Here is a 144179-nt window from a genome sequence, read left to right on the forward strand (position 1 = left end):
TTGTGTATCTGTCGTAGTAAATACAATTAATAATAATCTATTTTTATTAAAAAATTATGAAAAATCTGAAGATTTTTCCGGAAAAATCTTAGTTTTCCACGAGATTTTCACATTTCTTAGGCGAACATTTGAAAACTATCCAATATAGAAGCGGGTACCAAATTTGACATATTATCTCATGGTACATAATACTAATCCAGACTTTCGAATCGACGGCGTAGAGATTTTGGAAGGAGTCGGAATCGTCCTGAGATTCGTTTCGTTAACTTATATCGCGTCCTTATAATGCAAGAATTTACTTATCTCTATAATATTTCATCACAATGCATTAGAAAAAATTATAAAAAAGCTTTCAATTTTTTTTTTGCTATAGGATATACATACATATATAAATATGTAGATGAGAAGTTTTAATTAAAAAAAAAATGTATTATTTCAACGAGCAAAACAGCAGTAAAAAATAAAAAGTCATAAAAGCTTTCAATTGAGAGATAGTTATTTGTTATACATATGTACATATATTACAAATATTTAGTCCCCATGATTTATTACATATTTTAGGTAATATTAAGAAACGCGCCTTGTGTCTCAGTGAGCGTTTTGTGTCTCGATGGATTTTGCAACTGTAAATCATGGCTCGCTGTGAAATTAAATTGTTGTATGAAAATTTTTTTAAGGACTTAAAAATGCTCCGAAAAATTCACAAATATATTTTCATACACATTTATGTTTATACACATCTTTGTTGTCATACACATCTATGTTGTCATACACATCTATGGTTAAATTTGTAAATTTGCAGCATTTTATAAAATTCAGCGTGTTTCGTGATTGCTCAAAACTCGAAAGTTGCGAGATAATAAGTAAGGTTGCCAATTTGTTAGAACCGTTTCAATAAAAATCAGATAAATTGGCAAAATCTGATGGGAAACGATCAACCTAGAGTCACAAATCGAACGTCTGGCCAGTAGAAACCAGTGAGATTCGAGCCCGTGACTACTTTGTTCAAAACATTATTTGCTAACCACTGATATATGCTGTAGGTTGAACTAGCAGCATAGACCTTATGTCTTCGTATGAATCTTGTATCTTCATATGTGTCTCTGTTCGCGCCTTTAATCTTATAAATAATTTCGAAAGAGAATTTGTATATATGTACATATGTATGTATGTATGTAAACTTCGTTCGTTGGTTCGTAGACGATACGTTCGATTTACTTATTTTTTCGATTCAAAGGATTCGAAGTCAAAGGATTCGCTGAGGAATTCGTTGAAGGCGCAGGTGCCGCCGGTCCCAAGTCTCCAGGGGCGCAGGTACTGGATTCTGGTATACATATAATTTCGGAAGAGACAGTATATATGTTTGTTTGTTCGTGACAGTCAATTTAATAAAAAAAAATGTGTATTCAAATAAATGTATATAAAATAAAACTATTCAAATAAATTTAATAAAATGTTTACTATTAGATTAGTCATGTTTGAGCGGTTTATATTACAAATATCGAGCGATTTACCGTAGTGGGTAAAACCATTAGTGCATAATATATTGAAATATTTGCATATGTACAAACGTTGCCCAAAAATGTGCGGTGGAAAACACGATTTTCCGGCTACTTTTTTCATTGGTTTTTGGAACTACGCAGATCCGTTATTTGGTCTGGAATTTTCATGGCGATGTCAAAAGATCGTTCGGAGGAAAATCAGCTGCCCCCTCTTGACGATTCTTAGACACGCGCCTAGAGACCGCACCCCCCACCACCCACCCTCGAGCAAGATTTTCGAGATTTAATTCTCACTTGGTGCGAGACATCCGCCAGTGGTCTAAGGGTGTATTTGGTGTGGCAGCCCTAGTCAGGGCTGTGGTGTCCGGCGGCGGCAGTCGGTGTTTGCGCGTCGGCGGCGGCGGAGGCCTAGCCCCGGTGCTCCTCCGCTCTTCCGATCAATTCCAATATGGCCCCACCAGGGCCGGCATAGGGCCGCGCGCCCCCGCCATGCCGCCCCCCTGACCGCCTCCCCCGAGGTAACCACCCCCCCCCCACCGAACCAACCTACATCCCACAGGATCGACGCGACCCCTCTCCGACACCCCACATCGGTTGTGTAACGTAACCGGTCAGTCAGCGTCGTGCATGGTCTTTATTAATGAAAATTGATCGAGCGCAATGTGTGTCAACAGGTTATATGACGTGTGTGTGTGTGTGTGTGTGTGTGTGTGTGTGTGTGTGTGTGTGTGTGTGTGTGTGCGAGTTCGGAAAATGGGTTAATCTTGTATGTGTGCCAGCCCTGGCCGCGTCGTGGCAGGGCTGGCACCTCAAAGCGCGTGGGCGCACCGGACCGGGGTGACCTATTTTACGGGAATTTGCGTGAAGACGCGATTTCGCGTCGTCCGTAAATAGCGTACGGTGCATCGTTGCACTCGCGGAGGGTCTGTAAAATCGATAGCTTACGATTTTGACGCGAGACGGCTGTGAGCCTGTTAACGTACCGATCGAGAAGCTGTATGTGGTGCATTTTCGATCGATGATTATGAATTCGCGTGAAATCTTCGCGTAATATTACATATATTTATATGAAAGATTGAAAAAAATTGGATGTTATTGATGTTTTATACTGGAGTGTGTGTGTGTAGCATATATAATATTTAAACGTTCAATTCGAGGCAAATCGTCGTTAGATTGTGTTGGGGCCGTTTTGTACGACCTGTTGTTGATTTTATCTGGTTCGTTTGTAATGTAAATTCAATCTTTTGACACGGTCGTTGTATAAAAATACGATTTTGGTATTACAGAAGGGGTCGCTAAGTAGGGCACGTTACGTTTTAATGGGTTTCAAAGCGTATGAATTTCCCAAATCAAACGGTGGTGGAAGAAATCAATGCTTTCAGGTTCGGTTGTGTGTTTGTGTGTGTGTGTGTGTAAGGTTTATGTTCTTTTTATTATATGTAATTTCATTTAATTGAAATAAGGCGGATGAATTGATGTATCTGATGTTCTGTTTCAGATCTGTTTAATTTTTTGCCTTTTGTTGGAGGAAAATCTTATATCATTGTTTATGTTTTACGTCGTGTAAAGAACTTGACGAAACTTTTCATGTGGATTGAATTTCTCGGGCGCAATTATGCATAAATGATCCAAGTAAATGTAACATATTTCACTCGAAATTAATATGTACGAGTGATAAATGTGTATAAGGTAGCTAGCTACCCACTCGAGAAAATTCGCTTTTTTATATTATTTAATAAACTGTCCACGGTGTTCATATTAAACGAAACTCGTACAGATGATAAACGACTTTCGCGAAATAAACTGTTGAGATGGTACAGTGGATGGGATGAGAAATAAACGACACCCTATTTCGTGTAATTTACGAAACACTTACATCGAATGATACGGGAGGCATTTTTTTTTGTATGCATAAATTTGGCATGCAAACGATGGTTTGATTAATTTCGGATAATTTGGCGCCGAATTGCGGATAATTTTGGCGGAAAAACGAGCGGACGACCCTAACGTCGTTTAAATCGTTAACGTTTCCGAGCGCACGTGACGGGAAAGGCTGATTCTAGAAGCACTTAATAATCAGCACTTTTTAGCGGGGGCGAATAATCAACATTTAGATGTTTTGTATTGAGAATTTGGAATGCTCTCCTTTCTGGAGATCGGGGTTGGGGGTGTATAACCAGCCAAAACGGATGTAACCTTTTTATTTTAATTTTTTGATATAACTGTCTAGTTCACTTGAAAATTTTACACGTTTTTGATTGATATATTTGATATTATTGAAGGAAATTCAATGATGAATGTAAATTTATTTATTTATTTACATATTAGCCACAGTGACATTACAGGATACTCTGACGCGTCTAATACTTGAGACATCTATGATATAGATAAAAAATTTTGAAATCATATTCAAATAGTGGTGACATAGTGGGTAGGATGGTTTTTGCCAATTTGATGGAGAAACCGCTTCAACAATGAAATCAGATAAATTAGCAAACTTTGATAGGAAACGATTGACTTGGAGTCTCACATATCCAAGTCTGACCAGCAGCATTAAAGATCACCCTCAGAATAGATTATTTTCAATCGCGGTCAGCCCACGGGATCAAACCCGGCAACCTCTTGGTGCTTAGTATCAACGCAACCACCGAGCCATGCTGCTGGCTAAATTTTATGTTACATACATTAAGAACGCAAACAACTGTAGAAATTTTGCAAAAATAAGGTTCACAACTTCGAAGACTAGTATTTCCAGTATTTATTACACCGATATTGAATTGTAGAAAATAAATAAAATTAATGTTATTATATGTAGAGTGATACATACATATAATATATTCCAATCGGATATTTTTTTAGTCAGAAAATTTGCTCATATTTGATACTTGGGAAGGTGGTAAAGCTGAAAGACCCAATTTTTTCCTTTCCCATGATGTAAGGTTGCCTCTGAGCGATGTCTATACATACATATATACTTTTTAATAGATATAAATGTTTAAAATCATATTCAAGCAGTGGTTATATAGTGGGTAGGATCGTTTTTGCCTTTTTGACGAGGAACTGTTTCAACAATGAAATCAAATAAATTAGCAAACTTTGATGGGAAATGATCAACTTGGAGTCACAAATATCCAAGTCTGACCGGCAGCAATACAGATAATACTCGAAATAAATTATTTTAAATCGAGGTCAACCTACAGGATCGAACCCAGCAACCTCTCGGTGGTTAGCAACCACCAAGCTATCTATGTACTATGCTGCTGGTCAGATGACTGCTGATAAAATATGTAGCTAAATCTTAAATTGAGACAGATTGGAGTATTAATGATGGTTGAAATCTCGAAAATAATTGACATCGTCTTAGTCGCCATTAAAATTATGATGAAAGATTATTGATTTGCCTTTTACTTATACAGTGAAAATTGTATTGTATGTATGTATGAATGAACCAATTTAGTTTGTGCAAAGAAAATTTTCATCTCGATATGGTAAATTTGTCAGTCAAAGCTAGGATTTTCCAATTTACTTTTAATTAAATTTTAGTAAATATATAATATCATAAATTTGTATACAATACGAATGGAAAATTTAAATATAAATCGAAGTTTTCATCGACTCATATTGACATGCTTGCCGGTTTTAATCGTGAACTATTTTAATATTTCAAATAACTGTAAACAAATACTGAACTGTATGTATTATATAGCGTCTTAGCGCTCCTTGGGAAGTAATGGAAAAATGCGATTAAGTACTTTCATTGAGTCGCAGAAAAGACATATATGTACATATACATATATATAATATGTCACGCTGAGAACCTTATCGTAGCTCTCAGTAATGTATTGACCAGTATATAACACATCGTTTAATTCTCTATTAGAAATGTTTTATTTCGCTCTGATTAAATTGATCCATTTGGTATATTATATGGTGAGGAAAAATATATGTATGTACTATTTTTGTATTTATTTATTTTTTTCGGAAAATTTACAGCTTTAATAAAAAACATCAATAAAATATAGCTATTTAAAAGATAAACCATTTACAAACATTTTCACATATACATATATAAAAAATGTGATGAAAATATTGATAACAGTAGTAATAATGTATTGGGAAAATGTTTATTTAAAATTGGTACAAATCATAAAACATATGTCTAATTGAGAAAATAATGATAAAGAACATGCAATAATTTACTGTCGTTCAAAAGATATATCTGTAAGCTTTTTTTTTTTAAACCGAATGCTTTCAGAATCATCATGATGCTAAGAATAATTGATGCGAACCCTTTTCAAAGATCTTTAACGTAATTGTATGGCGACTGTGAATATTTATTAAATTTTTTTATTCATTTGAAACTATTTTTTATGTTGTTAATTAGCATATTAAGAGAAAATTTGAATTTATCTAGACAGTGTTCGACTGAAAATTCAAAAATTCAGCCCTCACTTTAAGTACATATATATTATATTCGAACAAAAATAAAAATATCATACTATTATTCACAAAAATCATACACGTTTAAGTATTTAAAATGTGAATATAATGCTAATATTACCAAAATCTAGCTGAAATCTCAATTTGGTTTTATTGCAAACTCCTAATTAATATGATAGATTATAGAGTATAGAGTATTATTTTTGTTTTTTAAATTATCCTCATAAATACATATGTGCATTAATCAATATGGTAAAAATTATTATTCAATGGAGCTTATTCAGATGATCAATTATTTGACATTAATAATATTTTTGGGTTCGGTGGTTTTTTATGCACAGGCTCCGGACACAAACTTTGCAGACAGATTTTTCCGTACCCTCATTAATTCGGACACGATTTTTGGGAACACTGATTATTTTAGACATACATACATATGTGGATTATTTCCAGCAGTGAAGATCAGTGGTTAGCGTATAATGCTTTCAATTACGTGGTCATGGCTTCAACCTCTGGCTGTGCTGCTAGCCAGACCATGGATATGTGTGTTTCTTATCAGAGTTTGCCAATTTATTTGATTTTCATTGAAACGGTTCCAACAAATTGGCAAACTTGTCTTATTTCTCGCAAAATTCGAGTGTACAACATCTCGGATTCGCTGATTTATAAAAAAAATGATTTATCATTGTTTGCAATTGGCCTTGAGTAATACTTATGTACATATGTACATTGTTCGACCATATATGTCGTGTAAAATAAATTGAATTGGGTGTATATGAGAACCGTTATATTTGAAAGTCCAATTTTCAGTTCCAAAAACACTATTTCTGTGTGACTTAATTCACAAATCGTTATTACTTATTTTACTCAATATGTACATCTCGGAAAAACAGAATAGTCACCAGTATTTTTAAATATTGTAAAATGCAAAATATTATATTAAATGTTTTGCGAGATATATCTCGAAACGAAGAAAATTATAACGGCTCATATATGTACATGGGTCTACGTGAAGAACCAGAATGTTAAATTACAGAAAACACAAATATCGGAAGGCAAAGATCGAAAATCGAAAGATCTTAAGTCGAAAGATCCAAAAAAAGGGTGCATGGTAAACGGTACATACTCACGTATATATTCACTTAATTTGCGCGAGCAGGGTACAACAGGAACAAGAGGAACAGGCTTTTCCTCCCGTATTCTAAGCGCGCACATTAATACGGGAGGAAAAGCCTGTTCCTCTTGTTCCTGTTGTATCCTGCTCGCGCAAATTAAGTGGGTATGTACCGTTTACCATGCACGCTTTTTTTTTTTTGATCTTTCGACTTAAGATCTTTCGATTTTCGATCTTTGCCTTCCGATATTTGCGTTTTCTGTAATTTAACATTCTGGCTCGTCACGGAGACCACATATACATATACATATATTATAATATTTATTTAAGTGACCAAATTTGTCAATCGATATATGAAGTATTTTTAAAATCGATATATTAAGTGAATCACGCCTTACACTGTGAATTACACTGTGAATCATGCCATCCACGCGACTGCAATTTTAGGCATGACGCATATAGCGGTCATCCGTGGGGAAGGGGTTAGCGGAATAATCAGTGTCCGCAAAAATCATGTACGGAAAAATCGCGTCTGCAAAAATCTTTCAACAAAGTTGATGTTCGGAAACATCCTACATGGAAAAATCCGAACACCTATTTATTCTCTGTACATACAATGTATAAAATTTAGCAATATATCATCAACAATGTATTGTTATTTACTACCATTCAAATAATGAGTTTTGATTTTCTATTGTACAGAAATGGTTCATGCACGTGTTCAGTTTCGTATGTTACATAGAAAGCTACTCATACAGTTTGGTTCCATTGTGTATGTACATATACATACATATGTATACATATGTATACATGTATGTACATATACATACATGTATACATATGTACATACATCAGTGTTCACCACGTGAGCTACATTTGGGCCTAGTTCATTTTTATAGTCTTATCTTATTGGTTGTTTTTTTTTCTATAAATGCAGTTGACAGGGGTTTTCAATATAAAATATAGTATTTTATTTATATATACCAGGAAGGCCAAACAGGTAAACCCCAATGCGCCTTCTTAGACAAGTAATTACAAGCATTGCAGAATTTTTATTACATAAATCGCTGTATTTCGAGAGGCTGAAGAACACGAAATGAAAAATTAATTAATTAACTAATTACACAACTGTATATATTTTTTTACATATCGTACATAAATAAAACTCAAATATATGTGATATAGTGGTAGGTTGTTTTTTGACAATTTTTTCTATAAATGCAGTTGACAGGGGTTTTCAATATAAAATATGGTATTTTATTTTATTTATTTACAATTTTTTTTATAAATGTAAATAAATCAAACTCAAATATTTGTGACATAGTGGGTAGGATCTTTTTTGCCAATTTGATTTAGCAACCGTTTCAACAATGGAATCAGATAAATTAGAAAATTCTGATAAGAAACGATGGACTTGGAGTCACACATATCCTAGTCTGACCGGCAGCACGGGATCGAATCCGATAACCTCTCGGTGCGAAAATAAACGCAATCATCGAGCTATACTGCTTTTTGTATTTAATATATATTAAATTAAAATAAATAATGATAAAATAAATAAACAAATACTATGTATTTTAATAAAATAAATCAGTAACAATGTTAATATTTTCGTTTTAATTATTTTAGATAAGATCAATCGTTTCCTTTTTCTCTTTGTCGGGGGAGGTTTATACCCACTTTTGTATTTAGGTTTGCACTTATATTTAACGACATCAGTCCGTCCGTCCGTAATAAAAATTATTCCGTGTTTTTAACTATTCAGCTCCTTTGAGAGTATTATTTTTTCAAATATAATGAAAACACCCCTGCTGGAAGCTAAATAATGTCTTGTTTATAGAAAAAAGTATTTTTGATTTGATTTTTAAATGCTTTTTATTATTACGAAATTATGTTCACAATACATCTTATATCTATTTTAATAGCTACTAATCTACTGATCATTTTCTATTTTACAATTTAATTTAATTTGTTTAGTAATCACAGTATTATATTATTCTAATGTTAATCTAAAGCATAATAGGAAAAAGAGCTCAAAAACCTATTTACAATCCTTATAAATGTTCATAATACATCTAATACATAATATTAATTAAAAACTTCTTTAAGTCGATGACCTAAAGCTGAAGGGTATAGACATTTTGTTGTAATCACCGAGACTCTTCACAAGTGTGTTAGTATGGTTATTAGTGATTCTGTCATAGAATCTACTGAAAAAAGTATTTAGTATGGTACAAAAATAGTGTTAGTATGGTACAAAAATAGTCTTAATGAATGGGTATAGCAGGTACTAAAGATCCATAAGCATTCATTGCAGTTATTTATTTTCAAAAGGTGCGAGAACAATATCAGTTTCGTCAGTTTGGCATTCGTCCTTCATTAGTCGAAAAATAAGGTTCACGCACAAAATAAGCTCAAAAACAGCTCACTTGGCGAACACTAACATACATATTTCCATGTAGAACTACACGAGCTATTTTGTATGTTTATCGATCAGTGTTGGAGAGCTATTAGCGATCAATACGAGTTCGGTATAGTATCACGACAACGAACAAAAAAAAATACAACGGTAATTTGTTTGTCAAGTGTTCACAAACAGTGTATGTATTGTATCTACGTGTTCAGATAACGTAAGCTCGCAGCGATAATCACGTGCCGCGAACGAGAATGCAATATAGCCATTTTATAATATTTATTTTAACATTTTGGCACGACTTTTGCCCAAAGGGCGTGCGATAAAGCGATAAACACACATACATACATATGTATACAATACAACCAGTGCAGTCCGTAAACTTTTCGCTCTTAGCTTCGTGTATTTTAACTAACGATTGAAACGGTACGAATGTTCGGTACAATATATATGAGCTTTCTGGGTTCTCGCGTGCCTCGTAAAGTCGCCACATTCTAAGAGTGTGCTCTCGTGGAGATTTCCCAATGCGGAAAATGGGATTTTATTCTCCGACGTCTGGGCTTGGCTAGTTTCGGACTTGCCATTATTGGGTTATAAAAGTTTCGTTCCGTTTAATGAAATTTTGTACCGCGCCGTTTTTAATTTATTAACGAAAGTTTTCAGTCACTTTCAGCTGTGATTGCATACAGCAGTGTAGTGGGGATTTTGTACATTCCAGTGGTTGGCATGCAAGTTTTATGTAAGTGTGTATGCATATATACATATGTATGTGTATCGCGATAAGGTGGAGAGGATATGCAAATTTTGCCCGGTTTGGGATAAATTCTGTACCATCCCTTTAACTCGATTCGGTTGAATGTCTGTTTGTAGATGGGGGAGTGGATGTCAATTGCTTTTTGCTCATATATGTGTATATAACAATGGTTCTCAAGTGCGGCCACTAGTGGATTTTACTGCGGCCACCAGCGACTTAATAGTAAATAATACTAATATTTAAAAAAAATTAAATATATTTTAAAAACTACGAAAAAGTAACTTAACAATAATATTATAGAAACCATGCTCATCATTGAAAAACTAAAATTATAGCGAAAAGCCTTGTGACAGAAGTTGAAAATGACAATTTTTCAATTTTATCTTCTGTTAGTGATTTCATAGATAAGATGACAGAAACAACTTCAAAATTAAAATTAAAACTTAAAATAATAGAGTGTCTTAAATGTCTGAATCTGGAACTAGATGAAAGGTTCGAAGAATTGAATATTTTTAAAACCGTTTCTTTTGTATCTTCCCCTTTTATTATGAAGACAAATGAAAAATTCATAGTACTATAATAGATTAAAATCATTTTCAGTATTGAGATTAATTAACTGGGCTAACGTAAAATATGCATTATTAGAAATTAGTCATGATCAAATACTTAATAACCATTTTAATAATATTTCGGTTCAAAAATTTCGGTCGGAAATATACGTTGACAATGAAACAAACCAATATAAAGATTTGGCAACAATTGCAAAGATCATTCAGTGTAATGCACTTTCTTAAAAACAAATTTAGAAACGAGCTGACAGACCCAAACTTAGAAGCAGCAATGCGGCTTGCATTGGAAGAAAGGAGTATTGAGCAATTTCCATTTGCATTATTATTAAATAAATAGATACCAAAATGTTAAAATTTCTTTTATTTTATGAATAAATTGATCCACTTTTTTTGTAACTTTAATTTATTTGATTAAATTTGGTGCGGCCACCAGACATTTCCATGGGACCACTATTATCACCTGTGCGGCCACGGTAAAATTTCACCTGAGAACCACTGCTATATAGTTATATACCAGTGGTTCTCAGGTGAAACTAGCAAGGTGTGCTAGTGGTTAGCATATGTATATGTTTTCGAATATAGTGGTCACGGGTTCAAGTCCCGCTGCTGGCTAAACTTTGGCTTGTGACTCCGGGTCGAACGAATTGGAAAACTTAACCCATTTCTCGCAATTTTAGAGTTTTCAGCATTTCAAATTACGCCGAGTTGTATAAAATTCTGCAATTTTGTCATTAAATGTTTTTCAGCATCTTGAAATTTGGCGAATTTGTAAATTTTTCAAAACTAATCCATATATGTCTATATAATGCTTTGTTATAATTGTATATCGTTGTCTGTTCTTGACCAGGAAGGCACATTGGGATTTATGTGTGAGGTTTTCCTGGTATATATAAATATGTATATATATGTACATATATAAAAGTAAAAATATTTGATAAAATCTACATATGTATGTATATAGTTTTGTGAAAAAGATCCAACCGATTTGAATGGTATTGTTGCCCGATTTGAAAGCAAACATAAGGAATTTTAAATTATAATCGTGGGTAGGAAATGTTTCTTGGAGAGTTTATATATACATACATACGTAAATGGCATGACTACAAAGCGATTGAATTAATTTAATTTTTCTATTAAAATATCTGTTGTTGTTAACGGTCTCTTATACGACCTGCTTCTTATCTTAATTATATCATTACTGATGTTGTGCCCGTTAATTTCATTGAGCGGCTTCGGAATGAAATTGATATACATATGAATTAAAATAAAGTTATATGTTATATATGAAAATATAGTGTAAGATCGTATTAATAGTAAAATCTTTAGTGCGTTCATTAAACGTTCGCCGTTTGGTGAATGTGTGTATGTACATATGTATGTATGTAAGCTGCCACGCAGCGCTTCTGACGCTGAAGTCACCCGTTCCAAGTCAGGTGCTCAATATCCACTCTCCTCCTCCAATATCCACGCTCCACTTCCCAGTGTCTCATCGACACGATCGGTCGTTACCCCCATATCCCTAAGCATAACGTATATAAATCTCGATACTTGTCCACGCGTCCAACATATACATACATACAAACATACATTGCGTCCGTTTTTATACATATTATATGATTTTATAAGTGTGTATTTAAGTGTATTAATGTAGTCAATTTCACGGCTCAAATGCACAAGCTGACTTAAATTCAATATACATACATATGAGCCGTTATATTTGAAAGTGGCAAAAGTCCAATTTTCAGTTTCAAAAACACTATTTCTGTTTGAATTAAATCACGAATTGCTATCACTTATTTTAATTCGTTATGTATAGAATTAACGTATTGCAGGCCACCAGCATTTTTAAATATTGTTAAGCGCAAAACATTACATTTAACTAGTGTTGTTCCCGTTGATTTAAAGGGAACAACACTAGTTAAATTTAAATTTACCATACATTATATAAATACAATGTATGGTAATTTATAGGCGCACGCGCGAATTAATGCGCCGTTCGCCTACGTCGAAATGATGAATGAATTGCTGTGTGTGTGTGTGTGTGTGTGTTTTGTGGATGTGTGTATGTGTACGCTCCCGTATAGCGAATCTGACGTTGACGTCACTCGTTCCAAGTCAGGCGCTCAATATCAGGAGCAAATGTCAGACGCTCAGGTCCCCCCATTTCGCCACTATCCCGCTACCCCACTTCAACCTGCCCCACGTCTCGATGACACGATCGGTCGTCACGCCACATCCCTATGCATAACGTATACTCATGGTATTTTAAATTTTGTTTTTTTGAAATCTCCATACTTGACAACGCGTCCGCCACATACCCACACACATATGTGCATACATCGCGTCCGTTTTTATATATATTATGTTTTGCGAAATATGTCTCGAAATTAAAAGTGGACGTATACCACTTTCAAATTTAACGGCTCGTATTTATTTTAAAAAAAAAATCTTTCAATATTTACTTATTTTTTATGTATGAAAATTTATGCCTATTTTATGTATTATTCAATTTAAAAGATTTAAAAATATTCTCAAATCAGTCGCTGCTGTTAATATTTTTTTTTAATTACGCTCTAAGTCATGGTTAAATTTAACATACATATATGTTAATTGTATTAAATACTACGTATCATTCAACATTACTGAAAACGAGTGGAAAATATTGCTTTCTGACACTAGCGATCCGAAGTTTTTCCCAATGGCAGCAATATATATCAATAACCATCTCAAATTCGCAATTTTAAGAATCTTGTACATATTCACAACATATAAGCAGATTCTTAACTGCCTTTATACTTTTCAAAGTAAGAAAGATTTTTTTTCAAAAAATTTAACTTTTCCAGCAAGTTTCATAGTTTCGGATTCGTTGAAAGTACCATGAGTTAAAATATTGGCGGTTCTAAATTTAAAACATTGGATATCACAGCGATCTAACATTTCTTCTTATACATATACATATGTACATATGTATATAGTATACGTAGAAGATTGTTCATGACTACTGGCTCTGGTGCATAAAAATTCGTGCACTAGAGTACACCGGATGTGTCTGTAGCTGAACACATCACGTCCCACTGCACTCACGCTTCGCGTTCCTCTATTGTCGTTGGCCACATTTCTCGTGCCATCTCGTTTGATTTATTTCACATAGCTCCATGATATCAGAAACATGCTCTTATTGCAAGTATAAAAAAATCGATCTATTGTTACAACGTAGGTACATAGATGGAGGAAAAAGTATCAATATTGAATCCGTCACGAATGGATGAACAAACGGACCACTTTGTTTTTTTTTATATGTATGCAGGGCTACCGAGAGGAATCTTGGGTACTAGAAAAATAATTCCATGCCCTATGAGAAACCAAAAAAAAAATCTTTAAAAATTTTAATATGTGAAAAATCTATAATGCCTATATGTTAAATGCTATTTTTTTAAATAGTCGAATAAGAAAGTATAATATGATATAACAGGTACGATTTCACATGGACACAAAAATTGCGCGAATCGAAAAATAATAAACATTTGGCATTAAAGAAATATATGTATTTTTATGTAGAATAATATTATAAAAAAGCCCTTCAAGTAGTCCGGGCCCCGGAACTTGGCGGCCCTGTATGTACATATGTACGTACATGTTACAGTGAAAGCGTCAAATCTTGCAGATGTACATATACACAATGGCGTATGGTAAATTCTAGCCCCCCCCCCCCCATATATTCATATTATTTCCTTACAGCAAAATAACTTTCCAAATTAATAATTCATACCTTTTTTACGTAGAAAAACTTTTTTTCTGGACTTCTCATTGGCAAACACGACTATTTCGTTAAAATTTAATGGATTCGTTTATTTTATCGAGGTAAGCCAGTTATCAATAGAATTTTTGTTATTAATCCACAAGAATAGTCGAAATATGATTTTTCTCAGTGGAATTTTATTGAATTCTCATATAAAGACACTTTAATATATTATCCCTATTAATTAAATTCAGATTCGTGTAAATATGAGTAAATAATAGTACGAGTATTTAGTTGGCAATTTTACCGATTTAAAAGTCAGCACATTTCCAATTAACCCTTTTAAACGAAAACAAAAAATAGTGTGAAAGATGAAATACCCGACTATAGATTCCAATATGCATTTTGAACAGGAAATTGACAGATTTAGAGACATCGACCGAACAACACCAAGATATAGAAAATCGCGTGATTTAAAAAACACACATACCTCCGAATTTCGAGCCACTCAAAATTTTTTATTACCAGATTCGTATTCACTGAGCATAGATCTATAATAAAAGTCATATCTTGTCTCTGAACCAAAAAAAAGTCGTCATTTATCGAGCAGTGTTATTTGTAAAAATCTCTAATTGGGCTCGGATGGTATTTTGTTTCCCTTTATTTTTATGCATTTCTACATCTGTATTTTTATTTATAAGCCATTTGCAGGTTTTTATACCAATACTGTTTCACCTTTTAGGTTTTATCAGTGTTCTATATATAAACAATGAAGGTCTTCATTTATCAATATGTTTTTGTTTTGAACTTCGTCACACGACAAAATCGTTTCCAAACTAAGAAGAGGTTAGTAAAAATACGTATGTATTAGGGGTACCGGAAAGAAATCCATTTTTAATCTATCTATATTTTTAATAATCACAAAAAATTATCTAATTATATATCAAAAAATTATTTATCACAGAGAATATAGGAACATTTTAATGGATCGGAAAAACAAACAATGGTTATTGTCCTGCACGCACGAAAAAGAAGAGTGATGGAACACGTAGTTTTTTTTCCATTTTTCGGGGAAAAACGCTATCCTTTTTATACCTCAAACCATAATATGGTTTTTTTTTATGGTTTTTTATTTACCAAACCTCGCTCCTTCTTACTATTACCTATTTAGTTCCATGGAGGCCACATTAAGAAGAAAAAAATTCAACAGCATGAGTCATGTGGGTAAACCAACTATTAACATTTATTAATTCAAAACTGGCAATATTTTTCAAGAAAAGGGTTGAAATATCGACAAAAAGATGGTAAAGAGTCATGAAAATTAGAGGAGATTATATTTTGGAGTAAAATGTGCAAAAAAAAAAATGAAAAACTGAATATTTAAGTTGATCTGAAAAAAAAATGGATTTCTTTCCGGTACCCCTAATATGTAGCCAGCAGCATTGCTCGGTCGTTAAGCATCTGCTTAGCGTCGAGAGGCGCCGGGTTCAATCCCCTGAGCTGACCTCGATTGAAAACAATTTTTCTGAGTATATATTTGTAGTGCTGCTGGTCAGACATGGATATTTGTGACTCCAGGTCGATCGTTTCCTATCATAGTATACCAATTTTCTCTGATTTCACTGTTAAAACGGTTCCCGGTAAAAATTGGCTAAATATCCTTCCTACCTACAGTGTCACCACTATTTGAGATTGATTTATGTACAATTCATAGATGTCTCGTTAATTTTCGAGTTTTTCAGTGTCTCGTAATTCAGCGACTTGTATAATAATAATAAAAAATGCTGCAATGTTTGTAATTGGCCAGGAAGGCGCATTGAGGTTACCTGTAAGGCCTTCCTGGTATATTTCCTAACGCATGCGCGCTTTATGTATTCATGCGTTGTTGTTTATTTAGTACTTGATTGTGTACAGTGTGGTTTTTTTATTAGAACAGTGATGTGCGGTTGTTCTTGTGCGATATTCATGAACAACCGTCTCGTTCTCCGACGAAAGGGTCTCTTAGACTGCATTCGTTGGGGGGGTGGTGGCCTCATGTTGGGGGCTTTAAGGGTCAAATTCCTTGACCTTTAAAGTGGGCTTAGAAAAAAAAAAAAAATATATATATATATATATATATATATATATATATATATATATGTAAAAAATAAATAAATATGTCGTGTGACTTAGCGGTCTCCGTGATTTGACAGAATGTTAAATTACAGAAAATGCAAATATCAGAATGCAAAGATCGAAAATCGAAAGATCTTAAGTCGAAAGATCAAAAAAAAAATGGTGCATGGTAAACGGTACATACTCACTTAATTTGCGCGAGCAGGATACAACAGGAACAAGAGGAACATGCTTTTCCTCCCGTGTTAATGTGCGCGCGCAGAATACGGGAGGAAAAGCATGTTCCTCTTGTTCCTGTTGTATCCTGCTCGCGCAAATTAAGTGAGTATGTACGTGAGTATGTACCGTTTACCATGCACCATTTTTTTTGATCTTTCGACTTAAGATCTTTCGATTTTCGATCTTTGCCTTCCGATATTTGCGTTTTCTGTAATTTAACATTCTGTCAAGTCACGTAGACCCGTGACTTAGTTCTATTCGGCAAAATTTCCATCTATGCGACCAAAATGAAATTATCCAACCTCGTTGCAAAGTCGAGACAACCTCGTTAGAGTGCAGCGCACATTTTGTGTGGCGAGGACGTTCGCGGCGAATTTCCCGCTCGCGGCGAGTGCGAGGGCGCGCGTACAGTTTCCGCTCAACTTCAAATGGCGCAACGTTAGCCCTTTGCATGCGGAAAAAACCGATGTATTATATGTGTGTACATGCGTGCAACGGATGCGTTTCCGCAACCTTTCAGCTGGAGCACGTGTCCGTTGAACGCTACGTTTGTCGGTGAGTCTGCGAAAGCGTGGGAGAACAAACGGGCGCGCGCGTGTGCGTGTGTGTTGGTGCGGAGACGGGCGAGCGGGCGCGCGTGTGTGGGTTTCCCGCGTTATTGATCTAATCCTGCGCGAACGGCCATATTGGCGATGCGAAAAGAACGCGCTTCCCGCGCCACGTCTCTATCGCCGTCCCTCTCTGGCGCGCGCTTTCGGCGACGCGTGCGAGCGAGACGCGCGATGCGTTTCCAATATAAATTCAGCCCCATTCAAATAATACGATTTTAATTTCATTTTTCAAATGTTTTTGTTTTATTGTTTTGGAATTTCTTTTGTTTGTCTTTTGCGCTGTTTGAATTAAACTGTTTGTGTTTGCGAATTGTGTCATCATTCACCGTCTACTGCTGCCGGGTGAAGGCCTCCGTTCTATTCACTATGCCTAGGGTTGTTGCAATTGCCAAGCATTGATACGGGACTAGGGATTGCAATTCAATTTTCATAAATCGGTAAATGTTTTTACATATTACATACCTCCTTTACGTTTCACATGGCTTTCTTGTCAGTGGTCATTTTTATCTCTTATCCGATCGTTTTCATACTTTGCCTATTTATCTCATTTTGGTCATCAATACACGTTAATGTATCGTCTGCCATTACGTTGGAGATAAAATATCGTATACAACGCGTTTCAAACACGCGCAACGTAAATCTCCCTGACGTTTAATAAGCGTTCGTCCCGTATCTTCAACCTGTTCGCCTTGATATGGCGTTATAAGATTTGAATTGTTTAAACGCCTATAATTCACTCTATATTTTATGAAATTTGCTCTATAGGTTCTCATTATCTCTCTTATATATTTAGGTCACTCATATTGTTCTGAACGTTGATAGTGATATATGCGATCGTCAGAAGATGCTGGCCGTACATTCGATTTTTATGACTACCTACGCTGCTAACGGTACTTTTACAATAGTTTGACAGTTCCATTGCGGTGTGTTGTGTTTGTGATTTTCGCCTTTAAATCTAAAACTGACCGTTCCGCAAGGATTTCTAACTATTTTTAAACCGCCTTGCGATATTTTACGATATTTTATTATTTCCTACTATAGTCGAATAAAGACACAGCGGCATAGTTCGGTCGCTAAGCTTCTACTTAGGGCGCGATCACACAGCGAGGGAGCGGTATGCTATACGCGGGATATTTTTTTTAGATAGTTTTAAACACACACAAGTTGTAGGGTCATACCCGGTACGATACGCCGGATCTTACGGGATCGTGCGGGATCGGAGTGGTCTCGTTGAAATTCTATAGAATTGTTTATACTAACTTGACGGTGATATATAGTAATTCGTCGACCCTCGGACGACGCTTGACAGTGATCGATAACGGTGTATCCCATATTTGCAAAAAAATATAGCAGAACTTGTCGGAATAATAAGATTATAGAAAATACAAATTACATTAAGGATTTCAAGCTTTTATTGTTTAATAATTCAGTTTTAAACTTAATTAGTAAACAATTAACAAAAATAGACAAACAAGTGTCCGGTTTATAACAACAATTGACTAATGTTTCCGGGTAGGTTTAAGAATTAAATACTCATTCGATACTTTCATAAACAAACTCTGCGATCACGGACAAAGATGTATTCAGCATAAAGGGTTTTATGTAGTACACTAATTGTTTACCGGAACCAATTGTTACTAAATAAACAGAAATGACTAGACAATGGACTCAAGTTTTTTGGTACAAAAACTAAATACGTACTTAAATCCCTAATACCATCAACAGATAAACGAACAAAGATGTTTTTTACGTAAAGGGCTATAGTGCACTCAATATGGACTGTAACTGATTGATACTGAATGCATTTCCGTATGAATGTATGTACATGTCGATACAATAACATGTTCGTTTAAAGAGAGCCCATTTTTACTTTATTTTATATCAAGAACAAAGTATTTTTTATTTATACTTTTTATACTCAAGAAAGTGGTGACTGCAAACAGTTCGTCTTTTGAGCTCGGTCATCGCAGTTCATAATATCGGTACATCGCAGTTCATAATGTCAGAAAAATTAATAGAAGTTGTGCGACAGTACGAATGTGTCTATGACGTCAGATCCGTAAAATATAAGGACCAAAACATTCGCAATGAAGCTTGGGAGGAGATGTCAAAAAAAATATGGGATACACCGTTATCGATCACTGTCAAGCGTCGTCCGAGCGTCGACGAATTGGTATATATCACCGTCAAGTTAGTATAAACAATTCTATAGAATTTCAACGAGACCACTCCGATCCCGCACGATCCCGTAAGATCCGGCGTATCGTACCGGGTATGACCCTACAACTTGTGTGTGTTTAAAACTATCTAAAAAAAATATCCCGCGTATAGCATACCGCTCCCTCGCTGTGTGATCGCGCCCTTAGCGTCGAGCGTCCCATGAGCTGGGGTTTGGTGCATCCGCTCTAAAATCGCCAGATTAACAGAACGGCAGCTTTAAACGTAATTCTCGTTTTCTCGAATGATAGATTGCACATCAGATGACGAGTAACCTTTCGATGTGCGCAGATGCAATTATTAAAATTGAGTTGGATCTTTCTGGCGAGTTTAATAAGGCATTTAAAGCAGCCGTCCGTTAATCTGTTGTCTGGCGATTTTAGAGCGGATGCACCGCATCCCATGAGCTGACCTCGATTGAAAAGAATTTTTCTGTGTATATCTGTAATGCTGCTGGTCAGACCTGGATATTTGTGACTCCAGGTCAATCGTTTACTATCAGAGTTTGCTCTGATTTCATTGTTGAAACGGTTCCCGGTAAAATTGGCTAAATATCCTTCCTACCTACTATGTCCGCACTATTTGAGATTGATAAATGTATAATAAAATTTATGTACAATTCATAGATGTCTCGTTAATTTGCGAGTTTTTCAGTGTCTCGTAATCAGCGACTTGTATAATAAAAAAAAATGATGCAATGTTTGTAATTGGCCAGGAAGGCGCATTGGGGTTATCTGTAAGGCCTTCCTGGTATATATATATTTAAAATAATAATGATAATAAAATGTATTATACCCGCTATGGCAATCACCACCTACTCCTACGCGGCCGGCGATGTCCATTTTCATTTCGTTTCAGTTTCGCATTGCATTTTTGCGGGTTTGCAACAAATGGGTGGAAACCGCGCGGCTGCATGCTCATTTCGATTGACTGTTTGAATTTCAGCATGACGAGGTATTCATGGGGTTGCGCAGATGACATTTCGATGTACATTGATTGGCGATTCTTAAAATTGAGTTGGATCTTTCTGGCAAGTTTAAAATAGCAAAAGCCGAGACTAAAGTATGAAATAAGCATGCGGCCGCGTGGTTTGCAACCATTTGTAGCGGAGCGCATTTTTGCGTATAGTGGTCGGTAGAATTTTATTTTTACTTTTTGTTAGTTTTGAGTTCGTGTTTTGTATTTTGAAATATTTATATTAATTAAACATTAATATAAAATACGTAAGTTGTTATGGATTATGAATAAATGGAAATTTATATTTTTTAAACGGTAAAAGTAATTGTCAGTGTCATGTCATGTTATGGACAGCAAAACTTACAGTAATATTCTTAAAGATCTTGCTTTGATTTATTTATTAATTTATTTATAGTTTTGGACCATTGTGGCATTACAGATAGAACCTAATTCGCCAAAATAAGAAAAAAAAAGCAAAAGCAGAAAAACACGATAAAAAACACAAAGAAAAATAATACATAAAAAATGAACAAAGGTGAAAAAATCAAATAAATAAAATCCTCAAATCCCTATCATAGTTTCACATTGAACAAAAAAATATTAGTATATAAAATGATATTTTAATAATATTGTAAAATATAGTTAAATAAGAAATAATTTTATATAACTCACTGCAGTAATGCGACAGCATGCTCGGTTCTCGATAGTCTTACGCTACATCGGATCGACTATAATTATTATTATAATTCGTTAGTCTTGAGTTCATGTTTCGTATTTTGAAATATTTACATTAATAAAATTTTAATATAAAATACGCAAGTTCTTGATATTATTAATTTACATATATATGGAATACATATATATTTTGTATTAATGGAAATTTATATTTTTTAGGCGGTAATGTAATGTTATAGACAGCAAATCTTACAGTATTATTAATATAGACCTGGCATTAAATTATATTTTTAATAATATTATATATGTAGTTAAATTAGAAATAATAAAAAAAAAATAAGAAATTATTTTACATCGGATTGACTATACCAGTATTTACCGATGTATGAAAAAAAGTTATTTTGTGTCCATTCTGAATTTTTGGAATGTTTGTGACCATTTCTCAATATATTCCGCAGCAGTAGAAAATGGGACAAATAGTAATACGGGACTGAGTAGTGAGTCCCGTATATACGGGACGTATGGCAGCCCCAACAATGCCTCTTGTAATGAGAAAAATTATGGATTTGCATTACGTACAAAAGGAAAATTTATTTATATATGTATATAGACTTTTATCCCGTTGTTGTTTTTCGATCGATACCAGTGATGGTATTATCATTAAAGCCATCTATCTACTGCTGGATGAAGGCATATTTTTATGGGTGCTATGTAATTTAACTTTTTATGGGTGCTATGTAATTTAATTTTGATCATATTCATTTTCATAAAAAATAATGTATACTTACTCATAACTAATATATCGTACGAAAAGAAAATTATTCAACAACACGAAACAACTTACAACAACGTGACAAAAAAATATTTTCACAATAATTTATTTATTTGCACTTTAAAATTACTAAATCACACTGTATTTTTTATACTGGCAACGTTATATTTCCAATTAAGCACTTTTGGGTCCATTACCTCCTTTTTTTCTGTCAAACTGAACGCTTCCATGTTTATTAGTGACCTGGTAAGCAAATTGAATAATAAAGTTCAATTATATAATACACTTGAAAAAATATTACAATATATCTTTATACGATTCGGTGATTATTCCGCAAAAAGCGATCTCGAGCAAGTCATTAAAATATCGTTCACGGAAAATCTGGCACCCAAAAACTCCATCAATCGAAACAACGAGTACTTGAGTACCAGCTGTTCCGTGATTGAGATTTTAGTGTCTATAATAATTCATGTGTATTTTTTGTGAACTTTTTCAATATTTATATACATAAGAAACATATGTAAATGTAAACTTTTTTAGAATTGAGATATACATCATTTTTTTTGCGCCATTTATAATATCCCAAAAGGAAAATTAAAACTTACCAATTGTATTTCAATATTACATATACATACATACATACATATTGTTCATGTACATATTCATATACGCAGTTGTACAATATGTAGATAAATATAATAAACCGCGAGTTTATTATACTAAGGGTGTGTGTTTGAGTTTAATTCATTTTCATTCTCGAGGAAAATGCAAAAAATTAAGTGAATCGTATGTACAAATATACGTTTTTTATTAGTAAAGTTGAATAAAAGCATTCATACGTGTTTTTACGTCTCATTCGGAATTGCGATCGTTTTATGTTTTTACGAATTTTCATTTCGATCCAATACCAATGTGCTTTTGACAGAGACAGACAGAAAATAATCATATACAATGTATAAGTATATCATCAGTGTAAGTACGAATGAAAAGATGGCCTCGATTTTCATCTCAAATTACGCATCAAGAGTGGCCTTACAAAACACATAAATTAGGGCGATGAAAATTATACGCCACGTCAAAAATTATATGTCGATTCGTCCGTCGGGAAAATGGGACGGACGGGGAAAATTTACTCTCGGTCTGATTGATACGAATGGAAATTTTCGTGTGTGTCTTCGTCGAAGGTCGACGAAAGCATGGTGGATGTGGAGAAAATCAAAATCGTTGATTTAATTACGTTTCGGGTATTTAGTCGAGCGTTCGGCCGTTTCTCACGCCCATAAAAGTGGCAGCTCAATTTAACCGACCGGGTATTTATTCGGGTATCATTCGATTCGGTTTATAAATAACGGCCGCGCAACGACCCGATAAACAAGCGCGGACGACCGACCCTTTGCCCACTTCCGGTCTAAGCGGTTCGAACACACAACTCGGAAAAAGGAGGTTTATTTGATATCTCGTCTGCCCGAGCGTACACGTCCCTCAAAGCTTCTCGAAATGCATTCTTTATTTTGAAGCTGAACTATGTATACATGCATATGTACATATAGCGAAGAATGTACTTTTGGATTTCCCACGATGGACCTAGTGGAAAACTTTCGACGTATCAAGGAAACGTTAAATAAAAGAAATGTCCTGTGACTCCAACCAGTCATACGTCAAAAAAACATTTCGGCCAGTAGCATTTATCAAAACATAGACCAAAATATGCCATTTTCGCCAGTAGCATAGATCATAGCATAGATCATAGCATAGATCATAGCATATATCATAGCATATATCATAGCATAGATCATAGCATAGACCATAGCATAGATCATAGCATAGATCATAGCATAGATTATAACCAGCCAATAGCCAGCAGCATAGCTCGGACGTTAAGCTTCTGCTTACCGTCAAGAAGGTGCCGGGTTCTATCCCTAATGAAAATGAATTTTTCAGAGTATGCTGTTGGTCAGACCTGAATTTGTGACTCCAGGTTGATCGTTTCCTATCAGAGTTTGCCAATTTTCTCTGATTTCATTGTTGAAACGGTTCCCGGAAAAAAAATTGGCTAAAAATCCTTCCTACCTACTATGTCACCACTATTTGAAATTTGATTGATGTACAATAAAAATTTATGTACAATTCATAGATGTCTCGTTAATTTGCGAGTTTTTTCAGTGTCTCGCAATTCAACGACTTATAATAAAAATGCTGCATTTGTATTTGTAATTGGCCAGGAAGGCGCATTGGGATTTACCTGTAAGGCCTTCCTGGTATATATGTAAAATAAAAAATAAAATAAATAAAAATAAATAACATAGATCATAGCATAGATCATAGCATAGATCGTAGCATACACCATAGCATAGATCATATCACAGATCATAGCATAGAACAAAATATGTCTTAAATCAGTAGCATGATCTATGCTATGATTAGCGTGTAAGTCACACAGGGAAGAACGGCACATCGTGTGCTTGGCTCCTCGCTCTGGGGGTTCTCCTACATTTCTTCAAATATGGGATACACCGTTATCGATCACCGTCAAGCAAGGATAAATACAAGGATTTAATTTAACCGCAAACGCTCCAGGGGGGTGATTTTGGGACGGTGTGAGCTAGGCGTGCCTTGAATATGTGCAAGGCATGCCACATTTTTTCGCATGTTTAAAAGTATCTAAAAAAAAACATGTGCCGCGCTCTTTCCTGTGTGATTTCACCCTAATGCTTTCTCTTGTGTGGTCACGGGTTCAATCCCTAGCTGTGCTGCTGGCCAGACCTCGGATATGTGACACTAATGTCGATCGTTTCCTATCAGAGTTTACCAATTTATCTGATTTCATTGAAACGTTTCTAAAAAATTGGCAACTCCTTGTCCTGTTTCTCGCAAAATTCGAGTTCACAGCGTCTCAAATTCGCTGATTTCTCTATGATTGTTAATTGATGTTTGCTATTGGCTTTGAATAGTACGTACAATACTTATGTACAATGTTTGACCATACATGTCATTACATGTCTGCCCAGCAATAATGCATCCATAGAAAGAGCCTTTTCTTTTATGAATAAGTTGTGGACAAGCGAAACACAGTTTAAAAACGCAGTTCTTAAAGCAATGCTAATTATCAAAGTACATTTTAAGAAACCCTGCCAAGAATTTCATTATTATTTGAATTCAACACCAAAAATACTTAAACAAATTCGTTCCACAGAAAAATATAAGACCACATAAATTATTTATTTTCATGTGTTCATTACTGTTCTTTTCATTAAAAATAAAAACTATGAAGGTATATATGTACGTTTTCTTGAATACACATATGTACATAACTAAATTTGGTAGATGTCCCACTTTGAGGAAAAAAATAAATGGTCACGTTACATATGTATACCTGTATCCAAAAAAAAAATAAAAAATAATTTTATATTTATCACAATTCTACAGGCTAGTGCCAAATAGTTATCTGTCATCGTCTAAAAGATTTTTGGATTCCTAAACGTGTTTATTATGATTATATTTCACCATCAACTTAGCGGAAGCAATTGACATCTATATTGGCGGCCAAACCTCGCTTCATGTTAAAGTTTTAAAGCGATCGGAAGAATGTAGGAAATATTGTCAGACCGATTGACGAAGTGAACCTAATATAAAAAAAAATTATATTCATTCCAACTTTCGGTGACAAAAAACAGTGAAATAAGATCGATGACGAGCCAAATGAACGTATTTATTTAAATAATAATAAATTTTATTTAAATAATAAACCGCATGATACGATTCGTATGGATGATATTTTTGTTAAATTTCATTTAATAATTGATATTTATTTGACGAAATTTCACAATATATGTAATAACTAGTGGCCGGATCCACAGCGCGCCGTTTATTGTTCAATTGTTGTAAATGCTTTGTTAAAGGTTCGCCGAACCCTTTTTTTTGTACTCTAGCTTTGTAAATAGAGCCAAACCGCCCCGATTCCTGGAAAAAGCACGGTCTGTATCCGCAGTTTAGTAATAACTAGGGGTCGGAATCTGAAGGGGCCGGAAACGTGCCGCCTATTGTTCCATTGTTGTAAATCCTTTGTAAAAAAGGTTCGGCAAACCTTTAACAATGCATTTACAATCTTTGAACAATAAACAGCCCCTTCAGATTCCGGGCTCTAGTAATAACACTGAACAACAAAAAAAAATTACCAGAGCGGAGACTAACCAATCTTTACTAATTTTAACCCACTGAATTCGAATATGATAATGATTTTTGTTGTTTGGTGATCGTTTATGAGATATGAGCGTTTAAAAAACAAGTGATTTTTATAGTTTTTTCACTCAAAATCTAGTATTGATGTGCTCAAAGTGAGTATTGGAATCAATAGTCAGGTGTTTTTTCTATTGACTGTGATTTTTTATTGTTTTAAAATACTTTTATAATTGTCTAGCGAATTTTAAAAGTCAAAAATATAATGATATTGTTATACGCTGGCCACTTCATGAAAAATCAGCAGATTTGCAAGGCTGAATTGAGCATATTTTTGACAATTTCGTGAAATGAGCCGTTTCGCGAATTGGGTTCAACATGAATTAATCGAATCTGTGTATGCATAAGTTTTTGGCTTTTCGTTTCCATTAGAAGTTCTAACCTAGGGTGTACGTAGTTTTACGTTTTAACACAGGTTGTAAGGCTACGTTTTTGTGTCCGGACATGTTGATAGCGCGTAATGGTCGAACGGTAATTTAATACATGGTATCCCTTTGATGGTCGTTCCCCGTCTATGGTAGTTTACCGGCTGAGGCACTCAACTGGGCGAATTTAGTTCAGTTCGGGCTTTCGACTCGACAAAGTGCTTTAAGTAGATTATTGATCAAGAAGCCCATTCATTCTGTGTACACGCTTTTAGTGATAATGCTTAATATCAAACTTTGTTAGAAGATTTGTTGCTAACTTTTGGCAGTTCATAATAATCTATGCCTACTGACAAAAGTTTCAAAAATAGACGTGCTAATATGTTGACGTCGTTTTCCCACTTTAAAAAGTTTTGTTTTGAGTAAAATGATGCAGTTTTCAGTCAGTTTGACGTGTTGACGCACATATTGCGCGTCCGGTTGACGAAGTGTGCGCGCGCTTCATCTATTATTACGCGATTGAACCGCGTGTAAATTCACGCGCGGATAACGCCACCTGTTGACTGCTATTTTGCGAATGAATATTTAATTACATTCACGGCAAGGTCCACGTTTCGAATGTGAAGGTCGCAAAATATTACACAAGGGTTGATCTGCGATTTCTCGGAGCTCCAATGCGACTTTTGACCGTCGCCGATGGATGCAGGATGCGTTTTCAAGGATCGATGGAAATGTTAGGATTGTTATCGAAATCATTTGTCTCCTTTCATTTTTTTTTATATATTTTACTTGATTACTAGGCTTACAAATATACATATATGTATATATACATATGCACACTTTGGATATGATTTCCATACATTTTCTAGCAGCATGCCTCGTGGTTGCGTTCATGTCGGGTTTGATCCCGTGAGCTGGCCTCGATTGAAAAGAATTTATTCTGAGTATAATCTTTAATGCTGCTGGTCAGACTTGCATATTTGTGACTTCTTATAAAGTTTAAAAAGCTACAAACTGTCGTTGTGACGTCTGTACAAACAATCATAGACGTGACGAAATAAGCATGTAATATAATTGATGTAATAGGCGTGGTTCACGATTTTTTAAAATTTTATTTTCATTTATTTATCATTTATGTATCTTCCAGTTATAATATATTTTGACTGTAGTTGGATTATATTCCATCTAACCGATTCATTAGGTGAATTACATTCCAACTGGTCTAATCCAACAAGTATGTATATTACAACCAAAAATACAATTCAACTATAATTTGGTTCCAGATTAGATGGGTAAAAGTACTATTCTTTTAGACTAGTACATAAATTGAATTGGAAAGTCACATTTTTGTTTTGAACACATTCTTAGAGTTATCGTAATACGAAACTCGTTACCTTTATTCGTAATATTCAGTAAATATTGACGCATTATTGAATTCTAAAGCATTCTTAAAAACATCAGAACTGTCAAAACTCAACTGTTATATGACAACTGGCGCACAATGTTGAAAGTGTATTTGTACAGAGATATTATTTACTAGTTGAATTTTATTGAAATATGAATGACCTGAAACGCCAGTTGGAATATATTACAACTGAAATTACACTTTGACTGTAACATATACCATACATACATATACCAGAAAAGCCTAACACGTAAACCCAATGTGGCTTCCTAGCCAATTACAAAGTGGTTCTCTATGCACTTAATTACATATGAATGAAGGTAAAATGCTTATCCAAATTGAAAAGGTGTTTCTTTGAATCAATAATGACAATATAAGAATAAAAGAAAACTCGAAAATATATGAGTTTAACTTTTATATAAAAATCACAATATTTTTTTTAGAATAATTAAAAATTTCAAATTTTTAAATAAATTAAAGTAATTTTTGAATGTTTCAATTTTTTGGTAACGTTTTATGACTTCCTGACCTAGGCAAACTATATTGATTTATTTTATGACATTTTCCGAAATTTCATTTGCTTGTATTATTTCGGGCATGCAATATTTTGTTTGGATAATGATTCGCACGCCACTGAATATATATACATAACTGTTAATCGTTTTGAACATGATATTAAACTATTTTCGTTTTATTGTTTACAGAATATCAAGTGCAAATACCTGGTGACCAAGTGATGAAATAGTATTATTAGTAAAGTGAACGATAGTTAAAAAAAATACGCAACAAATTATATTTATGTATTGTTTATATTTGTTATAAAATTAAATATATACATATTATACACATATAAAAAAGAGGCTGATAATAGTGTGCGCGCTGTAAAAAAATAAGTGTAAATTATTTTAAAATAAATTAAAAATAATAGAATAATGTCGAATTGTGTAACGCGAGCATGACGTCGCGACAAGACGTTGTTCAGAGATCTCCTGAACTATGAAAACAAGAGAAGCCACCCACAGGACATTCGACAAGGAGAGAGGCAAACATTTGCCTTGAAACCATCATTATTTGACGGATCGACATCAGGTATATATTTTGTTACGACTTTTTCTTTATCTCGTACAGTACCAAACGAAATAATGTCACATTAAGGTACATATCATTCGTTTTATCGATTTTGCTGTTAGATTCCTGTAATTTATTATTTTTAAATTAAATATAATTTACATAATTGCTGAAGCATTAAATAGGAGCTGAATAAATACATATACATACATCAATATGTTTGTATGTGTAATATTATAAATGGGTTTAATCTTGGTGTAATTGCAGATTTGAATTGCATCATTATTTGAAATTAATAATTTGTAATAAATTGAAATTAATAAACGTTTGGAATGAACCAAAACTTGATTCACCGGGTCAAAAAAAATCTTCCAAAATAAGTTTTTCTTTTAAATGTATGGAATAACTCAAGTTTGTAATAGATTCAATAATTAAAAAAAACTGCACTATTAATAATGCCCACCAAGGATATTTATTAAAAAACAATAAATACTACACTATTTATAATGCAAAATTGCACTATTAATAATGCCCACCAAGGTTATTTATTTAAAAACAATAAAAAATTTCATTTGCAGACAAATGACAATTATTTTTTATATATTTCTCCAGTTCGTTTGAAACTGAAAATCAATTACTTTTTAATTCAAATCATATATCAACTGTTTTGAGAACGTACTCATTATTTTCAACAGACTGATATATTACGTATGTATACATATTTTATTTTAAAATAATTTTTGCCAGTTAACCAAAACAATACTGTGGCAAAATATTTAAACAAAAAAAAAATTCACATGAAATAGAAAATTACACAAATAAGAAAAAAAAGATAAAAAATAAGAAAGAAGATGATAAACATTTTAAAATTGTAATGCAAAACAAATAAAAAAAATTAAAAATGAAAAATAAGTAATGTAACACTACGTTCTCCTAATCGTCCCATCAGTTGGCAGCAGCGCCAGTGTTTGGGATGGACACCCCAAACAAACCCCCTCTCCCCGGAAGTAGCTTCCTGTGCGCGAATCCGCCCATACGAGCTTTCGCGGAACACGGTCGAGCTTAGTTCTGTCTGTCCCCAAGTAGTTCCATCAAGATCATCACATGAAGCAGTAGAGAGCACATCTCCTGCCCCCGTCTCTTCTATGCAGCCTTCAAACCACGTGCGGTTTAAGCTTTCAGCGGTAGAGACAGCTCCCGAAAGCCACGCTAGAAGAATGTCCTCGTGACCTGATTGCTAGCTTAGTACATCTGCGCTGCATTTAGACGACGAGGAGAACTCAACGATACTACGAAATCACCCAGGTCAGTCCACGTTTTCCCTCTATAACGCAACTGGAAGGACACCTGTTATCGCCATAGCGCACTCTCAACGTGGAAGCCGCTTAAAGCGCGAAAAACCGGTCGTCACAATAATAGAATTGGAAAGGTTCGCTGAAAAGACGTCGACGTGATTCGATATGCATAGACTTACTGCAAAAACATACTGAATAATGCAGTTGTAATGATCGATACTGTGCATTACGTAAACCGGAGCAAAAAATACAAAAAAAAATTGTGAATTCCCACGGTGAAAACCTCGTGGAAAATTTACGCCGTATCAAAATAACTTCGATTTGTATCAAAATAACTTCGAAAAATTTGACTTTTTACAAGGCTATTCTTATTTTCGCTTCGCTAATCGGTCAGGTAATATTCCTACATTCTTCTGATCGGTTTGAAAATTTGCAATTTAGCGCGGTTTGGTCAATGATAGAAATTTAAATCGCTTTCGCTAGTTCGGTGGCGCAAAATAATCGTAATAAACACGTTTAAGAATCCAAAATTTTTGAAGACGATGACAGCTGATGGCCAGTAGCCTTGTTTGTTTGACCCACTCGTTTTTTCAGATTTTTATTGTTTAAACGCCTGTAACTTCATCTTTTTCACACTATATTTTTATATACCTTTTTTAGGTAAGTAAACACTCAATTACAGCTTAATTGGGTTGATTATAATGCTGTGACTGATCGACGATAGTTGAAAGTCACCGTTTTGCCAGAAATTCCCATACAAAGCGCACCACGTTCACAAAGACCATTTTTGTGGCGGAAGTAATATATACATATATTATATACCCCTATTTATCTCCCACTGCATTTTTAAGGTATTTTAGGCTTTGACTCATTATCTTCGAGAAGAATTATTGCGATTTCCAAATATTTCTTTGGAGTATTAAAACTCGTCTCTTGTAAAGGCTATCCGGTTCCTTAATGTGATAGATGAACATTTGGACCTGTTGATTGTCATGTTGAACTGATCAGTTTTAAGAGATTCAATACCAGTCTATTTGAATGAGATGAATGATTGCCAATTTTTATTGTTATTTTCTTTTTTTTGTAAGACTGGTGTCACATTGGACATTATTTTGTTATTATTATTTATGTTATGTATTTATTATAACAAAAAATCAAATATACATAAATATTTTTACTTACCTCTTATTAAGTTCACGTGGTTTTCGTGTTAGTGGTCATTTTTTATATCTCTTATCTCTTATCCGATCGTTTTCATACTTTGCCATATTGCTCATTTTGGTCATCAATATACGTGAATGTATCGTCTGCCATTACGTTGGAGATAAAATATCGTATACAATGTGTATCAAATATCCAGAATCTCGGGTACGGTGACATCTATGACGGTACGGCAAGCTACCATAATCTATCTTCAACCTTTTCGCCTTGATATGGCCATTTTAGATTTTAATTGTTTAAACGCCTATAATTCACTCTATATTTTATAAAATTTGCTCTATAGGTTCTCGTTATCTCTAATATTTAAATATTTATAGTTTTAACTCATATGTACATATATATAAATTTCAAATTTGGCGTCTAGCTTCATGTAATGTAATACACGATATATGTATAATGATTTATGGCCAAATATGTCAAATCTGACATTTCACGGCTAAAAGTATATCTCTTCACGGAGTTTTATCTGCGAGATAAGTATTCAATAAGAAGTTATGTTGTATCTAATTGTTAATATGATTTACAATAAGCTAACATACATTTAGTTTTTTACAATAAGCTTACATACATATGTACATCGCATACAATTATTTTTAGTTATCAGCTGATTTAATTTATCTGATGATTGAAAAGTTCATTTCTGTAAATACATAAACTCATTTATGGACAATCGTACATTGATAAACTATTTTTAAAGCAAACCATTAAAGCAATCTTAGTATTAATAAACTATTCTAAACTGTAAGGTTCCCGGCATAAATGAGTATACATATGTATTTCCGGCTGCAACTCATAACCTCAAATTGAATTGTTTATTCCTCCAAAACAAGCTACATATATATGTACACAGATCAAACAGTGATAGTTTTCATTTTTAGTTATCAGCTGATTTAATTTATCTGATGATTGAAAAGTTCATTTCTGTAAATACATAAACTCATTTATGGATAATCATACATTGATAAACTATTCTTAACTGTATGGATTTCATTACAATTTCATTGTTAATATGATTACAACTTCAATTTTTTTCATGTTCCCTTCAATATTATGAATATTAATGTTGTTGAAGACTTCCTTGAGAATCTATCTTTATTCTGAACACAAAAAGCCCAAAAATACAAGAGTTTTTTGAAAAAAAACCGGGTTAAAATGTCTAATTTTGATTTGCATCTTGGAGTTTGCATTTTTCGTTCCGACATAATATATATGTACAATATGTATATACATATGTATGCACATACGATTTCTTCAAACTGAATACTGTACTTTGATGCACGTTTTCTTACGTGCTGGTGTTTCGAAAGCCATTATGCACGAAAATGATTACTATCGTATGTATGGCTATGTGCATATGGATAATACTTGCAGTTTTCGTGATGCTGAAGTTTCTTTCAGCGATGTATGAATTATGCGGTCGCAACGTTGTTGCACGAGAAGCTTCGGTATGCACGAGACCGCATAAGAGTGTGCAGTTAATTATATATTATACCGCGGGGTGCTTTTTAATTGAGTGGCGTGACACGTAAAAAGCAATTGGTTCAAATATTCAGAAATACTTTGAAACTTTCAGATGTCAATTTCCGTTTATGCTCGTACGTGCCACGCTCTCTGAAACTTTCGCATGAATACGTAGTTTGAGAATGGTTTTGCGATGCTGGCTATTGTTTGGTCGTTGTTGTTGTTCGATGTTTAATTAAATAGTCCGTGATTGAGTTAAATTTTGAAATTATGAAAGTCGATTCTGCTATGCATAAAACGTTGCTTATTATCATCGTTATCATTCACCATAAACTGCCAGAAGAAGTCCTCTTCAACCCGCTTCGATTCGTCTCTGTTTTGAGCAACTCTCATCCATCTCATCCCACACATGTTTCTGATTTCATCCACCCATCGCCTCAGTGACCTTTTTTATATATTCTATATTCTCTCGGGTACCATTCGGGCACTTATTTCGTCCATCTAAAGTCCGTTCTTCTAGCGGCGTGACCATTGCTACCACCCATTGCCGTTTTAATTTCTTTCCTTTAAAATTACATCAATCACCTACATATATCATACTTCTAACCCACATACGTATTCCATCTGCTATCTATCACCATTATCTACCATTTGCTTTATTTTCATTGGGCGAAGCTAAGTATTATTTATGTATATGTATGTAATATTATAAAAAAAATCGAATTTTATCTGCTAAATGTTGAATTCATATACTAGTATATATGTAAATTGTTCGTCGGATGGCCTGGAATTTCTTGATAATATGTCGGCAACAAGATTCAAAATTAGGCAACTGAAAACTTTTCGATATGCCAGGAATTTAATTCTTCTCTTTATATAATATAATATATGCATAGATGTACGGCCGTTTCCAGGAGGGTGGAGGGGGGGGGGTGTGGGGTATGGTGTCTCCAGCATCCCCCCAAATAGTACATAGTTTATTTAGAAAAAAACATTAAATAAAAAAGTAAATAAAATTTCCACGACACTTAAAAAAATTAAAACGTGAATTTGTTTTTGATAATTTGCTATATGGTTCTAAACTTTGTATATAAAGCAGTATTTTGTGCTGCAGGATTAAATTATTTTCTATTGATTTAAATAATTTGATTATTCAAAAAGTCATAAAAATTATGAAATTAAGTCGATTATTCTATACAATACGATATTCTAGTCGTATGTATCCACTGGATAAATATTTATTTTAAATGTGCCGAAGAATACCAAATATTTATATTCACTAACCCTAATTTTCCGCAAACTCTAGGAACGAGAAGACCTTTTAAAAAGTTTCATTTTCTCTTTTGATAAAACGTTTGGGGGGAGGGGGTTTTGCGCTGTGATTCAGTCTCCCCCCCCCCCCACCAAAAAATCCTGAAACGTAAAATTTTCAAAAGATTAATCTATGGCCGCATGAAATCAAATACATATAGCAAAATATGTTTTTTAGTTAACAATTTAAAGTTTTTGTACTTGAATAAAATACTGAATAAAATTCACTTCTTTCAGTGTTGAAAAAATCTTGAGCGCATTTTTCAAAATATTTTATTTGTATAAAACATATTTACATGCATATTTAAAACACATATGTATGTATGTACATACATATATGAAAAACACAAAATCTCGCTGTTTTCCTCATTTATTTATTTTTATTATTGTAATAAATATATAAAAAATCAATAAATAATAATAAAACAATAACAAATTAATGACCAATGTGCTTTGACAGGTTGCCCCAATGCGTCTCACCAGTCTTTCAAAAAAAGAAACAACAACATAAACAAATTAGCAATTGTGTTGAATCCCATGAGACTGACCAGTTCATATATACATAAATACATATGTACCTGATGTTCGTGACCTTCCCGTCTCCTGACCACCAGATGACCCCTTATGGCTCCTAACCTTTCTCGACACCCTGTATCTGCAAAGTTGTTCGTAGCAGTCGTCTCTACGTTTCTCAATACTACCCAAAATGATATTCCAACGATAAATTATACCACGATACTCCAACCTTAGTGGTATAATTTAGTTCTGAATTTATGGAAAAGGTTTGATATTTATGGAAAAGGTAAATCGCCAGATTAAAATCTTGCATACTAAACATTTTACAGGCAAACCCCCTATAACGCTCTAGATTGTAAAAACGTGTAAGAGGACGTTATTATTCTGAGCTACTTTTATTTTTAGTCTTTCGAAATTTCGTGCACTTGACGTGTTTGTAGCTTTTCGCCAAACATGTCCAACCGCGCGCGCACTTCGCGCCTCTAACTCACTCTGAGGGTTTATTTTATCTTTATTATACATCAATTAATCAAGCACACTCATCTAACAGGATGTTCCAAAGCAAGTTTGCTAAACAGATTAAGAATGGAAAAAAGTACATGAAAATACAAGTAAAAATACATAAATGGAAGAGAAGAAATAGAGAAAAATAAATAAACATGACATAAAAATTCTCAAAAATTCTTAACTGAGCAAACTAACTCAACTGTTCCAATTGTTCGCGACCTCCGTAACCGAGGAAGTCGTGCAGAAAATGACGAGAGATGTGACAAATGTCAATGGCACCATCTAGTGAATTTAAGAAACGGAGGCCACGAGGAATGGGAGAATTGCAATAAGCCACAGTTCTTGCAAGAGGAGTGTTTAAAATTGGAATGATGGCGGTTCCATATCTAACCTTCCGGAGCATGAAGGCCCAACTCCGCCAGAATAGACGGGTAGGAGATAAAACCACTAAATATGGAAAACAAGAACTTGATGAGGGCAACACTTCTCCCATGTTCAAGAGAAATGTAGCCAACCATACCCATGACGTATCGTGAAGGAAATACATATGTGTGAATACCATATTTCTCCTTATAAAGCAGCCGAAGAAAGCGTCTTTGGATAAGTTCGAGTTTGATAGATAGAGATTTGGCTGAAGGACTCCAGATCATAGAGACGTATCTCAAGATACTCCTAACCAGAGAATTACACAGCAGCCTCAGAACAGTGAGGTTATGGAAGTCTTAGGAATTACAAAAAACAAACTCTAGCATTCTTGAAGCGTGATGTGATCAGAGAACCTTAGGTCACTCTGAAATGCAACCCCAAGATCAACAGTAGAGTCAACCCAGTTCAGTACAGATTTACCAGCAAGATAAGGAAAGGTACAATCGGGGATAGATCTAGATATGGAGTAAAATATTACCTTACACTTGTAGACATTAAGAGGAAAACGGTTGGCTAACCACCAAGCATGAAGAGCATTTAAATCATCTTGTAAAAGCTCACAAGAGCGCTCAGAATCTATACTCAAATAGAGCTTTACATCATCTGTATATAGTGAGAAACAACAATTGACCAAGTATTTACCAATATCATTGACAAATAAATTGAATAAGGGGCCGAGGTTAGAGCCTTGGGCATCACTTGAGCTAGCGACATAGATACGCAAGCTAGAGGTACTGAAGACGACAAACTGTTGATGATCCGGAAGATATGATCTAAAATAAATGGACCAATCTGTCATGAAATCCATATGTGGACATTTTCTTTAATAAAATAAAATAATTTAATTTATAAAAGGCTTCCTGGAAATCGGTATAAATTGCATGGACAGATATATATGATGGTCTAAAGAACGGTGAACATAATTGGTAAACTCGAACAAATTCGTAAAAGTTGATCGTCCAGGCCGAAATGCATGTTGCTCCTCAATCACAAAACTTTGAAAATAGCTCCAAATGTACCTGCAGAGTATGATTTCGATGACCATAGCAGTACTAGACAAGAGGGAGATAGGCCTATAATTCCCTATATAGGATTTGTCGCCCCCCCCCTTATGTATAGGAATAATCCTTATGTATATTTACTACTTACGTACTTTCCTTTTCGAGTACAAGTACTTTTCTTTTCGAGTTTAAAAAGGAAAGTACGTCATTGGTAGGGAAACAGTCATGATCAGGCACGCCATCATTCCATTGAACAAACTGTGAGTAAAAATAGTCAGCGAAAGCCTCAAATCTCACCATGACCAAAAAATTTAATATTTCTGTCATGTCTGGATGAAAGGGCACATACAGTTTTACGTTTGGAGTTGATCAATTACCAAAAATTTTTGGGGCAAGATTTTAGCTGTGAAACACATTCGCCAACATACTTAGAATGGGCATCATCTATCAGAGATTTCAATTGGGTACGCAGAAGTTTAAATGAAATCAAATCCCCATTACGGCCGAATATCTTCCAGAGTTTATGAAATCGGTGCTTTTTCCTGATGATTCTAATAATTTCAGAGTTGTACCAAGGTGGGTAAGTTCTAATAGATGACTCATTGCGTCGAAGCAATACTGTATTAAGAAAACAAGAATCAAAACAGTCATATAGTACACGATAGAAGGACTGAAGTGCATCATCAATCTGACCAGAATTATAAAGTGCACTCCAATCAGCAGATAACAAAATATTGGTGAGATCATTAAAAAAGACATCTCTGAAAATCCATCCACTAACCACATCCATATCAACCATAGTTGGTGATAATTCATATACACGAGAGGAAAAATTAACGGCATAAACAATGTCAAAGTTTAACGGAGGATGATAGGGGTCAGATTCAACCAGCTCGACAACATTAGTGACCGGGGTAGCATCTACATGATGGGTTACCAAAATGTAATCAAGTATATGACCAAAATTGTTAAATATTGAGCTGATCTAATTTAGATTATAAAATTTTTATTTCGCATAGCTCCTTGACATGTAAAACGCGCTCTTATTCCAAGTATAAAACAGTATTAGTATCGCATCTGCCACTAACGGACGGAATAGCCCCCTTTACACAGTCGTTCTATCGCGCGTTTTCAGGAGCGTACAGGATTGCGTGCGGGTAAGCCTGTGCGCGCAATCGTGCGCGATACTGTTTTTGCAGTTGTGAACACTAACGTTCTTTCGCGCGCGATTACTCCTACCACTTTTTGTTAAAACGGAAAGAGCGAACGTGTAAAGGCTAATCGTGCGTGATAGACCGCGCGAAACTGGCGCGTGTTGGAGTGTGTGCGAAACGCACAGTTTTACTGAAGTAACGCAGTTTTATAGTAGTGTTGCGGTGAAAAATGGATAGAAGAAATATCATGGCGCAAGTTATTTTATTTTATTTTATTAATTGAAAAATCAACAGACAGGATGTACATAGATATGTATAAAAAAACAAATAGTAAATAAAAAATATATGTAACACCCGAGTCCAATAATAGATTTTTACAAAAATGAAAAAGATAAATATAAGGAAAACAAATTAAAAAGTAAATAATAAAGGCATGACAAAATATGTAGAACATTGCATAATTAAACTATAGTATTAAAATATTTGGAAAAGGTTATAAAATAGAATATAAGAAGAAATTGAAATTTACAAATATAAAACAAATAAAAAAGGTAAATACAAAATAAACAAATGAAAAGGAAAATAATGAAAGCTATAATATGATTAAATAGCACATTACATAACTAAACTAAAGTATAAAAATATTGGAAATATTGGAAAAATAGAATAGGAGAAGAAATGAATCAATCGGTCAAGATTCTCTTGATGTTAGACCTGAATTGATGTAGGGAAATACCAAATAGATCAACCTCATTCAGCTCTCCGTTAAACATACGATAAACGCGCTGCAGATAAAAATATTTTTGGGAATTAGTATTGAAAGGATCAAGTGAAAAGAATGCAACGCGTCTAGAGTACCGAACTGGGATTCTGAAATTAACCTTATTCAGTAAATCAGAACAATCAAGGAAACCATTTATGAGCTTAAAGAAGAATATAGCATCAGTATGTCGTCGCCTGACAGAAAGATTGTTAAAAGAAAGGATTTTTAAAATGTTAGAAACAGTAGAATGGTTATGATGTTCGTTGATGTTGATTTAATCAAAAAGAAGAAGAAACGATCCATGTGGGTTAAAAAATATAGATAAGCAATATTGTCATATGCCACTGATTGAATAATTACGAGAAAATTATCCGGACGATTGCAAGAATTAAAATTTAACTTCAAAATTTAAAATTTATTCAAAATTATTTATAAATTATTTTATTTAAAATTTAAATTTAAAATTTAACTTCCGGAAGGACCCTCTTAAACTTTGAAACTTTTTGACAACAAAATCTCGATTAGCATTAGAAAATCCTCTTTCTTTAACGAAGTCAACTATTTTTTTATCAGCTTCCTCTTTCAGATTTTTATTTTTATATTCCTGGGACTTCATTTTCCAGAGGCACGGAAAAGACTGGTACATTGAAAGTAATTCCACAATCAATTCTTTACTCCACGTGCGTAAGTCCGCCATCTTGTAACAAAAGCGCGCCCGAAAGAATTTTCTGTGTAAAGACAATGTCAAGCCACACGATTGCGCGCAGGACTGCTGAGTTTATCGCGCGGTTTATCCCTTCCCGGTCCAAGATCTTTACACGCGCACGCTTTCGCGCACGATTAGCTGTTTCACGCGCGATAGAACTACTGTGTAAAGGGGGCTAATGGCTTCGTTTTTTTTATTATTTACAAGATTTTTTTAGATTCACTTGGCCAATCGGTCTGACGAAATTCCTACATTCTTCCGATCGCTTTGAAACTTTGTCATTTTGCGAGGTTTAGCCGCCGATAGAGATTTAAATTGCTTCTGCTATTTCGATGGTGAAATATAATCGCAATAAACACGTTTAAGAATTCAAAAAAATTGTAGAAGGTGACAGCACACCCACTGCCAATAGCCTTGTTTGTTTGACTTTCCACCCCACACTCGTTTTGTCAAATTTTAATTATTTAAACATCATTTTCTCAATATATCGTATAAAATTTGCATTATAGGCTCTCATTATCTCTCATATATATGTTTACTTTACTAATAGGTTATGAAATGAATGTTAAAATGTAACTTTTAGACGTATCTCCGTGAAATATTGTTTTAAAAAAAAGTACTATTGTCGGTTTACGAATTCTGACCAAAACCTTATAATGTCTAAGTTAGTACATAAAGAATACAAATATAAATTTTGAGCTTGATAAATTTAGGGGTGTGGACAGAATCGTGGTCATAAAATTTGTGAAAAAACGATCGGAAGAGTGTGCATAATATACATAATATAAATATACATAAGCTTTTTATATTATACAATTCGAATTCATACAAACATCCACAGTGACATCTATAGAGAAAATATTACAGAATTTTATAATCAAATTGGTGAACCTTAAGATGCTGAATAGTTTGAGATTAGCAGGGTAGGAAAGGAGAAGCCAATTTTACAGGAACCATTTCAATGAAAATCAGAAAAATTGGAAAGCTCTGATAAGAAATGGTGAATTCTGCTCCTTTCTTTAAAAAATGAGCCCAAACTTTTGATTGCTTCGAGATGGCTAAAATATTATACACTAGTGGTTTTACCCGGCTTCGCTCCGTATTTGTAATTTTATTTTATTTTTATTTTTTTATTTAATTTACACCAAGAAGGCCTAACAGGTAAACCCAATGCGCCTTCCTGGCCAAAGACAATTATACATATAAACATATATGTACACCATCCTATATACTGCTATATACACCAGTATATATTATATAATTTAATATAAATTTTGAGCTTGATACGTTTAGGGGTGTGGACAGAATCGTGGTCATAAAATTTGTGAAAAAACGATCGGAAGAGTGTGAATAAATACTAATAGACGTCACCGAGAACGATAATGGAGTATTTTCAAATATGTCTATTACGACTATTTTTCACCATCGTAATGGCGGATTTGATTTCCACATATATTGATGAGCAAACTGAGCAAAATGGCAAAGTTTGAAAACGATCGGACAAGAACTCAAACTTCGTCAGACGAAAAAATCAAAAGCGAGCTAACAAGAGGATAACTATCCTAGTAATAAAATTAAAAGACAGACACACAGAATAGCGGTATTATATACGTTCTGACTCTCACTATGGCAGATTGAGCACTTTGCCATACACACGATCAAAGTTTACGGACAGAATTGGTGATTTCTTAATTAGGTTTTTTATGTATTGTATTAATTGCCTTTTAAGGTCTGACCACAGTATGCGTCAAACGAACGATCCGACACTTCACAACAGTGTGCGACTATATTAGGTAAACCGCACTTGAACGACAGCGATGCGATACTACGCAGGAAATTATGTCAATCATTCGTTCGGTACCTCGGAGCAAGATGAACGAAACGGACGCTATTAGAGTATCTCTGATATGCGAGGAAGAAGAACAGTCGAGAAAAACCAAAAGATTATGGCTACATGCTATTTTAAAGTCACGATATGAAGAAGGAGAATAATTGTTAATTAATTAACCAGCAGCGTGGTCTAGTGGTGAGTATTGTATTCTTTCGTGCTAGAGGTCACGAGTTCGCTTCCCAATGGAGTCTCGTTCCTGGCCAGGCCTTCGTTTTTTTAGAGGTCGGTTGTTTCATATCAGAATTTGTCAATTTTTCTGATTTTAAACGATTCCTGTAAAATTGGCTTTCTTATCCAATTTTCTATTGCGAAAAACCTTGAGTTATTTATTATCTCTTAGGTTTCGCCAGATTTTCTAGATAGATGTCTCTATGGATGATTATTGAAATATAAATATTTCGTATTGTTACATAATAAATCATGTTATTATTCGTATTGTTTACGATGTTTATATTAATGTCTGACCGTAGATGTCAGATGTTATTTCGATTTGTTTGTATGTTTAATTATGTATTTAATAATATATGTATTATACGATTCATAATATGTTTAGTACATTTGCCGCTTTGGAGCAATCTGTAATGCGAATGTGCATGATTAATTGAAAAATGAAAATAAAATAAAAAATAAAATAAATTGTCGCAAGACAACCCCTACTCAACGACACTTGCGTCACGTCGCGAACGACACCTTGCGTCAAAGTTGGTCGAATAGTCAACTTTGACGCACGGTGTCGTTCTGGGTTTGGTGCAAACGATCGAAAAGCGCCAGACAGATTAACTGGATGGCTGCTTTAAACGCAATTCTCGACTTCACGAATGAAAAATAGCACATCAGATGACGAGTAACCTTTCGATGTGCACAGATGTAATGATTAAAGAGGTAATTATTAAAATTGAGTTGGATCTTTCTGGCGAGTTTTTAATAATTTAATAAGGAAAAATTTGGAACTAAAGTATCAGAAGCACAGAACGTATACAGGGTAGGAATGTCGGGACTTCGGGTAGATTTCGCTTAGTGTAAGTGCGAGCAGTGCGCACGCAAAAGGTACACGTGTCATTAATCTGTGCTTCAGTCTGTCTGGCGCTTTTCGATCGTTTGCACCGCATCGTGTCGTTCTACATCATGCGACTGTCGCGCAGTGCGTTATGTCTCATACAATTTCATACAAACAATATTTGGTCGCGTACTGTTGTGAAGTGTCGTATCGTTCGGCTGTCGCATAGTGCGGTCAGACCTTTAGCTTTTATCAGTGTTCTATAATATACAAACAAAGAAAGTCTTCATTTATTAATATGTTTTTGTTTTGACAGAAGATGTCGTCGTACGAGACTCGCAGCAGCGGTGGGGGCGGCAGTGGCGGGGGCGGGAGCGATGCTTTGGTGGAGACTTTGTCGATAAGATTGCGCGAAGCAGAAGCACGACGCGCAGACTGCGAGCGCGCTCATCGCGACGTGCTCGCGCAGTTGCGCTCCTCGCCCGGAAGACCAAGCGACCCGCTCGACCACCTGCACTCGCGCGCCAGAGAACTCGACAAAAAGGTGATACCAACATGCTAATTCTCTAAACGGAGCCGTCAATGGAATCAATGCGCACGCCATATTCCAAGACTCCACAGCTTTGGTTTTTGTCAGTGTTGTCAGTGGTGTTTTTTCAAGAAGTAGGAGTCAGATATAGAATATACATAGATATGCCTTTACATACAAATTTCGTTGGAGATGTTGTCGCCATTAACTGAAGGGTGCGAGGGGTTTAACTAGCGGGGAAGTGGTGAAAAAAAAGGTCGACGCAGCGATCGTCAGTGGTCAGCAACCAGTTTATGTACATATGTACATACATGCACTGAAGTTTTATTTTATTTATAACTTTATTTTATTGGACACTCCGCGTGACAGTAAACCAAACGAATAAAGCCATATTAAGAAAAAAATATTTAGCTATACACACTATATTAAACTACAAATGTATGTTACTATAATAAAACCATCATAACTATTACAATATTTAAATATTAGTAACTTCCACAAGGATCAATTTTAAAGCTGACACTTAAATATTTAGTTCATTGTTTGTAGTTTTAAACTTAATGTCGATTTCTGAATTTCCTTCAGTGCCAACAAGATATACGTGTGCATTTAGAGACATCTGTGGCAGAGGTTGTCGACCGATGTTCAATCACTGCATACAACACTACATACATCGCGCCGATATTTCATTATATTTTAAAATACTACTATAATTGAAGACATTATTTATTAATTCTTACTTATGATATGTGATGCCATCCGCCTTTTTATGTTTTCTTGAGTAATTGTAACACAAATTCACTGAACACGTTGGCATTTTCGAAAAATTTCAATCGACCTTCCTACTTAGAAGCTAACTAGCTACCGAGAGAGAGTGTGCATGATCTGTAATTTTTTTTGTTTGTGATTGGTCCAATAAGGTGACCGGCTTAGAGCGTAAGGGCGTATCTATGGTATTCTATATCTATTAAGTAGGAGTTGTAAGTAGGCTTTTACTAATATGCCGGGCCGCACACCAAATACGCATGCAGCATGCATGCTGCAAATGATTTAGGAAGCATTTATTATTCCCATATGTTTTAATGGTACCACGCCAGAGAAATGTTATATGAATAGAAACGCCTTTACGAATAGATACATTGTTTCAATAATACGCGGTAAGTCTCCATAACTACGCTAAAACGCACGGAATTCAATCAGGGTCATCACATATTGAAGAAGCGAATACAGTGAAGCATTTGCAGGGTGTATGCTGCATGCGTCTTTGGTGTGTGGCCTGACAGAGTCTCCAATTACCTAACATTATCAACTACTCGAGTATCGAACAGTAAAATCTTAAAATACTCGAGTATACACTTGAGAATTTACAAAATGTACCAAAATGCCTATTAATAATTTATTTCATAGAACATTCACACTCGCCTTTACCGATCACTCCAAAGCGACGAGTACACTTAAATATACATAAGCTTTTTATATTATACAATGCGAATTCATACAAACATCCACAGTGACATCTATAGAAAAAATATTACAGAATTTTATAATCAAATTGGTGAACCTTAAGATGCTGAATAGTTTGAGATTAGCAAGGTAGGAAAGGAGAAGCCAATTTTACAGGAACCGTTTCAATGAAAATCAGAAAAATTGGAAAGCTCTGATAAGAAATGGTGAATTCTGCTCCTTTCTTTAAAAAATGAGCCCAAACTTTTGATTGCTTCGAGATGGCTTAAATATTATACACTAGTGGTTTTACCCGGCTTCGCTCCGTATTTGTAATTTGATTTTATTTTTATTTTTTTATTTAATTTACACCAAGAAGGCCTAACAGGTTAACCCAATGCGCCTTCCTGGCCAAAGACAATTATACATATAAACATATATGTACACCATCCTATATACTGCTATATACACCAGTATATATTATATAATTTAATTATATAATATATACTGCCTAAACATGGCTAGCCTAATAGTAAACATTTTATTAAATTTATTTGAAAAGTTTTATTTTATTTAAATTAATTTTAATATTCATTTGTTTTTTTATTAAAAACTAAAACTTACATACATACAAAGTCTTTTTCGAAATTTTGTATTATATTAATCAGTTTTCGATTAATTTATTTTATGTAAGTAAATATATTGATCACTATAGGTAATTAACGGCTATTGCTTGTACAGGGGGAATTGAAAATTATAATTCCAGCAGTTCCATTTGCATCGATTTTTAGAAAATTTCCAAATAAATAATTAAAATAATACGCAATACGTTAGTTATCATTTCAAACGAGTTTTTAATTGTCTCGTCTAAATTAACTATCAAATCCAGGCCACCACACGCAATACACAGACATTTTCACACACCTCCATCATTGGCATGATTGGCAAATAACTTATTTTACTTTGAATGCCTTTAAGAATATACAGATGTTTTGGTTTATAATTTCCGTTGACAGATTGGTAAAAACCAGTTCTTAATTCTACTTCAGCTTACGTCACAGCAGCATCTATCGATTGGCAAATCCATAATATATTTTTTGATATTTCATATTGTTTGCTGTCGTTGATAAGGGCCGGGCCGCACCGTGCGACTTGGTTGAGGGCGACCAGACCAATGCATGCAGGTAGATGGGACATGCTACACCCGTCAACTTGTTTATCGCACACATTTCCATACATTTTTTCATGTCGCGCAACTAGTCGGCCGACAAAGTTGCACGGTGCGGCCCGGCCCTAAGGGTGACCGGAAAAATGCACTCGAGATAGTTGCACTCTCGAGACAACCAAACTTTCAAAGATGCTGAAGGGGAACTAACGTAATAGAATTCCACAAAAAAGCGTCAAGGGGTATTTGTTATACGCGGATGCTAACCTTTTTTTGTGGAATTCTATTGCGTAAGTTCTTTTTAGGACTTGTCGGAACTGCGCCACTGTTGAGTGCGATTTAGTGCATTTTTCCGGGAACCGTTGATAAGATAAGTCGGCAGGACACTAAGACACAAAATATTTTTTCTGTCGAACCCTAACTATGCAAAAAAAATCGTGTCTGTAAACGCTCTAAGATCTATCTCGAGCATAAATGCTGAAAGCAAGACGTTAAAAAATATATTCTTGTTTTCGAAATATTTGAAAATTTTTGATTTGCGAGTATTAATCGAGTAATTTTCAATTAGCGAGAGTTTAAAAATGGACGAAAATACATATATAATCGAGTATCAAATACTCGATTACTCTAATTGAAGACCCTGTTACTAATATATATGTACGTATTACAAACTGTCAAAGTTCTTACTATTCAAATTTGAAATAATTATTACACAAGCTTCAATCAGCCGTTCTTGAAATTTGCATGACTCGAATCTGCGACATAATCATTTCAATGATTGATTGATGCAGGTCTAGTGCCTTTTGTTCATCAGTACAATGCAATTATGCCTATTGGAAAAGTATGATAAGAACTGTTGACCCAAATACGAGTATGCACATTCATAAAAAAACATATAAACAAATCAATGCTGATAATTCTATTTATTGTTGTTGTACCCGTGATAAAATGTCCGGACACGAAATTCTAAATATTTTACGACGCCTGTGTGTTCCAAACACTTCGCACACGCCACGAGCCGGCTCGGTATATTATACTCAGACTAGACCTTGTTATGTCTATTGATATATAACGAGTTATATACAACCAAAACATATCCGCGTAACCTTTTCTATTGCATGTACAAGCTAACTACATAATTAATTAAGATCAAGCTTTCACGAACTAGCTTAACTGGGGTGAGCAAAGGGTCATCAAATACCCATAAGCAAATTATTAATAAGGTATTTGATTCGTTGTATTCGAATAGAAGGTTTGTACAACTATGATAATTAACAAACAAACTTTATAAAGGGTATCTAAGCTACAGCGTAGATCACCGGTTAAGCATTTGTTTACCAAGTGGGCTCATATCCCGACCGGAATCGAAACATTTATTCGATTTTATCGATGACTAGTTATTTTACCCGGCTTCGCTCACTATTTGTAATATAAACAGTTTAAACATGGCGAATATAATAGTAAATATTCATTTGTTTTTTTAATTAAATTTATTTGAATTGAAGAAATATACATATATATCGAATCGAAACCATATTAAACCGTTGTCATAAAAACTTTGATTTGTTTTCGATGTTACCAATCAACATTACATACTTATAAAGTCTCTTTCGAAATTATATATTAGATTACGAGTACAGGCGCAAATACACTGAATCGTACACCATGCACATGGTCGTGGTTTCCAGTTGGAAAGGGCGTTTCTTCAGATCATCATAAATTCGTATTTTTATTATTTCGATAAGTTTATCCTACATTTCTTCAATTATGGGAGTCACCGTTATCGATCACTGTCAATACAAAGATAAAATATCACCGGAAACACTCCAGGGGGTGATTTTTGTCCTTGATCCCATAGCATATATCAAGCAAGATAGCGCTTTTTCACATGTGCAAAACTATCTAAAAACATAAACACACATACCTCTCTGTGTGTCTGTGTCTTAAGTCTGTTGCTATTGGAAAGATCTGGACGGTTATTAATTCCAAATCGACCGTCTCCTGTTAGAGTTTGCCAATTTATCTAACTTAATTGTTTTGACGGCTACATTAAAATCAGCATACCCTCTCTCTCTCGCAAATTAAGCTAGTCCAAATTATGCTTGCAGTTATTATAAATATTTGTATACCTCAGTGGCGTGCCGTGAAAATATATCTGTATTTATTGTAAAGCTATTTACTTGTAAATATGCAATTTTGACTCGGTCTCTTTCGGTTCGTTGACAACTGAATACGTTTCTTGTGTTTTTTTTCTTCTTCTGCATTCGTTGCGTTCCTTTTGAACAAAAAAAATATTTTGTACCCCATTCACAAAAAATGATAGAGACGTGTCCATCAGAAGCTCATTTAAGGAGCAGTATGTTATTGTTGTTTCACGCGAAAAAAAGTGCCGTAGAGGCTTCAAAATTAATTTGCGACATATACGGCGATAAACTGGATGTAAGAAAGTGCCAACGTTAGTTTAACCCTTTGGTGCGCAATAAAATTTCACGAAAAGTCATGCAATGTATCAATTATCCAGTAAAAATTAAAGTTGAAGATATAATCGCAATTTTTATTTGTTTATAGTTATTCTCTGTTTCATTTATATTTACATTCAGAATTCAATAAAATTTAATGAAAAATAAAAAAAGGAGGGAGAAATTTTTTTTTTTATTGTTTTAAAAAAAATTGTAGCCGCGTTTTTTATAAGGCGTGAGATAAATCTGCACCTCGCATTTGAGAGCCGTGCACAGTGATTCGGATTTATCCGCACTTCACATCTAAAGGGTTAAGAAATTACAATCGGGCAATCTCAGCTTGGATGACGCATTCAAGAGGATTAAGCATCTCTAAAGGCGGATATCGAAGTAACTTCAATTTTGTCTCTTGATGAATTATCACAAATCCAATGTTGAGTCTTGTTGACAAAATCAATGTTGACTCTGAAATCCAATGATGAATTATAAATAATTAAAAAAATTAAGTTAGAATTTTACTATGGAAAACGACATTATTTCCGGGACGACCTAATACATATAATACATATTACCGGTCTACGTGACGAGCGAGAATGTTGAATTACAGAAAACACAAATATCGGAAGGCAAAGATCGAAAATCGAAAGATCTAAAGTCAAAAGATAAAAAAAGGGCGCATGGTAAATGGTACATACTCACTTAATTTGCGCGAGCAGGGTACAACAGGAACACGAGGAACAGGCTTTTCCTCCCGTATTCTGCGCGCGCACATTAATACGGGAGGAAAAGCCTGTTCCTATTGTTCCTGTTTTATCCTGCTCGCGCAAATTAAGTGAGTATGTACCGTTTGATCTTTCGTCTTAAGATCTTTCGATTTTCGATCTTTGCCTTCCGATATTTGTGTTTTCTGTAATTTAACATTCTGGCTCGTCACGGAGCCCGGTACAAACATATGTTGAAGTTGCCAGAAAAAAAATTGTCTATGCACATAACTTTCGAGAAATTAATATTTATGATCTTTTTACCCAAGAAGATACGTAGATATGTACATATTTTGACATTTGATCAGACTTTTCCTTGTTAAAGTCTACGTTTCTCAATAGACCATTTTCGGATTTGAAATGTCATATTAGTCACTAGTCAGATTATGCAAAACTTCTATTTCGTCTAAAATGATCAAGGTCATATATAATATGTAATTAATTATACACATAATATATGTATTTTCAATAATTAAACACTACGGAAATCCATTTTAATCTAGTATTAAGTGCAGCGTTGTTTGCAGAAGCCTATTGACGGTCTACATCACAGGCCCGAATGTGAAACGCCCGAAAACGCAAATATCGGAAGGCAAAGATCGAAAATCGAAAGATCTTAAGTCGAAAGATCAAAAAAAAGGGTGCATGGTAAACGGTACATACTCACTTAATTTGCACGAGCAGGGTACAACAGGAACAAGAGGTACAGGCTTTTCCTCGCGTATTCTGCGCGCGCACATTAATACGGGAGGAAAAGCCTGTTCCTCTTGTTCCTGTTTTATCCCGCTCGCGCAAATTAAGTGAGTATGTACCGTTTACCATGCACCCTTTTTTTTGATCTTTCGACTTACGATCTTTCGATTTTCGATCTTTGCCTTCCGATATTTGCGTTTTCTGTAATTTAACATTCCGGCTCGTCACGGAGACCGACAAATTACATATGTAGGTGTGTTCAGCTAGTATTGGTTTTATTATTGACTTAATTGTGTGCATTTCAGGCTGCATTAGAGACCGTCCGCTGTGAGGAGCTGCAGCTAGAATTGGCAGCGGCTGTGAGACGGCGGGGAGGGGGCGCGGGCGGAGTCTCCGGGGCAACGTCGTCCGTGGCCCCCTCGGGCCCCACCGTCTCCTGGCAACCCCCAAGGCCCCCGGCTCCCTCCACCGAAATCGAGAGAATCATGGCCAAAATTGAACAAGACAATCGCATCCTCGCCGAACTCGACCACACCAGATCGACCACGCACGGTAACAACATATGTAAAACAATCAATATATTTTCCCTTATAGTGCCCAGATTTCCCCTGAATACATGTACTTGGCCTATATCTAGGTCAGGTTGTGAGTATGATCGGGTGCAAGGGAGAGGAATAATGAAATTAAGGGTGGAGCGCTTGCAAAGGATCGAGCCAATATTCCGCTCTATTTATAGATATATGTATGTAGAATAACAGTTTTTATATTGAATTTAAGAATATTGCGTTCGAATTGTTTAAAGTGCACTTCAAATAGCTGGAGGAGTAAGTGGACGATGAGTATGACTAAAGTGGATATATCGTAAGTACGAATGAAAATAGGTGGTGGGGTGTGCGAATTGAATGGAATATAAATGCGCTCAAATGGTACTCGAGAGTGCAGAGCAGGGTTTCTTGACCTATGTATGGTTCATGGATCTTTTGAGGATCCATGAATAGATTCGAGGGAGTTTGTGAATTTGGATTTTAAAATAATAACGAAGTAGTGGTGCATTTTCCGAAAATTTTCACTTGTGATGCATTTTCCAGTTCTAAGATAAATAGTTATTGTATATTAATTTACTTAATAACACTGAGTAACGGAAAAAATGACTGGAATGGAGGCTAAATCATCTAAATCGATTTTTACTACATTTAGTTTATTTAATTCAAATATGACAATGATTTTTGTTGGTTTTCTCTCGTTTAGATAATAAGTGCTACAGATTTTTGGCAATTGCAGTCTTCAATTTAAAATCTAGTATTGCTGTGCTAAAAATGAGTATTGGATTCAATAGGCCGATGTATTTCTTATTGATTGTGATTTTTATTGCTTTAAAATACTGATATTTAATTATCTAGCAAATTTTAAAAGTCAAAAATATACTTTTTTAATATTATGAGTTTATGAGGATTGATTTTTTATATATTTCTTTTTATCTATACGTACTAATTACAGTGGTAAATGATTTCAAATTGAGTTAAAAACTGCTGTTGTTGATGTATGGACGATGCAAGAGCTAGATAAATAACGGAAATTCCTACTCTAGCGCATCATGCGTAATGAGTAAAGCCCGGACCCAGAAGGTGCCCCGTATTGTTCAAATGTTGTAAATGCATTGTTAAAGGTTTGCCGAACCTTTTTTACAAAGGATTTACAACAATGGAACAAAGAGCGGCCCCTTGGCTATCCTACCTCTAGTGATGAGCATAGAAGTGTCATTGCAGAAGTGTCAAAGAATGCATATAATGGTCATTGTTATCAAAAGTATCGTCTAAAAGCGAGCCATCGAAGAGAGAGACGGAAAGTCAGAAGAGAGACGAGAGAGAGAGACGAAGCTTAGCAAACAATGAACAAACTCCGCCGCGCAGAGATTTTGTAGCAACATTTTTGGAGGCTGAGAGCGATTATATGCATTCTACTTCTATGGTGATGAGTAATAATATAATTTAAAATCATTTGCCGCTCAAATTTATACGTGATTAGTGATCGAAAAAAATTATGAAAACGTGATCAGTGCTCGAATTTGAATTTTCGCATGATCACAAAACTTCATCTATTGTTACTATTGTAGATAGAGTAAATATTGAGATTGAAAACCAATCCTTGTTAACGTATTGGAATATAAAACTGGCCCAGTAAAAAATGTGTAAAAATATATATTTTTGACTTTTAAAATTCACTAGATAATTAATTATATGTATCTGAAAGTAATAAATAGAATACACTTTTGGCACTGCAATACTAAATTTTGAATTAAAGACTTATAAAATCAAAAAATCTGTAAAGTTGTACATTTTTTTAAACGCTCATATATCATAAGCGGGAGGAAGCCAACAAAAAGCATTGTCATATTTATATTTAATGGGTCAAACTTAGTAAAAATGATTAGTTTACGCCCCGGTAAGTAAAAAACGTGATTTTTTATTGCTCAGTGAAATTAATTGTGCTTGATTTTTTTTCCATTTGGAAATTTTTTTAAAATAGTTTTTGTAATTAATGTTTATAGTATAAAGGTCAGTAGATTTCTACTTATTTTTGTAGAGGTCCATTACAATGGACTAGAATCATTAGTATAGAGGGAATATATGTAGATAAGATTGAAATTACAGGAATATAAGAAAGGTATGATTATGTTCACAAAGCAAGTCTGATTTGGATAATTTTCTGTAGATATATATACATAAGTCTACACTATTAAACCCATAGAAAAATAAGAGTTCTTAATTTAATTTGCTACACATTTAGAGAGCACAACGATGTTGATCAAATTTGTAATTTATTTTTAAATCAAATTTTTAACCTGGGTGTAGCCGACCGATTTAACTAGCTGTATAGATTTTAATGTATAAATAAATAGGGTCAATGGACTAGTTCAAGCATACACACATACATAATAATGTCGTGCGTAGGCAATAAGCTCGTATCAAGATCGGTACGAAAGCTCATTACACGTCGAAAAGCTCTTTACGGGCCAACTCAATCAATACGCGCAACACGAAAGGGGGAACGATTAGATAAAATGTTGGGAATTGTGCGATAACAGATTTCCGAGTAACCTTCGTGTACTACAAGCGATATTAATAACAATTTTACAGCATTGTCAAGTACAACTTTTTTTTTTCAAAGTGTGTTTGTACAAGATAGGGCAAATGCACTAATGAATTAGTGCTATGCGAAATATTTCCAATATTTAATTTGATTTAGTTCAAATGCTAAATATTATCTTAAAGGATGGTCGTCTACTGTCGTAGTTACCTATAGTATATTTTGTTCTACTAGTTCAGTTTTAGTTTCCTAGTGAAGTTTCCTCGCTCTTCTATGCACGTTGATTATATTTTTTGGTAGTTTCCCAGCACGAGAATTTGAATATGGAAGTTTTCTTTCAGGGATGCCACCTAGCGGGTCCAGCCACACCATAGGCGACTACCACTCAACACCAGTATCCTCACCATTACATACATCGTCCCATGCCGCCTCGAACCACGCGCCCATCTCCCAGAGCTCCACGATGCCAACTTTGTCCACTATGATGCACGGCTCATCTCAGTCCTACACCCTACCCAACTCTACCTCGGTCAACTACTCCATGGTTGGCCACACCAGCTCGTACGCGAATCCTGTCTCCAGCTATGCACCCAGCAGCTACGTCTCATCTGGAGGACACCAGGTCACCTTCGCCAACCCAGTCACAGCCCCCCTCTCCAACAACATCAGCCAAATATCGAGCACCCTAGCCGGAATACAAAGCACCTTACCGGGTCTCACCTCGGGCTTATCCAATAACATGGGACTTACGACGAGTTTGCAGAACCAACTGAGCGGCAACACCTTGTCGGGATGTTTGAGCAACGTCCAGAACCCCCTGTCCACAGGATTGACGGGGACCTTAACCGGCATGCAGAACTCTTTGACGGGCGGAATCGGTACCAATCTGAGCAACGCCCTGTCGGGGCTCACTGGAAATACAAATTTGTCCGGATTGAGTTCGAATCTCTCCTATGGACAGGGCACTTACACGAATCCGCTCATCGGGAGCGGATTGAGTGGGAGCAACGCTATGAATATCAAGCTGAAGCCTTTGGAGGAGATGGAGCTGGGAGCTGGAAGATTCGGCGGTGGGAGAGCAGCCACTCCCGTGACTCCTCATCATCAGACCTCGTGGGGCATGGAGGCTCTCAGCGGCCAGTTCGGGTTGGACGGGATCGGAGCTTTGAATCCGGGATTCGTGCATTCTCAGACGAGGCCGATGTCCAGAATGATACCCAACGTGCCAGGAGGCCTTGATATGGACGGTAAGTCAACAAAATTTGCAATAATAGATTAGAGATTCATAGAGACAAATCCTGCATGTAAAATGATTTTTCCTCTTTACTTGCCAAGTATCCAGTTTAATTTTGACTTATACCGGGTTGACACAATATTCGTATTTTCATACCATGTATATCGGCAACTGCATGTACAAAAAGTATATTTTTGGTAGATACATTTTATATGGACACACTCATGTCTAACGTGGCGTAGACGTAACAGCAAAGACAATATCTATTCATACTATACATATACATATACTATACATCCCACCGTAATGTATTAAGCAATACGGTTTTATTTGACCACGTTTTCATGCACGACGTAACTTCATAGTAGCGAGTGTACACGTACTAACGAAAGTGCGCATGCGCATATGGATATTTTCGGAAACGTCATATTGTGGAAACGTCAATATTGATTCAACGATACGACGCAAGCAATATTGCGCCGAATCGTCGCGTTCTGTTATGTATATTTATGCCGATTTTGCCTTGCACTCGGCCAAAACTTGCCGAAACGTGCGTTGCTTTATAATATGAATAGAAGCTGTTGTTTACGTGAGATTCAGTACTATGCTGTAGCTGTGAGCTGCTGGATAGTATTAATAGACCTTAAGAGGGCTGTACACCCGAAACCTTAATTTTGTTACCGTTCCTTTCTTCGATATATATATTGAGTGTATGTTTATATTGAGTGAATGCGACAATATATATCAATATATATATTGAGTGAATGCGACAGTTGCGCTTCGACCAGATAAAACGTGTTTTAAATTGACAAAATCGAGGTTTCGTATTCTACTATTTTCTCCTCCAAAACTGGACCAATTTTTTAAAAAAATTCATCATCAGTATGAAAAAGATATTTTCTGTGCATCTATCGGCGTATTTTTTTTTAAATCGACCGTTAAATAACCACGCTAGACTCTTTTCGTGGGTGTAAAAAAGAGGCGATTTTATAGATGTTTGGCGGCTCCTAGCTCCTATAAAAAATAATTAATCAAAAAAATAAAACGATAGATGCACCCCAATGGTGGATATCCATAGCATATTAAAAATAATTTATCTAGTGCCACAATTGAGGTAGGGAGAAGTATAGTACGTTTGTATGGACAAGGCGCTGCTGTCCAGCCCTCTTAAGACGCTCGGTTGAGTCACTCGTAATGTGAAAACGTAACGAGTAACACCCGAGTGACCAACTTAGTGAAATCGGTCCGAGTGCGTTCGTATTGTGTCAACCCGGTATTATGACGTTGTTTAGGTTTCATATTTCAATCGCCAGTTGTATCTATCTTAGTAAAAGGCCCTGAAGCTGTGTCTTTACATTCATACCGGTCTGACATGATGCGAGTAGCATGGATGTTACTTGCAACGTTACAGTAAGTGAACTAACCATTTTTTTACGTTTTGGACGACCAAGCTACTCGCATTGTGTCAACCCGGTATTATTGGCGGACTACCCAAACTTATGTGAGCTTGCCATTTCTGCGAATGTGTAGATGCATTCGGCACTCTTGACTTAGAAGGGGCATCCACACATGAGCCGTTATAATTGAAAGTGGCATAAGCTCTCTTTTCATCATTTCAAGAGATATCTCGCAAAACATTTAAGCTAATGTTTAGAGTTTAACAATATTTAAAAACACTGGTGGCCTGTAATACGGTTATTCAGATATTCCAAGGTTCTGGACATATAGAATTACAAGAAGTGATAACAATTTGTGAATTATGCAAAATAGAAATGGTGTTTTTGGAACTGAAAATTGGACTTCCGCGACTTTCAAATATAACGGCTCATATATACATACATATATGTACATACATATACTGTTCAAATTCAAATTATCAAAAACCACAAGAGAGGATTTTTGAATAATACATTTGATATATTTGCGAAAAACTAATATTCGATCCTTTGACGTGCAGAGATTTTATTAAACTTCTTTTGTGTGTAAATTAACATAATAGGTCACTTTTAAAGTGCTCTTATTCATCGGTGGCGCTAGTTACGCCAATGCTAGCTATGGGTATACATACATAAAAGTATATACGTATGTATGTACATATATAATATATATATATATCTAAGAAAGGGGCATTTTGCTTAGTTCATTTTTCGTGCAATACAGAATGGAATGGCCGTCGTCGTATGAATACAAATCGAAAAATTTCTTTGTCTGCGACTCACGCAAAAATGAAATATCCACACAATCGAGAGTCGAAAACCAAAGAAAAAAGATTAATATTTATATACGATAGGTATATATCGTAGATGTGTAGCGGATTTTATGTGTATTTTAGATTTAAAATAAATTACAGAAACGAAGAAATAAAGAGGTCGACGTAATCGGCCACAGGGATCGAATCCGAGAAAATCCGGGCGTGCGACCCTCGGATATCGAACGAAAATTATATAATATAAATAATACTCGCGGCGAAAGGGTTAAGCGCCGATCTCGCTCGTGCGAATAAAGAGCCGTATTTTGTTCCGATATTCGTGCAATAATTTTTATACATTATTTTATACACCTTTGTGTGTAAGCTCCACGCTCTGCCCGGGTCTCCTATCCAGGCTCGGATCGAGAAGGTAATGTCGCTGATTTAAAACGCATTGCGGTGTTCCCGAAATTCCGGCAGCCCGAATCGGAATTTACATACTGTACGCAGGCTATTGCGAAAAAATGTGCATAATTTTGGCGGTCAATTTATCGCAGGGGGAGTGCGTATTGAAAACGTGGGTGTATTTCGATGTGGTATGTTGTGCAATATTTTTCGGGGATAGGACGTGTCCATGTGTGCCGATGATGATTTTACACAGCTCGATTTGCGTTATCTGAGATGTTGAAATTCAGCCGGAAGTTAATTAAACTTCGCATTTTGAGGGCTACGTATTGTGCAATTTTTTACAATACTAAACTTTCCCTTTGAAAAATTTGTAGGATGTCGTAATAATCCGTTTGTTTGTTCGTAGAGTTTTGTTTTGGTAAAGTCATAATTGTTTTGATGGAATCAAAGCTTTGAATGTGTATTTTTATACATGAATACGTTGTAAGTGATTATGTATGTAAATGCCAAGTAAAATTATGCTTTTATATATAATGTTGTGTTACATATTATATTATATGTATGTATGTATGTACATATGTGCATACATTCATTTGTTTGTATTGTATTCTTTTCAAATAATTTTAGATTTTTGACTAGAGATATTGCAGATTCATAAGCCAGTAGTATAGCTCGATGGTTGCTTCAATGCTAACTACCGAGAGGTTCCCGGGTTCAAGCTCTGGGTTGACCTCGATTGAAGTGAACTCATTCTGAGTATTTCTGCAGTACTTCTGGTCAGATGTGGATATTTGTGACTCCAAGTCGATTGTTTCATATCAGAGTTTGTCGATTCATCTGATTTCATTGTTGAAACGGTTCCTCGTCAAATTGGCAAAACCATCCTAACTACTATTTTAATATGATTTCAAATTTATAAATTTATATCGCTATTATATGTATGTAGGTGTTGCTCAGGGGTAAAACTCGTAATGGCAAAATATAAATTTTATATATTGATTTTTGGCTAAATCTCATTAGGGCCAGATTGAAAAGAAGTAAAGATAAAAAAGCTTGTTTTACTTATTTTAACGTATTTTTTAAAAATCAATATAATTTCATACAAATCGATTATAATACGGTTTTGTTCATTCTAACCCGTTTTGTTCGCAGTGGGACCAGTTTTAAAATGCTTAGTATGCATTGAAACCACATACATATATATGTATGTATAATATATTGATTTTTTAATATCTTGATAGCTTTTGGATTATTTGGAGTACCTCTTCTGTTATATTTTTATAATGGAGTATTGAATGAGTGGAATATTTGGAGTACCTATTCTGTTTTATTTATACTTTTGGAAAGGCGGTATAGCCTAAGGACCCAATTTAATATTTTCCCATGATGCCACTGTCGAGTTGCCCCAGAGGGACATCTATGGTATTAAAATTGTATGTATGTATTTAATAGATTATAAATTTTTAAAATCATATTCAAATAGTAGTTTTATAGTGGGTTTTTTGCCAAATTTTGATGAGGAACCGTTTCAACAATGAAATCAGATAAATAGTCAAACTCTGACAGGAAACGACACGAAATCCAAATTTAAACAGCAGAATTACAGGTAATACTCAGAATAAATAATTTTCAATCAAAGTCAAACCACAGGAACAAACCCGGAAACCTCTCGGTGGTTAGCATTAACGCAACTATGCTGCTAGTTTTTCTCTAATTGGCTAATTTCTCAATTTTTATTTATTAGAATGGTTCCATACAACGTTTGCTTGCATCTTTGTTGTTTTTCCCACCCCATTTAAATTTTAAAAGAAAACAATTGAAGGAAAATCTTTCACAGATGCTTCATTATATTTTATTTATTAGAATTCGCTTCGTAAGGATTCATTTACATACACACACTTAAGAGGGATAGACACCAGCGCCTTGTTCATACAAACGTACTATACTTCTCCCTTCCTCAATTATGGCACCAGAGAAATTATTTTTTAATATGCTTTGGATGTCCACCATTGGGGTGCATCTATCGTTTTATTTTTTTGATTAATTATTTTTTATAGTAGGTAGGAGCCGCCAAACATCTATAAAATCGCCTCTTTTTTACACCCACGAAAAGAGTCAAGCATGCTTATTTAACGGTCGATTAAAAAAAAAAATACGCCAATAGAAAATATTTTTCTCATACCGATGATGAAATTTTTTTAAAAATTGGTCCAGTTTTGGAGGAGAAAATAGGAGAATACGAAGCCTCGATTTTGTCGATTTTAAATACGTATTATCTGGTGGAAGCGCAACTTTCGAATTCACTCAATATATATATTGATATATATTGTCGCATTCACTCAATATATACATTCATTCAATACATATATCGAAGAAAGGAACGGCAATAAAATTTTTAAGATTTCAGGTGTACAGCCCTCTTAAGGCGTGCTACTTAAAAGAAGAAGGAAAATCGAGATTATAATATAAATCACGATTTAAAGTATTTTTTTAAAATAATTCGAACTTGAATGCAGTCAACGGTTAAATTTCCCCATGACTTACCACATACCGTCTCCTAGGGTTCTCATTTGGGGCTATTTTTGAACTACCCTCGAATCGATTTATACCACTACGCCTACGTACGACAAAACACGACTCTGCAAGTGACGTTACATTGCGTAAGAAGCGATTCGAACGACACGCATATATTTAACCTGCTTCCACAGTTAACAACTACCTAATGGAATACGATATGTACAATAATACTATTAGTATTGTATGTATGTAATTCAATGTACACATAGTATATACTATGCGGATGTTGTACGCATTTGAATTTCGCGCATGCGCGTCGCTGGACCGCGCTGATCTTGGTGCCAAGTAGTTCGAGATTGTCAGTTGGACGTTTGATAATCTCGTGCGTGTGTGAATCTTATGTTCTACTACAGTATGTGACTTTTTTTGTAGTATTCATGTCTCGTTATTGTTTTCCCAAAAAAGGGAGAGGACACTATCTGAACGGGGGTGCTGAAGGGCAGGTGGACATGCTGGACATCCCCGGCAAGGGCAGATGCTGTGTCTACATCGCCAGGTTCAACTATGATCCTCCCGAGTAAGTCGCAAATATGTATTATTTTTATTGTTTTGGTTTCATTGTGTTTTTTTATGTATTGTTTTTTTGATTTTTAAATGCTTTTTATTATTACGAAATTATGTTCACAATACATATTATATCTATTTTAATAGCTACTGATCTACTGATCATTTTCTATTTTACAATTTAATTTAATTTGGTTAGTAATCATAGTATTATATTATTCTAATGTTAATCTACAAAATAATAGGAAAAAGAGCTCAAAAACCTATTTACAATCCTTATAAATGTTCATAATACATCGAATACATAATATTAATTAAAAAGTCTCTAAAGTCGATGACCTAAAGCAGATTGTGTTTAGGTAATCTGTGTGTTATACCTTAAGGGTATAGACATTTTGTTGTAATCACCGACACTCTTCACAAGTGTGTTAGTATGGTTATTAGTGATTCTGTTATAGAATCACTAATAACCATAGTTAGTTTGTTAGTAATGTCTGTCACAAACGGAATATTATATATGGCATGCAGTTTTTTTCAAGTTAGTATATATGGGTGTATTATAAATTATTTTTAGGGATTTATTTTGTATTACTTAGAGCTTGGAAAGATTAGTATTCGAGGCGTTATTCCATACAGGTGAAGCATAGATTAATAATGGTAATATGATCGCGCGATATAATTTTATTTTATTTTGAGTTGATAAAGAACTATGGCGATTAAATATTGGATATATTGAGGATATACCCCGCATCACCTTGCATTTCGCTGCCTCAATGTGAGGTGCCCATCTCATTCTTTTATCGAACGTTACTCCTAAATATTTTATTACTGACTGCCATTTCAGACTTTCTCCAGAGGGGATTTTCAGATCTGAACTTGGCTTATGCTTTCTAACACTAAAGAATATGGCGTCTGTTTTGGTTTGATTAATTTGAATTTTCCACTTAGTGAAGTGTTCAGTCATTGTTTTAATTGCAAATTCAAGATTTTTAAGAATAGTGTCTGTTTTATTGCTACTTGTGAAGCGACTTTATTTATTGTAATGTGGTGATTCAGTATGAAGTTCATTTGAGCGTATTACACATTTTTTTTTACATACATATGTTGTTTCAAATTTACAACTGATCAATGGGATTCTAATACCGCTACAACCGAAGCCAGCTTTAACAGTTTTGGCTCAAAATTAGACCTTCGCTACTACCGGTAGTACTGAAATGTAATAATTTCAATTGTTGTCAGTTGTATTTTTTTGAATTTCGAAGAAAAAGTTGTATCGTCTAGTTTGTATGGATTAGTCGAAGAAAGAGTCAACATTCAATATCATTTTTGACCTGCTATTCAAAGGAGCCGCTTAGTTTTTTAAAAATGTACATACATATATAATATTTAAAAGCTAAAAAAGCATTCCATATTAAAAAAAATCCCCAAAATACAGAGACATACACACATACACACATTTTTTTTAGACCATGAAAACGTGATCGTAATCGATTCTGAGTTCGAATCAGTCAAAGTCTCGAGTTCGAATTTTCACATGATCACAAAACTTCATCTATTGTTACTACGTATGTACATATAAAGTAAAAATTTAAACAAGGAGCATGCAAAAATCTATTTACATTTTTTGACACTCGCTGAACAGGAAAATAATTTACTGAAAAATAATTAATTAATATTTTATTGGTAATTAATCAAATTTTATAAAAAATCAATACCGTTAAATACCGATATTGGAAGTTTTTCGGTAGTACCGATACTGAAAAATGTCCGTATTTTTGGAATCCGTCACTATAACGACACGCTATCTATGCCTTATATAATATTCTGTTTGTGAATATTTTGTAAAAGCGATAATTTTCACTCAGAATATAAGAATTCCGTAGAATATTATTGTTAAAATATAAAAAACGTAATATTTTTGCGCTTCTCCAAAATTTTCTTGATTGGCGACCGCTGATTTAAATTTGTTATCCTCAAACTATTTTGTTATCTCTATTTTCTTCAACATTCTGATGTATTGTGAGATTTTTTTCGTTGAATATCAACGAGCTCTAAATCAGTATAGAGTTAGCGAATATCATCATTTTGATATCGGTAGTATCAATTTAATAGAGATGGAGATGGGTGCAGTTTTATGGTTCTCATTGTAAGAGGAATTCATCACCCAAGCCTCTCAAAAATTTGGGAATTATTGTTAACTTTGAAAAAAAGCTCTTTCAGTTGTATAACGTTGTTCAAAATGTTGGGTTTTTCATTAAAATCTTCATAATAATATAAAAACAGTTAGGGTTCACTTATATAACATCCGCTTTTCCGGCATGTTATATTTTTCAGTCATCCAGAATCTGCCGATTTTATCAAACCTAACAGTCGAAACGTTTCAACATAAAAGAATAACCATGCTACCCATCAAATCATCCAACAATAGGTTCTGTATAGTGGAGTATAAAGCAATAGAACCGGTATCTTTGAAATATATTTAATATATAGTATGTAAAAAGTAGGCTTGCGTGTTGGATAGAGCTGGCCTCACTTTTAGCACTCGAATTTTCAATTTAAAATTTTTCCAACGACTACCATACAGCAAGCGAAGTTGAATCGGTGATTTATTGCCAGGCCGGTTGATGTTAATTTGTCGTGTGATTTAGTACAGCCGTCACACATTTAATTACACACACCCATGTCGTACGATGTACAATATACATACATATATGTATGCACTCGTGTAAGCGAAATTTGCAAAATATATTACACACTTCCCTATTCGACCCTGTAAAAGAGTAAGCGTTTTCCGGCTATAAACTATCGCACTTCGCTGCACATCCGCTGCTCGTGCACTTTTGAACGGAGGCGGGGGAAAAATCAGCGTAAAATCATCTGCTTTATTTTCTTTTTCTTCATTTTGAAAATCGATGTTGCAAATTGTGTCGCTGGGAGGTTCGTTTTTATCGCGACGGGCGTTCAAGTTGAACGTCCAACAAAAGAAAGTGTGACCCCTTATCGTTGCACGCTCGAGCGAATCTCGCCTCTTTAATTAATCTCATTGTTCATCACTTATTTATTATTATTTTTGTACGAATAAGGGATTTTTTCCCTTTCTTGCTGTTTGTTGGTATAAAAATTTCCCGTTTAAAATTTTATATTTGACCCAAATGCAAGCGGATAAAATATAAAAACACGTGCAAAGTACGCAGTAAATATATAATAGTATTACAGATCACCTTTTTTCTTTAAAATTTTCGTTTTGAAATAAAAATAAATTTATAATTATTTTTAGTAAAGGATATACATATGTATGATGTACATATAGATGAATTGTCAGATATATTGATCAATGAGATAATCTATTATATAATATGTACGTACATGTATACGCTGACCATACGTCCTTTATTTAAGAGGACAGATACTTCACTAGATTGTCCTTTATATTTATTTATATTCTAAAATTGCCCTTTTGTCATATATTTTGCAATCTCGAATATCGAATATTTAAAAATAAAATTCATAAACCTGCTTTAATTACACTGAGCTACAAAAATAACCTACGTACATTAACGGAGTGGAGATAAATCAATCTTCACTAAATTCAAACATGACAATGATTTTTGTTGGTTTCTTATTGTTAATGAGATTATTGTTAATGACATATAAGCGTTTAAAAAAAATGCGCGGTTTTTACAGTTTTTTGGTTTTTATAGCATTTAACTCAAAATCTAGTATTGCTATGCAAAAATACAATATTGCAAATAATAGTCCCATGTTTTTCCTATTGATAGTTTTAATTGTCTAGCAAATTTTCAAACTCAAAAATGTACTTTTTTCCGTGATGTTATTATCAACATTTTTTCCGCTATTTTTTCACTTGAACACGTTTATAAAGATTGGTTTTCTTTCTCAATATATTTTTTTTATCTAAACGTACTTATTCTAACGGTTAATGTCTTTTAAATTTCAATAGTGTGTAATAAATATGACCTTTTAAAATTCTAAATTTTGTATGCTAATAATTTATAATAAATGTTATGAACTTTTATTTAAGAAAGCATTTATTGAAGTCATAAAACGAGTCTTTATATATAAACATATGGTCACCGTAATTACATATATGTATACTGAATTTATACATATGTATTACTGACGGTTTTATAATCCACTAGCTCATTGTACATATACATATTTATGTTACAGTCTAAGTGCACATTTATTTCGATCATGAACGTACTAGTTTATTTATACACGAACCACTCTAAAAAAGTTATAGTGTACACAAATGAACTAGTTTGTTCGTGCACAAACTAATAGGCATAAGTTTAAGTATTCTCGATCGTTTGTCCCATCCTCTATGTGAGTATGCTTACCCTAGCTTGAAATATTTTTAATATTAGCAGAAATGGGAAATATAACAACTTTTTCATACGGTTTATATTGGATTTCCCTTTTAAACATCCTGCGTTTTGACATCTCAAAGGTTTGACTGCTCAAAAGTTTTGACATCTCAAAGGTTTGACTGCTCAAAAGTTTTGACATCTTAAAGGTTTGACTGCTCAAAAGTTTTGACAACTACGAGTTTCATACAAAAACTGGCGAGTCTATTTGAAAATAGCCTTTGCTGTTAGCAATATTCGTGAACAAACTGGAGTGATCACTTGGACATTAATATATATTTATTTATTTATTTTATTTAAAGTATATATATATATATATATATATATATATATATATATATATATATATATATATATATATATATATATATATATATATATATATATATATATATATATATATATATATATATATATATAAAAATATATATATTTATATATATATATAATAAATTGTATATATGTACATATGACAAATTAGAGTCGTCTCCATCTACATTCAACCAGTTTCCCTACTTCGATTTTACACACATATGTATAATGTATGTATGTATACATATATATTTACTCTAATCGGATATGAGAAGCTTGACTATGTTCTCCTTTTGTATATATTACAGTGAAAGCATATTTCAAGTGAAAATATATCTTCTCTATTGAAAATATATTTTCACCAATTCAAGCAATGAAAATGTATCAAACAATTAATTTACGACGTTTAACTCCATAAATTTAACCCGAACAACGCAATCTTAACTAAATAGGGCCAACCCTTACTTAACCTAACCTATCCTATCATGAAAATGTAACTGGTTATGATTTAACTGAAAAGTCACTGAAAATATATTTTCACTTGAAATATAATTTCACTGTTACTACATATTTTTATTTTTTATTTTATTTTATTGTTACAAATCAATATACACTCGCCATTACAGATTTGCTCCAATGTGACGGGTGTACGTTAACGAAATACAGAATACATAAACAATCAGAAATCAGAAATACAGTAATACATACATATACAATCAGAATATATAGCATATAACAATTAATCAGAAATAATAATCATAGAGACATCTATGGATTATTTTTAGATTTTTTTTTGTATACAATTTTTATACATAAATAAATACGAAATTATAGAGATGTCTATAGAGACATCTATAGATTTCAGATTACTGTGTATAATTATTACAAATTATACACAGGCAGATTTTTGTGACAACAGGATTAGATCTAATACCAATTTTCAGGAACCGTTTCAGCAATGATCAGATAAAATTGGCAAACTCTGATAGAGAAATGATCGATTTGGAGTCACAAAACCCCCAAATCTAACCAGCAGTGGCGAGGACTCGAACCTTTGACCTCAGTGGTGCTAAATATATACGCTACCACTAAGCCAAACTGCTGGCTTTAGACTGGCTGGCTGCTGACTCTAAATCTACATATGTATACATATTTAGATTAAGAGTCGTTTCCATCTAAATTCAACCAGTTTCCTTACTTCGATTTTACTCACATATATATTTCCTCTAGTCGGAAATGAGAAGCTCGACTATGTTCTCCTCAGACCTTGATGTGAATAAATAGCATTTCAAATCAAGTATGCTTCCTCAATTTCGCTTCTGTCATAATGAGATTGAAAGGAATGTAGTAGTGGGCAACATATTAACAACACATTTCTAAACATTTTGAGAATTTCCTCCGAAAAATAAAAACGCAAAATGACAACACTTATGTACATAACACGTGCGTCCATACTTTACGAGCGACCTTGCGCAATAATATTCGCATTTGTGCCTAAACGGGATAGGACAACGAACCGCGGAAGAATTGGCCTAGTTATGTATGTATTCTTTTTATTCTCGTTTGCAATTTATGTGCACAAAGATACACGTTATTATATGGGGGTTTTATGGTGGAGGCCGAGGTTTTGGCAGCTCTCAAGACGAGACTGTGCCGTCACAGTTGGCCGCCGGCCAGCGACAATAGACAACCTTGAAACCGCGACTTTTACCACCCCCAACCCCCTTTGCTCACTCTCTTCCCACCCTTATTTTCTAGACTATGGTTGGCTCTCGTCTCGCACCCTGTTGCCATGGAGTTTGGTTGCTGGGAAGCTTCACGCATCCAAATGTCGACCGCTTTTACTGCCTAGTGCCACTTTTTTTACTCCGGTCGTGATAAAAAGAAAGCTCTGGATACGACAAAGAAAAGGGATGGTGTATAGGATGATAGGGCAGGGGTGGGGATATTTTCCTGTCGAAACGTAAAAATGGAATAAACAGTGTCGTCAGAATTTACTACGGAGTTTTCTTGACGTGTGCTTGTGCCCAATGTTAGCCGTTATATGAAGGTGAAAGGTAAAGCAGTGCGTACAAAATTCACTATGTGAAAAATAATTGTTTAATAACAGTTTGCTTGATGTACTTTCAAACTAATGTACAGTTTCAAATTGCTGTTGATTTGTAGTAAACAAAAACACACTAGGTTTTTAATCACTTACTATGGGCTCTCTCGTTTTTTATTGCAATATGAATGAGGAAATCTTTCAAGTTAAGTTGACATATTATATTTTTTTTTACATATATACCAGTAAGGCCTTACAGGTAACCCCAGTGCGCCTTCCTGGCCAATTACAAACATTGCAGCATTTTTTTTTATTATACAAGTCGCTGAATTACGAGACACTGAAAAACTCGCAAATTAACGAGACATCTGTTACTTGTTCATAAATTTTATGGTACATTAATCAGTCTTAAATAATGGTGATAAAGTAGGTAGGAAGGATACTTATCCAATTTTACCGGGAACCGTTTCAACAATGAAATCAGAGAAAATTGGCAAACTCTGATAGGAAACGATCAATCTAGAGCCTATATACATCGTGATAATACGTGTTTGAAATTGGCCATTTCAATGCCTGATAAATTTACAATTATAATTCATATTGGCAGTAGAAAATCTCTAGATCTCGATTCCTATTGATTAAAGAACTTCGTCATGAACCACTAGCAAGTGTGAAACTCTCACGAATAATTCCCATTGATCGAAACATCTTATCTGACTAATAGGAAGCGCGTGTTTTTCGTCTTACTGCCGTCGTAGCTGAAATGAGGATATATTTTTAAAATTTTATCATTTAAAACACAACAAACGTCTCTTAAAATCGAGGATTTGAAAGCATTACTTTTGTTTCAATTTTGTAAGACAGACCATATAGAACGATTTTCTTTTATTCTGCAACGATATTTCAGTAACAGCATACATACGTATAGAGAAAATTATTGCGAATAAAAGTAATGATTTTCATTTTAAAATGTCTTTTATTGTCCATAAATTATGTTTACAATACATTTTTACAAGACTTTGATTAGTTTCCTTTATTCCTTTATTCTTCCGGTCACTTTAAAAGTTTACCATTTTGCAAGGTTTGACCGCTGATAGAGATTTCAATTACTTACGTTAGTTCGATGGTGGAATATAATCGTTAAAAACATGTTTAAGAATCCAAAAATTTGGAAACGGTGAAAACTAACCCTTTGCCACTAGCCTGTCAGATTTTAATTATTAAAACACCTAAAATTTTATCTTTTTAACACTATATCTTAAAAAACTTGCATTATTGGCTCTCATTATCTCTCATATACATATGTATATTTTTAATTCACTAATAGGTTATATAATGAATGTTAAAATGTTTATATTATAATGCTGATATATGCACATTCTGACAGTTCTCTGCTAGTACTGATCTATCTTTGTATTGAACGATTTCGACTTTCTGGCTTGATTTTGAACTGAGAGTATCTATTCGGAACTGAGATATTTTAAGAACCTTTTATCATACTACATATAGATTGTATAAGCTAGTTTAAGGTCGTCGCGCTTCGTTTTTGTCATCCTACATGTCGAAGATTATTTTATTTATTTAAAGTTTGGACCATTGTGGCTTAGAGGAATTCCCAATGCGATACAATGGTAAAAACTACATACATATAACAGAAGAAACGAAAAATATGTTAAACATACAGAAATACAATACTTATTTGTACATACTATAACAATGGTATCAAAAGTTCAAATAATAATAGTCATAAAACATATAATAATAGTGAAATATAAGGAGAAAAATTGGGAATATCTTGCATCAATAGCCAAAACAAACTTAAAGACCTTTTTCAATAAAATTTAAACCTGGTCAAAGATATAACAATACCCATAACGATATCGAGAATCGTGCCAAGAGTTTTGAATTCAGTTACATATGTACATATCTAAATTTGTAAATGGAAATCGGTTCTTTTAGAACCGAGCTGCCGAATCAACACAGTATCATCGTATGTGGCAAATATAAATGCTAACAAACATACGATAAATACATAATAAAGTCAAGTTTTACTTTCCCTCCTAAGCATTGTATCGCGTTGACCGGAAGTGAACCGAATAATAATAACTCGTAAAGTGCGTGCTAAAAAGCGACGACGACACACAAATAAAATATTGTGTTTACACGAGCAATCAATATTTATCGCCATATTTAAGTATTGTCGAGCCGGCTGTTTCGACGGCGCCATATTTTCCACCCGGCGGAAAATCCTCTCGAGAAAATTCGAGGTCGGACAGGGAAAAAAGCTTTTACTGGAAAACCTATACGCGTCTTCGATATGTAAATATTTGTTGGGCGCGCTCTAATTATCATTGGGCGCGCTCTAAATCCGAGAGGAAACGTTTTAGGGCAGTCGAGGGGGCAAAAAAAAATCAACAATTCAACATAAAATATACCTATTTTTTTATTAATGGGAAGCTATTGTGTTGGGTAAATTCGACAGAATCATATTATTAATGAGATCGTAAGCGAAAGAACATCAGATTTTAAATCGGTTGTTTCAATACTTCGTTGTAGAACTTACATACATATAGCCAGCAGCATTGCGTTGATACTAAGCACTGAGAGGTCGTCGGGTTTGATCCCGTGAGCTGACTGTGATTGTAAATAATTTATTTTGAGTATAATCTTTAATGCTGCTGGTCAGAATTGATATTTTGTGACTCCAAGTCATCGTTTCCTATCAGAGTTTGGCAATTTATCTGATTTCATTGTTGAAGCGGTTCCTCCATCAAATTGGAAAAAAACATCCTATTTTTCACCACTATTTTTTAAATATTTTTTTTATTATTACATTTTATACCAGGAAGGCCTTACATATAAACCCCAATGCGCCTTCCTGGCTAATTACAAACAATACAGCATTTTTATTTACTATGTGAAAAATAATTGTTTAATAACAGTTTGCTTGTTGTACTTTCAAACTAATGTACAGTTTCAAATTGCTGTTGATTACAACACACTAGCTTTTTGATCAATTACTATGGGCTCTCTCGTTTTGTATTGCAATATGAATGAGGAAATCTTTCAAGTTAAGTTGACATATTAAATTTTATTGCATATATACCAGGAAGGCCTTACAGGTAATCCCAGTGCGCCTTCCTGGCCAATTACAAACATTGCAGCATTTTTTTTATTATACAAGTTGCTGAATTACGAGACACTGAAAAACTCGCAAATTAACGAGACATTTATGAATTGTACATAAATTTTATTGTACATTAATCATACTCAAATAGTGGTGACATAGTAGGTAGGAAGGATTTTTAGTCAATTTTTAATCGGGAACCGTTTCAACAATGAAATCAGAGAAAATTGGCAAACTCTGATAGGAAATGATTGACTTGGAGTCACTAATATCCAGGTCTGACCAGCAGCACTACAGATATATTCAGAAAAATTATTTCAATCGAGGTCAGTTCATGGGATCGAACACGACGCCTAACGACGCTAAGCAGAAGCTAAACGACCGAGCTATGCTGCTGGCTATATATAAAAATGATTTCAAAAATTTATTATCTATAACATAGATGTCTCGCTATATACATATAGTATTTATATTGTGCTTATATGTCTGGGCACAGTGACACGTTAGAGTATTCTTTAATGCCACTGAGGCTAATATGTAAATAAAAAAATATATTATATATATGTAGAAACTTTTGTCCACATTTACATATAATGATAGTAATCATGAATCGTATCGAGCAATCTCTGTATGGTAGAATGTACCTGAAACTACTCTGATAAATCTGAAGTTTAATTATAAAATGAGCTATGAGCTATAGAATACAAAGCGTCTTTTGGTACACATACAGTTTGATTTTCTATTTATGTTTTAAATAGTTTAAATTTTCTAACAACGCTTTTATATTTTTGTAAATTTGATCAAAAAGTTATAATGATAATTACACAACTCGCAGTAATGGGTGGGTTGGAAAAAGTAAGAAAAAAAAATAGACAGATCCTTACACTTTCATTGTGAGACAAGTTGTATTCTAGCGAAATATTTTCAAACTGTTTAATCCGGTGTTTGTGGAAGGGCATGTACCTTACTTTGAGGCGATTCTCAGTATGAGAGCGGGCTCTCTACGTTATTGTGTCTTGGTATCGTCAAATCATTTTCTTGGTGTTGCGACTACTCATTTGCATTCATCACTGTGTATTCGATGGATGGAATTGCTACACGGACCACCAAACATTTAAATTATTTATTTTATTTTATCATTTGCACCTAAATTATCTAGATATACATATGTATACTAAATTATCTAGATATACATATGTATATTTTATAAATGTATGATAGGGATTGCGCTATTCTAAAATTATTATTATTAATCAACTAATTCTTCGTACAACCTAAATTAATATCATCTATATTATTCCGACGATCTAATTTAGAATTTAGAACACGGATCATACATAGAAATAACAAATCTATAAAATTAGTAAGACAATTTTTTTGCAATAAGACAGGAATTCCGAACATTGGTCATAATAAGCCGATAAAAATCGACTATGCAAGCCGTACCTACAGTACGAGAGTCGATAATTACATTCAGAATAGACTAGTGGTTAGCATAAAATGCTGCAAATTTACATATATGACCATAGATGTCTCTATGGATGTTAATTGATATGAATTTACTTTGTATAATATTATCTATTTATCAAATGTACAATGTTTCTGGCCAGGGAATCACATTAATGATAATTCAGATCAGAACATCAGATCAATTCAGTCATTAAAAACGATAGCTCATAAATAAACAATTAGTTGTACACTCTTCTCAAGATCATCGTTCCATTTTTAAATACAAGATCAAATTTTTTCTCGAATATAAGTGATAATTTAAAGTGTATTATTAAAATATATATATATATATATATATATATATATATATATATATATATATATATATATATATATATATATATATATATATATATAAAAGATTCAGTGCCTTAAACGAGTTGCCTTCATTTCTCATAGCTTGTATTGAACTTTAATAAAATAAATAAATATTGATTGGGATGTTGATGGAATCGCCATCACCCCAATCAAATTTGTAAAAATGATATGCTACCCCTGGAACGTAATAGTACATATGTAGATACCAATTTTACAATTAGTTTGCATAATTTAAGTTAAAAGTGATTTATTATGCTCAAGTGGGAGCAAGAAAACGGTAGATATAATTACTTAATATCATACATTTATATAATTTGTCCCAATAATATTCTCTATGACGTACATACATCGTACTAATATGATACATTACTCATACTTCCACGTGTATTACCTATATATGTACTAGCATAGTATAGTAGTACATAGATAGGTATTATAATAATTCACCTCACGAGCATTGTAATTAGAGAATGGCCATGTCACGCAGAAGACGTCGATTATAATGAATTTACACAACATGGACATTTGCACGTCAAACCATATTCATTAAATGGATAAAACGCTCATTCTACGTATAAGACTCTTCAGTTATGGCATAGGGCTTGGACTGTTCCACCACCCTTCAGCGAGGGAACGGTAAAAGGAGGGGGGAAAGGGGTGGCTTCAGTATCGTCTGCCCTTCTGACAAGAACATTTGTGCCAAACGCGTGACGTCAATAGACCTGAACTTCCTAACCCCCTACCCTCCCAGTTCGTTAATAGTGCGGAAGGTGGCGATGGAAGGCAGGAGAAGGGGACGAATTGTGTACAAACCTGTCAGACAAATATTAGGCCGAAGGTGATATGGTGATTTCCCCCTCCCCCCCCCCACCCCTCCAGTCGATGCGTCATTAACCCTTTCAGTGACTCGCTGGATAAATATCTTTGTCGATGTTTGACACGTTTAATTTTATCTGCTCGTTCGTTTCGTGAATGACGCATATACTGTATATTCAATACTTTCAATTGATTGTTCAAGAAAATGTATATATATAGTTTGAAGTTGACAGTTTAGGTGTCTTTTGTGCAGAGCGACGTGATACAGGGCGATTTACAGCACGGACAGGCAACTGCACGTAAGCAGAAGTACGAAAAATATTCTTTAGTACATTCTATATGGACACATTCATATGTTCCGTAATGTATATGTGACGTATATGTTACAGCAGTAGCCAACACGATCTATTCATATTATTCAGAAGTACATGTCACCGAAACGTATCAAGCAGAATCCAGTTGTGGAAATATTCACGCATGACGTTACGTTATAGTGGCGAGTGCGCCCGTACTAACGAAATTGCTGTCATGTGCAAATGAATATTTTCGGAAACGTCATATCGTGACTCTTTTACATAGCTTTTCGTATAAATACTGTATATACCAGTATAGCTCAACTGCACGTAAACAGCAGAATGAAAAAAATACTTTAGTGCATTCTATATGGAAATGTGTTTCGTAGTGTATATGTGACGTATCCGAAACACCAATGACTGACACGATCTATTCATATTATACAGCAGTACATGTCACCGAAACGTATCAAGCAGAACTGATTTTCTTTGCAACTGTGAAAATATTCACGCACGACGTGACTTCATTGTGGCGAGTGCACCCGTACAAACCAAAGTTTTGTCATGCGCATATGAATACTTTCGGTAACGTCATGTTGGGACAATATTGACTCGACGATACGACGCAAGCATTGTTGCGCCGTATCATCACGCTCTGTTATGTCAAAGTAAGCCGATTTTACCTTGCATTCGTCCAAAACAAGTATGTATGAACGTGCCGAAAATGGGCACTGCTGTATATTATGAATAGAAGAAGTCTTTTCCGTGCAGTGTTGTGCCGAACTGTTGACGCGCAGTGTTGGTTAATATAATTAGGCCTTAAATCGTTAATTTATATATGCGTATTATATTTTATTAAATAAAATATTATTGGTTTATTCGAATTTCATTTCTTTATGATTATAGACCAATATGAAACAATGAACTTGTCATAATATTTAGTCTATAATAAAAAGTTGATTATGTGGTCAAATACTTATTTAAGACACTCGCGTCTATCATTGGCTTTCTTATTTAAATTTTGGGACGTTTCGTACTTAAAATAAAGAGATGGAATGGGGGAGGGGGGAGGTGAAGAGTAGGAGTTATTAAGAAGATAGGGGTGAGAGATAGAAGGGGATGGTGTGTGGTATCGAGGAAGGAGAAGTAAAGACGCGTTGAGCGTATACAAAAAATCGATCTTTTTTAAGTATGCCAGTGGCAGCTCTCGGTGATTAATTGTTGTCTTAACAGCGTTAAAAAAGCAAAGAGATTTATTCGAAGATATGTGAATATCAAATGAGGCGCGACATTGACAGTCACTTAATCCATTATCGGTTCTTGTGGCGGCCATTTTTTTTGTATGAAAATAAAAAAAATTTTGTTGTTAATTTTTGGATGATTTTGATTTTATTTTTAATAATTATGCTCATAATAAATTACTATTGAATCTGATCCAATGATCGTTATCTACATATTTTAAACATTATTGTTCGTATTAGTATTTATAGTATTCTTATTTTAATGTTTTTGCAAACAGCATAATGGGGAAAAGGCTCAAAAACTTATTTCTTATTATACATACATATGTATGTATGTATAGGTATAAAGCTCACTAGAAGCTATTGTTTACGAGTAAAGTGGTCATGGGTTCAAGTTCCGGCCAAATGCGTTGCTGGCGAAATCTTGGTGGTTATTAAAAACACAGATCAATTGTCTCCTGCTAGAATTTTCCGATTTGTCTAGCTTAATTGTTGTGACGAATCCAATAAACTGGTAGCTTCCCCTGATTTTCTCACAAAATTCGAGTTTCTATCATCTGATTTTTAAAAAAAATATGCTACCTAAATACTCAGTAAAAATATTATATGCTACCTACATACTCAGTAATAGATTCTTGTCAGCATGCATATTTTAATTTCTTTTTTAAATCGAGGTTATTTTGATTTACGTTATTTTGTATATTTGTTTTTGATGACTCCTCATTTAATTCTTCATTCATCGTCAAACACACAATTGTTTGATCTTCATCCGAATCTAAAAGAGTTTCTACCATTGTGGAATCGTCAATACAAGAAGGATATACTCGCTTCATAAAAGTTTCACCGTATGATACACATTCACTTTTATTACAACACTTAAATAATGTTTTGTTCGGTGTAAAATTATAATTATTTAAAATTTGTGTTAAAAAAATCAGTTTCAGGCTTCCTCTTTTTTCGATTTTAATTTTCAATTCTCGGAATAATTCATCGGTAAGGTCAAATCCTTCAGTATTGAGATTTTCCAAAAATACAATTACAAGAAACGATTTTGGCCAAACGCACAGAACCTTATTATACTCATAAAACTTCCACGTTGCGCTGTACTTAGTGTAACAAACCTTTGAGAATTTATTTATTATTTCCCTTCGTGCAGACGTGAAAATGTTGTATATTTTCAAGATTTTTTTAAATCCAATACCCGGGATTCGAGGTAAGAATTACCGGGACACGGGAAAACAAAAATTCCGTGAATTCCCGAGAATGTCTGTCCCGGGTCGACCCGGGTCAGAAAGCCTAGTAGGTAAGTAGTTTTATATTGCGATTATATTTCAAAACACTAGTAAAATTATAATAACAGTATCAGATATACATAATACATGATATGGTTGAGCGATGCACAGGATAGAATGGATAAAAGAGTAATGGAACGCAAGTGAACTAAAAATAATAAAGGTCTGTTCACACCTAGTCAGCACGTACCGTCTTCAGCAGGTATCCGGCCGTACGAAAAGTATTCTTTGGTACATTTTGTATGGGTATATTCATACCAACCGTCACGTTTACGCCACGGCAGGCTTACAGCAGTACCCGACATTTCCTGTTCATACCTTACAGCAACATCCGTCAATGTATCGTATCCGTTTTTTTGGCCATCGTGGAAATATACACGCGAATTGCGTGCCATGAGTCTGCCGCTTTGCTGTTTTGGACCAATTATCGATAGTGACAGTTGACAGCTGCTCAATCTTTCGACATGGTTTTGGCGCAAATATTTAAAAAAATTTTAAATTTTTTACGGAAATATTTAAAAAAATTTTGTCCATCATTCACAAGCTCCTTATACAGTGTCCAAAACTCTCCTTCGGTTTTTCTATTTTTTAACATGGGATGCACATCAAAACGCCTTCGTGCTTTTTTATTGCCTTCTTGAGCTTCTTCTTCCAACAACGTGGCGATTATACATAATTTTTCGTTCGATAAACACCGAAACATTTTTGCTGACTTGTATTCTGACGCGTAGCTACGAATGCACGTGTATGCATTCATATTGTAAGTACTCGATAATACGACTTAAGCAATATTGCGCCGTATCGTCATGGCCTGTAATGTATAAGTAAGCCGATTTTGCCTTGCACTCGGCCAAAGTGCTGTGAACGTGACGTGACCGCGACGTGTAGGTAGATATGAATAGAAATGTAATAAAATGACATATTTGAAACGGAGTCGTGCAGTACTGAGGCCGTGCAGTGCTGTTAAGTATGTACAGACCTTAGAAGTGAATTTGAAACGTAAATTTTCACAAAAAAAATTGATTAAGCGCATTTAAGATCATAAAAAGTTTATATTAACCATATTTATTGCATTGAAATCGAATGTAATATTGTATAAGCCGTTTTTAATTTGAATTTTATTATTGGTCTTATAGAGTGGAGGCTGCCGAAGGGGAGCTGAGCATATCTGCTGGTGATTATTTGTTGGTGTGGGGCAGCGGTGCCGATACCGGAAGTAGTTTCCTCGATGCGGAACTCCTCGACGGAAGGAGAGGGCTGGTGCCGGCTCACTTCGTTCAGAGGCTCGTAGGAGACGACCTCCTCGATTTTCATCAGGTTATTTCATATTTTCTATACGTTTTTCATAAACCACCCTCCATACTTTTACCCTCCCCTACCATATTCACAATCCACTTCCGGTTGCAGGCGGTGATATCGACGTTGCGAGACGCTGATGAGGGTTTCTTAGCTAGCGATCCCTCGTTGCCCACTGAAGTCACCAGACTTTCGGAACTTCAAGATCCGGCCGAAGGACCCGAAGACGACGACTCAGGTATGCTTCTCCAAACTTCATACGAAAATTTATAGCTGGAAGCTTTCGAGTACGCTTACATATGCTTTGAATACTAAAAAATTAAAATCATTTGAGCATTACATTCAAAAGTATAAATTTCATCATTTAGTATAGATTTAATTGCCGCTATATATGTATATATATTTTTAAGCTAAAAACTTAAATATTAAAATAGCAAACGTATAAACGTATTATCATGTCGAGCTAAAATAGTATTATATATTAGATTAGGTCATGCAGTAATTGCTTCATGATTTGAGATGCTACAAGCTGTTTTATGATTCTACTGACGTTTTTAACACTTGCCTTACTGTGCTAAAACTACCACCCGCTGTGGTGGACGCCAAGCGTCCATTTAAGAAATGTTTGTTTTTATTTGAAATAAAACAAAATCTGCAAATTGAATTATTGTGATTTGCAATAAAAAACATTATATCTTGTATTAAACGTCGAATAATATAAAATAAGTGCAAGGAATGAAAAAATGACGGCTGAAGCACAGCCGTTATTCCAAGGTGGATATCATTCTTACACTGATCGTTGAGCACGGCGCGTGCTGAATTCCCCCTCTCTCGTATTCGTGAGGTAGATGTACAAGGGGTTTCCCGCGAAAATAATTATTTCTGTTGATATTGATCAACCTTTTTATCATTTTGTAATGACATAATTCGAATCATTTGATGAGGAATATGTACATAAAATATGAAGACCCTGCTTTCAGTATATATGGAGAAATAAAATAAAATATAAGTCCCGGTTATTTGCTATCCTTTACAGTGCAGCAAGTGTTAAAAAAATAATTTTAATGTTAGTTTTGTACAGAAATATTTGGACTACATTGGTTAATTGTACTCAACATAAATACAAAATGAGATTCTTCTTTTTCGTTCTGCTTCCTGTCCTGTGCCAAGTTATATGTAGTTTTATGGAACGATCCAGTTCGTGCACGGACTTTTAGCCGAATGGACACTTGGCCGAAGGACGCTTGTTATTTAAAATTACTCAAAACTCACTGAATATAGATACATTATTCAAAAATAGCCTTGATCTATCAATAAAATTCGATATTTTTTTATAAATCAGATAATAAATTTTGACAATTAAAAATTTGATTCGGTAAATGTCCGACAATCTAGTGTCCGTTCGGCTAAATATCCGTCGGCCAAGTGTCCGTTCGGCCAACGACCCGTCAATCATCCTGTCAGTTCTTTAATTTTATCTGATCATCTTGTGGAAGAACGTCCTCTCGCTCTCCTTCCTTCTAGTGTTCCTGTGAATAACAGCTTCTGTAGACTATCTACATTTTTCCTGGTTATAATGACCAAAGTAGGTAATAATCCTTCTTCTGCGTATTGTGGAGAGTCTTTCTGAAACTGCCAACTCTTTGAGGGTGGAGATATTTGTGAAACTTGTAGTCCATGAAATGGGCAACATCCGCATCTATGTACATAATGCCACATTTCAAAGTCATCAAACATGTCCCAGAGATGACAGAATACAAATTCGATGAAAGTTAGGAACCAAATTTATTTTTTATTTTATATATTTTGTATATAACGTACTACATATTAATAAACGAGCATTTTCGAAAGTAAATTAAATAACTCAAAGTTCCAATCAAGTTTTGTAATTTGCTTGCGAAATTAAAGAATCTCAAAGCAATAAATGTGAAACAGCTTATATGTAGCGTCTCAAAGCTATAATTTATATAGAATTTTTATAGGGGTTTTTCAAATGAGCGAAAATTCGAAAAGTAAATTGAACGCTGTAATTGAAAATAGAAATACATTAATGAAATGCTGAAAACCTAGCTGAAATTTTGATCTGAAATCGGTCACGCGAGAAACTTTCTCGGACCGAAAAATAAATTTAAAATGGAAATTCGTAATGTAAAGATCGCTACTTATGTAATCTATTGATCGCAACCACAATGCCACATAGAACTAAGTACATAATATCATACATACAGTTAAAATTTCACTATTTTGATTGTTGCACTTTCGAATTTTCGCTTTGACGTCATATAATGACATTAGGTACAATAGAAACTTAGGATTATTATGTGTCGTGCTTTATTTCCCCCATCCATTTGTGATTCGTGATTTTTGTTGTTTTACTATACATGCATACATAAGCACAGATATGTATGTATTGTGCTGTGTCCGAGATTTACCCGAAACGTGTCCAGCATTCTGTGCAAATTATCATGACCATGTGCACGATGTTAAGCACTCTATAAAATAACTGCCCTTTCCATCTACCGCCATAAATCCACCATAAAGATATTCTCGTTAATGTTTACAAGTCTTCCGCATGCGAAGAATCGACCGGATATGAACGATATTTGTCTACATACATACATTTTTATGTTAGTAAAGAGAATATTTTACAATTTATTCTCCTCAATTTTACAATTTGTTTGATTCTTTGAGTTTTATTCACATTTAGTGATGACGTATGGAGGCGAAACTTGGGCATTGAACGCTAGAATGCTGTATAAGCTCCAGTGCACTCAAAGAAGTATCTACATAATTCTGTATGATTGGTATAATGAAGAGATATATAATAATATACATAAGCATTTTATACAATGCGAATTCATACAAACATCCACATTGACATCTATGGAGTAATTTTTGCAGCATTTTATAATCAAACCGACGAACCTCAAGACGCTGCGTAACTTGAGATTAGAAATAGAAATAGAAAAGGAAATGCCAAATTTTATAGGAATCGTTTCAAAGAAAATCTGAAAAATTTGCAAACTCTGATAAGAAACGATCGACCTGTAGTCACAAACCAAGGTCTGGTCAGCAGCGGGACTCGTACCCGTGACCACTTTGCTCGAAAGCATAATATGCTAGCCACTAGTCCACGCCGCTGGTACATTGTAATGGCAATAGGTGGGACACGTAGCTAACATAACCGACGATAGATGGTTTAAATAAGTGCTCGAATGGTAGCCGAGAGAATTCAGCAGGGTGCAAGTAAGGCTAGAAGGAAAATGGGTGGATGAAAAAAAAATATGTGTGAGATGAGATGGATGAGAGTTGCTAAAAAAAAAAGACGAATGGAAGCGTCTTGGAAAGGCTTTCACCCAGCAGTGGATGGTGAATGGCTGATAATGATAATGATGTAGTTGTAGGGTTGACGATGAAGGTTGACCTTGAGAAGATATTCCAAAATTTTATTATTCAAAATGATAATTTAGTCACTAAAATTGAATAAGGGCGAAATAACACAAAAAAACACGGCAAGTGTTTTTTTTGTTGATACTAAAATGTGGCATGCCTTGCACATTTTCATGGCACGCCCAGCACAAACCGTCCCAAAATCACCCCCTGGAGTGTTTTTGGTAAAATTTTATCCTTGTATTTATCCTTACTTAACAGTGATCGATAACGGTGTATCCCATATTTAAAGAAATGTTGGAGAACCCCCACAGTGGGGAGCCAAGCACATGACCTGTGTGATTTTGCCCTAAGACGTCATTAAAAATGTTCAAAGATTTAATGATGTGAAATATTATCATAATTTGTGATTTTTAAAAATTATATTCTATGGTATTTAACTTGTCTATAAATGTATATAAAAATCAATGTTTATCTTTCTGTCACGTATGCTTTTCTATAACATTCAACGGATTTCAACGAAACTTTTGTATATGAGTTATTGGTTATGATGGTTTCTGTAAAAAGAAATCGCCCAAAAACGAGAACGGGAACGGGAAAACAGGAATGAGTGAATTTCAAATGTGTTCGCATCGCCATCTGCGTTGTTAGGATAAAATAAACAAACAATTGAATAATTTCAAATGTGTCTATGCCTGCGTTTTTCCGACAAATTATCATTACTGTAATTTAATTTGATTATTGATTATTAAGTTGAAACTGTAACATTCACTTATTGAAACACATCGAGAAACGGGAACAGGAACGGGAACGGGAATTGAATGCGTTATTGTGGCATTGCAACGCATGCCGGGCTCAGCTAGTACATATGTATATAAATTTAAAAATTATAAATTTGAATTCTTATATAAATAGCGGGTGGGACGGTTTTGCAAATTTGATGACGAACCGTTTCAACAGTAAAATCCTATAAATTTGCAAACTTTGATAGGCAACGATTGGTTTGGAGTCACAAATATCCAAGTCTGACCAGCAGCATTGTAGAAATTCTCTTCAATCGAGATCAAACTAGTGCTTGAACCCGGGAGCCTCTCGATGGTTAGCATTAACGCAACCACCGAGCTATACAGCTGGCTAATACATACATATGTATTAGCCGGCTATACCTACGTACATATGTATGTATGTAGGATAATTATATACATATATATATACAGTATAATATAAAAAAAACGTAGTCACATCATTAAACGGTCATTACTATGCGCAATTTTTCGTTACGATCGACGGTCGTGAAATTCGAATGTGAAAATGCCATCTTTGTGTGTCGCATTCCGGCAATATTTCATCCGGCATGCCGAATGCCTCAAGTAGGTCACAATTAACTATGAAAAGACTGAAAAAAACTTGAAGGTCACATACGTCCTACCCGGCTAGATAATTTGCAGAAGAAACCGGAGCTGGAGATGGGGTGGGGGGTGGGAGGGATGGGGATGAGAGAAAGAGCGCATCATTAGCGATTCACCAGCTCTGTCGGCGATGTCGGAGAGGCAATTTGCGCCATTATACTCGGCGTCTGAGCACACACACACACACATACATTGCAAAAGAGACGATCAATTGTGTGCAGATGATGGGGTGGCGATGGGGTGGATCCCCGGGGTGAGAAGGTGACTTCCCCCACCGTCGATCTCCAATCAATCGCGTCACGATTGACGTTTGAATGGTCGGATTGTTGACGAGCGCAATGGCCGGAAAATCGAGAGTTTATATTGTGTTGTATACACAGAGGCGTGCTTTTTCATTTTATACTGTGTTTATTATTTTCCGTTATCGTGTTACATTCATTATGCAGTGTAATATGAGAGCTTCGATAAGTTTTAAAAAGTATATAATGCCGTGGCGTGTTTGTGAATTTATGAATCATGAAATGCATGCATATATGTATGTACATACTTACTGCACGTAAACAGCAGTAGGAAATATATTCTATATGGAAACATTCACATGTTCCGTAATGTGTACATATGTGACGCATCCGAAACAGCAACCAACACGATTTATTCACATTATATGTACATATGGGTTTGGTGCAAACGATCGAAAAGCGCCAGACAGATTGAACCACAGATTAACTGGATGGCTGCTTTAAACGCAATTCTCGACTTCACGAATGAAAAATTGCACATCAGATGACGAGTAACCTTTCGATGTGCACAGATGCAATTATTAAAATTGAGTTGGATCTTTCTGGCGAGTTTTTAATAATTTAATAAGGAAAAATTCGGAACTAAAGTATCAGAAGCTCAGAACGTATACAGGGTAGGTATGTATGTCGGGACTTCGGGTAGATTTCGCTTAGTGTAAGTGCGAGCAGTGCGCACGCATAAGGTACACGTGTCGTTAATCTGTGGTTCAGTCTGTCCGGCCCTTTTCGATCGTTTGCACCGCATCGTATACATATCCAGCAGAACATGTCACCGAAACGTATCCTGTTGAGGTATAACGCATAACGTGACGTCATAGTGGCAAGTGCACCCGTACTAACTAAAGTGCTATCGTGCGCATATGAAATTTTTCGGAAATGTCATATTGGGACAATATTGACTCGACGATACGACCCACGCAATATTTTGCCGTATCGTCTCGCTCTGTAATTTAAAAGTAAGCCGATTTTACTTGCACTTGTCCAAAATAAGTTTAAACGTGCCGAAAATGGGAGCTGCTGTATATTATGAATAGAAATAGTCCTTTACGTGCAGTGCTGTGCCTAGCTGTTGACATGCAGTGTGGGTAATACTATAAATAGACCTTAAATCGGTGAAACTTTATGTTTTTTTTAAATAAAATTTGATTGGTTTAAAATTATTATTCGAATTGCAAACATCAAGTTTTTGGTAATATGTATTTTGTATTATTAAAAAATCTATTTTGATACAATATATTGAAGATCATTTCTTCAATGGTGTCCGTTGCCTTCAAGAAGGTCAAAAATAATTTAAGGTAATATATTTAATTATGATAAATATATATGTATACCGTTTTGTACGGTATAATATTGTACATATGTATGTATGTAGGTAGAAAAAGGGTAAATGCGTAACATGTGCAGGCGATTTTCAAGATAGTATTGCAGATTTATGTACATTCATAAAAAAATGCTGAAGATACGTTTTTGGTACTTGCTCGGATTAGATCACTTTTTTTTTATATGCCTTCTATGTACTTCAATTTATTCATTGTATGTATGTCGTCCCTGCTTAGTGAAAATAGTGTATCTATAGCGAATCCTTTCAATACCCTTTCCTTTCCTACCATCCTTCAAATCTTCCCTCTGTTGTCCAAAAAAAAAAAAAAAAACATTGACATGATCATAAAAAAACATCACAATGCGCTTCACATCACAAAATCAATTCAAATATGACGAATTATATCATTTTTATTTCGATTATTGGCTTTTTTTGTCGACAAAAACCATCACACTCCTCACAAAAAAACACGCCATCGCTTCTCCCCATTGTCCCGTCCACCGTAGCCCGTTCCATGATGGGGGCGCGGAGGGGGCGAACGAGGGGGCGGAAGCCCCGGCCCCCCTGCCGCCCTCCCCGGCCCACATCTCAGGTGTTGTTCTCGGTGCTAGTGCCCGCGCCCCGCCAGCTCACCCTGGAGCGCCAGCTCAACAAGAGCGTCCTCATCGGATGGACGCCTCCAGACCCTCACCAGCATCCCGGCTGCAACAACCTGGACACGTACCACGTCTACGTGGATGGAGTACTCAAGACCACTGTCAAGGCCACGGAAAGGACACGTGCCCTCGTCGAAGGCGTCGACTCCAACAGGGTGATGATTCCATTTATTACCAAAGACGCGTCCCATCGACTTTTATGACACTTTCAATTAGATTTGGTTCGCTTTGATGAATTAGGGTGGTTGTCATGAATGTTTCATGAGATTTTTGTGACATGCGAAATATTTTCCACGTGCTCATTTTGAATTTTAACTAAAACTCTAACGATTCAAGGTTGCTCCAGTATATTTTTTATTTTTATTTTACATATGTATATACCAGGAAAGCCTTACAGGAAAATCCCAATGCGCCTTCCTGGCCAATTACAAATACAAATGCAGCATTTTTTATTATAAGTCGTTGAATTGCGAGACACTGAAAAAACTCGCAAATTAACGAGACATCTATGAATTGTACATAAATTTTTATTGTACATCAATCAAATTTTTCAAATAGTGGTGACATAGTAGGTAGGAAGGATTTTTAGCCAATTTTTTTTCCGGGAACCGTTTCAACAATGAAATCAGAGAAAATTGGCAAACTCTGATAGGAAACGATCAACCTGGAGTCACAAATCCAGGTCTGACCAACAGCATACTCTGAAAAATTCATTTTCATTCAGGAATAGAACCCGGCACCTTCTTGACGGTAAGCAGAAGCTTAACGTCCGAGCTATGCTGCTGGATATGTAGTTTCAATCGTGCGAAAATGCTTTATCAAGAGTATCAAACTTAAATTGCTTAAGCTACGATCTGCTACGGTCACTTATTTTAATTAATTTATAAAACATTAAAAAAAAATTATACATAGTGGGAAAGTTTATATACATACATATGTATATACCCAATGGGGGTGACCGTCATCACACTGAATGTTAAAAAATCGAAAATGTTCGTTTACCATGCATACATTTGCAAAACGGTTAGTATATACATGTGTGGTAAAACTCCCCCCCGTCGTACATCCTCACTTAATTTACGCGAGCAGTATACAAGAAGAACAAGAGAAACAGGCTTTTCCTCCCGTATCCTGCGCGCGCACATTAAACAAGGCTGTACGACAAAAAGAGAGATAATTTCACCGCATAAAACTCATATATATGTACCGTTTACCATGTACCCTTTTTTTGATCTTTCGACTTAAGATCTTTGATTTTCGATCTTTTGACATTCGGTGCCGTGAGGTAGACCCACCCAATGGACCCATTTTATTTTCCCAAGATGTCATTATCGGGTTGGTCCCGAGCGACATTTTACAAGCGAAACTCGTAACCGTCGAGGAATCGTTTTAATTGGCAAACTCTGATCGGAAATGATCTACTTGGAGTCAAAAATATCCATATTTGACCAGCAGCACTCCAGAAATACTCCGAATGAATTCTCTTCAATCGAGGTCACTCCAGAGCTTGAACCCGGGGACCTCTCGCAGTTAGCATTAAAGCAACCATCGGGCTATACTACTGGGTTATGAATCTGCAATATCTCTAGTCACAAATCTAAAAGTATTTGAAAAGAATACAGTAAAAACTATTGAATGTATGCACATTCATACATATATACATAATACTCGGAATAAATTCTTTTCAATCGAAGTCAACCCACGGGATCGAACTCGGCAACCTCTCGGTTGTTAGCATTAATGCAAACAATAAATCAGGCCGCTGGCTATATACATACATACATAAATATGTGAATAGAATGTCAATATTTGATTCTATGCAACATATTGGTAAAAGATGAATGTCTTAAAAGTTTTTTTTAAACCAAGTTTTATTTTAAGATAAACTATGACAAGGCTGAAGCAAGCGCAATTAAATGCCCAGATAATACTTAAAACACAAATACTTTGCATGATAATTAAAATGTAGTGTCGGTACAGACCTGAAAAAGCTCTTTTCACGATATAGATATGATCAAAAATGCATTGTTTGATCATACCTCAAGTTCAAATATGAATTCATTAAAAAGTTCTCATAATCTACAGGGCGCAAAATGATCAAAGAAGTACACGAGATTAAAGCTCCGAAGTTTACTTATTTTTTGGCTTAGTGCTTTCATCTACTCATAAGAAGATAATCGTCAAAACAATACAGCGACAAAATCAGACTATACTTCACAAAGCAGAACCTTTTAAAGTTTGCACACCACTAACTATATGTATAAGCAAAATCCCACAATTGATTCAAATCCTTATTCGCACGTTGTTTTTAATTATGCCCATACATCCGAAATGTCAAAGAAACTGTATTAAAATTGCTTACCGCTAATTACTACATACCTGCGGTGCTTCCAGTGCGATAAACAAGCGCATAATTTTCCACAACACGTGCAAACACGCAATGCTGCGTGTTGTTATACAAAATTTCAGCGCTTCAGCAGAACGACAATTTGAACACACAACACAGTACTGAAGTAGGGTTTTTACGCCATTTTCAGCCGCATCGGATATCAGTGAGATCAGTGACTGTCAACAGACGAGTGTCAAGGGACGCTGCGTGTACCATGGTCATAGGTCGAGACACCTCGAACTTGGGCCCATCTGCGGTGAGGGCCACAGGGGTCACGTGCAGCCAGGCAGTCATATCCTGGCTGCCAGCCAACTCCAATCACCAGCACGTGGTCTGCGTCAACAATGTCGAGGTACTGTAGCTTTGGGCTAATGCATCCTTAATTACATAATATTCTGTTGTATTCATGTTATGGGTGTTTTTGTTTATTCAGGTCCGCACGGTTAAGCCTGGGGTTTACAGACATACCATTACTGGGTTGGCTCCTAGCACGCAGTACAGAGTGACCGTGCGTGCTAAGCATCTTAGAGCTGGACCACCGCCTGGAGCCCCTGTCGAAGAGGCACCTGGTGCCTATACCGACTTTAGAACATTGCCCAAAGGATTGCCGGATCCTCCAGTCGACATTATGGTATGATTATCATTTTGAAATTTAGCTTTATTCTAAGTTTTATCGTCTTTCTATTACGGCCTTTATTTGATTTTTTTATTACGAAATTATGTTCACAATACATCTTATATGTATTTTAATAGCTACTGATCTACTGATCATTTTCGATTTTACAATTTTAATTTAATTTGGTTAGTAATCATAGTATTGTACAGCGTAATAGGAAAAAGAGCTCAAAAATCTATTTACAATTCTTATAAATAATCATAATACATCTAATACAAAATATTAATTAAAGACTCTCTAAAGTCGATGACCTAAAGCAGATTGTGTTTAGGTAATCTGTGTTTATACCTGAAGGGTATAGACATTTTGTTGTAATCACCGAGACTCTTCACAAGTGTGTTAGTATGATTATTAGTGATTCTGTCATATAATCTACTGGTTAGTTTGTTAGTAATGTCTGTAACAAACGGAATATTATAGATGGCAAGCAGTTTTTTCAAGTTAGTATACATATATGGGTGTATTATAAATTATTTTTAGGAATTTATTTTGTATTACTTGGAGCTTGGAAAGGTTAGTATTCGAGGCGTTATTCCATACAGGTGAAGCATATGTAGGTTAAGAGGGCTGTACACCCGAAACCTTAATTTTGTTACCGTTCCTTTCTTCGATATATATATTGAGTGTATGTATATATTGAGCGAATGCGACAATATATATCAATATATATATTGAGTGAATGCGACAGTTGCGCTTCGACCAGATAAAACGTATTTTAAATTGACAAAATCGAGGTTTCGTATTCTCCTATTTTCTCCTCCAAAACTGGACCAATTTTTAAAAAAAAATCATCATCGGTATGAGAAAGATACTTTCTGTGCATCCATCGGCGTATTTTTTATAAAATCGACCGTTAAATAAGCACGCTGGACTCGTTTCGTGGGTGTAAAAAAGAGGTGATTTTATAGATGCTTGGCGGCTCCTAGCTCCTACAAAAAATAATTAATCAAAAAAATAAAACGATAGATGCACCCCAATGGTGGATATCCATAGCATATTAAAAAATAATTTATCTAGTGCCATAATTGAGGAAGAGAGAAGTATAGTACGTTTGTATGGACAAGGCGCTGCTGTCCAGCCCTCTTAATAATGGTAATATGAGCGCGCGATATAATTTTATTTTATTTTGAGTTGATAAAGAACTATGGCGATTAAATATTGGGTATATTAAGAATATACCTCGCATCGCCTTGCATTTCGCTTCCTCAATGTGAGGTGCCCATCTCATTCTTTTATCGAACGTTACTCCCAAATATTTTATTACTGACTGCCATTTCAAACTTTCTCCAGAGGGGATTTTCAGATCTGAACTTGGCTTATTCTTTCTAGCACTAAATAATATGGCGTCTCTTTGGTTTGATTAATTTGAATTTTCCACTTAGTGAAGTGTTCCGTCATTGTTTTAATTGCAAATTCAAGATTTTTAAGAATAGTGTCTGGTTTTTTGCTACTTGTAAAGCAAGCGGTATCATCTGCATATAAGGCTATGTGACAGTTTTTTGGAATAGGTATGTCATTTATATATATATGGAGAACAAGAGTGGGCCAAGCAAGCTCCCCACAGCCTTTATAACTGGGTTACATCGTGCGACTTGCGAGTGACTTAGTTGAGGGCGACTTTGCTGCTCGTGGTCGCTCGTTGTCTCTCGAAACGGGAGACCAAAAGCGACCAATATGTGACGATGCAATCATACTTACAAATAGTTTTTTTCACTATAAAGTCTTCAACAGTGATAATGTAGTCACACGTGTTCGTAGTTTTTTCACTTTGTAGTCGGTGACGACTAATCGCTGAGTGTAGCACCCTCCAATACAACGCCATGCATTTTGAGAGATCATGTTGGTCGCTCATGTCATAAAATCGCCTGCGACCGATCTCGCTGGTCGGTGGATTTAATTATGTACTTGAGAGACCGATGAGTAGCACGGTGTGGCATGCTCTATACAGCTGCATAAATTTGATCTGGTCGCATAACTAATTGGCCGACAAATTCACTCGCAAGTCTCCCGGTGTGGCTCGGATCTTGCAGTCAAACTATGTGCAATGCGTTTAATAAAGGCCGCTACATTTATAATAGTCTACTCCCACTCCTTGGAAGAAGTGCGCATAAGGAACAATGAGATCATCGATCTATCTCTTTCTTGGTATGGGGTTGGGATGGAACGATCTTTACTTTATATAATAATACATATATGTATGTATTTTACGTATTACTTCCGAATAAACGTACGAAATACTTACCAATAAATTATTTTCAATTGAGGTCAACCCAGAACTCGAACTTGTGAACCTCTTGATGGTTAGTAATAATGAAACCGAACTATAATGCTGGCTTATAAATTTGAGTTTATATATGTATTATATTCAAATAATATAATTTCATATGATCAATCTGGAGCAGGCCTGGACAAACTGCGGCCCGCCGAGTATTTTGGTGCGGCCCGCGTGCAAAATTCAAAAAAAGTTTACTTTTTTCTGATCTAAAAAATTTTTTGTCGATTTGTTAAACGTTTTATCGTTTCTGACATAAGATACAATTCGAATTTGGGCCAAACTATAACTTTAATGTGTAATTATCATCAATATTAGAATCAATCACATGGTACTTGATATCTCTCGACGAAAGTAATGATCGAAAAGATACCTCACAGTTATTATTTTTCATACGCGGATGTAACTCTAAATTTGAAATTATTGAAGAGCTTTTGTCATTGGAATCACTTAAAGATTTCTTTCTTTCACGATAATAAATAATGTATATCTAAAAATAGTATTTTACTTGCGGCCCGCCGCTTATTTTTAATTTCTAATGTGGCCCTTCATCCAAAAAGTTTGCCCAGGCCTGATCTGGAGTGACATATATCCTAGGTCTGGCCAGCAACAGCACGGGGCCAGGACTCAAACCCGTTACCCCGTAGTTGTTAGCATAATACGCTAACCACTGAGCAATGTTGCTGGTTTAAAAATTTTATTTTAAAAAAGGCTGGCGATTTTTTCAGAATTAAGCTTTTTTTTCTATTATTATTATTGTACGGTATATATTATACATTTGCATGGATAACGAGCTTCATATATGACTCTGAGCAAGTTCAACCGTAGTAAATTTTGACACTTGTTGATGGTACATTGAAGAGTTTTGTTCAACATGATTACAGGTGGAAGCCGGACCTCAAGATGGAACATTGCTGGTGACTTGGCAGCCTGTGGGAAGACCTCCAGCAGCAGGTCCAGTCACCGGATATGCAGTTTATGCCGATGGAAAAAAAGTGACCGATGTCGATTCGCCGACTGGAGACCATGCTCTCATAGACATAACCAAACTTATCGGATTGAACCCCAAATGTGTCACGGTGAGTTTAACCAACACCTCACAATGAGAAATATTGAAGTAGATATGTATACATTTTTTTGTTTAAATCATTTTTTGGTTTGAGCTAAATTATAGTTTGCTGAAATTGTTTGGCAAGTGTCCAAGTCTTGTCGATTTAACGGCTAGGGTGTGATGGCGGGGGGGGGATGGGGGGCAGTGTCGGGTAGGGGTTCATTTCGATGCCAAACCAAGCGGGCACGTCTTCGCAGCCTCCTTAATGGCCGTACTTGCGGAAAATTCGGTGGAAAATATTCTACCCTATTTCATTTTCCACGGCTGAATTATGAAGGGGCTCCGGGTCTGTCGTGAATGCGAATGGCATTGTTTAAATAATGCTTGGGAGCTGTTGCAATGTGATCGATGCAATCATACGTACATGTCGGATCACGTGCCACAGAATTTATTTTTAACTGCAGTTATGCAAAATCGATCCAAACTACATGCTCAATTTATGTAAGTTATCTATTTTGTTCAATGCTCAAGTTGAGATTTAAGCCTGTTCGTAATCCCGAACCAATGAATTTTTCTATGTATACGTGACAACCAAGTTCTGTCCCATGTTCTGTACATCAACCAAAATGCTTCACGCTCCATCTTCACTGCACTAATGGAGTATAAACCAGCAGCATAGATCAATGGTTAGCATGTTAACCAGTGGCGTGGACTAGTGGTTAGCATATTATGCTTTCGAGCAGAGTATCATAGGTTCGATTGCCACCTAAGTCCCCATGCTGGCCAGACCTTGTTTTGTGACTACAGGTCGATCGTTTCTTATCAGAGTTTGCCGATTTTTCTGATTTACATTGAAACGGTTCCTGTAAAATTGGCATCTCCTTTCCTATCTCTCTTGTTAATCTCAAGTTTTTCAGCGTCTTAAGTTTCACCAATTTGGTTATAAAAATGCTGCAAATATTTCTCCATAGAAGTCACTGTGGATGTTTGTATGGATTCGCATTAAATAAAATGGTTACATATTGTATTGATTGATTAACTGTATTTATCTGTTTAAAGTGCACTCGTTGCTTTGTAGCGATCTTTAAAGGCGAGTGTTCATTTTCTATGAAATAAAATAAAGGAGGTATGTAATAAAAAAATTAAATGCTTTCTATTGTATGTTCACGGATTCTATCCTTTATGCTGCTGGCCAGGCTTCGGATATGTGAATCCAAGGTCAATCGTTTCCCGTTTTATCAGATAGTTTATCAAACTATCTGATTTCATTGAAACAGTTTCAACAAATTGGCAACCTTATCCTATCCTTTTCGCAAAAGTTCGGGTTATTCAGCATCTCAATTTTCGCTAGTTAAAAAATTCTGCAAAAATTTGTCCATAGATGTCTCCGTGGCTTGTTAATCGTTTAACCGTAGATGTCGTGTTTATAAGATGGGTGTACATATACCTGTGTAAATAATTATTAATCTTCATAGCACAATTGTCGTTGGATCAATCTGTTAGACGCATGTGCATGATTGATTGAGTAAATCTAATATATTAATTGGAAAAAGACTTTGTGAATATGTATCCTAGCAAAGCCCAAGAAGGCAAAGGCTCAGTGGGCGCCGAGGGCGAAGCCATAAGCGGCAAAAGGCTCAGAGGGCGCCGATGGCGAAGCCCTAGAAGGCAAAGATTCAGGGGGCGCCGAGGGCGAAGCCATAGACGGCAAAAGGCTCAGAGGGCGCCGAGGGCGAAGCCATAAACGGCAAAAGGCTCAGGGGGCACCAAGGGCGAAGCCCTAGAAGGCAAAGATTCAGGGGGCACCGAGGGCGAAGCCATAGATGGCAAAGACTCGGGCGGGGGGTGCAGAGCGCGAAGCCTTAGAAGGCTAGGGCTCAGGGGGCGCTGAGGGCAAAGCCATAGACGGCAAAAGGCTCAGGGGGCGCCGAGGGTGAAGCCGTAGAAGGCAAAGGCTCAGGGGGCGCCGAGGGCGCCGAGGGCGAAGCCATAGATGGCAAAGACTCAGGCGGGGGGGTGCAGAGCGCGAAGCCTTAGAAGGCTAGGGCTCAGGGGGCGCTGAGGGCAAAGCCATAGACGGCAAAAGGCTCAGGGGGCACCGAGGGTGAAGCCCTAGAAGGCAAAGACTCAGCGGGCGCCGAAGGCGAAGCCATAGACGGCAAAAGGCTCAGAGGGTGCCGAGGGTGAAGCCCTAGAAGGCAAAGATTCAGGGGGCACCGAGGGCGAAGCCATAGATGGCAAAGACTCAGGCGGGGGGGTGCAGAGCGCGAAGCCTTAGAAGGCTAGGGCTCAGGGGGCGCTGAGGGCAAAGCCATAGACGGCAAAAGGCTCAGGGGGCACCGAGGGTGAAGCCCTAGAAGGCAAAGACTCAGCGGGCGCCGAAGGCGAAGCCATAGACGGCAAAAGGCTCAGAGGGTGCCGAGGGTGAAGCCCTAGAAGGCAAAGATTCAGGGGGCACCGAGGGCGAAGCCATAGATGGCAAAGACTCAGGCGGGGGGGTGCAGAGCGCGAAGCCTTAGAAGGCTAGGGCTCAGGGGGCTCTGAGGGCAAAGCCATAGACGGCAAAAGGCTCAGGGGGCGCCGAGGGTGAAGCCCTAGAAGGCAAAGATTCAGGGGGCACCGAGGGCGAAGCCATAGATGGCAAAAAAATAAAATAAAAAACATTTTTTTAAATTTTTTAAATTTTTTTAAATTTTTTTATTTTTAATAAAATGTTTACTGTTAGATTAGTCATGTTTAAACAGTTTATATTACAAATACTGAGTGACGCCGGGTAATACAGCTAGTAAATAAATAAAATAAAGAATGTGATAGCGATTGACGAACATAATAAAAGTCTAAAATTGTATGTATGTACATATGTGCTGACAAAATGAGTATATTTACTTTTTACAATCCAGGATTAAGGCTGAGAACGTTGGAAAGTTTTGTAGTATAGAAGCACAATTCTTTGCAAAAAGTTTTTGTAAGCTTACTAGTTTATATAATACTAAAAACTTGTCGTTTAGTTAAATTATTTGTTCTGATTGGGGATTTAATATACGTTTCAGGTTCGCACAAAGTCCAGGGATAGTCAGTCGAGTGACAGCATTCCGACGAACATTCCCATGGCCGTGCTTAGGGGCGTAGCGTCTCGGCGGGGGGCTGCAGGTGGAAGGCAAGGCCCCCATGGTGTGCAAGGTCCCCACGGCCCTCATGGCCCTCACGGTCAGCACGGTCCCCACGGTCAGCATCACGGTCCGCATGCCCAGCAACAGGGAAACCGAGGACCTCATCATCAGCCGGTGCTCGAACACGACGAGAACCTCTCCGATAAGGAGATATTCCCAGGAACGACGGGACCTCATCATCCCCATCAGGTCAGCTCACAACATCCATACATTTCGTTATAAATGAATAAGTCGATACTAAAAAGTGAAATCACAATTAAAATTTTACTTGCACCTACTAAATTATGACGGGGTGTGATCAAATGGTTCGAGAAATATACGTATAAAGCGAGACATAGAATTGTATAAACTATGATTATCAACATTTTTAGGTTCTTAAGAAGAAATATATCAGTGGCGTCTTAACGGGTGGTGTCAATTATTATTTATATTTGTTAATTGTTATGACTTACGAGAGAGAAGCGCCAAAAGAGAAGCTTTTGGATTGCATCTCCGTATGACTGAATCAGTACACGAATATGTCAAATTAGCGTTTTTTTTAATTTGAACAATTTGGTGTCATCCTAAAAATGATGTCACCCGGTGCAGACCGCACTTCCCGACGCTACTGCAGTAGATACTATGTATATATGTTTGAAAGACATGTAGATTTTTCAGTTAAATACAAACTGAAATTAAGTTCTATTTAAAATAAAGTAAAAAATTAAATCGCGTTCATATCAAAAGGTGTAGGAAAAAAGACCATGAAAATAGATTTTACTATCATCTTTTTGACAGAAAAAAATACAAAGTTGTATTATTGACCAATCTCAAAAAAAATTAATAGATTTCGTTTTTTAGTCAGGAGTCCAGCTTTGAATCTTTCTTTGTCATAACCAAATGGGTACTACTTTTTTTGACTTTTGGATTGTCCGTGTTCTGGTAAAATTAATCGATTTTGATTGTTGAATTCAATCTTGAACAATGTTATCAAATTAATGCTTACATTTGAAAAAAACTGGGGAAGAAAATACCTTTTGATCACACCTAAAGTTCGTGCATTTATTGGTGTAAATCATAAGAAATTATAAACCAATGGAATTTGGTCATAATTCCACAATTAAAAATGTATTATGATGAAATTCTAACTGTTGAATTTAAATTATTGAAAAAACAAACGGTATATTTTAATTTTTGTATGTGTTTTAATTATTATTGTGATTTAAAATTTCGATTGAAATACTTTCTATAATGTATTTATAATTGTGTCTTCTACTACTACTTACTATATAGTTTTGCCGGATTGTATTTATATTGTGTATATCTACTTTCATTTTTATGAGTAAAAAGCTAGTAATTAAAGTCTAATTTTTCATTTTATATTTTTTAAAAATATATATATCGACCCGTATATATATTTCTATCTTTCTCTATCATTGTCTCTTTTGTCTGTCTTTTATGGCTCGTCTCCATGTCTTTTGTCTGATCGATGTTTGTCCCTTGTTATATACAAAATATCGCACATTGTAAAATGCATCACGGCCGATTCAGATTTAACGACACAGTCATATAAAAGTGCATATGCATTTTTCAAACGTGATGCATTTTATAACAGTGGTAATATTATTGATTGATCTGATGATTGTTGTCGATGGCGACGCACCCTGTATTTACATTATTATGATGTTTTGTTTTTATACTTTGATAATTTTCTTCGCTTTGCTTATTTAATGCATCCGATGAGATTGCATCTCGATAATTGCTTTTGATAGCCCTAAAAATTGTCGTTAGTTTACAACTACTGATTCCATTCAGAATCACACAACAACACGTCAAAGGATAGATCAGATTCACTTTGAATGAAATATCTATGATATAATATGATAAGTTAGACATATTTATTCTTGTATGCACATTTTTTTGCAACACACATAACACGTGTGTAATTCGAATGATGCGATGTGGTCTCTGTGCACGAATGATTATGAATGATTTTGATACACGGATTGAATTTGTTCAATAGTTTCATGAGAATGGATTTATTTGATACTTTTTGAGAATGTTATTAAGAATGGAGGTGTAAGTAATTTATTTGTAAGTATATTCAGCTCACTCTTCTATTATAAAGTGAACAGTTGACAAGTTAAACAAAACCATACGGCTATCCCAAAAGAACCTCATAATTCACGTTTGTAGATATGTTGACAGTTGATTCACCAATTTATTATTTTGCACGACAATGTATTTTTCTTTAATTTTGTGTATGTTTATGTACATTTGCAACAAACCTCATATATATAATGACATTTTCATATATTATACATGAGATAAAAAGTCATTTTGATTCATACAAAAAATAATCAAATAGAATATTATAAAAAAAAGTAACATTTCATAGACAAAACGAAAAGATTCATTCTATACCGAAACATTGTCATAAATACTGTTATAATAGTTTCAATATTATTAAAAATAATAAAAAAATAACAGACATACAAAACTTCATAATATGTTCCAATATTATTACATTTTCTTTTCAGGTTAATCTGAAAATAGCGAATACATAAGGTTTAGACATTTTTTGTATATATACAATAAATTATATGTATTGTAGTAAATATAATAGATATGAACAAATTTACACAATCAAAAAATTTTTTTTTTTTTTAATATTTATTCGGCTTTTCACTTTTTTTTCGTGTACCGTACAATTTAATGAACATCATATTAAGCTTAATTTATTTTTATTTTTGAGGAATCTCAAAATTATATCAGTTTGTATAAAGTTATTTGTGTGCATTTGATATATTTTAACATACATACAGAGTTGTAGCGTAGGGGGGGGGGGGGGTGCCAAAACGTGATTGGTAATATGTGATTTTTTTAAATGATTTTTAAAATCTTGACTATTATCTAAAATTTTACAATTAATGTTTATTAAAAATCAGACGAGCCCTACAAAGAGGATCGCCAGTCACCTACTATGAAAATGGAAATATTCTCCATTTAATTGAATTTACTATTTTTAATTTTAATTTATTTGTTACTCGTATAATGAGAAAATTTAAATATTTATATTATTATTTTTAATGGACGGATAGAAAGGAGGGGGTTTGGGGGGGCTAGTAGCATGATTGCTCCTGGGTGCAAACTACCCTAGCTACGGCTCTGCATATATACATACATACATGCATATGTACATATGTATATTTAAAATCAAAAATTTAATTTTTGATTTTTTGCATTTCAATTATACATATAATAAATACCATATATACATATGTATATATTTGTCAGTCCGTTTGATAGTTTTTTTTTTTATAGTTTGAGATCAAACTTATTGTATACATGTAGGTACATACATTTTTTTGAGTTTTCTACAAATTTGAAAGACTTTATGTGATGTACTATCGGTACAACTATACAACATAAAATATAAATTAATAAAATATTTGCTAAAAATAGTTACAGTAATTAAAATTTTTATACTTATAAAAGTATAATTTATATTAAAATATATTTGTTTAAATGTGTATCTGTGTAAGGTAGAGCGAGAGATAAAAAAAAGAAAGAGTGAAATGTTTGCTTGAAGTATTGCATGTGCAACAAAATGTCTCAACCTTAATATTAATCAATTGATTTATGAAAACTATTGGGATTTATGATTATTTCAGAGTTTTATCTAATCAATAATTATGCATAGTGTTATTGAGTATCGTTGCCAGTGTCTGAGCCTGGTTTGAATCCCCATAGTTCTCTGAATAAAATTCACCCGAATAAAATTATAACCATGATGATACTAGTACAAACTGACCTGAATAATATTGACAAAAATCTTACACATGTCATATAGCAAACATCAGGATTTGGTACAGGCCTGCTAAAGAGTATATTCGACAAAATAACACCGGGGGTAAGAACCCAAAATACTCCTATATATATATATATATTTATAATATAATTAACATATTTTATACCATATTATTTGTTCAATTTTTTTTTTATTTATTTATATATACTTAATATCATTTTTTTACTACTTATATATTCATAAAATATTAAATATACCCGTATTAACATATAAGCTATCGTCAATAATAAAAGAAACGGCGAATTACTGTACTTTTATGTTTTGGATTGCTTGATTATTTGTCTTGATTTATTAAAAAATGAACCGGGATGAAATAACAGTGATGTGAACAGAATAGTATAATAGTTTAAAAACTGCACTCTTTACAATTGTCGTTCGCTTTTGTTGATTGATTATATACTTATATTATTTATTGAATAAAAAATAATAATATTAATTAGCTAGAAAGAGTGGTCTTTGGAAAATTTTGCCGTAAACTTTGTTTTGCAATATATTGATTTCATTGTCATGTCACTTAGAATTATATATATTATATAATATTTTAGGAATAGAAAATGCTATTACATCATTTATAAAATTAGCATTCACTTTATATCCTTATATTGTCATATTATATTTCATTTAAAAATTACATTAATATAAACGCAAACGATTTACAAAAAAAAAAAAAGTATTTTATGTGTATTGAGTAAAATTGCAAAAACGAGTGAAAAAAAAACCATTATCAAAATGTTTTGTAGAAAACCAAAATGTTTTAGTTTACATAAATAGATTTACATTATATCATGCACATTTTGGTGTAGCATTTTAACATGTAGATAATTTTCATATACAATATATTATATTTAGGTGGAATTTATTATATGAAAATATTTATTATACACATATACGGACAGACACACGAAAAGATTACAACACTAATCATTTCTTTATTATAAATAATTGAGAAAAAAATAAGAATAATAAAAAAAAAACACCTTGCATATTTTTATATCATTTATTTGTCGAGACATTCATTTAAATTTCATTGAACAAAACAACACACTACGTTGCACAGAGCAAATTACTTAACGCATGAACACACGAATGTTGTAGATTTTGCACGTTGTAGAATAGAATTCCTCATTTTGTTTTCCACTTCTTGATATTTATAGCACACCGAGCACCCTAAAATGTGTTACACATCAAAGTCGAACGATGGAATAAATTATCTACTTGAACCATGACTGAAAAATCAATTTTAATTCTATTTATTACTATTTCATTACTAATTTAAGCTATATAATTTGTTAAATCTTTCGACACGATCGTGAATATTTCATACTTAATTAATAACATTCAATCGAAATGTGCATGTCGTTATAAAATTTTAATTTTGATGCAATATTTTTTGTTGATTATTATTTAAATATACTGAATATTTATTGTGTACATGAAAAAAATGGTAGAGGTGCTTGTTTTATTGTAAATTGATGAATACGCATATTTTATACGTGCGATTTAATATGAAATTTTCAATAAAACGTGCATCACCTCTCTCCGACTTTGCTTACAAAATGAAATAAAATGAAAATTTAATCCGAAACCATGAAATTAATGGAGGTTAACATTGTTAAATAAATTACGGCAGGGGTCGGGAGTACCCGCTATCGAAATCACTAAAGATACAAGTGCCGGTGAGGCTCAACTGTCCGAGGATGATTTCCTCAATGACGCGGGGGTGAGGAGAACCCTGAGGAACTCGCACCATTCCCAGGTTGGATTTTATCAAAACTGATATACGTGTACTATCCACTTCTTCACATTTTTCTCTACTGAAATCTTCCTTTCTCTCACAAAAAAGTGTTACGGTCTTGTGGAGTGGCGCTCTTGAAACAAAAAAGAACACATCTCAACGAATAAGCAAGCGTATGTTGACAAGTCTATGATAAGTAAAATCCTCATCAAGCTAATTAATCACTGATACTTTTCAATTTTACGTAAAAGAATAACTCACATATATGATACTCATTCATCTGACCATACTTAGAATCTGTCTTAGAACATTAAACCTCACTTTCCACTGCTATAAGAATGAAGTTTAATCTGTTCTAAGCAATTCTAGGTATGAGTGATGATGTTGAATTTCAGTTTTAATTTGATACTAATTAAATAACTGTAGGAATCCATTTGTATATATAAAATACAATATGCTTATGTAGTTTTTAGAACATATTAATACATTTTTATGCTTGATGAGATTGTAGTGATTTAGTTGAACATGCTCAAGAGTACTAATATAAGTAATCAAGATATTGCTTCTTTTAAGGGTGCCATGCATTTAGACCATTCTTATAAGTTACTATTTATTATATTATATTAGATCGCAATTCGAATTTTATACTTTTTGCATGTGAAATATAAACACGTTTTAAATTTTTTTACATTATTATATTTGCTTTACAGAATACTGTACTATTAAATCTTATTTTTTAAGTTACAAATGTGTGTATGTGTACGTGTGTGTGTGAATTAATAACTTAATAAGTTATTAATTGAAACTAATTAAATTGATAATATTTTATTGATTATACGACTAATTAATTAATTTATTTACTAAGTAATTTATTCTAATAAATAAAAAATACTTAAATTTACAAATTAAGTAGAAATAGTCATTCTGGATAATATTACACTAGTACTTATATATACATATATATATTTGTATTTTAGCATAAAATTGTGTGTTTTAAAAATTATTTATTCAAAATATTTTTTGTTTGTACATTTTATACACTTAAAATATTGCAAACGTCAAAAGTGTGTGGTGATTTAAATTACATTGAGTTTGAAATATATCTATCGCATGTTCTCCTTCGACTACTATCTATCATACTCCGACCTATACATATATATTATATAATACTATGCACGCTTTCTATTGTGCTATTGAGATGATTTTTTCATTGTTAATAATGATGTGATGTATTATAATGGAAGCTTTAAAATCTAATATGTACACAGTTTATAATTATCATGATAGCCACTATATGAATTAAAATGTTGATTTAATTTCCTTAAATATTAGTTCAATATGTAATATATTATAATGATAAAAGCTAATATTTTATTTATATAATGAAAATCAAATTAACGTGAAATGTAATTATAGCAGCAACATCAACAACAGCTCACGCAGCAACAGCAGCAGCAGCAGCAGCAGCAGCAGCAGCAGCAGCAGCAACAGTTGCAACAGCAACAACAGCATTCGCAGCAACAGCCCCAACGTGGGCAAATACGAGGACAGCAAGCCGCCAATCAGTACGGCAATCGTCGCGTTGGCGCAGGACCTCAAGGTTCAGGAGTATCCACGGGTCCTCCAGGTACCCAACAAAATCCTCACCAAGCACCACCACCGCACAAGAGAAGCAGATGGTTCGTAGCACTCTTCGACTACGACCCGGCAACGATGAGCCCCAACCCCGATGCATGCGACGAAGAGTTACCCTTCAGCGAAGGCGATACTATAAAGGTAATTGTTGGAACAAATTGACAATTGCATGTATTTTTTATACATAAGTGTTATATTATATTGTTTCGGTTTGATGTTGTTATGATTTCAGGTTTGGGGTGATAAAGACGCTGATGGATTTTATTGGGGTGAATGTCGAGGCAGGCGTGGTTTTGTTCCTCACAATATGGTTGTGGAAGTGGAAGGAGAAAGTGGTACTGGTGGTACCGGTGGTACCGGTGGTACTGGTGGTACTGGCGTTGCTGGAAGAGGACGTAATGATCGTTGGCCCGAGGGAGTACCTCCTCCGTCTGCTCAAGTCAAACGCATGGTCGCCCTATACGACTATGATCCTCAGGAGTTAAGTCCTAATGTTGACGCCGAGGTTAGATTTTAATGCTAATTGATGAAATAATTAAGTCAATGATTTTTTAAATGGTGTAAATCTACATACTTCCATTTGAAATTCCACTGAAAATTATTTTTTATATACATATGTTTTCAATATTATTTTTAAATACTCAATCTTTAAACAATAAATACATAAAGATGAATGTTTCTCATTTATATCGTTTTAAAGTTTGCAAATAAACAATTTCAGCAAGTCGAATTGAGCTTTCAAACGGGCCAACTGATCTTGGTGTACGGAGACATGGACGATGATGGATTTTACATGGGTGAAATAGACGGAGTGCGAGGACTGGTCCCGAGCAACTTCTTGGCTGATGCTCAAGATCAGTATGCTCAAACGGGACAAATGTCAACGATGCAAGGTCAATATGCTTTTATTTTTTTTTTTAATATACCTTTTTTTATTGAACTTTTCAAAATAACCACACATCTAATCTTTAAATCCATCCAACACACTGAATTCAAAAACATAATCTGAAAGTATTTGAGATTATGTTTGCGCTCGTTCGAATTTATAATATGAAATGATGATATTATATTAAAAAGTTAAAAGGATAAAGTGAAGGGATAATTTAATAGAATCAAATATTGTATTCACGATTTGTTCTCTACACTGTGAAAGGGTAAGAATGTTTAATTATCAAGTTTTATATGGCTTTATCTCCAATTTTGCATTTCAATTCATTCAAATATGCCCAAACTATGTGAACATGTTGAGTATTTTTAATGATAACATTTTGAAATATTGATTATGACATATATATTGATTGATTTAAAATAGATTGATTGGGCACATTTGGATTTATTGAAACAGCTAATATATGTGTGTATAGGGTGGGGTAGGTAAAGATTACAATGAAATAAAGAAACAGGATAACGCTTAATTTTAAGGTAGTATAAAACAATTTATTTAAGCTTTAATCATAGTCGATTTTGACATGCAAATTTCATCATATAATCACTAACTTATTTTTGAAGGTGTGTTAAATTTTTTAAGACAGAATGGTTTTTTAACTTAAAATAATTTTATCAGTGTAATATATCTATAATTCAATATAATTGTAATAAAGTAATTTTTTCTATATCTATTTACATACATAAAAATTTAAATAAAAAAAAAACTATTCTGACAATTTTAATAGATTTGACAATCAATAAATTTGCCATTACATATTCATATACCTGTAATAGAATTTTTGGTAGTTTATATATTGATATAAAAATGAAGAATGAGCATGTTTCTTTGTTTTTGAAATTAAAGTAAATATAGAATTTGCAGTATACATTTGAATACTTCCCGTTGTTTTGAATATTGAACTTGATCTGTTATTATTGTTTAATTTGGTAAATATGATTATTTTATATATGAGCATGAGGTTTTATTGATTTTTATGAATATCTTATAATATTTATAAAACTATTATTATGAAGTATACCACTTTTATATTTCTCATTATGATAATAAAATAAATGGTAAATGGTTTACTAAGGGAAAGCTACCGTAGCTTAGACTGCAACTCTTTTCAAATACCACTTTTTTTTATCAAATTTAAACCAAATGAAAATTAAATATTTTTAATTTTAAATATTAAAACTACATATAAAATTAGGTGAATTTGGGATTTGATTGGATTCTATCGATTCGATTAATACTAATAAATCTGCGTTTATATTTTCATTTAAAATGAGTATGCGATTGGGTTGTAGTTATTTATAACTTTAAATTTTCATGCTTTTATATAAAAATTGTATTGTAAAAATAAATTTATTGATTGTTGACTATTCAGTTTTTTCAAAGATTCCTTTTAGTTAAAGAATTAAGCATTATTATTACAAATACCTTTGGGAATTGCTCAAACAAACGCTCCAAACCAACAAATGCATAATCATTTTATTATACATACATATATAATAGTTTTTAGACAGTGAACGTTGACGTTGCCTTGCTTTTATCTACTACGATCATACTCCAAAGTTTGCTTTCGATTTCATACGCTACATTTGAAGCTTTATTTGCGACAATATGCAATTATAACAGGGTGACCAGGTTCAAGGAATCAAAATACAAGACTTTTCCAGTACTATAGCAAAATATTTTTTCTAATCTATAATCATAGTAGTTGTTAAAATTCATCTTTAACATTCATCACTAACAATTTCAATTTTATCTAAAAATATTATAGATACAATATCCAAATTCTAACCGAATTAAGGGATAGTAGCAATATTCTATTAATAATAGATGTAAACACAAGTAATTTAGTTAGTACTAACGGTATATTTTTATTATACAACTTATTTAACAGTAAATATTTGTACTTAGAGCATGAAAATTCTAATGCCGACTAAAATTACTATTATTTCCGTTAATGTATTGACTTTTCTCAGCCAAAAATTTTGATACTTTTCTGGAGAGCAAAATTTGTATGTTTGGTAAAAATAAGCTTTAAATTAGTACACATTTTTTTTTAATTTATACTAACTGGTAACCCCAATGCGCCTTCCTGGCCAGAAACATTGTACATTTGATACAAATATTATAAAAAAATACATAAATACATATCAATTAATATCCACACAGATATCTATGGTCAAATTTGTAAATTTGCAGCATTTTAAACAATTCAGCGAAATTCAGTAAATACATATCAATTGACAACCATAGAGACATTTATGGTAAAATTTGTAAATTTGAAGCATTTTATACAATTCAACGAAGTTAGAGATTGCTGAAAACTCTGATAATAGGAAAAGATCGACCTGGAGTCACAAATCTAAGACCTGGCCAGCAGAAACCAGTGGGATTTGAATCCATGACCACTCTGTTCAAAGCATTATAAGCTAACCATTATTCTGTCTATTCTGCTGGTTCAAATACTAAAAGAGCCTTGTAAAAAAATATTTATCAATAATTTTGTGCTTTGGAAAAGTATCCGAGACCGGTTGATATATTATACATACATGTTTATAACGTGTTCAATATAAAGAACAAGTTTAATCGTATTCAAAAGTATTATTAGACTTTTCAATAATTAAGTTTAAAGAGTTTTGAAAAATCTTTGTTTATGAAGTTAATTCTGACTTAACATCTTAACGAGAGTATAGTATGGATCAAAAAGTGTAAAAAAAGGAATAAATATTTCGCAGAATGATCTTATTTAACCACTTAATCGCCACGCGTTTTAAGAAACAGATTTGATTATTTTATGTTTGTGTAAAGTGCCAACCCTTGACACTACCTCTTGAATATATGTATAACTAAGGAAAAATATTTGATTTTTTTTAAATGCTTTTTATTATTACAATACATCTTATATCTATTTTAATAGCTACTGATCTACTGATCATTTTCTATTTTACAATTTAATTTAATTTGGTTAGTAATCATAGTATTATATTATTCTAATGTTAATCTACAGCATAATAGGAAAAAGAGCTCAAAAACCTATTTACAATCCTTATAAATGCTCATTTAATACATAATATTAATTAAAGACTCACTAAAGTCGATGACCTAAAGCAGATTGTGTTTAGGTAATCTTAGGAAAAATATAGACTTTTTTTTTCAAGTTCATTAGTATCACAGGATATTTTTAGATGTTACTGTGAAGTAAAGAAAATTAAGTTCTTAGTCTTAAGGGCGATTAAGTGGTTAAATAGGGCTACACAATGGTGTGTGAATGCAATAAGCCTGGTCACCTTAGTTTTGTTAAAACGGAGCAGTTTGAAGCGAGTCCTCATAAGCTACGGGGTGTGTCGTAGCGGGTAGCGGAGACAGACGTTGTGCGATTTGTTGTGCGGAGTGTTTGACATGGGTTTGGGGCAAAACAGGTGCAGGTGGGGTTGGAGCGCGTGGCGGAACAGGAAGAGGTGCAGGTCGAACAGGCATTGGGCCGGGGGCTCGTGGGCCTCCGCCCCCGCCCAGGGTCAGCATGGCCGATTCAGCTCAGCCACGCGCCGCCCACAGGAAGGCAGGTACGCCGTCATTTCGACCCTAGTGTTTCGTGTCTCCCGAATCTCTTCTTGGCACCACCTGGTCAGATTATACATGCTTAATCTCGCCAAAGACCACACCGTATACAGTGCCCGTGACACCCGTGTCCCCTCAACAAAGTAAAGTATGTGAATGTCTCTCTATATATTACTAATAAATATATATTTGAATTTACACGGTGTCATGTGCAATGAATCCTTGGATAAGTCGTCGCGATGAGGAATACTTTTTGTATGATATATTTGAGGCAGGCGACGGAGTTTGTTGATTCAAATAAATTATGATTTGATTTTTTTAAATTACATATCAATTTTGATTGAAAACAAAACTACTTTTAAACTGACTGCCTCATTTGATATAAATATTTTGATACTATCGGAGCAAATTTTGTTCTCACTGTTGATTAAGTTCGGTTGTATTCCTCGTCGTGACGATTTATAGTGTCTATTAATTATATAGCCTTTGTTGTGTGATTTTTTGATTATTATTTATTTATTTATTTATATAATCATAATCAGATTTTTGAAGGTATGATCGAAGAGCAGTATCATAATCACACGTATTCAGATGAGCTTTTTTACCCTTTTCATAGCATCATTTTCATTTGTGCTTTTTGACCGGTCGAGTGTTTAGTGTCATTCATTTGATAAGTTCGCGAATGGGTTATCAATAATGTGAACAAGTTAAATAAAATTAAAGTAAAACTACCACTCGACCGGTTAAATCTGCAGGACGTGTGACGTTCTGCGTGTTTAATTTATACATTGATTGCTAAATGAAAGTTTTATATTATATACATACATATATACATGCATTGAGCTTTTGGACGGTTTTATTGATCGTGATTGTAATATTCTTTGTTAGTTTTTGACCCTGTATTTTATATCATAATGATAATAATATAACGCAATTAGCAATTAGTTTGTTGTTGTTATTATTTTATTGCGAATTGTTAAATCTAACTGTCGACATCTGGATACGTGAGTATTGTTTAAGTATTTTAATTTTTTTCTCTCCCCCTCCCCCCCATTTTATATATATATATAATATATTACTATTATTATTATCGTTTAGACTCTAATGAGAAATATTTTTTATACTGACGGCTTTAAGTGTTGCGTGTCTGCACTTTGGATATGCTCGACAAATTTATATATACATATATATATATATATATATATATATATATATATATATATATATATATATATATATATATATATATATATATACATATATATAATCATGGAATCATATATATACATATTTATAATTCGCTAGCTATCTTTCGCTCTACGCTCTATCTCTTCTGTACACTGACTTTTGTTACTGGACTTGAGCACGTATTCTTTTTTTTTGTTGATATACTTATATATATTGTATTCTCTGTTCGACACGATTTATCATATACATAGATGTGTTACTTGATTATACTATCGACTTTCTCCTATCGATTCATATCGCTCATTCGGTGCTCCGGTAATGCTATATGGTATATACGCTACGCTCGGGTCCAGTAGCAACGACAGAGCACAACAAAATATAAATTTTCGGTGTACACTAACCAACTGACCGAACACCACTTCAACACAACACAACGTCCACAAAATATATATATATATATGTTGCTTTTATTTTCGTAATTCCTTTGAAGGAAGGTGTCCGCCCGGAAACATGCCCGACATTTATATTAAACGCGATTGGTTGTAAATTGTTACACTGTGGGGTAGAAACTGATTTTATTTACAATACCAAGGCATTTTTTTGTTTATTATTTTTATTCGAGTTTAAAAGCCATTTTGTTTCTTAGGTACTGTGATGATTTAATATTATTTTACAATACTGAAATATATAATACATAAATAAATATGTGTATCTGTATATAATTGAAGACAAGTTGGATTAGACGCAGTCTGAGCGATAGTTCTGTTTGTTTTATTGTGGTCGGTTTTTTGTATTGAAGTTTCTTGATTGTATTGAAATTTTAAATGACGGTACTTGATATAAATTGAATATCAAACTTTATTTTCATGAAGTGAAATATTAACTTTAATTTATGATTGATCTTTGTATGTACAATATAATATATAAAAATAAATTAAACTAATAAAATCATCTACTAAATGAATTTTATGTTTGTAAAGTACATACATACATATTTCAAACTCTTGTTTTCCTACTTGATATTTTAAATTATTTGAATGATAACATTATTTTCTGACTAACCTTATTCTCCCATATACCTAATTCATTGTAGTGTTTTATTTTAATTCTGATTGAATTTAATGTTGATTGAAATTAAGAAATTAATACACAATTTTACAAAAGACAAATTAGTTAACAAAATAAAAACACTAGCTAGACTAGTTGAAGACTACATAATTAAATACTAGTTAAAGTTTAATTAAACACCATTAAAAACTAGTTCAAAACTAGCTAAATATTACATATTTAAAGATTACTTAAAATCTATTCAAGGACTAGTTAACGACTAGTTAAAATCTATCAAAAGACTTGTTAAAGACTAGTTAAAGACCAGCTAAAGGCTAGTTTAATACTTGTTAAAGACTAGTTAAAGACTAGTCAAAGACTTGTTAAAGACTAGTTAAAGACCAGCTAAAGGCTAGTTCAATACTAGTAAAAGACTAGTTAAAGACTAGTTAAAGACTAGTTAAAGACTAGTTAAAGACTAGTTAAAGACTAGCTAAAGACTAGTTAAAGACTAGCTAAAGACTAGTTAAAGACTAGTTAAAGACTAGTTAAAGACTAGTTAAAGACTAGTTAAAGACTAGTTAAAGACTATTCAAAGACTATTAAAAGAATAGTTAACAAAATTTAAAAAACCAGCTATTGTTTAGCAAATTTGGTGAACAACACCGTTTTTTTATTTTATAAATATATTCTATTTTTCGAATTATTTTACCATCTTTACTGAAATAATATTTTGTAAGTGTATTTAAACAAACACATATCAAAAACAAATTATATATCCATCATAGAATCACTTTTTACATACCTCCTTTATTGAAATATGTAGATAAGTTCTTCAATTGTCACAAGCTTCCATTCACTTGTCGATTCAATAATGTGCATCTCAATTCAGAACAACAAAAGTCTGAATAAATTATAGAGTGAAATAGACTATTTCTACATCAGTTGGTGCAATTTTGAACTTGCATACAATATTTTCAACGACGGGTGTAACCACAGAACTATCGCTTGAGATTTATATATATATATATATATATATATATATATATATATATATATATATATATATATATATATATATATATATATATATATATATATATACACATATATAGATAAAATACCGAACCTGTGTTGTGATATGAAAGAATCAAACAAAAATTTGTTGTGTATCCGACGCTTGACCAAGTATACGAAAGATGTATTCAGCATAGACGATGATAGACCTGTAACGGAGAACGTATGTACGTACATTGACGACGATCACCGTACCAACATGTGTAGTCCTATTAGAAAGGCATAAACTATGTAGATTTTCCGAAATACATAACTTTATATATATGTACGTATGTATGTAGAGCTAGGCAAATAGGCGAGACTGGTCGTTGTGTTTATAAAGTGACCAGTCCGTGTTTGTGCTGTGGTAGTGTGTTGTTTGTGGGTGGTGTTCTCTCTAGGTGGCTCTCTCTACGTGGTGGTGTAAACTGTACAATGTCGTGTGTATTGTTTGTTGCTAGATGCCTGCCCTCTCCCTCCTTCTCAGTTAGACCACAACACAAGCGCCAGTACACAAGACCAGCTGTTGCAGGTAAATTGAAACTGAGAAATATAACATCAATAACTACTACTACTACTACTACTACTACTATAATTACTTTTATATATATATATAAATATATATTTTATATATATATATAACATTGACAGAATTAAATAAAATTTTATATATATAATATCATATATAATAATATATAAAACAATATGTTTTTTGCTATACATTTATTTCTTATATTATTAGGTAGCGGTGTTGTTGTCCGTCCGGGACTCAAACTGGGTTTGGTGCATCCGCTCTAAAATCGCCAGACAAACGAACGACAGATTAACAGAACGGCAGCTTTAAACGTAATTCTCGTTTTCTCGAATGATAGATTGCACATCAGATGACGAGTAACCTTTCGATGTGCACAGATGAAATTATTTAAATTGAGTTGGATCTTTCTGGCGAGTTTAATAAGGCAAGATTCGGAACTTATCGAATCTTGCCTTATTAAACTCGCCTGAAAGATCCAACTCAATTTTAATAATTGCATCTGTGCACATCGAAAGGTTACCCGTCATCTGATGTGCAATCTATCATTCGAGAAGACGAGAATTGCATTTAAAGCAGCCGTTCGTTAATCTGTTGTTCAATTTGTCTGGCGATTTTAGAGCGGAAGCACCGCATCCCTCAAAAACTATGTCAGTTTTTTCATTAAAATGCGAACAAAACTAGTTGTTTTTCAATTTTTTTTTTAAATTCATTCAAATATCAAAGCTACACATGTTGGATTTTTTTCTAAACTAGCTACATTGCAATAAGTAGTGGAAAAGTAATATAAAAAAGCACTTGTCGTCGCCCACTAAGGTTTTAAAGTTAAAAATAACGCTTTGATTTTATTTAAGAAACATTTGTGCTTTCAATAGTTTACTACCCATTGATAGCAATATATCAATTTATTGTTAATTGCTGAAAAAAACTATTTTTGATCAATTTTAAAATTTCAAACGACGGCCGTTTCTTACATAATAAAATTTAACTGACTTAGAGATGATAGCAAATTTGATATTTTTCACCACCGGACCAAACCGCGCAAAATGGCAAAGTTTCAAAACGATCGGAAGAATGTAGGATATCAAACCCAAAATGTTGTCAGACGAAAGAGCCAAGTGAAGTATAGAAGAGGCTTGTAAAAAATTAAAAACAAACTAGTTCTATCCGTATTTTAGTGAAAAGTCTGACGAAAATTGGGTCTCAGGAGAAAATTGGCACTGTTACCTTATATTATATATTGTTGAATAGAAAATTTCACTCTTTTTAGTCAAATTGTTTACCATAGAGGCCCCCCCCCCTAGAATTGAATCACCCATCGAGAGAACCATCAAATTTTTATTATTATATACATATACATATTATCACAGGGTTTTTGATCAAAAAAAGAACATTATTTTTCTTTTTTTTTTAATATTATATTATATTTATATATATAATATATATATATGACATAAATCACCTCACCCACAGCATATACTGTACCATATATAATATTATTCGCTAGGACTTTTAGTAATTCGGAGACATGCGTAGTAGTGATATGTCCGAGAGTGACCCGCATCTTATATTTATATATACATATATATATATATATATATATATATATATATATATATATATATATATTATATCGGCTGTTATATGGAATGTCATCTACCGACACGGTTAAATTATGATATATATACATCACAACCATTCATTTACCATACATTTTCTTCCATTTATTATAATTTTTATATTTATTCTTTTTTTTATTCGTTTTTTTTTCGAGTAGATGTATTTTTTCACCGCCCTTATCTGGAAATAAGTTGCTACGTGCGAGTAAATTATACATAATTTGATATATTTACCTGTTTTTAATTGAATTGTGCTAGTATATGGATATGTGTTTATTTATAGTTTACTCGTACTATATGACTCAAATATTTGAGGTTTCACGTGAATTGTAGAGCTCATTCAAATATATGAAAATTAATGCATTTAGCATGTTGTCTTATTGTATTTCATACTATTTCAGTGGCGTCGCTAGGTGTGGAGTCACCTGATGTGTGGTGTTGTCACATAAAAAAAAAAATTACTAATTATTAATATATTTGTTAATTGAACTTATTTTTTAATAGAACAGTGATGTGCGGTTGTTCTGGTGCTATATTGCTGGACAACCGTCTCGTTCTCTGTCGACAGGATCTCTCAGACTGTATTCGTTCGGGTATTCGGGGATGGTGACCTCATGTAGAGGGCTTTATTGGTTAACTTAATTGACCTCTAAAGTGGGCTTTTACTAACGAGAGAGAAGCGCTAAAAGAGAAGCTAAGTTTACACGTTGTTTCTCGATTGCGTCTCCGTCTGATTGAATCAGTTAACCTTACCTTTAGGTACATACACCAGTGGTGATTCGTGAGAACTACCAGTGGGAGGGCTGAAGAGATGAACAAATGCAAAAAAAATGACCATACCGGTGAACAAATGCATTTGATGCTATACATAGTAGCTGCACCAGACGGATTTCACGGTAGCTGTATAAATACAGAAAGCTGTATATATATAGAAATTGCAATGAGACCGTCATACAACGAATATGTCAAATTAGCGTTTTTCAATTTGAACAATTTGGTGTCACCCGGTGCAGACCGCACTCCCCGCACGGGCCTAGCGACGCTACTGCTATTTTATATGAACTTTTCATATGGATTTTAATTTTGCTATTATTATTATATAGGTATATGTATATATATACTATACAAGTACAAAATTGTCTGTATAAAGTCACATGCATTGATGTTTTCAATACTTTTGAATGAGTTATTCAATGTTTCACATGGATGTTTGTTTTTCATTTACTATCAAATGGATATGAGTGATTTTATAATTTGTAAAATTCACCCGAAATCCCACTCCGAATAAGGATTTTTAAAACCTGTGATTTTAAAAATTTATTTTTGTACAATTTCACTTGTCGCGTTCGGTGTCGTTATCTGTACTGAAAATGCACAGTTGATATGAAAAATTATAATAACTATATTGAATCAAAATGATGTGCATATATCTAGTACATTTTCATGACAGACTGCCTGGGAATTGTTGAGTGTTTCATACTTTTGTTGTTTTTATTATATACATATATATGTATATGTATATATTTCTTTGTTCAGATTGTATTCTAAAAAAATGATTACTGTATAATTAATATATATATATCTTCACTCTGCTTGTCTATCACTTGTGTATTGATATTTCTACTAAAGTGGAATTCAAATGCAATGGTCGACGCTCGACGAGGGTGAATTTTTAATGCCGGTCACATTTTCTGGTCCCTATTTCAATTTTTTGTACTCAATTTGCGATTGTATATCGTGGATAAGAATATGATCAATTGAGATTTGGCGTCACTAGACAGATAGTATTATAAATTATTGCTCGGCGTATACATACCATTGCAAAATATATACATATACCTATACATATATGTATATACCTATATTTTTATTTATAAGCAGGAACTTTGCATGACTTTAATTATGTGGATTCGTTTCAGTTGAATTTAATTCATGGGAAATGTTTGTTAGTGAATATAATTATTGATTTTATTTGGTGTTTTTTTTTTATTCAAATAAATGACATGTGCTGAATGACATAGAACGTTTCTTTAGAATGTGCATTCAGTTTTCTTTAATCTATATCGATTTTAAATTGCATTTGAGAATCAAAATTTGAGAGGCTGGTGGCCTTATATGAAGACTTTCTAATTGTATTTTGAATCATTTAATTTGAGACCTTGTATGGTTATCAAAAAGGAAACTTTTGTATGCACATATTCATACAAAAAAGTTTTTGAAAATAATAAGCGATATTGTTTCATTATATCAGGAGTCTTGGTATAAGGGTAAAATAGATACAAATATAGTCTTGGGGGTGATGAAAGCCTCTCATATATTATATATGTTACAGTTCAAGTGTACTTTTCGTTTGTTCATATACATCATTTGTGAACCAATCTGGCCAGTTATAGTGTACACGAAAGAACAAATTGACAAACGAACTATTATACATACATAGTATGCTCATGCACAAACTATTAGGCATAATATTCACAATCGCCTGTTCCATACTCTATGCACACATGTTTGCTTATCCTGGGTAGCAATATTTAAAAAAAATAGCAGAAACGATAATTATAGCAACGTTGTAATGCGGTTTCCATTGGATTTTCCTTTTAAATACTTGGCGCTTTGATATTTCAAAGTTATTGACATCTAAAAGTCTCATGCAACACCTGGTGAGTCTATTTGAAGACAGCTTTTGATTGTTAGCACTGTGTTCATACATTGTCAATGTACGAACAAAGTAGTGTTTTCATGAACGAATTGCAGTAAACACTTGAACTGAAACATATATGTATACCGTGCAAATTTAAATGGCCATCGAGTGTTTTGGAAACTTCAAATCATGACGTGAAATCTAAACCTCATAGTATGAGGCTAATTAACTTTAACGAATACTGAAAATTGAATCGATTCTGTTACAACCTCTATGAATTCAGAGACGTGAAATGATATTGTTAAATGTTTGTAATTTTTTATCTCGTTTATGTTGCCTAGATAGTGATATATATATATATATATATATATATATACACATTTAATATATATTTTTTGTTTATTTTTTATTGGATAAATAACATGTTAATATTTTTAAGTACATTATTAGCATACCTAAAATATTTGTTTGTTTCGAAGACATTTCATTAAAATGGTTGCCGGTGGGCTAATCTGTACGTACAGGCGAGGGCGAGAGGCCGAGGGAGAGGTGGTAATGAGCAAATGACGACTACTGGTCCAGGGGGTGCTCACCAGTCGTCTCCGTTGTATGGGAGCACACCACCATCGACTACCACAGTATCAGGAGGAGGCCTCTTTTCAACAGCGCAGTCCCAGCAGCAGACGCAGCTATCCACGCAGCAGCAGGGTGGATTGATGCAGCAGACGGGAGGGTTGATGCAACAGCAGGGCATGATGCAGCAACCCAGCGGCATGATGCAGCAGCCGGGAGGCATGATGCAATCTGGAGGCATGATGCAATCCGGAGGCATGATGCAATCCGGAGGCATGATGCAGACGGGCGCGCACCAGCAGGGCATGATGCAGGGCCAGAACATGCAGCAGCAGGGTATGCAGATGGGCATGCAACAGCAACAGCAGCAGCAGCAGCAGCAGCAGCAACAACAGCAGAACCAACAGACCGGGCTATTCTCGTCGGCAACGCGACAGCCTTTGAAAGGGGTGCCCGCGGTGGTTCCCATCACCAATTTGGGAACCACTCCATCGCCGGCTTCCCAGCAGCCGCCCATGGGAGGGGCGGCCCCTAATCTCATGCAAAAGTTCACCGAAATGACCGCCCCCGGCGGGGACATCCTTTCCAAAGGCAAAGAGTTAATATTTATGAAATTTGGACTTGGAGGTAAATAAAGAACAATCTTGTTTCTAGCGGAAATAACGTTTCAATATTAACAAAAAAAAAAAAAACTGTATTTGTTCTGTGATAGATTGCAAAATGTTGATTGTTGATTTAACGGTGGTGAGATTGCGGACTTTTAAAACGACAATACGATAATGATTAGTTCAAATTTGATTGCTGTTAATTTGATTTTCCATCTGGTGCAAAGATATTTATATAAATGATCTTTACTAATTATACATTATATATTGGAAGTACATATAATACATATTTTCCTATCCTAAGTGCATCAAAGACATGTATCGCATACGATGGCGACATTAGAACCAAAATTTTAAAGATATAACGATATAATTTATAATTCAAAGATTGTTTTAAAAACTACTTACCTGAAAATTTAAGGAATTTTTGATTTCGTTGTTTATTTGATATGATAGTAAATCAACTAATATATTTCATACGAATGACGACATACTATTTTCTTATATAATTTATTTCAATCGAACATGCACACTCGCCTTTACAGATCGCACCAAGGCGACGAGTGCACTAATACAGATACAATATAATTTTAATGTAATATAATTATATAATGCGAATTCATACAAACATCATCACAGACATCAAAGACATCAATGCAGAGTTTTTTTGCAGAATTTTATTATAGAAATTGGCGAATCTCAAGACGCTGAATAACTTGAGATTGGAAAGGAAATGCCAATTTACAGGCACCGTTTCAATGAAAATCAGAAAAGTTTGCAAACTCTGAAAGGAAACGATCGATTTGGAGTCACAAACTAAGGTCTGGCCAGCAGTGGGACTAGAACAGGAGCCCTTCTACTCGAAAAATAATATACTAACTCTAATCCACGCTGCTGGTTCTAGTGCCACTATTCCATAATGCATTACATATTACTTTTTTTGAGAAAAAATATATCAGATATGTGATATATTATTTAAATTTCATATAACTATTATATAATATATAGATATATGGAGCAAATTTTTGGATCAGCGAGAATCAAAAGCACCCGATGGAAGATAAAGGAAAAATTTTCGTTATTCCTTATCATTCAAATTGACGCATCTCACTGCTGTTAAGCTAGTTTGTAAATATCAGTGCTTGACATTGAAAAAAAAAATGTTTTTCGAAATAGAATGCTCTACTAGTACCGGTCGTGGAGAGTTTTTGCCGTTCGCCGACGTGCACCGGATGTGTGAAAAGCGTTCTATCGTTGTGTAATAAACAATTAATGTTGGTATAAGAATATGTAAAAGATGGGTTTGGTGCAAACGATCGACATGCGCCAGACAGACTGAACCACAGATAAACTGGATGGCTGCTTTAAACGCAATTCTCGACTTCACGAATGATAGATTGCACATCAGATAACGAGTAACCTTTCGATGTGCACAGATGCAATTATTAAAATGGTAATTATTAAAATTTAGTTGGATCTTTCTGGTGAGTTTAATAAGGCAAAATTCGGAACTAAAGTATCAGAAGCACAGAACGTATACAGGGTAGGTATGTCGGGACTTTGGGTAGATTTCGCTTAGTGTAAGTTGAGTTGAGTTCGCGAGTTGAGCGGTGCCGAGCTCAACCACTCAACTCGCGAACAACTTGGTTGAGGGCGACCAGACCAATGCATGCAGGTAGATGGGACATGCTACACCCGTCAACTTGTTTGTCGCACACATCTGCATTCATTTTTTCGTGTCGCGCGACTAGTCGGCCGACAAAGTTGCACGGTGCGGCCCGGCCCTTAATGTACACGTGTCGTTAATCTGTGGTTCAGTCTATCTGGCGTTTGTAGATCGTTTGCACCGCATCGGTAAAAGATAGGTCCACTCCTGTATATTGTTTATTGGTAAAATTTACTCTTGGGCGAATCGCAAACTTTGGATCGCGATTCAAATGCTTAACAAATTTCGCTTGTCTTGACCGGTTTTCGTTCGACTCGCAACTTTGTAAGTGAAAATAATAATAAAAAAAAAAAACTGTCTGAGGTTCGGTCATTATGAAAACAGACGCACATTGTGTTGTATATTTGCTGGTCAAATATTGCTACACTTCCTTATTCAACGGTTCATTTGAATACATTAAAAAAAAATGTCTCCGAGTCCTGGCACAAGATTATTTTGTAAAAAGTTGTTATATCATTTGTTAAAAGTTTTTATGTCATTAATTTTGCTTTTCTTCTTCGTGTTTGTAAATTGTACGATAGCTGCCCATATTATATATGTATTGAGTGCTTTTTGAATTTTTGAGTATATTTCGGTCGGTAAAGTTATGCAATGAAAGGATCAACTTTTATTGTACTTCAGATTTTTACACGTGTACTATTTCTATATATATATATATATATATATATATATATATATATATATATATATAATATTACATTTATATGGGTGATGAGCAAAAGATGTATCAATAAAGCTTACATATATTTTAATGACATTATTGAAAGTGTGAATAGAGTTTCGTTCGGGTGCCTTCTCTTCTCAAAAAAAAAAATTATTTCCTTTACTTAGCAAAAAGCTTAATTCTTCATTTGTATAAATTAATTACATTTATCAAATGTGTGTGCGATGTTAAAAACATAAAAAAGATCAAAATTGTATTTAAAACGTCGATCTTTCGTGCCGATTTGCGCGCATCGTATGATTTGGTCCTTCGAGCCGGATAGTGCCCATTGTTTATATTGGCTTTTTATCATTTTCGAAAAAAGTGGAGAAAAAAATCTATATCATTAATTTTACTGGTCGGACCAACTACTGGTAGGTACATATATAGTTTACAGTGAAAGATAACTATGCAGTTTTGATGCCATTTATTTTACGTAGCAAATAAAGGCCGTTTCCAATTGAATAGTTTAAAAGTGAACTTACGGCTTTGTAATGTAACGATTGTACATTTTAGTTATTACGATAGAATTCGTTGAATATTATTGTTTTTATTTCGAATAAATAATTTCCAAACGCCACAATATTCATTAAGCCAATATTTTTTTTTACGTCGTACGAACATTTGATTAGGGTATTTGTAACTTGTATATCTATAATATACGAATCATCAGAAATAAATAAAATCCTTCCATATTCAAGAATCTGAAATATAAAACTACTTTGTTGTATTATGGTTTTTTACTATAACAAAATATATGTATGTATATAAATGCAATTTTCAAAAAAATAAAAATGTTAAGTGAATTCTCATATCTCTAATTATATATACATATATATTTATTTTATGTATATATATGTATATATATATATATATATATATATATATATATATATATATATATATATATATATATATATATATATATATATATATATATATATATATATATATGTATATATATATATATATATATATATATATATATATATATATATATATATATATATATATATATATATATATATATATATATATATGTATATATGTATATCATATTGTACTATCATATTGTAACGTGCACAGGTTAGGGGTCTTGATCTGTTTACCGATTCCATGAAGACAAAACAATCATTCGTCTTATATCCATATATGCATAGATGGCTCACACTATTGTTGGGTCATATCAATGCTTAAAAGTTCTGATTGATTGAAGAATTGTTGACTGAAGTTCTGCTTTCCTAGCTTAAAAAATATTATTCCATGCTAATATGTAAAAATTATACTTTTTGTCTACATCTAATCTTTCTACAAGAAGTTTTGTCAAAGACAAAATATTGTTTTATTTACAATTTGATTTTTCATTTCTATTATATCTGGTAGTAAAATATGTAAATAAAAACGTTCCAGTATTTAAATTTATTTTAAAACCAAATAAAGCTATCTCACTCATTATTAAGCTGTAACTAATATAAACGTTCAATTTTGCCATTTTTTTTATCCTTTTTTCATTTTGTCTAAACCTTTATACTGCTGATTCAGAATCATTAAGTCTTCTATTATAACACCTGGTTCATTTTTCCATTCAAATTCTATGCTCCCTATTTTATCGTATTAATTTTTTTTTATTGATTGGAACTGCTCGTTTTTCTTGAAAAATATTCAAAAAATTATTTCTGAATCAACACAATTTTTCATTTCATATCTAAATATACATATAATAGCAACTTATTCATCTTCTGATTCTTCAACTAATCTACTTTCAAAGGTTTCCAGATTTTCACCACTTATTTCGAATACTACTGAAAAATTTCATCTTCAGCCTGGTGAAATTTTTCGATTTACTCCAACTAAGGTATAGAAAGATTCGACTTATTTAAAGATTTTAACATTTCTCCAGTCTGACCCAACTAGTCCATCTTTATAAATTCCACTTCTGACACCAGTTTTTACGTGCACACGAAGTATGGAGCATGTCTCTATTTACTAATCCCACTTCTGACACCAGTTGTTAAGTGCACATCATATATAATATATGAAGTTTTGACTAACTTCCATTCAGACGAAGTAACTATTATAAAAATTATCCCAATTTCGTTCTTCAGTTTCCAATCTCTTCGCGATTAGCAGCCGCGATTCGTGTTGGCCCTAACATTTCATATCACTACACTACACTACACACATAAACGTAACAATATTATATGTGTAAACAGTAAAACTTCGATTTAACGAAATTTATTACTAAAAAAACTATGTAAAATCTTTGATAATAATAAGTAATGCAGGTTCAAAGAATCGAGGTTTATACTGTGTAAATAATATACAAGCGTATGTATATGTGTATTTATATAATTTGCATTTGCATTGTTACATATCTAATAGTAAAAACGGGGTACATAAGTACACGTTAACACATAATACATACATACACAAACCCGCAGTCGATATATATATACATATATATGTATATATATATATGAATATATATATATATATATATATATATATATATATATATATATATATATATATATATATATATATATATATATATATATATATATATATATATATATATATATAGATATACATATATATGTATGTATATATGTATCTATTATTACATGAATTGAATATCATCTTTAATAAATTGTTGATATTAAATAAATAAATAAAATAAAAAATACAAGAGACATTTATAATGCACCAGACTGATCGCGTACATTTAATAAAATTAATAATGCATATAATCATTACGTATTATAATGATGCGATCCTAAAGGGTAAATATAAAATATTATGATCAAACAAGGGATTTCATTGATAAATAATTAAAAAAAAATTGCCATCAATTTAATTCATATTTATTATTATTATATATTATATAAATACTAATGTTAAATGTATTTTCAATCGCAGTGTTCTAAGATGCTTAGTAAATTATAAATAAATTGTAAAACAAAAAAAGGCTAACGTTAAGTGACGACAAGCTTAATATACCTGTTGAGATTTCAAAAAGTTTAAAAAAAAATATTGTATTATTTTTGTTAAATGATATTCATCTATTCCAGAACATTTATTGAAAACTCTTGTTTGGTTTGTTTTAATTTATTTTTAGCTTTAAATTTGGCTGTATGAAAAGTTTGTCGAAACTTTTCGTTAGCGATATATATATATTATATACATATATAATATGTATATATATATATATATATATATATATATATATATATATATATATATATATATATATATATATATATATATATATATATATATATATATATATATATATATATATATATATATATATATATATATATTATAATTAAATTGTAACCCATTTTAAGTTTTTATTTTGAACATCGAAATAAAAACCTATGTATTTCGTAAGATTAAGATTGTTTTTCTGTTAAAATCTATACCTATCCATTTTATAGCTTCTAAAGTTAATCTTTTTTATCACTTTATCATAGTTTTTTGAATCCATGTTGATGAAAAAAAATAAAATAAAAAAATAAAAAATAAAAATCGACAGGTATCGTACGTTATTGTGTACATTTGAAGATAAAATTAAAGACGATACATTTTAAAAAGCAGGTTTCTTTAAACCGGTACATTAAAACTTAAAAAAAAATTTACAATCATATTTTGTGTGTCTTGTTCTAATGATGCATAAGTGTGTTTAATAAAAAAAAATCGTTTTGAATAAGTTAATCATATATAGAGAAAAAAAACTTGCATTGAAAAATTATTAATAAAATAATTAATAAATTAATAAAAAAGCTATTTCTATTACATGCAATCTTTATATCAAAACTAAGCAGTGCTTTAATATCGATTAGAATATTTGTCCAGAGTGTATACATTTTGAAGCATGTACGACGACCGGTCAAGTATTTATCGTTTATTATTATCATTATTATTATTATTATATTTAAATAAATGTATATTTTCAATTGTCATGCTCAAAAGATCGATTCCTTATTGTATAAATGTAATACATAATATATCTGTGGACACTGTTGTAATAATTCGTATTGCTCGACACGAGTCTAATTTCTAATGTGCCACTGCTTGAGGGATTCATTGTGATTTTCGATTAAGTTTGTAATGCATTTTTATTATTATCGTTATCTTGATTTAATGTTTTGTATCATGAAAGTGTATAATGTGTTCATTTTAAAAGCAACAACAATACAAAAGATCAAAATAAATATATAAATATGTAAATATGTATGTATGTTTGATTATATAGAGTCAAAATGATGTCGCTGTGTAATTGTTTGGCCTCGAGAGCGAAATTTGGACTTAAAAATAAAACTTAATTCATTTCGATTCTGTATAATATTCGTATAACATTGCTTGATTGCATTTTAACCCGGATGTGACCATCTGCATATACACAATGGTATTTGTTGTATAACCACTTGCTCGCCGTGCGCCCACCGGTGGGCACTTGAGCTAGGTTTAAAATCGCCACGCGCCCGCCCGTGGGCACAAAGTCACAACACCTTAAATGAGGCTAAATTAATTTTGAATAGTTTTAAAAACTAATAATGTTGAAAAAATCTTATAGGTGTCTATAAAAACGTGCGGCGATTAAGTGGTTAGAATTGTTAAAGCCACAGGTTGATGAAGTTAAATGATATTAGTCTGTTCGTTACACAGCAGAATGTAAAAATATTGAAAATTAGTACTCATTGAACCTTGGCTTTTTTTTTACTTCTATTATATTGTTATCTATTTTTTTTTTTTAATATATTTTTGGAATGTTTTGGAAACATGTCTGGGTTAAAAATTTGAATTGATTGCTTTGGCAGAAAAATAAAGTAAAAATAAACTAATAAAGTAATATTATTCATCAAAAAAAAAAAAAACAAAATTTGACAATACAAAAAAATGTTTTTATCGCTGTTTTATTATGTATCCTTTTTCAAGATTACTTTTTTTTTAAATGAAAATTGTGTTGATTAAAAAAAAACTAATATATTATTATACTTCTAATCTTGTTATTCATGTAGTTAGTGTTGATTAAACAAAAAAAAAATAATGCCAGTATAATGTCATGTCATGCAAAATAATAATAATAAAAAAAACACTGTTCTATAATCAATTATTGAATATATAAATTTATGAAGAATTATTGTACATTGACGATACAGACTCTACATATATATTGAGGAAAAAAATGAAATAAAAAAACCACAAAAATTAAACATAATTATATTTATGACTTGAGTGTGTCGAAATGTTTTGTACGTGTCCATAAGATGCTTGTTGAGTATGTATATTATATTTTTTGGAATTTGTTGAAGCATTCATAAATAAATAATATCTACATACATACATACATATACGCGGCCAAGAAGATCCGACTCTGTTCCGCAAAATTAATAAAATAAAATTTAATTCGTCTACCCGGACTACATATACATATATAAATCGAATATATTACCAAAATAGATATATAAATAGAATAATATTCAACGCGCGAATATTCAAACTCTACGAGGGATATAATTATATTATAATAATATACTTAACACAAACACACACACACACATACATAATAATTTGTATGATAGTACGTTTCACAAAAGTACGCACATCGGAAAGCATCACTCGTAGAGCTTTGTATAAATAATTCGTATAGGTGAATATTATTATACGTATATATACATACATATACACGTATGTATGCACAACTCTTTTATATTTAAATTGCAATTTTGAATTTTATTACATATAAATAAACACACATACACAAAACACATGAGTGAGCCATGTTTGGTTTTTTTTTATTATTATTTTTTTGTTTTTGGATTAAAATAGCACTTTTTTCATTCGCGTGTGAACGTTTCCGTTGGAGATCTATCTTTATCTTTAAAACATCCCCTACTTTTAGTGGTAGCTTTTTTACGAGGTGCAACATGTACAATAATTCTTTGATATATAAAAATAAATAATAAATAAAAAATTACGCGGCCCGGATTCGCACATATCAAGACCGTTCAGAGTTTGCCGGAGATGTGAAAGTTTTAAGGAAAATGTTAAATAAATAAATAAAAACATACATATATACATATATATATATATATATATATATATATATATATATATATATATATATATATATATATATATATATATATATTCTCTCTCATCACGTGTAAGATTTAAGGTTTATTAAAAAAAGCATTGCATTTTTACGGTAGTGTATGGTTGCGGGCCGCTTTGCTTTTTTTAAAATTTAAACCAATGGTATTAAAAATTTAATTTATTAATTATTATATTAATAAATTTAATGAAAACTTACACACACACACACAAACACTCACACATATATAATATATATATATATATATATATATATATATATATATATATATATATATATATATATATATATATATATATATATATATTATATATATATATATATATATATATATATATATATATTATATATGTATATATATACATATATTTATCTATTGAACAACTGATTGAACGTCTCGAATTCGAGAGTAATGTAATCCTAAAGTATTTGCTATATGTATTTGTATAACCAAAGTACTACCCATATCCAAATATCATCATTGTAATTATTATTCTTTTTAGGCATGTAATTTAAATACACAAATCAAAAAAAAAAAACAACTAAGGTTAATGATTAAATTAATATTATTACAAAAAATGTACCAACAATAATTATGATGAATAAATTATACGCATGGAAATTTTGTCTTTTATTTTTAAAATCCCAAAATTTCCCTTCTTAATTAAGTGATTTTTTAAAATTTTGTTTTGAATGAAGATATACATATGTTATACTTTTACGCGACTACAATTTATAAATTAGTTGAGCATACAAAAAAGTGATTTCAATCACACAATTCGAGACTCTCAGAGGATTGGATGACACACATAGCTTTGGATGCATGTGAGTGACATGATTAGAGATCGGTGGTCCAGTTACCGCCATAAAATAACAATAGACTTCTCCATAGTTCGAGAAACGGAAAGCAAAAAAATGATTGACAATAGAAATTGACAATATTGAACCATTTGTTTTAACCGTCTAGCAACCTGACCGCCGTCCCTTAGTCATGATGCACTAGAGTTTATGGACGTTTCAAATTTCTTGGTATAATTGATTAAGTGGCAGCCCTGATATCATCCGTTGTATTTTTACTGAGACAATCCCGATAAACTCAAATTATCGATTTTTATTTTTGAAACCATGGTCTTCTATAGATAGGGTTGCCATAATTGTCAAGCATTGATACGGGACATTTAAGTGCTACATAAATAAAACATGGAAAAGTAGGTAGGTAATAGTTTATTTTAGAAAAATTAGTCTTTTTTAGCCTAATCGTATTTTAACGATGATTTAACTTTTTTAATTAAATCGTATCCCTCTTTTACATGATGATAAAGTTGGGCGTAAGTCATTTTAAAATTATACTGGCAAACCAAAATTGCCTCAACTGTCTCAACTACCAGCTTATTTCTTTTATCCGACCATTGTGTTGACATCAGGGAAAATATTCTCTCCACATTGGCATTGTGAGCTGGAATGGCAAATATATACTCACATAGTTTTATTAAACATGACTTCTGTTCAATATGCTTGGTATCTCTAAAAAACTTCAGCCATTTTTCTTCCATACTCAATTTCAGCGTTGTCTCCCAGTTTTCGTTGGTATTATTTTTATTTAAATAATCTTTTAAATATACGAACTGGTTGAAAAGAAGCTGATTGTTTCCAACATCGATTTGTAAAAAAATAAATAAATGGTTACTATTAGATTGTTTTGCCATATTTAAGCTGTTTATATTATAAATACCGAGTGAAGCCGGGTAAAACCACTAGTATGTATATATTTTTATTTTTCTTTATTTTTTCGACCATTGTGGCGCATTAGGGACTCTTGTAATGCCACAATGCTGCAAACTTAAGCTTAAATAAAAAAAAAACTTGAAATGAAATTCCAATCACGAAACATTTTGAAGCCTTTTCATTTACATTTGAGACGAACTGTAAATGCAGATCGGCAGATTATGATACGTGTATTATCATCATATATATAAACACGGTAATCTGTGTGTGTGTGTGTGGGTGTGTGTGTGTGGGTGTGTGTGTGTGGGTGTGTGTGTGTGGGTGTGTGTGTGTGGGTGTGTGTGTGTGGGTGTGTGTGTGTGGGTGTGTGTGTGTGGGTGTGTGTGTGAGTGTGTGTGTGTGTGGGTGTGTGTGTGTGTGTGTGTCCTAACTCTCGCCGAACATAATGAATGAATCGATAAAAATCGATTAATTCATTTTTCGACGAGACGACTTTGTCGCGACTCGAACCGATCACCCCAAATAGCCTGAATATGGGTCTAATTGAGCTAATGGTCTCGGACATCACGCCAAATCCAATTTTTCATTTCGCCTTTTTTTTTTTAAACATTAATTGAAATATTCCTTCTCGCCATATAAAAATACGTAATTTTAATAATTTCATTTAGCGAGGTTTTGAACCATTTTTTTTTCTTTTCATATAAAACAATTAAATATATATTTTTAATTGAAATTATTGAAATTAATTTATATTTTAGCGATATTTGAAAAATAAAATTAATTCCAAATCACGGATCGAACTAAGGCCCCCTCGCCCAGAACAGGTCGCTAGCCATTAGACTACAGCCTCGACAGAAAAAACGCTCTAAAATTACTTAATATTCGATTATCCTATAGAAGTATGGGGAAAAAATCATTCGCCTATCTTCGGCTTTCGTCGACAATCTTTTTCGATTTCCGATTTCAACCATCAACCAGTATGGGTAACAAATTTTTTTTTTCTTCATATTTTTCATTTTTTTCATTTTTTTTCATTTTTTTCAAATTTTTCAAATTTTTCATCTTTTTCATTATTTCCATTTTTTTCATTATTTTCATTTTTTTGTGCCTTTGTCTTTCCGAAACTAGTCGATTCCATATCTTTAACTTTATTTTTATTCGAGTTTCAATTTCTTTTCGAAACCACCCGTTGAAATCAACGGGCCCTACACTAGTATTAATATAATCAATAAAAAAACTTTTTGAAAATTATGATTTACACATAGCTTTATTAGGACGCACTCGTCAAATATTAATACTCGAGAAGTACCATGAATAAATATACGTATTATTACATGATTTTTGGACCGTGAAATGCTAACGGTGTTTGGAACAGTTCAAAACGATTACCTTCGCATATCGTTGAACAGGTTGACAGTTACGACAGTAGAAAAGATCAGTCTTAGTTTAAACATCAACTGAACATACACGAAATATTGACCTAAGAACAATGTGTTCGATCATATTGCTGATTGTGCTTGCAAATTCGGCACTGTGCTCAAACTTGGAACAAATGTTGAATTTGGAAGATATATTGAGAACTGATCTGATGCCTAGCTCTTTGATGATGATTGAAGGATCAGTTGATCCAAAACAAGATAGTAAAAACAACAAAACCAACGACAAAGCAGCATTGAGTTCGAACGGTTCCTGGCATGAAGCTTTCGCTACTATGGGGTTTCATAGGTAAGTTTGCGCTGTTTGCGATATGATTGATTTTATATAATTTGGTCTGTATATTTTCCAACTGATCAATAATCCATCTACGCATAAAATTAATCTAATTTCAGAAAAATGTTTAACGAATACTTGTGTAGAAACTTTGTCGCCGATGAAATATTGACCCAAATCCATAAACCGTTGATATCGAACAGAATCGGAAAACCATTCGAAAAACCAAAACCTAAAGACTATCGTCCTCCAATATCCGAACGAAAGTCTAGAGCTGAATTTTCCGATGTTAAAGAAGATCTTTTGTCTGATCCTGGATCGTCTAATTACAGAAATTGGCTCTCAAAGTAAGCTGAAATAATCCTATTGTATATTTAAAGAAGAGTGTTTTGGTATTGATAGTTTATATTATATAATACTTTAGAACTACTACATTAGAAGACGTATACAGACACTATGAAAAAGATCAGCCAATATCTAGAAATTCAGATGATTCCGATGTCGAATATGAAGGAGGTGAAATTACAGGATATGCAATGTCTGGACCACATGGTCTATATATTTTTTTATAGTTTCAACAACATCATACAAACTTGACAAACATAATCTTCATTAAAATTGCATTTAATTTTAGCTCACCCACCTCCATTTGGATCTTTTGGACAAGGATCAAACCTGCAAGAATCTGAAAAACATGGTATGAATAATAAAGTATGTGTAATATCTTCTCAAAGTTCATATTAAATTCTTTGTTTTGTTTATAGGAGGTGGTTATGACTTTATGCCCCACCATGTGCACTTTTATAATGCAGACGATGATGGTGAAAAATCGAGTCATGGTCTGTCTCTACCTGATGTTTTTGATGTATCTTTGACAGCGTTAGCTTTCCTGTCTTTCGGAATATTTATACTACAAGTTATAATGTGTATTTCTATGAATAAGACGCCTCAGATGATGCAAATGGTAGACCCTGGAGGAGATACTGAAAATTTTGACGAAATCCGGTTTAGGAGAGATCTTTCAGGTAGTACGTCGCTTAATGATCTAGCCAAGAGGGTTTTGATATCCATTGAAGCCGGTTTGATCGCCGAAGACGACGAAGGAGTGTGTTTGAGAAGAGCTCTATGCGAGAATAATAGGTATTCCAGAACACTGGTCGATAATCAGAAGCTGTGGGTGCCAGTTTGGGGGTTTGTACTGTTATTTTCATGTGATAATTACAGTTGAAAGTTTCATTTTGAGAATTGTGATGTTTGCAGGTTGGGAATGAGCTGGTTGTCCGGTCGTTTTGTTCAGAGTCGACCTTCGTCCACTGTTATGTTGGAATCTTTGAGGGCATGTGCTTTAGGTTTGGCGAATGCTGATTGTGCTTCTTTGTATTCGAAATGTAATTTTAAGGAAGTGTTGAAAGGAAAGGAATAGTACCACGAGAAAAATTTATTCTGAGACTAATAAAGAGAGAGAAGAATCTGAATATTGATTTAATATGTAGGTATTATATGGAAATCAAAAAAATAAATAATTACTTTGTTTGTGTAGTTTTGAATTCATTATATGTAGATATGTAGTATTTAAATTTAAATATTGTAAATTACCTAGTTAATTGTACATAGTTGTTTTTAAAATTCATAGATGTCACTGCTAAGTAAAATTATTCCGTAAAATATTTCAACTGTTTTTAAATATAAATGTGTATTTTTTACAATCAAAACTAGGATCATATGGAATACTAATCATAATTTATAATTTAATCATATAGATCATATAGAATACTAATTATTATTTGATATTAATTTAATATATTACTAGGTATAATATGTACATAGGTATGTATGTGAATGAATGATAAAATACAATATGTGTGTATAAAAATGATGTATGTATATTATTATTACTAATATAATAAAATCCTAACGTTGAAACCTATATATGTATGTACATATTGAAAAAATCACAGAAATGTAATTTTAAGTCAAACAAAAGTTTTAATCCCTTTTCGTCTCCTTTCTCCCACCCCAATAATTAAAAGACAAACAAACAAACAAACCCTCTTAAATTATACGCAATTAAGCTTAAAAAGCTTGGCTCCACCCAGGAGACATATATACACAATTTTTACAACACGTCTGAAAGTATTTTCATATTATTTATCAGAACATATAAAATTGTATATAAAAATACCACACTGATTCCTCTAAGTATACACAATATGTACATGAATTCTTCAATTTGAATGTAGAAAACCTAATTGAAACCCGATCGAATGGAAGAATACATAGTAATGTCGATGCACTTCACAACTTAAGCGACTACAGCATGTGAGATGACTATACAGTGTCACATACATTAAAAGTGACTTAATTTTACAAAATAATCATCTTATACTACATATGTATATAATAGAATTTAATCACAATCGTACGTTACCAGGAAAGGGCGCGCGCGTAAGTTTCAACCGCACACGGTTAGTTAACTTCATTGTACCGACACACTGACTTTTGGCACAATTAGATTTAATTCTCCATACCGTTTTACAAAATGTGCATATATAATATTCTAACGCGTAAATTCGTATTACTTTCAAGGTGGGCATTCAAGAGAGACTTTCGGCGGAAAAGTCTCTGACTACGATATTTGTCGTAGTAAGAGATGCAACAACAGAACTTTCAAGAGACATTAAAAAGGCATTTTAATGTATACAAATATATATACACAGTCATCAGTATAGCTCCGTGGTTGCGTTCATGCTAACCACTGAGAAATACCCGTGCTTAAACCCTGGGTTGACCTCGATTTAAGAGAATTTATTCCGAGTATTCTGCAGTGCTGCTAGTCAGACTTGGATATTTGTGACTCCAAGTCGATCGTTTCCTACCAGAGTTTGCCAATTTATACGATTTCATTGTCAAAACGGTTCCTCATCAAATTGGGAAAACCATTTACATGCTATTTGTCACCACTATTTGAATATGATTACAAATTTATACTTTATGTGACACTTAGGAGTAAAACCCGTGCTAAACCACATGCTAAAATGTATTTTTTATAAAAAAATATGAAAATTATATTTTAGTATATATATATATATATATATATATATATATATATATATATATATATATATATATATATATATATATATATATATATATATATATATATATATATATATATATATATATATATATATATATATATATATATATATATATATATATATATATATATATATATATATATATATATATATATATATATATATATATATATATATATATATATATATATATATATATATATATATATATATATATATATATATATATATATATATATATATATATATATATATATATATATATATATATATATATATATATATGTACATAAAAAACTAAGTTTGTATATTTTTGTATGCTGGGTGAGTGTCCCCCACCTTCACTTTCGTATATTTATTTATTTATTTTACATACACATACATATATACCAGGAAGGACTAACAGGTAAATGACCAATTACGTTAATTCTTCATACCTTTTTAAAGTGCATGAGTACGTGCACCAGGCCACTATGTAGTGCCTTTATAAATAAAAACGTAAAGCTCATTTAAAAAGTAGTATAATTATAGTTTCCAGTATATTATTTTATAATATTTTCAGTATTTGATCATGATCTACTAAGTGATGGTTGGAGCTCTACTAACGTCTCTTCAACGCCGTATCGTCATAAACTAACTGGTAACGTGGTTACCAATGAACACATTTCCTTTGTTAAATCGTAATTACGAATATTATTATTAACACCTTAAGGACGGGCCTCGCACTGGCGTGATATACGCGAAGGACCGCACTTTTTGCGCAAAGTCGCACATATTGCAAATTTGACTAAAAAATGAAATGAATATATTTCCTATTAAACATGTTTTTTTTTTTCACCCAAGAGATTCATATTTTTTCGCATTTGTTCGACCGTACACAAACCGCGCTAGCGTGGGACCCGTCCTTAAGGTGTTAAGAGGTTTTTTCTATTTTTATTTATTTTTAGACATATATATACCATTAAGGCTTGACAGGAAGACCCCAATGCGCCTTCCTGGACAATTCATTACAAACAATGCAGCATTTTAATATTACATAAATCACTGTATTTCCAGAAGCTGAAGAACGCGAAATAACAATTAATTACATAATTAATCCATTGAGACATCTATGGATTTAAGTTTTGTACATAATTTTTAAAAATTATACACACAATAAATACAGAAGATTTGTGACAGCAGGAAAGATGATATTTTGCCAATTCTGAGGAACCGTTTCAACAATGATCAGATAAAATTGGAAAAATCTGATAAGAAACGATCGATTTGGAGTCACAAATACCCCCAAATATAACCAGCAGTATGTCGGATCGAACCCACTGATCACTTGGTGCTAAACATACACGCTACGCCATTAAGAGGGCTGGACAGCAGTGCCTTGTCCATACAAACGTACTATACTTCTCCCTTCCTCAATTATTACTAGCACTAGAGAAATTATTTTTTTAAATGCTATGGATATCCACCATTGGGGTGCATCTATCGTTTTATTTTTTTGATTAATTATTTTTTATAGGAGCTAGGAGCTGCCAAACATCTATAAAAACGCCTCTTTTTTACACCCACGAAACGAGTCCAGCGTGCTTATTTAACGGTCGATTTAAAAAAAAATACGCACATAGTTGCACAGAAAATATATTTTTCATACCGATGATGAAATTTTTTTAAAAATTGGTACAGGTTTGGAGGAGAAAATAGGACAATACGAAACCTCGATTTTGTCAATTTTAAATACGTTCTATCTGGTCGAAGCGCAACTGTCGCATTCACTCAATATATATATATTGATATATATTGTCGCATTCACTCAATATATCCATACACTCAATATATATATATCGAAGAAAGCAACGGTAACAAAATTAAGGTTTCGGGTGTACAGCCCTCTTAAGCCATACTGCTGGCTATGATTATGTTATGTAATTCATAGTTATGTAATTCAATACCATCAGGTTGTCGCTCAGAGACAACCTGGTGTGTAATGTCCCTATGTAAGATGTTGGTTACTGAGAAACCGCTACGATATACATATTGTTAGGTGCAATTAAATCTCTACATGAATGTCGACCTTTAGTCGAGCGACGAGTCCTGCCTCTCGCTCGTCACATCCATCCATCTATCCATCTATACGATAAATAATTGACGTCGTAACAAAGTTAGAGTACGCAACTGTTAAGGCAGCTTTCGCGAGCTCAATTATGAAAGCTCGGTTCGTGTGTGTGGGTCTATCTATTCTATAAAGCTGCTCGCACGTGTGAGCTTAATTCAATATACAAACTGGGCCCGGCACGCGCCACACTAACTGGCCAAATTGACAACATTATCGTGTTGAACCGGCAGAGGGCACCACTGTTCCCTTTCGTCGAACCAATTTGTCTCGTCTTTCGAACTTATGGCGTTTCGAAAGTGAATTGGGACCGTTTCGGGGCTCATTTGCATGATGGCCTACTTCGTGGACGAGCTGCACGTCAAGTAATCTTCCGTGGAAACTTAATAGCATCTTTAGAAGCGGTCTCCGTGATTTGACAGAATGTTAAATTACAGAAAACGCAAATATCAGAATGCAAAGATCGAAAATCGAAAGATCTTAAGTCGAAAGATAAAAAAAAATGGTGCATGGTAAACGGTACATACTCCCGTACATACCCACTTAATTTGTGCGAGCAGGATACAACAGGAACAAGAGGACCATGCTTTTCCTCCCGTGTTAATGTACGCGCGCAGAATACGGGAGGGAAAGCATGTTCCTCTTGTTCCTGTTGTATCCTGCTCGCGCAAATTAAGTGAGTATGTACCGTTTACCATGCACCATTTTTTTTGATCTTTCGACTTAAGATCTTTCGATTTTCGATCTTTGCCTTCCGATATTTGCGTTTTCTGTAATTTAACATTCTGTCAAGTCACGTAGACCCGTGACTTAAGAATTTTTCTGAGTATATATTTGTAGTGCTGCTGGTCAGATCTGGATATTTGTGACTCCAGGTCGATCGTTTCCTATCATAGTTTACTAATTTCCTCTGATTTCACTGTTGAAACGGTTCCCGGTAAAATTGGCTAAATATCCTTCCTACCTACAATGTCACCACTATTTGAGATTCATTTATGTACAATTCATAGATGTCTCGTTATTTTCGAGTTTTTCAGTGTCTCGTAATTCAGCGACTTGTATAATAATAAAAAAAAATGCTGTAATGTTTGTAATTGGCCAGGAAGGCGCATTGAGGTTACCTGTAAGGCCTTCCTGGTATATTTCCTAGCGCATGCGCGCTTTATGTGTTCATGCGTTGTTGTTTATTTTGTACTTGGTTATGTACAGTGTGGTTTTTTTTATTAGAACAGTGATGTGCGGTTGTTCTTGTGCCATATTCATGAACAACCGTCTCGTTCTCCGACGAAAGGGTCTCTTAGACTGTATTCGTTGGGGGGTGGTGGCCTCATGTTGGGGGCTTTAAGGGTCAAATTCCTTGACCTTTAAAGCGGGCTTAGAAAATATATATATGTAAAAAATAAATAAATATGTCGTGTGACTAAGCGGTCTCCGTGATTTGACAGAATGTTAAATTACAGAAAACGCAAATATCAGAATGCAAAGATCGAAAATCGAAAGATCTTAAGTCGAAAGATCAAAAAAAAATGGTGCATGGTAAACGGTACATACTCACTTAATTTGCGCGAGCAGGATACAACAGGAACAAGAGGACCATGCTTTTCCTCCCGTGTTAATGTGCGCGCGCAGAATACGGGAGGAAAAGCATGGTCCTCTTGTTCCTGTTGTATCCTGCTCGCGCAAATTAAGTGAGTATGTACCGTTTACCATGCACCATTTTTTTTGATCTTTCGACTTAAGATCTTTCAATTTTCGATCTTTGCCTTCCGATATTTGCGTTTTCTGTAATTTAACATTCTGTCAAATCACGGAGACCGCTAAGTCACATGACATATTTATTTATTTTTTACATATATATATATATATATATATATATATATATATATATATATATTTTTTTTTTTTTTTACCGTTTTACCGTTTACATATAATATGTTCTGTCTTTCAACGCCTTCATATTCTTTTATAATATTATACTCGATAAATTGTCTGTCTAACGTTTCGCAATATGCCTGAAGAAGCACGAACTCGTAGAATTGACAAGCAAACTTTCATATCCGTTCGCTTAGAATGACAGTTTTCTAATTTCTATACAGCGAATTCAAAAATTTCGCATGCAAATCACAGCAAAACATTATAAAATACAGTATCAATAAACCGGAGATATAAAATTCACCGAACAATATTTAAAAAAAAGTCTTGTGCACGTTGATTTCAGCGGGTAGCATCCGAAAAGAATTGATCCACGAAATAAAATAAAGTTATATGTTATAAAGTGTAAGGTAATTTATACGCGCGTATTAATAGTAAATATTCGAGCGCTCATTAAACGCTCGCACTTCGCCCGCGTCGAAATGATGAATGAATGTGTGTGTGTGTGTGTGTGTGTGTCTTCGTCGATGTGTGTATGTGTGTACGCTCATGTGTACACCCGTTTCAACTCAGGCACTCAATATCAGGAGCACATGTCAGACGCTCCGATCTGGACTTCCCCACGTCTCCTCGACACGATCGGTCGTCACACTATATCCCCATGCATAACTTCCTAGTATTCTAAAATTTATTTTTTTGAAATATCCATACGTAAATTACTCGAGCCACACCTATCTGGACGCAATTTCAAAGTCATCCATGAAGAAGCATATTTTAACTTTTTAACAGCCACAGCAGGGGTACTGCAGGGAAGCGTTATATGACCTGCCCTGTACATGATTCATTCAACCGACATCCTAACACGAAAGTTAACCTTTGGCCTATGACACACAGTGAGTTTGTCAACGAGTGAATCGCAAGCAGAGGCGGTTGAAAACGTGCACTTGATGAAATCAACCAATGCATATTAATATTGGAAGATAAAGCTGAACGAACTAAAATTAATCTAAATCAAATTTAAGATATCAACCTTTAGACTTTCATCAACGGGGTGAAAATTCCATAATTTCAGATATTTTGGCTGCTCCTCAATTCAAGGCTTACGTGGAGGTATCATATCAAGAAAAAATAAATAGATCATATCCGAATCAAACAGACGATGATTATTATTCCCAAATTTTCCAAATTCCCAGATTATTCCCAAAATTTTTGATAATATCCTTCACCGTTTGATTCTTTTGCAGTTCAAAAGATTGTTGTGTGATGAGCAGCATGGTTTTTCACCATGTCGTTCCACTACCACTAATCTTGCCTGCTTTTCATATTATACCATGTCTAAAGTTAACCGTGGACAACAAGTTGATGTAGCCTACTTTGACTTTCGTAAAGCATTTGATCTTGTCAATAATGATCAGATTAGCTGAAGTGGGCTTTTCTCCACGTCTTCTTAAACTCTTTGCTTCTTATCTTAGTGATAGGAAGCAATATGGTATTTATGAATCTCCTTCATTTTTTACGTGATCTGGTGTAACTCAGAGGTCCACCTTAGGCCCTTTACTATTTACAATAGTCATTAATAGCCTCCCTAAAGTACTACGAAATGCTTCATGTCTCTTGTTTGCAGACGACGTTAAACTATTCTTTGCTGTTAAGGATGCGAGGCAAGCCTATCTCCTTCAAGCAGATATTAACGCTGTTTTAGAGTTCAGTTCCAGTTTACGGCTTGAACTGAATACTAGTATATAACTCATAATGTGCCATTATGAGTTATGGACGTGCGAATTCACTCTATTGTCACGGATATTCCATTGTCGACTTGGGTATCACTTTTGATCCTCAATTCACCTTTCACAACCACATCAAGACAGTCGCCGACGTTTCCTTTCATCGACTTGGATTTGTCTTTGTCTTTTCTGTATGCGATTGTGTGGAATCCGCATGAAGCAAACTACTCTCTTATTATCGAAAAAGTGACAAAAGCATTTCTTCGTTTTCTTCATAAGAAAGAGTATGGGTACTACCCATATCTCTATCCTACTCCTTTCCTTTTGGGCATGCTTGGGTATAATTCCCTTGAACTTCAGAGAAACTTCTCGTTAATTCGTTTCGTTCTCCAGCTATTGCGTGGTAATACGTCATGCCCGTTGTTGCTGGAACAGTTGGGACTTTATGTCCCTAATAATTATGTGCGTGGTAGACATCATCATTTGATATTTGTACCTGCTGCTCGCACAGTCCTTTTTCGAATGGCTCCTATTCCAAGAGCTATTTGACTTCTCAATGAAATCGTTGCTGCCGTCCCTGAATGTGATATTTTCCACCTTGGGGAGCGTAGATTATCGGATGTTATTTTAACATATTTATCTGGTAACCTGCGCTCATCATTACTTTTTTAATTTGAATGTGATGTATGAGTGGAATCTTAATCTACTCTCTTCCATTTGGGCCTCGCTGTGATTTTAGTTTTTTTATTCATATTTTGTTTTATTTATTTTACTTTTTCTTTCTCCTTTGTACATTTTATGTACTATTTTAATTGTATTATTATTTTTCTTTTGTTACTTTTTTATTATTATTTTATTTTACCATGTTTTCTGCTTTTTAACTTTTCTGTTTTTTACTTATTTTACTTGTATTTATATCTTTGTTAAATGTAGGCCATTGTGGCGCATTAGGTTCTTTCTGTAATGCCACAATGGTCCAAAACTATTAATAAATAAAACAATAATAAATAAATCTATAAAATGGAATCAAATATACATACATAGCTCAATAGAAAATTTAATACGACTCAATAGAAGATCGGAGATCGAATTTAAGAAGCGTCAGCTAAAAAATTCGCCCAGGTTTTATTTCCCATCTAAAAAAGTTTTGTACTAAATTACCTTAATAAAAACGTTCAAATGAAAGCACAAACTTCTAAAGGGGTCTTGAAACTAAAATGACTTCCTTAAAGTACTCACAAACTATGATACTACGTACAAAGACATGCATATCGCGTCCTAAGAGCGTTTTAACTCCACGATTCGAGTAAATAGAGTTATTAATGCAGTTTTGTTCCAGTTTTCAAATTCTATCAAAGCACATTGCTAACTTATATTGCAATACAATGCACAAAAGTAAAAAGTTTGAACTTTAATTTTGAATCGCACATCAATTGCTTTCAAAATGTTAGTAGAGAATCAAAGCCAAAGGAGTTTATTATTAATGAAAAACATTTATGTAAATAAAGTATGTATGTATGTATGTACATTATGAAAAATAATTATTTTTGTATCCCGTCTTTAAAATATTGCCCCAAATAATTAAATTCATCACATGCTGTATAACATGAATTAAAAGACGTATCCTTATTTAATAAATATCAATAATAAATAATGAATAGTAGTAAAAAAAAATTGAAGAAGGAAAACATGAACATTTTCAATAAAAAAATAGACAGATTATTACATACATACTTTCGTTTGAAACTCTTTCTGATTCAGTTTTCAATTTTTCTGAATCACATTTCGATCTAGAGTCTTTTGTATACAAAATAAGTTTTCATTTCAATGCAGAATCTAAATCTTCGAAGACTTTTCAATTTTGGCAATTTATGGTACGATTTTATTGAAACTCTACGTATATTTTATCCTTTTTTGCTAGACACCGAATTCAAAGACACAAAAAAAGGAAAAGTGACTTTATTTAATTCTTTATACATATGAGCTGCTATTTTTGAAATTCATGTGAGTCCACTCTTCTTCATTTCGAGAAATATCTCGCAAAACATTAATTATAATGTTTTAGCATTTTCCAACATTTAAAAATACTGGTCGCCTGTTATGTGGTTTTTTCTGTTTTCCCGAGATTGTCGACATATCGAATTAAAAGAAGTGATATAAAATTGTGAATTAAATTAAACCGAAATAGTATTTTTGGAACTGAAAATTGGACTTCCGCCACTTTCAAATATAACGGCTTAAAGCTATATATATAATGTTTATATTAGATAGTGTGTAAAAAGTAACTGTTATTGTTGTTCAACTATAAAGCTTGTGATGTCAAGTAGTGGTGGCAAGTAGATGCTTCTGATAGCCAGCTGTCATCGCGTCGATCTGACAGTCAATTCCTCAGGCAGTATGTCGGAGACCTTTTGCTAACTTTGATTTGACCAAATCTTCGTATGTCGGTAAAATATTATAGCGTGGACATGTAGGGGGGACATGTTACAATATCAAGGCAATTGGAAGGGTAGAAATAGTTCAAAATCAGCTCGCAAATATAGCGACATGTATGCACATACATATACACAGTCAGTGAAACAAGTCAAAATTTTGTAAGAAAGCATCCATATTGTATAATACATAAAAAAATGAGCAGATATCAAATATCTTATATCGATTATTTTTACTTTATCTATGTACGTAGTAACAATAGATGAAGTTTTGTAATCATGTGAAAATACTTGTACTCGAGACTGATTCGAACTCAGAATCAGAATCACTGATCACGTTTTCATGATCTAGAAAAAATGTGTGTCTGTGTATTTTGGGGATTTTTTGAAGACCGTTATTCCTATCGAACTGAAACTTAGTATTGGGTACTAAAATTCTTATCGACACGACGCAAATTTTTAAGTTGACCGGAAACGGTTCCTCCGCTTATAAGTGTCCTCTTTTTATTAAGTTTTTGAATGCAATTATCTCTCAAACCGCTAACCGAATCAGACTGAATTTTGTGACCACACGATTTTTTCTACACCCCTAAATGTATCAAGCTGAAAATTTATATTTATATTCTTTATGTACTTACTTAGAGCTGATAAAGTTTTGGCCAGAATTTGTAAACCGGGAGTAGTATTTTTTTTAATAACAATATTTCGTTATTTTATTTTGACCGTTAAAATTATTTTTATTTTCTTAATATTTAATTTGTATAATACTGATAGTGATTTTAAGTAACGAAAAAATTTCGAACAAAATCCGACAGCCGGAAGTAGAACTTTTGTCTCGTGTAAGGTTTTCTACAAGTGCGCTTATATTCATCAAATACATAGATAAAGTCATGGGATGGTCAAATCCGAATTTTTTTGTATTGTCTTTAAACTTTTATGGTCTATTTTTCCCACTGAATATGAATAAGATAATGAAATATGTTTTTCTAATATATATATATATATATATAAGATATTTAATGTGTATAATACTGATAGTGATTTTAAGTAATAAATTTTTTTTTAACAAAATCCGACAACAGGAAGTATGTAGAACTTTTGTCTTGTGCAAGTTTCCATACATTTGCCCTCAATTTGTATAGATGCTGTCATAGCTATTAGTATTTCATAGTGCTGCCGGTATGTGTGAATGTGTCTTTACGGTTCAATATCGAATTCTGTTTTGCAACCTTCTTATATTCCTCAAATACATAGATAAAGTCATGGGTTGGTCACATCCGAATTCTTTCTTTTATATACAGTGATTTTTCATTTGAATGCAGACATTTTATATGGTAATTGAAGGCAAAATTTTACTGTTTTGACAGCATTTATTCAAAACCACAAAATATAAGAAAGCTGTACGGTATATTAGATTTTGCATTGGGATGGAAAAATGTACATATAAACTTTCCACATTTAGGGGTTGGGCGCATTTGAAATCGTACCCCTAGCGCAGCAGTAGAGTCTAGTTAGCGGTGGTCGAACTCGCCAGATCAGAAGGGTATTGTCATCGGGAGGCTGCGCCAGCTCGGGGGGGAGGGGGGCATGGGGGCGCCGGCCCCTGGGGCCCCCGACTGTCGCGAGGGGGGCGGAGCCGCCAGTCGCGCTGTGGCGTCCGCACCGTCGAGACGCCCGCACCCCATCAACCCTTAAAAGACCGGATGGCCGCACACGCACACCACCCCACCTAAAATTAAATTAAATTAAATAATAAAAAAAAAACAAAAAAAAAAACAATAAAAAAATAACAAAATAAAAAAAAAGTTTTACTTTGAGTAAATTTTTTTCTTCATCTGCGACATGTCGCGACGGGGTCTGGCCGACCCTGCGAGTTGTTCGCGATCGTACTGCGGATGCTTCGTCCACAAGGACCAAAGTCCTGAAGCAGTTACATAACCCTAACGTATAGAATGTGGAACCGACACAGACGGACCGTTAATGCTAAACTGGCCACCCGCTAAAAAACTTTAAACCCTACGCGTGCGCACGCACGCACGCACGCACAGTAACCAAAGTGAAACTAACAATAAGACAAAACCAAAAAAAAAAAAAAAGTTATGTAACCAACCACTAACTAATTGTGTATGAATTAATTTTATTTATAATTGAATTTAATTTCGAAAATAAAAAATTAAATAAATTATCATAGCTTCATAGGAAATTAAATCAATAGTAGTGAATCGGAATTGTGAATTACATATATTATTATATTATAAATACATAGATGAAAGAAATATATTAGCCGAACGGGCATACTTTCAAATAAATGAAAAAAAATAAAGCTATATTCTAAATGATGTATATAAAAGAAAACCCACGTAGATTTTAAACATATTTAATCTTACGCATAGTTGGTATTTTAAATTGTAAAAATGGAGGTGCCCTGGAGGTGGTGGCGCGCGAGATGCAACGATCCTCGTCCTTTTGCTTCGCTTGGCGTGTGGCTCGTGTGTGCCGTGCTGGTCCAGACGGCTGTAGCTGGCAATCCTGATGCCAAGAGGCTGTATGATGATCTTCTCAGCAATTACAACAAGCTGGTTAGACCCGTGATCAACACGACTGATGTGCTCAGGGTGTGCATCAAGCTCAAACTGTCGCAGCTCATCGACGTGGTCAGTATAACACAGTTCTATTTGTTTATTGAATTTTTAACATATGTACATCAACAAACGTAAAACATAGTTGTTAGCATTCAAAAATAGAACATACGTACCACATGTTGGTGTATAAAATACATTTGTCGCTGTACTAATCTTGATCTTAAAATTGAAGTTCCTCTAAAACAGTTATGTCGATGTGAGTTCAAAATTCTATAAAATGTAAAGTGTGGCCCGTTTGCAGATTTATCTGGACACACGCTCACTTTATGTATTTTCTCAAAAACTGTAGTACATAATAAGTCGACATTTATTTTCAATGCATTAATATAATACAAGGGTTCATATATTTTGAGATTTAAATACAAAGCCAGGAACCGGACGTTGTAGTTAACATTCGAAAATAATCAAGTTTGGATTACGGTTGATATATATTTGATTATCATATTCGTATTCAGTGGGAAAAAATATATCATAAAAGTTTCAAAGATGATACAAAAAAATTTGGATGTGACCAACCCATGACTATATCTATGTATTTGAGGAATATAAGACGGTCACAAAACAAAATTCGATAGTTAATCATACATACACGTTCACACACACACCGGTTATGAGAGCAAGCATTTTCGGTAAAAAATTGAGCGCAAACTTATACGAGACAAAAGATCTACTTCCGATTGTCGGATTTTGCTCGAAATTCAATATCAAGAAAATAAAAATAATTAAAAATAAATACTACTTCCAGTTTACAAATTCTGACCTAAACCTTACCAATTATGAACGAACGGTGTTCTAAAAATTCACTGATAAAACGTGATCAGTGATCGAATCAGTCAAAATCTCGAGTTCGAATTTTCGCATGATTACAAAACTTTATCTATTGTTACCACGTACATATGTATGTATGTACATAGATAAAGTGAAAATGGTCAAAATTAGTTAATCGACTAAATAAAGTTTCAAGTTCAAAAATAAAGACTATGTGCCAGTTTGTGGCAGTAAATTCTTGCAGTTTCTTATAGTTAAATAATTCAACTTTAATAATTGATTTAAAACCATGGTGGAGTGGAGCGGAAGTCTACTTTAAAAGCGTTTGTGAAATTGCGGGCGGCTCGATGGGTGACTTTGTTGCGCGACCAGATCAAATATTTGCAGTTGTATGGAGCATGCCACACCATGCACCAAGCTATAAAGTCACCCGACCAGCGAGATCGTTTGCCTTAAATGTACGGCGTTGAATTAAGGGGCGCCAAACTCGGTGATTAGTTGCCGGTGACTACATAGTGAAAAAAACTACGAACAAGTGTGACTGTATCGTCACGAATTGAAGTATGTATTGGTGACTGGATTCTTGGTAGCTTCTGGTTGCCCGAGTTGGGTGACCAACGGTGACCACGAGTAACTATGCATAGTCGTTCGCAAGTCACCTGGTGTAGTCGGGCTCTAACAGAACTGTATGATGCAGAGAAAATATCAAGATGTTCAGACATAAGTTTATTAGTCGTATAGCTTTTGACAAGAGTGAATCCGAAAGCACATTGGTTCTGGTCTGAATTGGCAGAAACAGAGCTCTGGAGCGAAATTCTGTCAGTCTCACGGGCACCTTTATCTTGAGACCAATCGGAATCTGTGGAATCTGTGGAATGTATGAAGATTTAAGAAATGGGTGAAGATACCCAATGATTTTTAAGAGAAGCAATTTCTTTTCACCCGAATACTCATCTTATATATAAAACCAAAACGGCATGTGTAATTCGTTTCTGATATGGCTGTTGTCAAAGTCGTTTCTGATTGGCTGGATTGGTCAAAGACGTTTGTGATTGGTCGGTTGTTAATTAATACACTTTTTTTCGAATCAAATAAATTTAATAAAAAAACAAATGAAGATTTTTTTCATGGTTTTCATTTAATTTCCATTTACCGAGCGAAGCCGGGTAGTACTACTAGTATCATAAGCATAAATTATAAGGATCAAAGCAGATTATGTTTAATTATCAGCTCCTTTGCATGAGATAAGTGATAGTATGTTTTTATTTATACAATAATGAAATAATGAATTTGATCGCAAGTCTGTTTAGACAGAGTAAAATCAGAATATTTTGAAAATGTCTCAAAGTTTTTATAAAATAACACCAAACTTTATATTGTACTTTAATGACATCTTTAGGTTGAATTTTCATTCAACGTCAAGTTTAATATGCACGTTTATTTATTTATTGGTTCAAACAAAGAATGCTTTTTAACAGAGCAATTCTTGCATTGTATAATGCAATAAAAATTTGCTATTAAAATCTTCATCATCTACAGCTGGATGAAGGCCTCTCCAACACACCTCCACTCGTCTATGTCTTGCGCAACTCTCATCATCCATCTCACTCCACACATTTTCCCAATTTCGTCTACCCATCTTCCCTGCAGTCTTCCTTTTACCCTTTTGCATTCTGCCGGGTAACTTTTAGCACTTATTGTGTCCACCTTTCATCCATTCTTCTTTTAGCCACGTGGCCCGCACATTGCCATTTCAATCCCTTTACTCTATCCACTTTGTCCACTATCCTTGTCATACTTATCACCCACGTGTCCTGCCTTTCCTCGTTTTTCCAATCATACAGCGTTCCATACTTCCATAATTAAAATACGATATTAAAAATGTATTTATAATACATCGTTCGTGACCGTTCGTGTTTTAAAAACCGCACTCGTATGCTAAATAAAATTTAATTAAAACCCATTCAATGCAATACATAAATATTCTCAGTCCCATACGAATGGAGAGAAAGAGAGAGCGTGCACTTTTAAAATTTACATACCAAATTCATTTCGAATGCAGAATATGCATCGGCATTTTATGACCATGCACGTGGAATAAAACAACAGGCCCGGCCAAGTTTGGCCTTATAATACGACAATGATAATAATAATAGCAAAAATAGAGTCTTATCAGATCGTGGGTTGTACTTTGGCTTTATATGTGAAAATATTACGTTTTGTACGAGAGTGCACGATGTAGTAGTCCCATAAAACCTTTCGCGGTTAACCGTGAATCTAGTTTATGGCAAACCGCAGTACATGTCTTGGGTTCGGGCGATTAAGTCGAGTCGAAATTGTGAGTCGTATATGAGGATTATTTTTCAGCGGTCTGAAAGTGGTGTGTTAAGGGACAAAAGGTCGAAAACTCAAGTATTATTATGTACAGGTGGAGTTCGCTATTGAAGTCTACCTTTACGATGCATTTGTATACAAGTGTATTTTAATAGTAAATTGTTCCATTTGAAGCAATGTATTGAATTGGTAAAAGAAAAATGATATTTAATTATATATAATTAATTTTTAAATTTCTATTATATATGTATGTATGTATGTACATATGTACATATATGTCACAGTGAACGTTTCTTAAATATCTATGTAATTACATTTTCACTGGGTATAGTTATATTTTCTTTACGGGAACTACATATTAACTGGCCTCTATTAATGAAATTATAATTTTTGACAGTTGGATGATAAGAAAATGCCATTATTTTAAGATTGTTTAAGATTATTGTGAGTGCGTCGCTGACACGAATCATCATAATATTTTAGCGGCCAACACTATTTTAATGTAAAGTATGTATGTATATACATAGGTACACCAGTAGCCCAAAATATTTATGATCTATTGAAGTTCCTAAATAGATAATGAAAAATCGGAATTTCGGATAATATATACATATATACATATATTATAAAATAAAAATCTAAATTCTCAATATGCAAATTTGAATTAAAACTCTTATTACGTTTTGTTTTTCGGTTGATATGAATATTTAATTCATAAAACAGTTTTCTATTGTTAAATATGTTTGTAAAAGATGAATTTTTTTTTGTAATTCGAAAAAAAAATGTTTTTTTTTTAACTCAAAGTCAATCAAATTATAATATTGTTTTAAATAGTGTTATATTTTGAAAATAGAGCCGTCAAAAAACAATAAATGTTTTCGACAAACTGGATAATGGACCGGAGAAGTGCCGATACCTAGCGTTTGAGATTCGCCCAAGTTTTAGACTTTTTTCATTACTTAAAAATTAAAAAAAGTCCTATGTGAGCTTCTATGTATTAGTGTGAATTTATTACATTATAAAAATAATTAAAAACGAATTCTTAATGAAACAGAACGCATTTTCCATTATAAACTGTTTCCAAATTCAAAATATATGTATACATACATACATAATAAAATCCATTACTTTTTTCTTAAAAATAATTGACGTTAATACTCATAGAAGATGTAAAATAAATTATATTTTAAATATATATAAACGTGATTTGGTAAAGAGGTAAGTTGAATAATTAAAGTATCACATTATACTTTAAAACGAAAAGAGTAAGCGTCAACTACTTCTTTTTTTCACCCGCCTTCGAAAAATCATAAAATCTATGGGAGAAACAGGAATCATAAGAATCCCGAGCATGAACGTATTGTTCGGAAAATGGGAAAAGTTGAACGTGTGTCGGGGAAAATTCGAGAATAGTAACGACCAGCCGACCGACCAGCCGAGACAGAGAAAAGCCAGATAGATACATACCGCCGAAAGCGTTGAATTGTGATCAGTTACA

General features: G+C 33.8%; 2 protein-coding genes across 2 annotated transcripts in view; both read left to right on the plus strand.

Annotated features, from left to right (window-relative positions):
- Nucleotides 1-42739: 42739 nt before the first annotated feature.
- Rbp (RIMS binding protein) lies at nucleotides 42740-108547 on the plus strand. The gene is made up of 17 exons (XM_077439147.1): nucleotides 42740-42964; nucleotides 49776-50022; nucleotides 52899-53804; nucleotides 59337-59481; nucleotides 75945-76125; nucleotides 76216-76342; nucleotides 85649-85920; nucleotides 86002-86199; nucleotides 89401-89595; nucleotides 92618-92926; nucleotides 93109-93231; nucleotides 98218-98343; nucleotides 99790-100098; nucleotides 100190-100462; nucleotides 100679-100815; nucleotides 108211-108281; nucleotides 108492-108547. The coding sequence occupies exons 1-17, from the start codon at nucleotides 42740-42742 to the stop codon at nucleotides 108545-108547; spliced, it is 3900 nt and encodes a 1299-aa protein (XP_077295273.1).
- A 26418-nt stretch (nucleotides 108548-134965) lies between these two features.
- nAChRalpha4 (nicotinic acetylcholine receptor alpha4) overlaps nucleotides 134966-144179 on the plus strand; it is a 315893-nt gene continuing 306679 nt past the window's right edge. The window contains exons 1-2 of the mRNA XM_077428337.1: nucleotides 134966-134981; nucleotides 139410-139591. Of these exons, the coding sequence (XP_077284463.1) occupies nucleotides 134966-134981; nucleotides 139410-139591 (198 nt within the window). The remainder of the gene's footprint in view (nucleotides 134982-139409; nucleotides 139592-144179) is intronic.

This window comes from Arctopsyche grandis, chromosome 1 (assembly GCF_051622035.1).
Source record: "Arctopsyche grandis isolate Sample6627 chromosome 1, ASM5162203v2, whole genome shotgun sequence".
NCBI lineage: Eukaryota > Metazoa > Arthropoda > Insecta > Trichoptera > Hydropsychidae > Arctopsyche > Arctopsyche grandis.

Coding starts and splice junctions, on each gene's coding strand:
- Rbp (XM_077439147.1), top strand. CDS start 42,740: ATGTCGTCGTACGAGACTCGCAGCAGCGGTGGGGGCGGCAGTGGCGGG. Junction 53,805..59,336: donor AGGAGGCCTTGATATGGACG/GTAAGTCAACAA, acceptor CTTTTTTTGTAG/TATTCATGTCTCGTTATTGT. Junction 108,282..108,491: donor CACAAGACCAGCTGTTGCAG/GTAAATTGAAAC, acceptor TTATATTATTAG/GTAGCGGTGTTGTTGTCCGT.